Genomic DNA, 122275 nt, shown 5'->3' with positions numbered 1-122275 from the left:
TCCTTAGTAATGGATTATATACCTCAGGTTCTTCGTTGATGTATGGGCTTTTGTTTTTAACATTTTGCATCTTAGTTTTTAAAGTTTTAAAACTTACCTAATTCCAAAAATCTCCAGGTTCCAATACAAATTCAGTTTAACTGTTGTTTTTAGAGTGTTTCAACATTCGACTGGAATGATCTGTGTTTCCAAGACTAAAGAGCCTCTAGACAGAAATGTATACATAAAGAGGTAACACATGTTGTATCATTTTAATAGTTGTAAGTGTAGATGCCATAAAGAATTTATAAGAGTACCTGTTTAACAGCTCCACAAGGTATACTACTGTAACAGTACCCCTTAGAGTAGAATGAAATTTTAAAAGACAGTCATCCATTGAATTTAAATGGTCAATCTCCCTATCCCTTAATCTTTTTAATTATGAACATATATATGTGTACACACACAGACATAGGGCAGAAAAAATTATATATTATGAAATTGTAACTTGTACACAGCTTGGTTTCTTAAAAATTTCTTAACTTTAACAGAGTAGTACTCACACTACCCTGCTTTTCTGAGTCTTCTGTACTTCTTCCCTCTCATTTCTGTGTATTTTTAAACTGTTTCATTGACAACAACTTTCTTTTTCTTTTTTTGTTAACATTATGAGTACTATCCCCACAATTATCTCCCCACCAAAAAAAAGTCTTTCCATATAAAAATAAATATAGTCAAACAAATTAAATTTACACATTGATCACATCTGAGAATGTAAGTCTGGTTCTGTACCTATGGTCCATTACCTCTCTCCCAAGAAGTAGGAATTAAGCTTTATCAACAGTCTTCTGGAGTCATAATAGATCATTACATTAATGGTCAGAGTCCTTAAATCTTTTACAGTTGTTGTGTTTTACAAAATAGTCATTCTAGAAATTGTTCTCTTGCTTCTATTCACTTTATCATGTTTCAGTTCATACAAGTCTTCCCAGGTTTCTCTGAAATCATCTCTTTCATAATTTAAGGTTCAATAATCTGTTCATAAATCATAATTTGTGTGGTTATTCCACACATGATGGGAACCCACTCTGTAGTTCTTTACCACTATGAAAGGGCTGCACTGCTGGTGACCTACTAGGACTCATTTGCCTACATGCAGCTCCTTTGACTTCTTTGAACTATGAACCATGTACAGGTGGTATCCATGAATCCAAAAGTATGCATAGTTTAGTGAATTTGGGGAAATAGTTATAAATTACTTCTCAGAATGGTTAAACCAATACATACCACTACCCATACAGTACTAGTGTTCCTGCCCTCCCAGAGCTCTCCAACCAGTGTTATTTTCTATTTCATTAATCTTTGCAAACTGATATGTATAAGGTAGAAACTCAGGGTTATTTTAATTTTCATTTCTCTTATTACTAATGATTTGGAGCATTTTTCTTGTGGTGGTTGATAGCTTGCCACTAATGGTTGTTGACAGCTTCTTTTGAGACCTTGCCTGTTCCTTTGACTGTTTATCAATTAAAGGAATGGCTCTTGTCCTTATGTATTTGTGTGTGTGCTTCTCCCTTAATGGATATCCAACAATTTAGCTGCAGTGTCATTCTAGAACCTCCCTCAAGACCTGTGACCTTCTCACCCTGGAATATCCATCTATCACTTCAGCCTTCTCATCTTAGAGCATCCATCTGCCCTGCCTTCTCTTTTGGTGAATTCCTCCAGGAGCCTCCATTTTGAGGAGCAGCTTAGGCTGGCCAACCTTTATTTGCTTCCCCACTGTGCTTCTGACATGCTGAACTTCAGTGTGGGTACTTGCTTCTCCCAGCTCTACCCTATGCCTTCTACCTCCTCCTTGCTCTTGAGCTCCCTTTTATATGTTGTCTTCTCCCCACCTCTGTTGGAATGTATCTCCAGTGCTTAGAAATGCTGCAATTCCCTTAGAGAAACTTGCTACAATAGGTTTTCTTAGTTAATTAGTTCCCTTCTGATTCTAACTGTATTGCTTTAATTTGTGGAAAAAATTTACAGTTTATGTAACCAAAATTATCCATGTTTATCTCCTGTGCTCCTCTTTATCCTTAGTTTAGTGAAGAATTCCTTTCCTATCCATAGTTGTGAAATACATCCCTTTCCCTTCACCTAATCTGTGATAAGACCTTTTATATCTAGGTTATATATCCATTTAGTACATGGCATGAAATGTTGACCCAAACCTCATTTCTGCTAGACTGTTTCCCAGTTTTCCCAACAGCTTTTTGTTGAATAGTGAACTCTTATCCTACTGGTGTCCTTGTTTTTATTGCACTATGTTCAGTTGTTTCTCTATGTTATTTGCCTAATCTGTTCCACTGATCAACCTTCCTACTGTTTTTAACCAAGCCAAATAGTTTTGTAATGATTACTACTTTATGACCTAGATTGAGAACTGATGCTACTAAGCTCCCTTTTGTCCAGCTTTTTTTTCCCCTACTCAAAATTCTTTTTGTTCTTCAGAAGAATTTGTGTTTTGTCATTGTATTTATATAATTTCTCTGTGTCTTGTAAGTGCAGACCCAGATATTTATACATTCTATAGTTATTTTGAATGAGACTTTTCATACAGAGTTTGGATGGTAGTATATAGAAAGTTTGATTGGTGTAGGCTTGTTTTAATTAGTAATTTTTCAGTTTAGATTCTCCAAACCATCATCCTATTACCTGCAAAAAAGCAAAGATTGTGTTTGTTCTTTGGTAATGTGAATAAGCAAATAAGAAATCGAGGGAATAACCCCAATTTCCTTTTCTTCTCTTATTGCTATAGCTAGCATTTCAAAATGTTTTGTCTTTCTAAGACAATTTCTCTTGAGACTTAATCATCCTACTTTAATTTACCACACCTCTCCCTTTTGCCTCCAGCCCCTGCCCTGGAAACTACAATCAGATGAACACTACCCCTGCTTCACTTGACTGCCCCTTTATTCTTCTTGTCTGTCTCTCCCTCTTCCCTCTTCCCTGCCCCCACACTCACCCATTTTGTCTTTCCTCTTTAAAATGTAACTTCTTTTGAGAGTAGAGATTGTGTCTCTTTTGTGTTTTCATCCCCAACACTTAGCATAGTGCCTTGCCCATGGTGCTTATTAAATGCATTTTCCATTCATTTTAGTTTGTTTTTCATTGTAGTACTTCAACATATTCATTTTATTTCAGTTTAAAAGGATTGCTTGGGTGTGATGCTGAAATCATGTTTGGAGGTATCAAGTCTTCCCGGTATACCCCCGCCCTGCCCCCCCCCCACAATGGAGACTTTCCCCCAGTTTTATAATGGCAGCCAGTGGCAGTCTGATTGGATTTACAGAAATTTACTTTGAAAATGAAATACCACCAGGAGCATATTTTTGACGGTGAATTCTACCAACTACCATTCTACTAATGTAAAAGTTTTTAATCTTTTTTCTATCACCAGAAATTGAATTTCCTGGAATAGAGTGGTGAATTTTATCTACTTAGAACTCTCCTAAATAATTGAACTGTTGTAGTTTGGTCACCACCTCTGCAGGTTACTTGAGATCTTCATCACATCAGAATTGTAGAGCTTAGAACGGCTCTTGGACACCTTTCATTGTACAGATGTGTAAGCTGAAGTCTAGAAAAGTGGTGATTTATTTCAGGGTCAAATAGTACCATTCAATTCAAGAGCCATTTATTAGGTATGAGAGGAAGACACAGTATTTGTATAACCATATTCCCTCCCCACGTGCATTTAGTCTAATGGGGATAGGTTACGTTACAAAGCCAAATGCTGTGTGTAAAGTCCCTCCATGAACCCGTATCTTTTATTCCAATAAGCAGTCTTGCAGGTTTATACTTTTAGTTAGTCCGGCTCTTAGCACAGCAGTTGGTACATAGTAGTGCTTATTTTTAATTCCTTTTTAATCTACTCTGCAGCAAAACACCCATTTTTCAGACTCTCATGCCCATTTCTAAAGACAGTAATGACTGTTATGGAACTGTACACACTCTGATTTGGCTGAGAATCTGGGCATTTTCCTCCTGTTCCCACCACCCTTGCCCTCCAAATACCACCTTTATGTTCTCTTTTCCCAAACATATGCTACTTGGGGCTCAGAACTGTGTTATTCAGATATGCCACATTGAAAGATGTTTCACCATTGTCACCAAAATATTGGAATAACTGTGAATAAGGCGTGACCTATTCAGACCTGTCATGCACACAATTTCATGGGCTCATTGCTCTGGTCAGGGATACTCAACTCATAGTAGTGCTTAGTAAATGTTTACTAACTAACTTTAGTTAGTTGCAAAGGCCCTTGGACTCCAGATAGTATAGTTTTATCCGTGTAAAATCCGTTACTGCTGTTTGAAGAACACTTCAAAAAGCTTATCTTTATATAAAAAGATAACACAGCCAAAAGACTGTGATTATACCCACTGCTTCCATCTCCATATTTTTGTTAACTCCCCTGTAATGCAGCTTTCTCCTCTCTCCCTCTATTAGGTCCTTGGTGACCTTATTACTAATTCAGGGTTTTTTGCCCCTGCCTTCTTGAGTACATCCAGCTTCTTGACTAAACTCAACATGCCTAGGCTTCCATGAAACCACTTTTCCTCTTTGTCTTATCTCCTTGACCACTTCTGTCTCCTTTTGTTGGTTCTTCTTTATCTCTAAACTGACACTGCAAAACTGTGGGTATCCTTAGGTGTTCAGTGTGCGTTGTCCACTCTTGTTAATGTTTTCTTATTAAAGGAGCTCATTCTTTCTAGTAGCTTTAATTATTGCCTCCACGAGAGCAACTTTCAAATCTGTCTTTCTCATCCCACCCTTTCACCCAAGCCTCAGTCTCATATTGCCAATTGCCAGCAAATACTGGACTTTTCCAAACTCAGACTTACAAAAAACTAAAATCATAGCCTCCACTCTTCACCCACCCAACTTTGAAAGCTAAGATTTATTTTTTTTTGTCTTATCCTTTACATTCATCAGTCCTGTTCTTTCAGTTCCTTTTACCACATCCTAGTCCAGGCCTTGAGTTTAGTACTAGGTTGAGTTTACTACAAAAACCTCCATGAAGGCTTCTTTGTTCCATTTTGGCCCTGTCTCCAGTTCCTGAAGCATATAAACTGCCTTCATTTTGTCACCCTACTCAAATTTCTAATTGCTCCCTATTTACTACTTAATCAAACTCCTTCACCGGATTTTCAAAGGGCCAAACCCTTCCCGCCCCCCAACCAATTTCATTTCCCACATATTTGTAATTTAATTTATACCATCTGCGCTACCAAAAACTAGCCTGTGCCTTTGCTCTTAAAGGGAAAAAAAAAAGCATTGATGCTTTTTGCTTTTATAGCACTCAGAGCCTTTCTTTCACCTTTCTTCTGCAACCTGATCCTGCAGTTAACCCTGTTTTTTTCTGTCTCCTCATCTGGATAACAATATGATAGAGAGGAGAGTATAGCCTCAAGCGGACACTGTCCCAGAATTCAGCCGTTAGTGACGTCTTTTGAACTTGGATTTATGGGGTTGGTAATTTCTAGGAGAAAAGAGCCAAAGTAAGTTGGGCAACCTCATGTTTAAGTGCTGGCTCTGCTGCTCCTTCATTGGCTCAATTATAGTCTTAGCTATGGACAGTGGGAACTGGGATTTAAGGCCTCTCTTCCACCTCACCTCCCAGCCAGGAACAGATGGAACATGCTAGTGACACTCTAGAGCAAGAGTTATTTTTTTAAAAATACTCTGAAAGCTATATTTCAGCATAATTTTAATGATCATCAAAATTATTTGGTATTGATTTAAGAAAATAGGTCAATTAAATTATTATTGTAGCACAGTTTTCAAAAGACCTGCCAACTGTAGCAATGACTCAACTGTTTGACAAAAACTACTGGGAAAATTGGAAAAGTGTGGCTGAAATTGGGTTTAGTTCAACATCTCACAACATATCAGTATAGGTTCCAGAAGGATGTATGATCTAGATATAAAAGGTTACATCATAGACAAAGGATCAAGGAATAAAGTACGTATCATAACTGTGATTAGGCAAAGAGTTTATGATGACAGAAGGGATAGATGAGATTACAGGCGATAACATGGACAATTTTGCTTACGTAAAATTGAAAGTTATTGTGCAAACAAAATTAATACAGCTAAAATTTGAACGGAAAGTTAACTGGGAAAAAATAGTTTTCTCTGTAAAGGTCTGATATTCAGCATATAAAAGGCTAAGCCTAATTTATGAAAACAAAAGAGCTAGTCCCCAAATGAAAAATGATCAAAGCATCAATATTTAAAAATGCTACAAACTACTAACAAAAAATGTAAGTCAAAACAACTGAGATTCTACCTCATACCTATCTGGATGACAAAAAACAATTGTTGAAGTGACTGAGAAAACAAGCATGTTTGGTAGAGATATATTAGTTATATTGGGAAAGCAATTTGGAACTCAAATCACCAAATTGTGCATACCTTTTGACCAAACAGTACCTATAACCACAAGGAATCAAAAAAAGAAAAAGATAAATAGATATATTAATAGCAGTTTTTTATATAATAGCAAAGAACTGTAAGCTAAGGTATTACTTTGGAAAATCAGTTAGGGATTATATGAATATAATGGAATACTATTGTAATGTAAGAAGTTACAAAAGGGACACTTTCAGAGAAATGTGAAAGTCTTATAAGTGAATTGGCAACTAAGTCATCGCATTATTCAGTTATTAAGTCTTTTAGAGTTATCTTTACAATGTTATTGTAAATTGTTTTCTTTGCCCTGTTCACTTCATTCAGCATAGTTTATAACAAATCTTCCCAGATTTCTCTGAAACTAAATTTCTTAGAAGACAATAGTATTCCATCACATTCATATGACATAGTTTGTTAAGCAGAGCAGAGAGAAACTAGAACAGTTTATATCAGGAACATTGTAAAGATGACCTTGAAAGACTTAAGAATTCTGATCAATGCAGTGACCAACCATGATTCTAGAGAGGAAATATGCTAATTATCTCCTGACAGAGAGATTATAGACTCAAGGTACAGAATTAGGCTTGTATTTTTTTTTAACATGGCCACAGTGGGAATGTGGTTTGCTTGACTGTGCATATTGTAAGGGTTTTGTTCTTTTTCTTTTTCTCAATAAAGAGGATAGGGATAGGAGACTTACTTTCCCCTTCCTTCCCCCATAAGAAGAGAATAGAAACCCATAAGGAATAATGGAGAAGTAGAACAGCTTTGAAATTGGATGTTGGAATTTATTATATTCTTAAAAAGAAAACAAGTTGTTCATAGTGGACATTCAATTTCATGTACAATTGTCTCCTTTTGTACGATGTATGTGGAAATGCTCATTTTGGGGGCGTTTAAGTTCAGAATTTTTTAAAAAATTAAAAATATTGGTATGACCTGATACAGAGTGAAGTGTGCAGAGCCCAGAGAAGAATTTATACAACATTGTAAAGAAAAACAACTTTGAAAGACCTAAGAACTCTCATCAATGCAATTGACCAACCATGATTCCAGAGGACCAGTGATGAAACTCGTTGCCCACCTCCTGACAGAGGTCAACTTAAGGTGCAGAATGAGACATATTTTCAGGCATGGCCAATGTGGAGATTTGTTTGCTTATTTAATACAAGGATTTTATTTATTTTATATATATATAAAGGTGGTAGTGCGGAGCCTGAGGGAATGGGAAAGATATGGAAATGCATCTCTTATTTGGTATTGGTTAAGTTGAAAATTATTTTAAAAAAAAGAAAGAAAAGAACCAAATGGAATGTTGGAAAGGTAGTTTGGACTGCCAGTTTTGGAACATGTTTTTGTCTTTCATTGCATCCCCAGCACTTATTACAGAGCCTAGCAAATAGTAAGCATTTAATGCTTGTTGACTGTTTTAGTGACAGTTTTGGAGTGGCAGCTGTACCTTTTTCTGTAAGGATGCTTCTCCGTTTGGTGTCAGAGACTATTTTTATCTTTGGTCCATGAGGATCTATGAAGTAAACTATGGAAAAGGTAAAAAGGTGAGGAAGAACATTTTTCTTGTCAGAACTGTTTTAGCTTATTTTGTAAAGAAATATAAAGAGAATCTTGAGTGCATTCTGGAGAAACTTGTCTGTCATCACTGAAGAGAGAGGAAAGCTAAAGGATTACCACAACTATCTTCTTGAGATATCACATGTAACTCGAGGAGAAATAGGAGGATTATTGAGAGACTAATTAGTCTGGGTGAACTGCATGGTGTGTCCAGAAGTGAAGACATCTACTATTATATTCAAGTTTTGAGGTAACAGTGACTTTGATTTTCTCATATTTTATATAAATGTATGTGTATAATACCCCTTATCAACTCTCCAAAAACAGCATTCCTCTCATTCCAGAGGATGGATGCTACCTTGGCTTCTCTTAGTAACCCTGTAAGTGGCTATTCCCACCACAGCTCGTGAACCACCATTAGTCTGCTTCCTGTTAACAGTTAGCCAGTAGACTTAGCTTTTAGCAAAAGCATTTACTAAGATGATAGATTAATAGTTGGTACAAAATATTGATCCCCAAAGCCTGTGGCATACTGTTCCAGATACAGACAGTGTCCTTGGAAAGAGTGGTTTCCAACTTGAGTCAAAGCAAGGAACATACGTAGAATACATACACACCAGCTCCTGATTCCAGAAGTCCTTTTCTGCATCCATAACTATCACTATTCTCTGGTATATGGGTCATATTCCTTGAAACTACCCTTCTCTCAAGCGACTTTCCTTTCATATCCATGTTTGTCTTTAGCCCCAGGCAGTTTACATTGTCTTCTGTTGGTTAGTTAGCTCCAGTTACTTATCTGATGGGGAGTTGCTGGGGGGGGTGGAGGAAGAAGTGGGGAAAAAAGATCCTTTTCTCTCCATCCCCTCTACCAGCATCCTTTTTCCTCCCTCTTTTGACATTCCCTCTTTGGGTTCTTAGTCTCCCTTCTCCTCTAGCTCCACCTCATAACCGCCAAACTATTAAACTTCCTCTAGGTATTTAAAGCCCCCCAAAGACTGGTTAGCTATTTTGGTTAACCGGTCACTCTGTGCTTTTCCAGGCCCAGTCAAATAGGTTCATGCCTCCTTACGGATTCACAGGGTGTAGATTCATCTGTGTGACTGCATTGTATGGAGTTGCAGAAAAATTCCTTAACACCCATTTTATATTTTGTGATTATAAGAACTTCTGTGGTTATATTAATTGAAATGGGAAATGCAGCTACCTCTTACATATGTGTTACTTTTAATATTGATTTCATTACACTTTCAGTAACTTTAATAGTGATTCAATTATAGGAGATGAAGGGATTTAACATATAGATCAATATCACTACTATGTTTGGTACATAGTAGTTACTCAATACTTGGTTGATGTTAGGAAAGGAGGTTTCTCTAGTATTTCATAAATAATACTTATTGAAATGAGGTGGAAGTTTGAGCCAGCTTATTAATGATAAAGGTGGAAATTTTATCAATAAAAATAAACAATACTTCTGGGTTACTTGAGTCATGGATCAGAAAAAATATGGAAATGAGTCAAGTGGTAGACTGAAGGATGACCTACAAGTAAAACTGGTAATCCGTGTAATTTTGTTTCACATGGGGAGGTTGTCCTTCTAACATTGATAGATAGCTCTGCGCACACATAGACAAGGCACTAGACTCAGTAGGGAGATAAGCTTTTGAGGCAAAAATAAGCTGGAACTTAGAAAAGAGGATCTCTCTTACCTGTGAAGTTCTCAATCATTAGAAAGAGTAACATCTAAGATCTATGCCACGTAAGGTTGATCTGGTTTTTCTCTAAAAGGCAGAAAAATTGTCCCTGAGACTTTATTGGTCCAGAGGATAGCCTTTGTCATGAATTCTTGGTCACCTAAGGCACAAAAAGGCCATCCCCCAAAGAGTTGGTGCCTCTTAAGACTTGATGGCTCTCCCATTGCCAAACAAACCAACACCCTTCTGACCAGAGGCATTTCTGTGTGGAAGGGGAGCTGTGTCTATCTGAACCAGTGCTGTATCTTTACTGAGTATCATTTCTAAGCAATGTTAAATAAACTATGCTTTTTAAAAAGTGTTGAATGGTCTACAAGTGTCTCATTTCATTCTATTTCTAAGCCTAAACCATGGAACCAACCTGAGGCAGGTCTGGCTGAGACAAAACCTTATAAAGTGACATTATTTGACAGTATTTGCAACACTATATCCTAAATCTACTGCCTTTCTGCTGAGGAGGAAGTGTGAGCAAAAGATTGAACAGATAGAAACTCAAGTGAGCAGCCATAAGAGACAAAGAAGGTATGAGCTATGTTCTAATATAGGAAGGTAGTGTTTCCCCTCCGAACCCTTTTATACATTCATAGAAGCAGTCTAATTAGAGAACTTGGGAGTTGTACTGTTTTGATGAGCTTAGAAGAAGAATGGAAGGTAGGGGGCCAGGGGGGATACAAGGGAAGGAGGAAAGAAGAGGGAAGATGGGAAAAATAAGTTTACATAACTGGGATGCATAAAAAGTACCCTACAGATCAGGAGGCAGGAATGGGAGGATCAGGTGATATTTGAACTCTTCACTCTAATCTGAACTGGTTAAGAGAGGGAAAAAATCATGATTGGATGTGGAAATACATTCAGCTCACCAGGGAAAAACAGTAGCGGGGCACATAAGAGAGTAGATTGAAGGAGGGATTTTGTTATTTTTCAGTCATGTCCAACTCTTCATGATGCCACTTGGGGTTTTCTTGCTAAAGATACTGGAGTAGTTTGTCATTTCTTTCTCCAGCCTATTTTGCATATGAGGAAGCTAAGGCAAAGTTATTTGCCCAAAGTCACACAGCTAGTAAGTGTCTGAGGCTGGATTTGAATTCAGGTCTTCTGACTCCAGGCCCGGTACTCTATCCATCTAGCAGCCCTAAAGTAGAGATTAGTCCTAAGCAAAACAATTTCTTGAGTAAGGAAGGTATACTTAGAAGAGTTTATTTTTTAAAATAAAGAAAAGAAAGGATAAGAATCTTTGAGTGCAGGATTAGGGAACAAAAAGGAGGAGAAAAAACGGATTGCACCAAACTGAGTACTGGTGCTGAGCACATTTCTGTCCCCTTTATATATAGAGAGAACAAGAAACAAATAGAATAAGAAGTACAAGAGGACAGAAAGAAACAATAATGATTGTGAATATCAATGGGATGAACTCACCCACAAAATAAAAGAATATCAGAATGTATTTGAAAGTAGAATTGAACAATATGTTGCTTACAAGAAACACACTTGAAACATAAAGAGGCTTACAGAGTTAAAATAAGTGGCTTCAGCAAAATCTGTTGTGTTTCAGCTGAATTAAAAAAGGCAGGGGAAGCAATTACGATTCCAGACAAGTAACAGCAAAACTTGACCTAATTACAAGACATAAACAGGGAAATGACATTTGCTGAAAAGTTCCATAGACTGAATTAATTTCAGTACTAAACATATGCACATGTGGCATAATGTCTAAATATTTAAAGGAAAAGTAAAACTATAATGTTGAGAGATCTCAATTACCCTCTTTCAAACCTAGATAAATCTGCCCCCCCCCAAAAAAAACCGATAAGGAACTGAATAAAATTTTAGACAAGTACAATTTGATGAACCTCTGGAGATCATGGAAGAGAAGGAAGGAAATAAGTACCTATTATTTGCTAGGTACTGTGCCTCACAACCATCCTGGGAGATAAGCTCCATTATTATTTCCATTTTGCTGGTGAGGAAACTAATGGAAATTAAGTGACTTGCCTGGGGTCACACAGCTAGCAAGTGTCTAAGATCAGGCTTGAACTGAGGCCTTGACTACGCTCTGCATTCTATACACTGTGTCACCTAATGGCCTAATAGAAATAGGATAGAAGAGATTATATTTTTCAGCTGTCAATGATACCTTTTGAAAAACTGACCGTGTATTACAGCATAAAAACTTTATTTTTATCCTGGGAGAGAGCCCCTCAGAATTCTATCATCAGCAGTAACAAAGGGAGTCTAATTGGACAGAGAGCCTGAGAACAACTCTCTTATATTTTGATGATCTTAAAAAAAGCCTGGGAAGGCTGGGGAAGAGGAATACACTGGAAGAGAGGGAAATGGGGAGAAAGAAAATTATCTCCTAGATGGGGTCTACAAATAGAGAGAAGTGGGCCATACGAGCCTTATTCTCATCTGAACTGGTTAAATGAGGGAAGAATTCATATACACACATGCAGTTGTGGTACAGAAATACATCTTGCCCAACAGGGAAAGAAGGGGGTAGAGTTAAGGGAAGGGGGGAAGGACAGATTAGGGGAGGGGTTAGTCAGAAGCAAAATAAACTCTTAGTGGATGAAGAGCCAAAAGAAGGAAAAGTATAACAGAATTGGATGGAGGGAAATACATAATTACTGGTCATAACTGTGAATGTGAATGGAATGAACTCATAAAACAGGAGGGCATATCAAAATGGATTAGAAACCAGAATCCAACAATATATTGTTTACAAGACACAAATTTAAAACAGAAAGATACACACAGAATTAGGGCCTGGATCAGAATATATCATGCTTCATAAGAAGTTTAAAAAAAAAAAAAGCAGGGGTGACATGATTTCAGACAAAACAAAAACAGACCTAATTAAAAGAAGGAAAGAGGGAGACTTTTACCAGAGGTACCATAGATAGTGAATATCAATACTGAACACACATGCCCCAAAATAGTTGGGGGACTTAAATTTACCCCTCTCAGACCTAGATAAATTTAACCATGAAGTAAACAAGGGAGAAGTTGAGATGAATAGAATTTTAGAAAAACTCTATATGATAGCTCTTTAGAGAATATTAAATAGGAATAGAAAGGTTCATACCTATTTCTCAGCTATATGTGGCACCCTTACAAAAGCTGACCATGTGTTAAGGCATAAAATCTCACATATAGAAAAGCAGAAATATTAAAGGCATTGTTTTCTGACCACCATTCAACAAAAATTGTATTTAGTAAAGGGCCTTTGAAGCATAGATGAAAGAAATCAGAGCTATCAATAGCCATATTTTTTTAAATGCTCTGATAATTGGAAAAAAAAGATTAAAAAAACTCTGAGGTACCATCTCAACCCATCATATTGGCTAAGATGACAAAAAAAATGCAGAACAGAATGTGGGAAAATAGCTACATTAATGCACTTGGGGGCAGGTAAGTGGCTCAGTGGATAGAGTGGTGGGACTGAAGTCAGGAAGACTTGTCTTCCTGAGTTCAAATCTAGCCTCACACAAAACTGAAACTACTGAACAGTGCACTCTTGGTGGAGATGTGAACTAGTCTGACCGTTCTGGAGAACAATTTGGAATTATGACCCAAAGGCTATTAAACTGCATACCCTAGCAATATCAGTACTAGGGTTTTACCCCAAAGAGATCCAAGAAACAGGAAAAGGGTCCATATGTACAAAAATATTTATATTCATTTTGTGATGGCAAAGAATTAGAAACTGAGGAAATGTTTATCATTTGGGGAATAGCTGAACAAGTTACATGAATGTCATGGAATGCCATTGTTCTATGAGAAATGATGAAGAGAATGGTTTCAGAAATAAATTGGGAAGACTTGTATGAATTGAAGCAAAGTGAAGTGAGCAGAACCAGAACAATTTACTATATACAGAAACAGCAAGATTGTAAAGATGGTCAACTTTGAAAGACTTAGTAACTATGATCAACACAATGACCAGCCATGGTTCCAAAGGATTCATACTGAAACATGCTATCCATTTCCAGAAAGAACTGATGGACTCAGAATGCAGATTCAAGCATGTTTTCTTCTATTTTTTTTCTTTTTCTTGTATTTTTTTAAACATGGCTAATGCAGAAATGTGTTTCTTATTTCTATCCATACTTGTACCATGTTTTATTTTTCTTGCCTTCTCAATGAATGAAAGAGGAATTTGAAACTGAAAATAAAATATTTGAAAATTTAAAAAATATATGAAATGGATGTGTATTTACAAAAATATAAATAAGATGAATGAAAATGTACAAAAACATCAAATGCCCAAACAATGAAAAATAGAGAACTTAAATTACCTAGTTTCAGCAAAAGAAATTGAACAGGCTGTAAGTGAACTTCCAAAGGAAAAAAGACTCTAATACTAGATGGATTTACAAGTAAATTTTATCAGACATTTAAAGACAAACTAACCCCCATATTAAATGGTCTCATAAATAGAAAAAGAAATTCTAACAAATTCTTTGTATGATATAAAAATCATGATATCTAAACTAAGGGGAAGTCACAATAAAGAAAGAAAACTATAGACTAATATCCCTAAAGTATATTGATAGAAAAAATACATATATCAGCAAGAATACTATAGCAGTATGTCACAGTTTGGATTCATACCAGGAATGCAGGATTTGGTCAATATTAGGAGAACTATAAGCAAAACTTAACAATTTTGAATTGAACAGATAGCAAAATCGAACAATAAAACCATATAACAATAGATACAGAAAAAGCTTTTGACAAAATACAACACCTACTTGTTAAAAAGAAATACTGGAAAGCATAAATCTTCAGTATAAGTAGTACCTTTCCAAAACCAGCATTATCTGTAATGGGGATAAACCAGAAGCCTTTCCAATAAAATGAAGAAAAAGAAAGGATATCAGTTATCACCACTACTGTTCAACATAATGATAGACATGATTGCCATTGCAACAAGACAAGAAAAAGTAGTTGCAGTGAATAGGAATAGGCAGAGAGGAGACAAACACCACTTTTTGCAGGTGTTTACTTGGAAAATCAACTAAAAAAACCCCAAACAAATGGTAACAACTTCAGTAAAGTGGCAAGATATAAAATAAACTCCCATAAACCATCAGCATTTGTGTATATTGCCAACCAAATTCAGCAGAGAGAAATTCCATGTAATATAACTACAGAAAGTATAAAATATTTGGGAGTCTCCTTGCCAAGAGAAACACAGAAATTGTATGAGCACAACTACTGCTCATATATAGCAGTATATATGCTACACAATAGCTTTTACACAGACAGATCTTAATGTAATTCATGTACTGACTTTCCTGTTCTGCACTGCCTGATGGCCAAATATGTTACATTTCACCCTGCCCCTAACAATGGTTTTCTCCTGATTGTAGGGGTAGGTCCCCTGTGCCTTAGTTCCATTTAACCACTAACAGATTAGCTTTTATGAAGGGATATTTACTTAAAAGTCGTAATAACAAATATACAAACATACTCCACAACATGTGGTAGGCATTATTCCCTTCCTCCTTTCCGAATACGAATTCAGCCTCTGGGAAGGGAAAGGAGATTAGATTCATAGTTTAGTTCAGTTCCTATGTAACTGAAAGTTCAGTTCCTATATAACCAATTCCAAGTCTAAAACTCCCTTTTGTCTTGAGTTGTAGGCTCCCTGGCTTCTCAGGGCTTCCCCTCCTGGTAGTTTAATTACAACATCCTGCCTGGAATGCTAACTTCAAGGTCACCATGGCTCACACTCCAGATGTGACGGGGGATTATTGTCTGTACCTCAGACTAAGAAGGACAAAACAAATGGAACAGAAAGAAAAGCACTACCAAGAGGTGTTTATGATGAAGGAGAAGTGGGAGAAAGTTATTTCCCTTTACTGGTTCAATTCATAGCACCTACAATGTGGTTGAACTATATGTGACCTTCACCCTCTGGAGGCAGTGGGAGAGGGAGCAGAGCAGGAAAGAGAACTAGACTGTTCCAGGTGGCAGTTTTAAAGAGGCAGGCTGTTCTGGCTACAGAGCCAGTCAAAGGAGGCTACTCCCACTCCGGTGGTAGAAGAACATAGAAAAGTTGGCTCCGTGTTAAACAATCTGGGTGTGTTTCATGTCCCCATTACATAAATAATTATAGAAATATTAATTGTTCATTGGTAGTTCAAGCCAACATAATAAAAATGCCAATGCTACCTAAATTAATTTACTAATTTAGTGCCATACCAATCAAATGACCAAAGGATAACTTTATATAGAGTTAGAAAAAATAATAATTCTTCTGGAGGAATAAAAGATTAGTAATGTCAAAGGTATGAATTTTAAAAATAGAAGGAAGGGGGTCCAGAAATACTAGCTCTCAAACTATACTAATCATCAAAACAGAAATTAAACTTTTTAAGAAATAGATTGATCAGTAGAACAGATTTGGTCCATAATATACAAAAGCAAATGACCACAGTAGCCTACTTTTTGAAAAATCCAAATATCTGGAGCAAGAACTTATTATTCAACAAAAATAGATGAGAAAACTTTGAAGCAGTCTGGCAGAAACTAGGTATAAACTAAAATTTCACACTATATACCAATATAAGGTCCAAAGGGATAAATGACTTAGAAATAAAGGATGAAATCATGAATTTATTAGAGGAGCAAAGCAGAAATTATCTATCATATGTGTGGCTAGAGGAACAATTCACGACCAAAGTGGTGGAGCCAAGATAGGAAGCAGTGTAGTGAGCTCAACTCTACAGACTTCTCTAAACAGACCTATAAAGGCACCAGACTGAATCCTAATGGCAGAATCCAGACAAAGTCACAGTGAGTCATTTTTCCAGCTTAGCTCAGGATAAGGATACAAGGAGAACTGCAGACAGAGGGGATGGATCAAGGCAGGAACATGCCACTTGCCTAGTACTCTAGGACCCAGAGGCATCATGCACCAGGGGATAGAGGGAGGCCATACACCAGGGCAAGAGGAAATACCACACCCATACCAGAGCACTGCAACTGGGACAGGTGCCAACTGAGCTTTGTAGCTCATTACCTAGTTCCAAGTTATAGATCAGGATAGACTGAGAAGAGGATTTCTGAAGGGCAGTGGCATTCTGGGGGAGTGGCATTACCAGTTAGGGAGGCGCTAGACTGTTTATAGAGAAAGAAAGTTCAGAAGCCGACAGCAGCAAGAACTATATGGCTCAGGTTCCAGGCCCAAAGCAGATCCTCCCTTAAACATCCCCTGCAGAGGAATAATCAAGGTAGAAATCCTAGACCAAAGGGGGGCCTACAATTCTGCCACTCAGTACGAAGAGATCTTTCCAGCTGACTGATAGAGGCAGAGTCCAGTAGCAGTCTATTTTTACACAGACCCAAACCCAGGCCAGGAATTTGCAGAGCTTAGACCAAGGGGGCAGCATTCAGAATTGACACCGGATCAGATCAGTTGGGGAGCACTGAGAGCTCACAGGTCCACATCCTGTCCCTGAGATCCTAGAATAATACAACATCCAATACTCCAAGAAAGTAGCAACAGGATCAGCTGAGATCTTCCCTTCAGAGGTATATCAGAAGACAAGCATAACACCAAGTCTGAAAACAGGAAGTAGGCTAGAAGAATGTGCAAACAAACAAAAAAAACCAACCACACTATAATGAACTATTATTGTGGTAGGGAAGCTCAGGATACAAAAACAGAAGAAGGGAATGACTGAAACATTTACAAGCAAAGCCTCAGAGAAGAACACAGTTTGGGCACAAACTCAACTAGAATTCATGAAAGAGATGAAGCAAGATACACAAAAGAGTAAAAATGTTTTTATGTATGAAATGAGGGCACAAGCTAAAAATTGGATAAGAAGTGAGAGCTATGGAAGAAAGAATTAGAAGGGGGATTAACAGCTTAAAACATGACATATAAAACTTTGCCCAAGCAAAAAACTTCCTGAAAATTAGAATAGCCCAAATCGAAACCAATGACTCCATGAGACAACAATGAATATTAAAATCAAAAGACTGAAAAGAAAGAAGAAAATATAAGGTATCTCATAGCAAAAGCAATTGACCTGAAAACAGATTGAGAAGAGAAAAATTAAGAATCAGACAATGAATGGCAGGATCTAAAAAAGAGCCTAGACATCATATTTCAAGAAATCTTAAAAGAAAACTGCTAAGATCTCTTAGATCCAGAAGGCAAAGTGGAAATAGGAGAAATCCACTCCTGAAAGAAATCCCCAAATGAAAATTCCTAGGAACATCATATCTAAAATCTATAGCTCCTAGGTCAAAGAAAAAATACTGCAAGCAACCAGAGAGAAAGAATTCAAGTACCAAGGAGCCATAGTTAGAATTATACATAATTTAGCAGCTACCATGATAAAGGAGGTAGCTGAGAACTTGAAATATGATATCTCAGAAGATAAAGGATATAGACTCTCAGTTAAAAGTAACTTGACCAACAAAACTGAGTGTAATTTTATATGAGGGGGAGGGGGGATGAATCTTTAATGAAATAGAGTACTTACAAGCATTCCTGATCAAAAGACTAGAGCTAAACAGGAATGATTACCTGGAATGTGAAGAGACTTGAGGCAGGGAGACCAACCAGAAGGGCTATTGCTGTAGTCCTGGTCTGAGGTTATGAGGACCTGTACCAGGGTGATAGACATTTAAGATGTTAATAGGCAGTTAGAGATCTGAGACTACAGGTCAGTAGAGCAGTTAGGACTAGATAAATCTGAGAAGCATCTACTTAGAGATGATAATTGAATCCATAAGAGGTGATGAGATTGTGGAGTGAAAAAGTATATAGGGAAAAGAAAAGAGGTCCCAGAATAGAACTTTGGAGGACATCTGCTGTTAACAATAGTGATCTGAATAAAGACCCTGGAAAATAGGTGGAGAAAGAGCAATCAGACAGGTAGGAGGAGAACCAGGAGAGAGCAGTGTCAAAAACCTAAAGGAAAAAAGAATACAAGGAGAGGAGGGAAATCTATACTGTCAAAGACTGAAGAGAGGTCAAGAAGAATGAGGATTGAGAAAAGCTCATTAAATTTGATGATTGAGACATCATTGGTAACTTTGGACAGAGCAATTTCAGTTGAATGATGAGGTCAGAAGCCAGAATAAAGACAGTTAGAAGAGCGTGAGAAAAGGAAGTGGAGGCCCTGATGGAAGACATCTATCTCAAGGAGTTTAGCCAGGAAAGGGAGGAGAGATACAGGATGATAGCTAGCAGGGATGATCTTTCATGTGAAGATGGTAGACATGGGTGTGCTTTTAGGCATTAAGGAAGCAGCCAGTAGATAGGTAGAGACTGCAGATAAGAGATAGAATGGGGTTAATAGAGAGGGAAAATCTATGGGAGAAGATAATATAGAATGGTCTCACTTGTGTGTGTAGAGGAGATTTGCCTTTTCATGTGATAAGTGAAGGAGGAGGTGGCTGGAGAGGAGTGAGTGATGTGAATTGAGGAAGAAAGAAGAGAGAGTACTCGGTCGATGGCCTCAATTTTGTCAATGAAATATTAAACAAGGTTCTCAGCTGAGAGGGTGAGAGGAGAGGGAGTCATGGGAGATTTAAGAAGGGATGAAAGGGTTTGGAAAAGCTGCTGTGATGAGTGGGATTAGTGAATTTGTTGTTGTTCAGTCATTTCAGATTCTTGGTGACCTCATTTTGAGGTTTTCTTGGGAGAGATACTGGAGTGGTTTGTCATTTCCCTTTCCAGATAAGGAACCTAGGCAAACTGGGTTAAGTGACTTGCCCAGGGTCACACAGCTAGTGTCCAAAGCCAGATTAGAAGTCAGGAAGGTGAGTCTTCCTGATTCTAAACCCAGCATTTGATCCAAGGCACCACATCCCTGCCCTAGTGAATTGAATAGGGAGGTATAAAAGGATTATGGTGCTACAGCGAAGGCCCAGTTGAGATTAAGTTAAGTAAATTTGTAGTGGACCCTGTTAGCATAGTTTTGTGATTTTCCCTATCTCCATTTAACATCATATGAGAAGGAGTGAAGGCAGTGGATGATGGTAGTAATCTAAGGTTGGGGTATGCAGCGCACACTCAATTGTTGTTGTGTTTGACCGTTGTTCTGGAAGAGGACCATGACATCAGGGAAATGATTCGAGTGAGGAGGGCTGTGCAAGGTTGCCGGCCTCACTTGCTCCTCCAGAGCCATCTGGGTTCACCAGGACAACTGGAGATGGCCCAGGGTACATTAGGAGACCCTGGCCCTTTCAGGTTAAGGTCTTTTCAGGTGAATAGGTCTCTTTAAGTAGTTAATCAAGGGATGGTCCCTTTAATCAAAACTCAAAAAAAAAAAATCAAACTGGGAGGGAAAGACCCTCAGGGTTGCAGCCTAAGAGAAATAGTTACTGTTTAATATTTACATTCACTGTGTGCTAGGAGGGCAGGGACCTATTGTCCAGAGTGAGTTGGGTTTAAGGCTTGGTTTTTGAGAAAGAAATCTAGCCAGTAAACCCAAAGTTAAGGAGGCAGCCTTCCGCCATCGAAATGAACCTTCCTTTGGGCAGAGCGCAGAGAGAAGAGGGGAGGGGAGGGGAGGCTACTCACAGGTTGATTCAACCTGTGACTCAAAGTCAACTGCAAGTCATATATATCATCGTTTCCCGGATGTCATGGTCCTCTTCGAAAATGAAGGGCATGATCACTAATCAGATAAGGGGACAGGGGACTAAAGAGAAGAGGATACTGTAGGGTTCAGTTGGTTCGCAGAAGATGTCAAGACGGGGAAGGGAGTAGAGTGTAGCCAGTACAGGAGTGATAACCTGGTAAAGAAATGCAGGATGGAAGACTTAAAGTGTATGAAAGAATAGGGGTAGATCTTGTAAGGCAGAGGGAAAGATGAAATAATGAAAGATTACGATCAGACAAAGTAATTTTAGAGTTCACACACATGGAAGTGGGACACTTGTTGATACGATCAAGGCTGTGACGACCTCCTGGTGTGGCTGAGGTAGAGTGGAGGACGAGGTGGTGGAAAATGAAAAGTTTGATCCTTAGGGGAATATCAGTCTGTATGTAAGGTCCCCTCCTAAGAGGGCAGACATTGAGGAGCAGAAAAGGAGTTGAAGAGAAAATGAGAATTTCCTAGGGGCCAGTAGAGAACAGATATGAGAAGGTCAACTGGATGCTAAATATAAATTGAATGAACCTCTAAGAAGGAGAGGTGACTGAGTAAAGGTAGTAGAAGGAGGAGTCTAGAAATGGCGATGAGGAGGAATATTTTCATTCTTTCCCTCACTATCAGTGAGGCTGAAAATGCAGCGCTGGAAGGGTGGCCGGGAATTGCCAAAGTATCTGGAGGGAGTCCATCCTCAGTGAGCAAAAGACTGAAGGAGTAAGAAAGGAAACAATTTAAGATGAAAGCGACTTTGTTACTATCAATAAAGCATTTCAATTAGAATTGAGGTCTAGAAATGGGGTCAAATTCTGGCCGATCTTGTTCCCCTTTTCATTTTCGTTGTATACCACAAGACCGCTAAAGGAGGATTGTAAATAATACTTTACTCCGCAGGTCTCCTATTAAAACCCAGGATTTTAAACAGCTGGCTTTAAGGAGGCCTAGCCACTTTAGGACAGTAGAGGGACCTCGCGTTTTCAGTGCAAACTAAAAGGTCACATGGGGGGGTGTTTCCGGGTGATCTGAGAAGATGTGAAAGTGTTTCCGGAAGGTTGGGAGAGACTTCCAAGCGAGTTGGAACTCGGAGAGCGTTGGGTTGCCTCCGTAGTCAGATAGTCTGGTGGTTAAAATCGGGAAGAGTTGAATTTTGGCAGAGAGGCGGAGACTCAGAGTAGGCGGCTCCGTGTTGGTGCTGCGTGTCAAGCCGCGGCTGCAGCTTCAGCGACAGCAGCAGCAGCAGCAGCGGCACTTTCTTGCAGCAACCCAGCACCAGGCGCCGCTGTGCAGGTGCTGCTCCGGGATGCGCCGGGCTGGCTCGCTTTGCAGAGCGCGCGCCCCGCGCTCCGCCCTGTGCTCCGACTCCCCGGAGAATAGCGCCCGGAGAGGTTAATGTGCTTTTGTGATGCTGCCTCGGGGGCGGGAGAGGCTCTGTCCTTCCTTGTTCTATCCACCTGCTCGATGAAAACGCTTTGATCCGAAATGACAGGTGAGAAGCAGGAATGGAGCGGGGTGCTAGAGCAGATGGGCGGGGAAGGGAAGGGAGGGGAGCGCTGGGGAGAGTCAGTGGGAGTCAGTCATCTGTCAATGCTAGCGCTCGCACGACGTGTCAGGTGCAGTGTGAGGCTTAGGGATACAAGTACAAAGACTGAAACGCCCTCGTGCTCTAAGGGGGAGAAACAAGCACATATAAATATACATTGTATCGTAACATATCAATATTATCTTAACGCCCTCGTGCTCTAAGGGAGCTTGTATTCTGAGGGGGAGAAACAAGCACATATAAATATACATTGTATCGTAACATATCAATATTATCTTAGCATGTTATTTTTATGCTTATATAATTTAATCAACAAGCATTTAGGTGCCTATTGTGCGCTCCTATGCGGATCAGCTAATGATAGCCGATAATAGCTTACCTTTATGTATGTGCCAGACACTGTGCTAAATTCTTTACAATTGTTATCTTCTATACATATGTGTATGTATAATTTGGTGTGCCACTTGCTACATAAATACAAATAATTGCTATATAAATACAAATTGGTATTTATATTTGTGCCGTGTTTTATATGTATACACATATAACACGGAACAAATGTAAGTTCCAACATAGGTATTTTGAGAGGGAAGGTACCAGCAGCTGAAGGGGGAATCAGGAGGGGCTTCATGCAGAGTATGCAGAACTTGTTGCTTGAGCTGAAAAAGAGAGGGATTCTATGAGGAGGAAATAAGGAAGAAGTGCATCCCAGACTTGGAGGATGGCCAGTGCAAAGAAGATGGAAAGTTGTGTGAGGAACAGAGGGAATCGATCAATAAACATTAAGCACCTACTGTTTGCCAGGCACCAAGCGCCGGGCACTGTGCTAAGAGACCGGCGGGTTGGCTGTTTTGCAGAGTGTGGGAGGGAGAGAGTAAATAGTTGGTGCCCCTGGAAATATAGGTTAGAGCACAGCTCCTACTAAATGGCTTAGTGTTAGATTTGCTTAGGTGCCTTTCCACCTAGATTATTAGTCAGAGACTTTATTTTTAAATGGGATTTAGTGATCTTAATCTCTTCGGGAAGCTGGTGAACCTTCCTCCTCTATATGTGGTTTCCTCTAATCAGTATATGAACTCCTTGTGGCCAGGGACTGGCTTTTCTATTTGTATCCCCTGCATTTGGCAAGCAGTAAGAGCTTAATAAATACTTTTTAATTCATTCATTTCATCCTATTAACAAGTCACCCTCCTATAGTTTACACCCAGAGTATGCCAGAATATTTAAAATAAGGCTATAATATGGTGAGCACAATAAGATTCAGTTTTTTTTAAAGTTTTGATGCTTTTTATTTTAATTAATTTTATTTAATAATTTTATCTTGCCCTTTCACCATGAGCCTTCCCTTGTAGCAAAGGAAAAAACCCAAAACAACAGCAACAGCTAAGCAAACCAAAATACATATCCACGTGGTCAGGTAATGGAGTGAGCATTTCACACCCAGAACCTCCACCTTCCTAAACAAGAGGATATATTTCTAAGTTTCTTATCAGTTTGTTATGTAAACAATAATATCTTAACATACTGTTTTTAATGCTTATGTAATTCAGTCAACAGGCATTTATTAAGGGCCTATCATCTACCCCTAAGCTAACCAGCTAATAAATAGCTCATAATAACAGCTAACACTTACGTATGTGCCAGGCTAAGTTCTTTATAATTATCTCATTTGATCCTCACATCAACCCTGTGAGGTAAGCGCTATTATTATCTCCATTTTACAGATGGGAAAAGTGAGGCAAAGAGATGTGAAGTGACTTGCTCAGGGTCACACAGCTAGTAAATGTCTGAGGCTGGATTTGAACTGAGGTCTTCCTGACTCAGGGCCTGGTTCTCTGCCCATTGAACCACCTAGAAGACAAAAAATAAAACATTACCTGTCAACAAGAAGCTTTCATTTTTGGAGATGGAGACAACTCATCCAGTGATTACCACATGTGTTTTTTGAGTTCGTAACAATACTACATTTCTCCCATACTTCTCCTTCTACCCCCAAATTAGATGGCTTGCTCTTAAGCTTTAGTGTAAATTATCATTTACTGTTTTTTTTCTAAATGCTTGCCCTTTGCATCATGAATGAATAATAAATGTGCATGAATCATTAGGTTTTTTTTTCTACCCTCCAGTTCTACAGACCATGGTCCTTAATCTAAAAACTTATCTTTCAGGCTCAGTAACTCCAAGGGTTCTCCCAGCCTTTTTCTCTTCTCAGTATCTCTTTCGTCAGAACTCTGTTTGCAGGTTGAAGCATATTTTTTTTTTACCTCTTTATCTTTCTTGCTTTTTTGGCTAGTGTCAAAATGATTTTTCTTTTGGCATGGCTTCATATGTATAATGCCAGAGAGCATTTTTATAGTTTATATAAACTATATGTATATATAGTTTATATAGTTTATAGTTTGCTACCTCTCAAACGCTGGGCTATATCAGTGAGATAAAGGTTTGGTGACCTCAGCCACAAATAACCAGCCCCCCCCAGGTGTTTGTGTTTTTTTCTTCCAAGTCTCATGGGACACTACTTTCCACTAAGTATCGAGAAAGTCTAGTGCTCTTTTCTCCCTTAGCTCAAGGAAGCTGTATTTGAATTTCATGAGTCGTTTAGATTTTTTTAAAAAACCTGCTTAGAGGATATGGTTCGCTGCCTTATTCCTTCACTATCAATAGTGTGTCTTTTGGCTTCAAGGCCTTGGAGAAATCCCAAGGGTCTTGTTGATTCTTCTGACAACATTAATCGTTTATCTGCTGTATTTAAAGTACTGGTAAGATCCCATCTGAAAGAGGGCACTGTTTCTACAAAGAAGAACCCACAATTATAAAGTGAAACTGAATCTACCTGGGGAAGAAGAATTTAAAACCTTCCTGGCACAGGCTCCTGGAATGGCATGTGCTAGATATCAGAAGACAGCCACAAAGAGACTCTTTGGAGATGCTCGTGAGTACGGCATTACACGAATACAGCATTGTGTAGGATGTGTACCTTGAAGACTTTCTTGTGGCCTTTCTGTTTTTTGTGGAGTGTTACCTTGAGGAGACTGAGTGTGTCTTTTGGGATGTGCAACAAGGTTATGTTATCCACTTAAGAAGAGGATAAAAAAAACTAACAACAAACTCAAACTATGTGAAGAGATTGTAGAGAATCCAACAGAAGGAGTTGAGAAGGTGACTAACTGTGGAGGGATTAAGCCATGGGAGACATGCCTTTTTTTTTTAAACAAGTTTAAAACATTTAGTTAAAATACAGTTTGTAAAATGCTTAATCTGCCGACCTGGGGACTTGTGAAGAAGGGTGGGAGTTCAGGGAGCTATCTGGCTAGTCCAGCAAGGCACAACTGCAAGACATATGGCATCTTTCCCTCCCTCCCCTACTCTTCTTCCTTGAACACACTCAAGGGGACCTTGACTCACCCCAGGGGAAACATAACTAGAAACAAGGTTCCAAGAGATCTCTCAAGCCTCTGGGCCAAGGATGGCCAGTGCGACCCCACCTATCTAGTCTCAACAGGAAGGCTTTGCCATAGAAGGGTGGACTGGGCTTAGGGGATGTTGCATCCTACCTGATTGACTGGGCTGAGAGGGGCCGGTTGTCTTCTCCTGCATCCCTAGCTCCTTTGGTTAGCTTGGCTGATGTGGGAAAAGTGGTTCATTGGAAGCTGTTAAGTGGGGAAGTTAGCTGGAGGAGAGGATGTTACCAGGTAGCTAAAAGGACAGCAGCCTTAGGCTACTGCCCTCAACCCCCATCCCAGATTTCCTAGGCCAAAGTCCACAGCTCACTTTAAAAATTAAGGGAAAAAAAAAAACAGAACGAAACTGAACCAAAGGAAATACACTTAGGAAAGGTGTGGATGACCACAGAAAATGAAGCTAGATAGTACAGTGGCTGGAGTGCCGGTCCTGGAGTCAGGAAGATTCATTTTCCTGAGGTCGAATCTGGCCTCAGACACTTACGAGCTGTGTGACCCTGGGCAAGTCACTTAACCTTGTCTGCCTCAGTTCCTCATCTGTAAAAATGAGCTGAAGAAGGAAATGACAAACCACTCCATCTGTGCCAAGAAAACCCCAAATGAGGTCATGAAGAATTGGACTGAAAAACAACTTAATAACGACAAAAACATGCTCATGGGATCAATGGTACCTTTTTTGATCCACTGTTAATTTAAAATTTTTTATTTTATTTTTTCAATTAGCAAGCATTTTTTCTTCTCCCTAACATTCCCCTAATTTAAAAGAAAAGAAAAAGAAAACCTTCATAACAAATATACATAGGTAAGTAAAACAAATTCCCACATTATCGGTGACAAAGATATATGCCTCATTCTCTATCTTGAATATTTTATCTCTGTGTCAGGAAGTGGTTAGCAAGCTTCATCAGTGGTCCCCTGGAATCATGGTCAGTCATTTCATCAGAATTCTTAAGTTTTTAAAAAGTATTTATAACACTGCTTTTGTTGTATACACTAAATTATACACCAAATTATTTACAACATTGTTTTTGTGGTATACATTTTTCTTCTGTTTCTGTTCACTTCGCTCTGCATCAGTTCATACAGGTCTTCCCAAGTTTCTCTGAACCCATCCCTTTCCCTACTTCTTCTAATGTAACAGTAATCCATTATCTTCATATATTACAATATTACACTTTGTTTAGACATTCACTATTGATGGGTTCCCCTCTTGGTTTATAGCTCTTTGCTCTATGCAAGAGTTACTATAAATATTTTCTATATATGAGTTCTTTTCTTCTTTCTTTGGTCTTTTTAAGGGGCATAGATCTAGTGACAGTATCACTGTTGAATGACTTTTGGGGCACAGTTCCAAATGATATGCTAATATTTTGGAAACTCAAGCTGGATGAAAATATAAAAAAGTCATGATAGTTTACCAGAGTCAATAAAATCTATCAAGTGTCCAAAGAGAGTCTTCAAGGAAAACATGCTCACTTGGGACAGCAAACACAGGCCCTATATGAAAGGGTAGTGACCCAGTAGGCCACACCCCCCCTTATCCAAATCTGCTTGAAATAGGAGAATGGGGATTTCAGAACACAAGGGACTTATCTTTGGGATTCCTCCCTAGGAGCAAACATCCGCCATAGATGTGGGATAGACTTAGACAAATGAGCAAAGTACCCAAATTCAGAAACCTGTTCTTGACTCAGTAGAGATTACAGCTGCTTGCAAGGTAGTATGAAACTAAAGTAGGAACTGATTTGTTTAAGCAAAATTTATCAATTAAAAAAAGAAACCCAAGGATAAAGAACCTGGGTACTCTTCTTAGGATGTGAAAGATCACTTTAGTTCTCTCAAACCAAACTAATGAACCTATGCTAGGGCCACCAGGCCTTTAGGAGTAAATGGCATTGGTCAAGGTTCTAAAACCAGAGGTAGTCACCTTCTGAGTCCTACTTGTGAAAGATGTGAACTCCAATCCTAGAGGATTAAAACTGCATGGTAAGTAGATTAAAGCTACATAGTAAGAGTTTGGGGATGTGTGGATATCCTTGCAACTCAAGCAAAAGGGCCCTATGCTAAAGGTTTTTTGTTACTCTGTATCAGCTAAATACCAGTTACTGTAATGGGCATTTCCACATACAAAGAAGAGAAAAAAGGGGCATTGCATTTGAAACTGATTTTCTCCTCCCAAGAGCCTGTATCAGTAAGGCAAGAATCATTATAACAATGGTGACCATGAATATGCCTGTATAGTTTAGAATCAGCAAGTATAAGAGACTGTCTGTATAGGAGGCAGAAGAAGTAAAACATCTATTCAGATACCAGAGGATCAAATCCCAAAACCAATAACCCCAGTTCAACATAGCAGTAATTGTATTCCAAAACCACCTCAATGTAACAGCAAGGAGATTAAAACACAGTATCACAGCAAAAAGCCAAGTCATCCTGTAACCTTCCATTATGCTAGGGCCCTCCCATAAACACTCACGAATCCTGTCTACTTGCCTGTTTCCTCTCTTCCTGCAGTTCTGAAAGCCCTTGCAGTTCTTTCTCTGTCTCTCTGTCGTCGTCTTCTCCTTGCAGCACTCTCCACTCTCCAGTCTGAGCTTAATGGCTACCCACAGGGTGTATATACCATGTTTAGGCCTGGGGCTTGGCATCTAGTAGCAAAAGGGTGTGGGCCTGCCTACAAGCAAGCCTCTCCTGATCAAGCTTCCCATAACTAGCTCCACCTGAGGCCTCTTGAATGGGCAGGGAAGATCTTTGATCACATTAGCACCACAGAGCCTGCCTCTTTTTTTAATCATGTAGTAAATCCTCATAGTTTCAAAGCTGTCCTGTTTGTGTTCCTTTGGAACTTCCCTCTGTGCTGTTCTATGAGTTTTTAAAAACATTCTCCGTAATTCACTGACACTGGCCTCCTTGCTATTCCTCACTGAAGATCCTCCATCTCCTGACTCAGGGCATCATCACTAGCTGTCTCCCATGCCTAGAATCCTCTCTCTCTTCCTCTCAGTCTCATGACTTCCCTGTAAGTCTCAGCTAAAGTTCCACCTTCTGCAAGGAGCCTTCATCAGTCCTTCTGTGATTATCTCCAATTTATCCTGTATATATCCTATTTGAGCCTTATTGTGTATCTGTGTTGTCTTTCCCATTAGACTGTGAGTTACTTGAGAACAGGGACTGGTACTTTTCTTGGGGGGGGGGGTTGCCTTCTTTTGTTTCCCCAGTGCTTGGCATAGTGCCTGGCACATTTTGGTACTAATAAATGAGGAAAGAGTATAAGCTATTTGCCAGGAACTGTGCTAAGTGCTTTTTACATAAATCTTTTCCCGTTGTTTTTTAATCTCTTTAGAGTATATACTTGGTAATATTATCACTGGGAGATTTTGGAAGCTTTACCAGATCAGTGATACATGGTGGTTAGAATGACCCTTGCGTGTAACCAGGCTCATTTACACCCTGGGGAGGCCTTTCCCACTCTGCTGAGGTTATTCGTTGGCAGAAGAAAGCATAGATTCCCCTGAGGACAATGACAGGGAACAAGTTAAGCATGTGTTGAAATGATTACTTTTGGATGGAATGTGCTAAGAAAAATTGCATGTTGGGACCAAGGGTGTGTACAGATCATGTATGAATGAATGCATTCACTCTGTTTCCATACTGTTTATGGCTGATTTGACTGTGCCGCAGCTACCTTGCTTGTAATAACTTTGTATTTATTAATTCTGTTCATAGTTATATGCATACTTGTGCCCTCCATGGACTCTAAGCTCCTTTCCAGTAGGGATTGTTTCATTTCTTATCTTTATATTCTAAAGCCTGGCACGTTGTAGCTGCTTCCTGAATGTTTCTTGATTGATTTAATATCATGGAACAGAATATTTTGCCTAGGAGGAGAAACATAACCCTGAACAGGGTGTTAACCCACTTCCACAAATATTTGTTAAGTAGATGGCCTGTATAGGGCATTGCATAAGGTGCTGGGGATACAAAGGTAATTGTTTACATTTCTAGAGGATAAAAGGATCATTTTATGGTCGAGTTTCTTGAGTCAAGCTGCTCTTGGCAAAGATACTGGAGTGGTTTGCCATTTCCTTCTGCAGCTCATTTTACAGATGAGGAAACTGAGGCAGACAAGGTTAAGTGACTTGCCCAGGGTCACACAGCTCGTAAGTGTCTGAGGCCAGATTCGACCTCAGGAAAATGAATCTTCCTGACTCCAGGCCCAGAGCTCTATCCAGTTGTACCACCTAGCTGCCCCTCAAAAAGGATCATAGAATCCTTGATTTAGAGCTGGGAAGAGATCTTGGAGGCCCTTGAGACCAACTTCATTTTGCAGATGAGGAAAGTGAGTCATAGAGTCCAGCTACCAATCTACTATAGTTACGTTGTCTTAGATTTAGAGCTGAAGGGCACCTGAGGAGGCCGGTCGTGCTGCTGCATTTTAGAGACAAGGAGACCGAGGGCCATAGACTCACAAAGAATTGAGCCCAGGTCCTCTGTCCCCAGGTCTGTCAATCTTTCTCCATTGACTATATTGTTATAAGGTTCACAGATTTCTCTCCTTGTAATAACCCTGTAAGAGAGTGCAAGTATCATGTTCTCCTTTTATAGGTGAGAAAATTGAAGCTCCAACATTTGCCCTCCATAACCCAGCTAAGTAATAATATTGCTGCAGATGTCTTTTGATTCCGAGTTCATTGTTCTTTCTGCGATACTAACTGTCTCTCAGAATTAAACCTGCCATTTTAGCCTTTAAGGGGCTTAACATCTACTATGAATATACATTCCTAGGAGTGTGCTTAGGATATGGCTTCATCTGCCACAGTGGGTACAGGCACGCAGAGCTCAAGTTCTCAGAGGTAATCTCAGGTAACTGATATACACCGAGTACCTGTGGTGAACAGGAGGGGTGGCTAGGTGTGCAGGGGACTGGAGTCAGGAAGACTTATCTTTCCTGAGTTCAACTGTGACCTCAGACACTTCCCAGCTGTGTGACCCTGGGCAAGTCACTTAACCGTGTTTGCCTCAATTCCCTCATCTGTCAATGAGTTGGAGAAGGAAACGCCAAATCACTCCAGTATCTTTGCCAAGTGTGGATTCATGAAGAACACCAGGGCTGTAAAACGACTGGTGGACAAGGCCCTTCCCCCCTCCCACTGAACAAATGCTAATTAAGTGGACATTCCCTTATTTGTAGCAGAACAGAAAAAGAGTGTTGTAAATTATGCAGACATGACAATGATAGTAAGAATGGTAGCATTTATGTAGTGCTGTAAGGTTTGCAGAGGTCTGTGCAAATATTATCTCACAGAGCCCTGGGAAGTAAGGTGCTGTTCTTGTGCCCGTTTTACACATGAGGAAACTGAGACAGAGATTAAGTGACTTGTAAAGCTCTTAGCACAATGCCTGGTACGGAGGAAACACTATACAAATGTTTACTATTATTGTGGTTGTTACCACTACCCTTACTACTACCACTACTACTACTATCACCACCACCACCATTACTACTACCACTACCGCTATCAGTACTACCATTACCACCACCACCACCACCAGCACCACCAGCACCACCAGCACCACCAGCACCACCAGCACCAGCACCACCACCACCACCACTACCACTACTACTACTACCACTACTACTACTACTACTACTACTACTACTACTACTGCTGCTGCTGCTGCTGCTTGCCCAGTCACACAGCTAAAAAGTGCCTGAGGCTACATCAGAATTCAGGTCTTCCTGACTGCAGACCTGGCACTTTATCCACCGTGCCAGCTAGTTGCTTCTGTTATTTATAGCTTGCTTTTCTCTTTAAGTGTGTGATAAATTCAGTCTTTAGCATACTTGTCTGTGCTTTTTTCCATCTTCTTTTCTGTCTTCTCTATATTAAAATAAAAGCCTCAATGATATACTTTTTTCCCTTTTTTCCTTCCCCATCCTTATTCCTTATCCCCTCTTGCCCTCCCACATCTCCCTATTGAAAAAAAGGCCTTTGGGGCAGCTAGGTGGTGCAGTGAGTAGAGCACCGGCCCTGGGGTCAGGAGGACCTGAGTTCAAATGTGGCCTCAGACACTTGACACACTTACTAGCTGTGTGACATTGGGCAAGTCACTTAACCCCAATTGCTCTGCCTTCCCCCCTCAAAAAAAAAAAAGGAAAAAGAAAGAAAAAAAAGACCCTTATAAAAAGCATGTATATTCAAGCAAAACAAATTCCCATGTGAGCTCTGTCCTAAAATGTATGTCTTATTCTGCATCTTGAGCCATCACCTCTTTGTCAAAAAAGAATGCTTCATCATAAACGTTCTGGAGTCGTGAATTGATCCTCGTTCTCAAGATTGCCAAAGTTGTGTTTCTCTATGATGTTGTTATTGTGTAGATTGTATGCTCGGGTCTGCTTATTTCCTCTGCATCAGATCCCAGCATCAGTCTTCCTGTGTTTTTCTGAAACCATCCATTTCATCATTTCTTATGTACTGTCATTTACCATTACCAACAAGTTGTTTAGTCATGATTTCCAGTTCTTTGCTAATACAAGAAGAGCTGCTATAAATAGTTTTATACATATAGGTCCTTTTTCATAGAGTACAAGTGAGAGAACATTGGAAGTAATTTTTTTTTTCTAGCCTCTGAATTGCCGGAGTTTACATCCCTCATGGAAAGGATACCCAGCCCCATTTCAGTGGGGTCAGGAGCTGAAAGAAAAACATGACCAATGTAAGACTTCGATCCCACCTGAGGACAGAGTTAGATTGAGTTACTGATCAGACTCAAGGCAGAAGTGAGAGAGGACAGAGTCTCTCTCTCTCTCTCTCTCTCTCTCTCTCTGTCTCTCTCTCTCTGCCTGTCCCCCAGCATACCCAGGAGCCTTGCAACTACAGTCAGAGGGAAACAGATGTAAGACCCTCCTGTTTAGTCTGGAGACTTCACTGAAACAGGAGATAGAGATGGAAGGAGCAGGAATGGATTCTGGCCGTTATATGAAGCCAGGATGAGATCCACAAATTGGACTATTATCAGCCTCTGACACTGAGAACAACTCTGCCAGTCACAGTCCCAGCCAGCAAGAGGTGGCAATGAGGTGGATTTCCGATCCTAGGAGTAGATGGTAATGCCTGTTGAAGGCTGCTGTGATTCATTCGTACAAAAATGGTGTTTATCAAGAAAAGGCTGGTGGGAGCAGACTATCCATCTGTTCTGGAGAGAAAATTTCCCAGGTGTCTGCCTGGGAGTTTGAGAAAGTAGAAGAGCCCTGTGTTACCTGGACCTTTTATGCGTTGGGCACCTCTGACAAAAGAATGACTGGATCTGATGGTCACAGCAGATGAATAAATTACTTTGAATTCTGAGTGGCTTCCTGCCTCACAGGAGAATTTGAGACCTATTTATTTTTCCTTGCTCTTGGGCAGCTAGGTGGCAGAGGGTTGGACTTGGGCGTCAGGAGGACCTAAGTTAAATCCAGTTTCAGAGGCTCAATATAGTGTGATCCAGACAAATCACTTAAACTCTCTCAGCCTCAGTTTCTTCATCTGCAAAATAGAGATAATAATACCTACCCCACAGGGGTGTGGGGCCAATGAAATAAGTAAGGTGCTTTGCAAACCTTGAAGCGACTCTATAAATGCTAACTCTTATAATTGTTATTTGAATGCAGAACATGCTATGGAAGTTTAAATCCCACAAAGCAGTCTTTTCCATCTGTACTCTCACAATAGGGAAACAATACAAAATTGACCACACCACTTTTGGCTTGTTTTTGTCTTCTAGGGAAGCATGGAAGATAACTACATGGAAAAGAAACTTCAGGGGAGCAAAAAAAGTCCTTCCCAAAGAGAAATCCCCATCCCACCAGCTGCGCTGCTGCTGCTCGTCATGGTCCTTATGAACATCCTTCTCTATCTCTACCTGGACCATGTTTTCGTTTCTCCTCCGCCCTCTGGCGTGGAGTCCCGTCAGTGCCCCTATGGTACCTTCCGTATGGGACAGATGAAAAATTGTACCCCTTGGCTGTCGTGTGAATCCCTGAGAACAGGAGTCAGGAAGCTGAAACGTGTTGGGGAAGGAGCTGTGAAAAGGGTGAGTTCCATTCTCAGGATGGGACTGTTATTTTTTAAATTGAACGTGAGCTCCTTGAGGGCAGGGAACTGTTTGATTTTTTTTTTGCCTGTGCATCCCCAGCACCCCCACAACTGGGGTGTGCCACACAGTAGGTGTTACTAGACATTTATTGAATGAATTGCTCCCCAAGGGAATGGTTAGCCTAGCTTTGCCAGTGAACTGGGAATTGGGGGCAAACCCAGAAAAAGGAACTTTGGTGGAGGGTTCCTTTGACAACAAAGAGAACGTCAATTAGTAGCAGCTGGGATCTAACAAAAAGCAGGCAGAGGCAGTTCTCAAGCTGCCTCTTTGGTACCTAGAAGAGTCTTCCTTGGCATGGCAGTACACCATTGGCACCTGCCCTGGCTATCCCAATTAGTGGATATTTTAATGAGGAGGTAGGCCAAGAGTTCTGAGCTCCTCCCCATCTTTGGGAGGGGGGAAGGCAGTGAGCTGGCCCTCAGATGTGGCCTATCATTCCCCTCTCTGACTCCTAAGGATGGTGTTGCTTATAGTCTTAACCAGAAAAACATAAGCCATCTCATTAAGATTTTCAGTGGCACGTTCTCCCCTTTGCATAGAGGTAACCCTTTGTATGGGTTACCCCAAACTTTAATGAAGGGAGCAAGGTCGTTGCTTAGTCGTTTTTCAATCATGTCCAACTCATTTGGGTTTTTCTTGGCAGAGATACTGGAATAGTTTGCCATTTCCTTCTCCAGCTCATTTTACAGGTGAGGAAATTGAGGCATGCAGGGTTAAGTGACTTGCCCAGGGTGACACAACTAGTAAGTGTCTGAGACCACATTTGAACTCAGGAAGATGAGTCTTCCTGATACTCAATCCACTTAGCCACCAGGATTCATACTCCCTGGGGGAGGTTCTAACTCAAACTGAGTCATGTTTATAAATTAAACAAAAGCCAGGGTCTCATTTGGGTGGAGCCCAGCCCAAAAGTTAAGGAGCAGGTCCCTTGGGGGGGGAAGGAGTGATCACTTTACTGGGTCAAGCCCTTCAGAGACTAACTGGCCTTTTTAGGAGTCAAGTCTTGGCAAAAATAGGAGAACAAAGGATGGATCACAAATTAATAATTGGTTATTAATACAATAGTATAATATTAATTTCCCTCAAAATGATGACCCTTGCCCAGAGTTTGTCTCTAGAGAGATATGGGGCTCAAAGTATCAAAGCCAAACTTCCTCCAAAGCTCTACCTGAGGGATGCAGGTGTTAAAACTGGTTGTTGAACTTGAATCAGGAAAATCAGATGAGATGAATAATGACAGATTAAGATGCACTAGATTTTCCAGGGACTAGGGTTAAGAATCTTGTAGTGAGGCAAGCTTACCATTTTTCCATTACTTTTTTCTTCATTTTTTTTCTTTTTTTAAGATGGGTGTGTTGGCACACACCTGTAATCCCTGCTTCTGGGGAGACTGAGGCCAGTGGGTTTGGTAGATCTGGAGAGTTCTGATCTTCAGTGACCAAGCCACTCTGGTACTCATGTTAAGTCTGGTACTGATTTGATGAGCCCCTGGGCAGGGGGTGGAGGGGTGGCTACCAGGATGCCTAAGGGGGAACTGCAGTCACAGGGGAGACCTAGGCTTGAAATGTTCAGTTGTGTCTGACTCTTCATGACCGCATTTGGGGTTTTCTTGGTAAGGAAACTAGAGTGGCTTGCCATTTCCTTCTTTAGCTCATTTTACAGATAAGAAACAGGGGTAAGCAACTTGCCCAGGGTCATACAGCTAGTATGTGTCTGAATTCGGATTTGAACTCAGATCCTCCTGACTCCAGGCCCAGCACTCACTCTATCCACTTTGCCACTTCATTGCCCCAGGCTTGAAATAGAATAGGTTAAATCCCTCATGCCAGTCAGTGAGTTTGGGTCTGGGGGCACCTACTGTGCTTCCAGCCTACACGAAATAGGGAGCCTGAATCTCAAAAAGAAATGTTTTTAATAAAAATTTAATTTTTTGATATCTTGTACTTTCATAGACACCAGCAAATGGTAGCATTTCCATGTTCTGTTTACATTTAAAGAAAAAACCCTCAAATATTTTATGATAAAATAAGTTAAAAATTTTAATTGGATTCATTTTAATTTAACCAACATTTTAAACGTGCCTGCTGTATGCAACATATGTCATTAGGAGCAGTGAATTCCATGACAAAAAAAGATCCCTTGCCCTCAAGGAGCTCACACTCTTCAGTGGGGAAATTCGGCTTGTAAATGGAGAAGTAAACACAAAACAATTAAGCACCAACAACTAGAGGAAAGGAGAACAGCATCAGGGAGAAAGGGAGAAAAAGAGAACATGAAAGAGGAAAGAAAGAAAGTGTAGAAGGTGAGAACTCTCTCCAGGACTGCCTCGGATTTTCCTGGAACAGGTTGCCTGTTTCTTTTCTAGGATGTCACGCTTGCCTGGACCCAGCCCCCCAGAGAAAGAAGCACCTGCACCGATACTTGTGCAGGTGTGCCCAGGTGTCCACAGGTGTGTGCACTGAGAAGGGATGGCCCTAGGAAAGTCAAAAGAATGCCTTAGGGGTCTTCTTAGCTCTAGGATTTTATGTGAATTTTTAGGGAGATCTGCCAATCTACAACCATTTTTTTTTCCAGGCTGGGTTTTAAAATTTTTGTTGAAGGTAACATACAGGTTTTTAAAACAAGTACATCATTTGCAGTTTTATGATAGTTGTTTACAAAGCCAGTCAGTAAGCATTTATTAAACACCTGCTATGTGTCCAGCACTATACTATGCATTGGGGATGCAAAGAAAGGCAAAAACAGAGTCCCTGCTCCTTGAGAAGCTCACATACTCGAAGGCTTATTTTTGTTAATGGTGACTAAGTTTAGAATAAAAACAGTGACAAGACCAAAAATAACCAAGGAAGAGATCCTTTCTTTGCCTTTTTGCTTAGAGCTCTGGTAGCATGAGAGTGCCAGAAAAAAAAGATCTTTTATTTAAAGACAACACCACCCCTCCTACTACTACCACTACTGGCAGCTACTACTAGCAATAATAATAACAATAATAAATTGTATTAATATAGCTCCATGATTTCCAAAACGCTTTTCCTCTTAAGTCCCTTAAGAGTTAGAGCCCCAGGGCTGGAATCGGGAAGACCTGAGTTCAAATCCAGCCTCAGACACAGACTTAGCTGTGTGACCTTGGACAAGTCACTTAACCTCATGGGTTAAGTAAGGATGATAATAGTGACTACCTCCTAGGGTTCTTGTGAGGATCAAGTGAGATGATGATTGTAAAACTCTTAGTACAGTGATGGGCACATAGTAAGTGCTACATAAATGTCAGTTATCATTATATTAACAGAGGTAACTCTACCCCCCGGTTGTCGTAAGGATCAAATGAGATGACGATTGTGAAGCGCTCAGTACCTGGCACGTGGTAAATGTATATACGTGCTATTATTTGTTGTAATCCTCTTTGTAGAGATGAGCACATAGGCCCAGAGAAGGTCATCAGTTTGCCCAGGGTCACACAGCTTGAGAATATCGGAGCTGGGACTTGCTCCCAGCTGGTGTCAGCGATACTTTGGAGGGTAAGGGCATATGTGGCCTTGGTTGGGTTCTGCTCAGTGCCTGCTGCTGCCCCTTTAGCAAGGGCAGGGGTGGGGGGTGGGAATAAAACCATGAACTTAAAAAAGAAAATCTGCTTAATAACTTTCTAGAGCATATTAAGTGCCTAGGAGGCTTTTTTGACTTTGGGGTTCTTTCCCAAGGAAACAGAAGATGGGGAAGTAGTCTTTAGACAAAAGAAAAACTAAATTATACTTCCAATTAAAAGTTCCTAAAATGATTTAAAAAGTTAAATGGGTTTTTTCTAAAGGTTCTTTCTCCTCAAATCCTCATTTAAGCAGAGTTCCAGAGCTACCAAATTCAATGGAGGTAGTGCCTTACAGCTGTGGGTGTTTTTTCAAAGCCTCACAAAGATCTGATCTTGTATAGCTCATACACCTAACGACCCGCTCTTTGTGGTAGATATGCCCCTATATCTGTGCTTAAAGGCCTACATTGTGGCACTGAAAGTCAGTATGAGGGCTCCAGCATGGCGTACCTGAGAACCACAGCCTTCTGTGCCACACTTAGAAATTTACGAATGGTGTTTCTGCATGCCGCTGCCTGCTCCATACCCAGCAAGCGTGTTTCTCTGTTCATTAACATAGACAAAATGTTCATCTTTTGCGTGGTTTCAGGTCTTTCTTTCTGAATGGAAGGAACAGAAAGTTGCTCTTTCCCAGCTCACCAGTCCAGAGATGAAAGACGATTTCCTTCATGGTGTGAAGATGCTGAAATCCTTGCAGAGCGAACATGTTGTCACGCTGATTGGCTATTGTGAAGATGATGGCACTCTTCTTACTGAGTATCATCCCTTGGGGACTTTGAAGACCCTGGAAGAAACATTAAACCTTCCTAAATATCAAAGCCTGAACACCTGGCATCACAGATTGAAACTGGCAATTAACTATGTAAATATCATTAACTATTTACACACCAGTCCCCTGGGTACGTTGGTCATGTGTGACTCGAATGACTTAGACAAAATGCTTTCTCAGTACTTGTTGACGAGCAGTTTTAATATTGTGGCGAATGACCTCGATGCCTTGCCTGTTGTCAACAAGAATAACGGGACCCTGATCAAGTGTGGCCACCGGGAACTTGTGGGGGAATTTGTAGCCCCTGAGCAACTGTGGCCTTATGGAGAGGAAACACCGTTTGAAGATGAACGCATGCCGCCGTACGATGAGAAGACAGACATCTGGAAGATACCCGATGTCTCCAGTTTTCTTCTGGGGCACGTGGAAGGGAGTGATGTTGTCAGGTTCCATTTGTTTGAGATCCACCAGGCATGTAAGAAGAAGAATCCAGAGGAAAGGCCTTCAGCCCAGGTGGTCCTAGACACTTACCGAAAGGTTCTAAATTCTCTTAGAGACACAGTCATGCCTGGGGTAAGAGAAATGTTGTGAAAACGAGCCTAATCAGTGAGAGGTGGGCCCTGGTGATCTAATGGAAAAATACAAGCTGCTTTTCTTAGCTGACATTTTTTGTCTTTGTTGTGGTTTTCTTAGGCAGCATTCAGGTGATTGCTTTCAGTCATCTCCTTGTAACCATTGAGCTGATAAATAGTAAAATCTGGGGGGAGACACATACATAGAAGACATGGAAAGGACACTGCATTTAGAGTCAGTGCCTCTGGTTTCCTGGGTTCAAGTTCTGGTTCTACCACTTAGCAGATTTGTGATATTAGTCAGGTAAGTCATGTTACCTCTTCTGGACCTCAGATTCCTTATCTGTAAAATGAAGGGGTTGGGCAAGGTGACCTCTGTAAGGTCTGTTTCCTGTTTTAAATCTGTTGTCTTTGGATCCTATTTTAAATCTAGCTTCCAATGCCTTTTTCAAATAACCTTCATAGGGGAAGAACAAGGGACTTATGCCATACCTAAGAGGTAGACCCCTGAAGGAAAGAAAACAGAGCAGCAAAGAGTCTTAGATAACCTGGTCTTGACTATAATTGAATTTATAAAAATCATACTAACTTAATCACAACTTAACATTGTTATGTGGAGGTCACTCTGGGTTCTTAAAATTGAGGCCACCAAGTAGCATGTTCTGATTGGTCCTACAAAGCCAGAAGGGCCTCAAGGGTGGATGTAGGAATGGACTCTATGTGTTTGTACACTTAAAAGATAAACTGTTCATTCCCATCATAGAATGTTGGTAGTTAGGTAATGATTTGGGGAGGAAGAAGGAAGGGCTGGGAGGAGGGGCAATGGTAATTCACGAATGGATTAGGAGATAAAATGGCCTTCTCTCCCCCCTGACCCCCTTCCTTTTCCTTCTGTCAGAAAAAAGGAGGCAAAAATTTCGATGAATCACACAGTCTTTATACCATCTATTAATGTTTAAGTTATTCATTGGTATTTCCAATGTATAATTGAAAAAGAAGGTGGTTTAGAGCAAGAAGCAACTGATGGTGGACAGACAGTTCATGTGCTCCATTAGTCTTCTTGGGATGTTAAGTGAATAAGATGAAGGCCCCCAGCATATCCTGTGTACCCTAATTCCCTATGGAGACTTTATGGGCAGACACAGACAAGAGCCATACAAGATGGCCATCCACGGATGGATTGAGATCTGCATTGCTGGAGGGAGTATTCACATTGGAGTTTTGGAGTACTTTATGTGATATTAGTCCAAAGACCTAACTGACACACTGCCACAGGAATGGAACCAAAGCCATTTCGATATTCTCACTCTTAAGCGAAACCAGTTGTAGAGAAGTAGCAGTTTTCACCCTAAGGCTCACGATCATAGGACGGTTGTTCATGGGACATTTGGGCACCTGTCCTTGCATTGTCCCCCAAAGACTACAGATGAACAGATCACTCCTGAGGTGATTTCCACTCAAGCGTCAGCACCCATTGCATAGGAGGAAGGAGTTGTAGAAGTGTAAGAACTGTTTATGTTGAAGAGGGTTGGTTTTTTATTCCCTAGATCAGAGGTTCCCAAACCTATTTGGCTTACCACCCTTTAAAAATAAATTACTCAGCAACCCCCTGGAAATCTACTTTCTTTAACCCTAAATTTAATGGCTTTTGAAATTTGCATCATTTCAAAAAATAAATTTTTTTTTCAAAAAATGACATCTTAAATTTAATAATTTATTGTAAATTTGTGGTTTTTTCCTGCATTGAAATTTTGATGACACAATATTGCATCATGTAACTTTAGAGTCTCATATTGTAAACAAGTCATTACATGCATGTATGCATGCTGAACCTCCTGACAATGCGCAACATGCTCATCTGCCAACACTTGCTTATTAAGACTGTCAGCAGACTTGACTACTGACTGGTTATAACTTGCATTTTGTATGTTTGTTTGGAAAATAATGTTGACCACTACAATTTTAACTCTGTTACACAACAGATGAAATGTGTACAAATGACTTTTCAAAATTTTCTTCTCTTCTTTCCTTATGCTTCCACTGCCCCCTTATTTTTATTCCATGCCCCCGAATTGCACCTGGGGTTACTACCACCCCTCTGGATTGTTCCAGCGCCCCCCAGGGGGCAGTATCGCCCACTTTGGGAACCTATCATGAAAAGAACATTTCCCTCCAATATTTTCCTTTTAATGGCAATAAAGTTGGAGTCACCAGAGCATGTTCACCCGTCACTTGGGCTGATTTAATCAAGTCACATATAGCTCTTGTGCTCTCTCCCTCTCTCTATATATGATATGTACATATATGTTACAATTTTTATATATTTGTTAAGAGGGCTATCATAATATCTTCTTTCTTGGTCAGTGAAATAGAACTGTTACCAAAAGCTGATAAGTTTTTCAAAGTAAAAGGGAATGGAAATATTTTAACCCTAAATCCTGGAGAGCTCAATGGTGCTGCTGCCCTGCTCCCCCCCCCACCCCCCGCCCCATGCTTCTAAAACCACTGCTCTTAGAGCTGGGTTCTGAATTGTCCCAAATGACCTGCTATGACTAGTCACCAAGAATGACAAGTCAATTACTGTCTTATTTACCAGAAGAAATGGAGTGGTCCATTAGACTTGACTAAATAAAATCTTTAAAGGATCATTTTCCATGGGTCCATCCTCTCTCTTTCATTGGATGGGATAGTTATTCTCATTCCTATTAATGATTATTAATCAAGGAGTTTAAGCTGCTTTCCCAAGTTGGAGATCTGCAGAGTTAGAGATGCATCGATACAGGCTTTGTTCTCCTGCACCAAGTCTGAAATTAATACCAAGCAAAGGGGTTTCAGGTCCAGGAGAGTAGGTTCTGTCTGTTACTTCATCTGTAAAATGAGGGTGTTAGACTCCATGACCTTTACATTTCCTTCTAGCTCCAAATCTATGATCCTTTGACATTCACCTAAGATGATACTACCTCCTGACTCTCACCAATGGCAAGTGCCCAAATCCTGTGCAACGGATTGACTGGGCCACAGTAGATATGAGGACGTGCCTGCCAAAAGTACATAGGTGTACATTTTATATGTTAAAAGACATCACCACCAGTCACTGTATCCATTCCACTTAGTTCTAGATGGAATCGCCCTCAGGTATCTCAATTTGATTTTACCAATGGTATGTAATTTAATGTATTCAATGTTGTAATTTTTCCCTGGTCATTTCTGTCACTATAAAGGCAGTGCTTTCTGTTCTTAACATTCAGACTTTTCTACTCAAGTAAAATTGTCAAGCTTCACACTTGTGAGTTTTAAAATATTACAAATAAAGGAGAGACTTTTCCCCCTTCTCACTGTTTCCTTCTCTCAAGACCTTTGTGAATCCAGGTGCAAACTTTTCTTTCAGGCTGTCTGCCAAGGCCACAGGCCAGGAAATCCAGGTGAATTGTTACAGTCTTTTGAGCTGGTTTGAAATGGTTTTTTCAAAGAAAATGTTACCAACTCAGTCACATGAGAAAGTTCATGTTTTGCTCAAGGCACAGAAGTAGAAATTCATGGCTTCCTAGTATGCAGTCTTCTGTCATACATAAATGTGATCTTAAGAAGAGGAAGAGGATGTCTCAGTATTAAAGCTCTGTCAGGAAATTGGAATCCTTCCTCTTTCATTGTTGCTTTTTTAATATAAATGTGTGCACTCCAGGACTTTGGTGCCTGTAGGTCAGAGGTTGTGGAGAATGGAGAAGCCATATATACAGTATGATAGGGAGTATGTGGGCCTGTCTTCACATCCCAACCTGACTTCTTATTCCCAGCGTGACGGTAGGCAAATTACTTAAACTACTTATCTTGTAACTGCCAGCTCTTCACCTGATCTGGGCCTCATTTCCTCACCTGTAAAATGAGAGTTGGACCAGATGTTCTTGAAGGTCCTTCCCAGTGCTAAGTTTATGTCTATGTCTATGGTCTGCGGCTTTAAGTGACTTCAGATAGCCGGGTAACCGATGGTCTTCAGAAAGACACTGAAAGTCAATGTGTTTTACCACTCTACAGGACCAGAGGATTCAGAACTGGAAAGAACCTTAGAGATCATTTGAATGATGAGCAAACCGATTCCAGGGAGACTTGCCCTAGCGTACACAGGTAACAGTAATGATGACAATGATGGTGGTAATAATTAGCTAATTAGCTGACATTTATGTAGGCTTTAAGGTTTGCAAAGCTGTGTCTGTCTTATCTCATTTGATCCCATAATATCCCTATGAGATAGGTGCTATTAATCTTCATTTCCTAGATGAAGAAATAGAGGCCCGGAGAGGTTGAGTTACTTACCAGGCATTACAAAGCTGGGACATGTTTGACCTGTCTTCCTGACACCACGCCTAATGCTCTGTCTATTGTCATGCAAAGCTGAGATTTTACATTCAGTTACTGTATTGCTAAATCCAATGTTTTTCTAGTCTACACTGAATTTTTTTTCTTTTGAGGCAATTGATGTTAAGTGATTTGCCCAGGGTCACATGGCTAGTAAGTATCAGATTTGAAGAGAACAGATTTGAACTCAGGTCCCCTTGACTCCAGACTCCGCATTCTATCCACTGCACTGCCTAGCTGCCCCTACACTGAATTCTTAACAATGTTCAGAGTGAATGGGGGAATAAGTATGTTTAAAAACACTTGCATGTTAAAAACCTTAACTTAGAACTGAGAGAAATAATTTGGGGAGATTCAAAGCTCTCCCCTTCTTCCAAAGTCCTGATTTTAAAAGTTCAGTCTCTTGAAGGACATTGCTGATAATGAGATTGGACTAATTTTCTCGTTCACTACCTCACCCTGGTGGAAGCTATAGTGTTCTGCTCAGGCTTGGTTGGGGTATACATTCTTTGAAGAGATAGTCCAAAGCTGTGGGTAATCTGGCATTGAGATAGTTTCTCTGTCCAAGGGTGACTTGACATCACTCTCAGCCCTTCATTTTAATAGAGTTCACCTCCTATTGTGTTATCTAATCAGAGTTGACTGCCACCCCTCAGGAACACCTGTTCTTCAAAGGGTATATAAACTGTGAGCCCATCAGCCATGATTGTCTTTGGTTTAAGAAGGCCGGCCAAGTGACCATCCTTTTATTAATAATGTGCTGGCCTTATTAATAAAATTATTAAATTACCCAGAAACTATGTCTTTCAAACCTTTTTAATCACCACAGAACATAAGAATAAACTTCAAGATGTTAATAAGGCATGTCAAAAAGGTTCTTCTTCTTAAGTCTGTAGAACCATATTTTCTCTTTTACTTCATAAGAATACAACACTTCACTTCCACCAAGAAGCAAGATGCTATCTGCTCAGTTTTGAAAAGATTTCTGTATCATGATCAAGAAATACTTTGGCAGCTGAGGGTATCAAGGTAGATCTTTACTCTATAAACACTTAATTATGATCAGCCTCATCAGAAGATGTCTGTTGCAAGGCCCAGGTGGCAGCAGAATAAGTCACGGCATTGGAAACTAAAAAGTACTTAAAAAAATGAACCAAAATCAGCAAGTCATCTTGTTTTAAATCTAAGAATTGTGCCTAAAACACCTGATGTTAACCTTGAATCCAGCAACTAACACAAGTTAGGTCAGGGCTAGTGATGGGCAGCTAGGTGGTGTAGGGCAGGCCTGGAGTCAGGAAGACATGAGTTCAAATCTAGCCTCAAACACTAGCTGTGGGACCCTGGGCAAGTCACTTTACTCTGCCTCAGTTTCCATCTGTAAAGTGAGCTGGAGAAGGAAGTGGCAAACCACTAAAGTAACCTTGCCAAGAAAACCTCAGTGTCACCAAGAGTCAGACAGGAACAATAATAGAGACTTTTTCCCGGTATTAGAAGGGGTCTGCATTGTATTCATAAAATTTGGCTTAACTTTGGCGACCTGGTTAAACAAGAATGCTCTTGCCTATTGAGAAACATGTTCACATTGCAGTCATCAATAATATCTTGGTAGGGTGTCCATGAACTAAAGATGATTTTACTTGATTTTCTTTAGTTTTTTGTTTTTTTTTTTCTTTTTGAGGCAAATAGGATTAAAGGACTTACCCAGGGTCACACAGCTAGTAAGTGTCTGAGGCTGGATTTGAATTCAAGTCCTCCTGACTTCAGACCTTGTGCTCTATCCATTGCACCACCTAGCTACCCCTTCACTTGATTTTAAATAACTAAAATACACTCTTTAGCAGGGCCAGAATAGAAAAGTTGTGGGATGACCCAATTTAACAACCATTGAGTAAGCAACACCTTCACATGTGCAAGGCACCATGTTGGATGCCATGGATGCAAAAGGCTAAAATTAAACAGCCCTGATCTCAAAGAGCTTATACTCTGTTGGGAAATAAAATATGTACATGGACAAATACATAATAATTTGAGGAGGAAGATAGCACTGTTCCCCTCAGGATAGGGAAAACTGATGGTCAAGGTGATAGAAGTAGAAAAAGGGGCTGTATGATATAACCATTTATCAGGGAAGCAATATGGTACCTGAATATTATAGTAAAGTATAATATTAGTTCTTCTATTTCATACTTTGACACTTGGAGTGATTTGTGCTTTTCTCAGTCTGGTCATTGATCCACCAATATATCTTGTAACCTTTCCTTGCCTTTGTTTCAAGGGAAAATGGAAGTAAATTTCACCTTAGTGATAAGGTTTAATTAATCTGATGATTAAGCCTCTAATCTTAGCAGAATTGGCCCTTAAGTAATAGATGGACATGCATAGTCTTCCATCAGGCTCTAAAGTCTTTGCAATTTGGCAGAACCAAACAGAGCTTGTGCTCTGCCAGCATGATCTTCAAGAACATAGGGTTGTTGGGGCGGCTAGGTGGTGCAGTGAGTAGAGCACAAGCCCTGGAGTAAGGAGGACCTGAGTTCAAATGTGACCTCAGACACGTGACACACAACACAGACACACTTACTAGCTGTGTGACCTTGGACAAGTCATTTAACCCCAATTGCCTTGCCTTCCACCTTCCAAAAAAAAAAAAAAAAAGAACACAGGGCTGTCTCCACACCTCAGTTGATGACTTTGAGTGAAGGATTTTTCAACACTTTCAAAATTTTCATTATTTTCCATCAGTAAAGGAGATGATGACTTGTGAGTCCCTAAGAATGATTTTAAACTAGGGGAAATTTCCTATTTCCACTCCAGGTTCTATAATGTTTTTGGTAGGCAAATAGTAGAAACAGATTTCAATTCCTTAGGAGTCTACATGTTAATTTAAACTCAAGGAAATTATCTATATAAAGGAAACTTACCTGCATAGTGCTTATTTACAAAGTATTTTGCAACCATGATGTCCTTTGAACCTCAACAATACTGTGGGGGAGGGCACTATAACCAGTATCTTCATTTCTGCAGATGAGCAAACAATTTCTTTTTTTTTTCCTTTTTTTTTTTTTTGCAGGGGGAAAGGCAGGGCAATTGGGGTTAAGTGACTTGCCCAAGGTCACACAGCTAGTAAATGTGTCAAGTGTCCGAGGCCAGGGGCAGTGCTCTACTCACTGTGCCACCTGGCTGCCCCTGAGCAAACAATTTCTAAGAAATTAGGTGTTATGTCCGACCTAGGTCACCAGTTAGGTATAGGACCTCCCTTACAACCAAACAGTGAAGTGGGCTATTATTAACCTCATTTCAAGATGAGGAAACTGAGTCTGAGAAATATTGAAAAGTAATTTTCTTAGGGCTATAGTTAAGTGTCAGAATAGGAATTTGAATTTAGGTCTCTTGATTTTAGGTTGATCTCTCTGTACTAGAGCATGTAGCCTCCAGTAGGAATAGGCCAGTTCAAAAAATTGCTTCCTAGTTAAGGTTTTGCATTTGTATCACATGTATTTGCCATTTTTTTTGCTACCCAGAATGTGATATTTTAGCTTTTTTTTTCCTTCAGGGAAAGAACATTTGTCATCTCTTGTCATTCTGTTGGCCAGACAATACTAATTTTTTTCTCATCCTCCTCAGTGCCACAGTCTATATGGTCATGTATAGTTCATTACCAAGAACAAGAGTGCATCCTAGTTAGAAAAATAACTCAGTACTCATTTTTAAAATTTATTTTTTCTTTTCCTCCACTTTATTCAAATTTATTTTATTTTCAGTTCTGAATTCCTTCCTGCCCGTTTCCCCCTTGCTACCCCCTTGTGAAGACAAGAAAAACAAAACCCACTACAAATATGCATAGTCATACAAAACAAATTCCCACCTTAGCCAAGTCCAAAAAAAAGAAAGGAAGGAAGGAAGAAAGAAAAAAGAAAGGAAGGAAGGAAGGAAGAAAAAGAAGGAAGGGAAAGAAAAAAGGAAAGAAAGGAAGGAAGGAAAAAGAAAGGAAGGAAGAGAATAAAAGAAAGAAGAAAATATGCTTCAATTTGTACTGAGTCCATCAGCTCTCCATCTGGAGGTAAATAGCATGTTTCATCACGTAGCTCAGGAGTCATAGACATTTGGTGGGAGAACAAAGAGAGAAGAAATATCAGGTGTTTACAGAACATGTTGTTTGTGACCGAAGACTCCTCTGCCTGTCTCACTGAATCATATTCACTCATGTGACTTTGTGCATCACAGCCTAGAATGAATCACTAAATGTCAGAACTGGAAGGAAACTCAGAGATCATCTGGTCCCACCCTCTCAATTGAAAGTACTCTCTCTCAATCTCAGATTTTCCTAGAGCTCTTTGTTTGGATTTTCACTTATTCCTGTCATACTCAACCTTACATCCTACTTGTTTTTTTTGGAGGGGGGGAGGCAAGGCAATTGGGGTTAAGTGACTAGCCCAAGATCACGTAGCTAGTAAGTGTGTCAAGTGTCTGAGGTTGGATTTGAACTCAGGTCCTCTTGACTCCAGGGCCAGTGCTCTGCCTACTGCACCACTTAGCTGCCCCCCATCCTGCTTGTTTACAGGCTGTCTCACCAGTGTAAGTTAGCCATCCTATGGATTTTCCAGGAATTCTAGTCATTAGAAGATTCCACTACCCTGAATGATATTACCAAGTTGATGGGTTTTTTTTTCTTTTTTGTCCCCCAACCCCCACCCTGCCCTGCTTTTGACATTAGATTAGGTTTATTAAATGACAACGAGGATATTTACCATCAGAAGAAAAATGTATAACATTAAGCAATTGATATTTTCCTATAAAGTAAATCAAATGTTATTAGATGAATAATTTTTTAAATGAAATTTTTTGGGTAACATATTAAGTTTCAAACTGTCTCCCTCCCTCTCCAGCCCACACTAGAGATGGTCACCATTTCACACACACACACACACACACACACACACACACACCCCCATAAACATTCATATATACACACATATACATATTACATATGTACACATGCGCATATGTATTTATATATATTTATATGTGTGTGCATATATAGAAACCATACTACTCATATGTGTATTTATCAGTTCTTTCTCTGGAGGTGTATAGCATTTTCCTTCACAGGTCCTTTCTGGTTGATTTGAATATTTATAATACCCAGAATAGCTTAGTTATTCACAGATGTTCTTTGAACAATATTGCTGTTCCTGTATCCAATGTTCTCTTGCTTCTGCCCATTTCACTCTTCATTAGTTCATGTGAGTCTTTCCAAGTTTTTCTAAAATCAACTGCTCATCATGTCTTACAGCACAGTAATATTCCATCAGATGGATAATTTTCAAAGCAAAAAACATGTATTAAGGGCCTACTGTTTGCAGAGCATTACCCTTGGTACTAGGCATTGAGGGAGAAGCAAAATTTAGAAAAGACACAGTCACTGCTTTTGTGGTATTTACATATAATTGGAAGAACTAAAATTTAAAGAAATCCTGCCAGAATCTTTTTGGGTCACAGGCCATTGATAATTGGAACCCAAATCCATTATCAGATCATAATTTTTAGAACTATGGGAGTCTTTAGAGGTGTTCATAGTTGAATTCCCTTTTATAGAGGAATAAAGCTGAGGCCATGTGCGGTTAAGTGACTAGACCAAAGAAGCATCCAGGAGGCTCAGTGAGTAGTGCTGGGCCAAGAGTGACTTGATTTAAAATCCAGCCTCAGACAATTACTAGCTGTGTGACCATGGGCAAGTCACTTAACCTTGGCTTGCCTTCATCCGTTGGAGAAGGAAATGGCAAACTACTCCAGTATCCTTGCCAAAAAAACCCCATGCACAGTAACTGGTGAGCTGTGGTCCATGGATTCATGAAGAGTCAAACAAAACTGGACAAAACTAGCCAAGGTCACACAACCAGTGAAGAGAAGCATTGGGGTTCTGATGCCAGGTCCAGCACCCTACCCACTGCATCACCTAGCTGCTAAGACAGCTCTTAAGTAGAGACAGGATTCAAACTCAGGTCTTCTAGACTCAGGCATTCTATCCATTGTGTCATCTAGCTGCTACAGATATGTGTTGAACTAGATGGCTCAGAAATCCCTTCCAACTTTGAGATTTCAAGATTGTATAATTGGATATAGGGGTAGGGGTGGTGAGGTAAACTTTAAGGATGACTCCATACTGGGAGGATGGTGTGCCATGAACAGAAATGGAGAAGTTAATAGGAGACACAGGTTTAGATGGAAAGATGATGAGTTAAATTTTGGACATGTTGAATTGGAAGTATTGGCAGAATACCCGTGTAGCGATGTATAACAGGCAACTGAGGCTGAAGACTGAAATTCAGAGGAGGGACATGGGCTATAGTTATATATTTGGAGGTCATCCATTTAGTGGTGATAATTGAATTCAAGGGAGAAAGTGAAATCATCACGGTTTAATTGAACATACATTGAGAGATAGCTGCACTAAAAAGCAGTAATCATCCAAAAGATTTGGTATTGGTTAAAAAGGAGAGATACTGATCACTACAATAGATTAGTTCAACAACATACAGAAACACATGAACCTAATAGCCTAGTGTTCAATAAATCTAAAGACCTAAGCTACTGGGGTAAAGATCTACTATTTGACAAAAACTGGAAAGCAGTATGGCAGAAGTTAGCTGTAGACCAAAATCTCACACACAATATACCAAGATAAGCTTCAAATGAATACATGATTAGATATAAAAGGTCACAACATAAACAGATTAGAGGAGCCAGGAAAAAATTACCTTGTGGATAGGGGAAGAGTTCTTCCTAGGGAAGAGCTCATGACCAAACAAGGGATAGAAAGGATCACAGAAGACAAAATAGAAAATTTTCTATTAGATAAAACCGAAAAGTTTTTCATAATTGAAATCAGTGTCACTAAAATTAGAAGGGAAACAGATAACTGGGGAAAATCTTTACAGAAAGTTTCTCTAATAAAGATTTCATTTCAAGATAGACAAGGAACTGATTCAAATTTATAGGAATACAAATCATTCCCCACCTAATAGGGTCAAATGATATGAACAGGAAGTTTTCAAAGACAGAAAACCAAGCTATCAGCAGTCACATGAAAAATGCTCCAAATCACTAATAATTATAGAAATACAAATTAGGGCAGTTCTGAAGATTTACCCATTAGATCGGCAAAGGTGTTAAAAAAGGAAAATGGCAAATGTCGGAAAGAGCTGCAGGAAAACATTAATGTACTATTGATAGAGCTGTGAATTTGGGTCTGGATATTCTGAAAAGCAATTTGAAACCATTCCCTAAGAGTCACTAAATTGTACATACCCTTTGACCCATCAATGCTACTATTAGGTCAATATCCCAAAGAAATCAAATTAAAAGGAAAAAAGATTTACATATATAAAAATATTCATACCAGTTTTCTTTGTGATGGAAACTAAGGGGGTGCCTATCAATTGAGGAATGACTGAACAAATTATACTATATAAACGTACTAAAATGCTGCTGTGGTATAAGAAATAATGAAAGGGGCAAATTTCTGAGACACTGTATGAAATGAAGACTGATGCAGCCTGAGGGGAGCAGAACCAGGGGAACAATTTACACAATAACAGAAACATTCAATTACATGTAAATACACTTTCTAACATTCATTTAAAAAATTTTTTTGAGTTCCATATTTTCTCCCTATCCCTAAACAGGTAAGAATTTTAGATAGGTTATATATGTGCTGTCATGTTGTGAAAAAAGACTCAGATCAAAAGAGAAAAACATGAAAAAGATAAGAAAGTGAAAATAGTTTGCTTTGATCTGCATTCAGAGTCCATCAGTTCTTTCTGTGGATGTGGATATTATCTTCCATCATGACTCCTTTGAAATTGTCTTGGATCACTGTATTGCTCAGAAGAGCTAAGTTAGTCATAGTTAATCATCGCACGATGTTGCTGTTACTGTGTATAAGGTTCTCTGGGCTTAGTAACAGCAACATTATAAAGAAGAACGACTTTAAAGACATCAGAATCCAATCAGTGCAACGACCACAGTTCCAGAGGTGCATGCTAGCCACCTCTGATGCACTCAAGATGCAGAATGAAATATACATTTTTTCATGGAGCCAACATGGGAATATGCTTTGTTTGACTATACATATTTATTACAAGAGTGATCCCCCCCCCAATGTGGTGGATGGGTGGGAAGGAGAGAAAACAAATGTTTGTTAATTGAAAAAAATTTTACAGTTAATGTTGTTTTTAATATAGAGTTGGATGGGATCTTAGAGGTCCAATCTCTTTATTTTGCAGGTGAGGAAACTGAGTCCCCCCAAAGTAAAATAAATAGTTTTCTTCAAAGCTCAATTTAGACATCATCTTTTTTCCTGTTTGTTAATTTTTATTTTTAGTTTAGAACACCTAGTTCCACAAGTTTTGAGTTCCAAATTTTCTCTCTCTCCCTTTCCTCCCACCTCCCCTGTGAAGATGGCATATAATCCAATATAGGTTCTACATATACCTTTGCATTAAATTTATTTACATAATAGTCAAGTTGTAAAGAAGAATTATAACCAATGGAACGAATCATGAGAAAGAAGAAACAAAACCAAAAAAGAAGGGGAAAAAAAAAGGAAAGCAAATAGTTTGCCTCAATCTGCATTCAGACTCCATAATTCTTTCTCTGGATGTGCATAGCTTTTTCCACCATGAGTCTTTTGGAGCTGTCTTTGAACCTTGCATTGATGAGAAGAGCCAAGTCTATCAAAGTTAATTCTTACAGATACCGTGTGTTTGTAATTGTGTATAATGTTCTCCTGGTTCTGCTCCCCTCACTCAGCATCAGTTCATATACGTCTTTCCAGGTTATTATGAAGTCTGTCTGCTCCTCATTTCTTATACCACAATAGTATTCCATCGCATTCATATACCACAGTTTGTTTAGCCATTCCCCAATTGATGAGCATCCCCTTGATTTCCAATTCTTTGCCACCACAAAAAGAGCTGCTACAAATATTTTTGTACATAGTAGTCCATTTCTTATTTGTGTGATCTCTTTGGGATACAGCCCTAGAAGTGGTATTGCTGGGTCAAAGTGCGTGCACATTTTTATAGCCCTTTGGACATAGATAGTTCCAAATTGCTCTCCAGAAGGCCTGGATCAGTTCACAGCTCCACCAACAATGTAACAGTGTTCCAATTTTCCCACATCCTCTCCAGCATTTATCATTTTCCTGTTTTGTCATTTTAGCCAATCTGACAGGAGAGATGTGGTACCTAAGAGTTGTTTTGATTTGCATTTCTCTAATCAATAGTAATTTAGAGCATTTTTTTCATATGACTATAGATATCTTTAATTTCTTCCTCTGAAAACTGCCTGTTCATCCTTTGACCATTTCTCAACTGGGGAATGACTTGTATTCCTTAGACATCACCTTTTAAACAAGGACTTTCCTGATTCTCACCCTCTTTCCTTCACCTCCTGTGTCTTCCCCCAACAATTACTTTGTGTTTATATAATGTGTATATGTATACAGGCATGTGTGAATGTGTATACACATCTGCCATCTTCTAGTAGAATATAAGCACCTTGAGGACAGGGGCTTTTCCCTTTTGATTCCCAGCATCTGGAAAAGTACGTAGCACATAGCAGGTGCTTAATCATTCTTGTTGATTGATTGATTCTCCAAGGTATTGGAGATATTAAGCGGTCTTAAGTGCCAGAGCCAGGATTTGAACCCAGCCTGTCTCAATTCCAATGCAGTATTCTTTCTGCTTTACAGCCTTCCATTTCCCCACTCCCTCCCTACCTTTTCATCGGTTATCTCTTCTGCCCTGCATGCTGTCCGTCCTGGCTTCTCCCTAGACTCTGTTCATTCCATCTACTTCAAGAGGCCTTCTCTGTCCCCACTCCCACCCCTCCCCACTGCCAGCACCTTCCCTAGGAGAAGTCGAGTATTATCTCCTTTGTCTGGAATTCTCTCCCAGCTTCCCAGGAGTCTTTCCCAAGTTCTTGTTTTCAATCAGCTCTTATCACTGTCTTCCTAATTCTCCCTTCTGGGTAAGGTTTTCACATTCCTTTTCCAGACAAGAAGAACCATTCACTCTCATTCGTCGGTCATCAGGGCAGCCTCACCGGCTTAGGGACTACCTGAACCAGAGACCCCTTTTGTCTCCTGAGTTTCTTCCCCAGGGGCCTGCTCTCCTCATTGGAGGCTGTTTCACCTGGCCTGCTGTTTCAGTCAGGTCCCATCCATGCTTCATTTCATTCTCTACTCTCTGGCCATCTTCTCAGCAACCTCAATTTCCACCCTAGGGATTCAATGATTGTCTCTAAGCTGATGATTCCCAAATCTTTTTTATCTAGCCCTAACCTCTCTCATGACTTCCAGCCTTCCATCTCCAGCTGTATGTTAGATGTCTCACACTGGATGTCCTGTGGACACCTTGACTCAACGTGTCCAAAACTGAATTCATTAGCTTTTCTCCCTAGCCCTCCCCTTTTCCTTAACATCCGTATTCTTATGCAGGTTACCACCTAGTCTCACAACCTGCGTGTCATCGTCCACTTCTCTTTCTCACCCCACATATCCAGGCAGTTGCCAAATCCTGTAGATTGTATCTTTGCAACATCTCTGTTTACTTTCCCTTCTCTCCTCTGACGTTGCCACCACCTTGGTGCAGGCCCTCATCAACTCACTCCTGGCCTATTGCCACAACATGTTGGTTGCTCTTCTCATCTCAATTCTCTCCACACTCCAGTCCATCTTCTACTAAGGTGTCAAAGTGATCTTCCTAACTCCAAAGTCCAACCACACAGCCCCCTGCCTCCCATTCAGTAAACTCCAGGGGCTCCCAATCACTTCCACAGACCAAAAAAAAAATCAAACCCCAAAATAATAAAGCAAAGGTAGCAAATGGCAGTTTTCTCAGATGTTTAATTCCAAGTCTTTGTGACAGTATTGCCCCAAGTGATTAATAATTAGCAAATGAACCAACGCGTGAATGAAGAAGCATTTATAAACAAAAGTAATGCAGGCAAGATTAGGAGGGAAGCAGGAAACTGCTCAATCTACATTCATACACCCTCAGTTCTTTTTTGGGGGTAGATAACATTTTTCATCTTAAGTCCTTTGGAATTGTCTCGGATCATTGTATTGCTGAGAATAGCTAAGTCATTTACATTTGATCACCATACAATATTGCCGCTACTGTGTACAAAGTTCTCCTGGTTCTGCTTATTTCACTTTACATGAATTCATGTAAGTCTTTGCAGGTTTTTCTGAAAGCATCCTGTTCATTACTTCTTATAGCACAATATTATTCCATCACATTCATATACCACAACTTGTTCAGTCATTCTCCAGTTGATGGACATCTCAATTTCCAATTGTCTGCCACCACAAAAAGAGCTGCTATAAGAATTTTTATACTTCTAGGTCCTTTTCCTTTTTGTTTTTTATCTCTTTGGGATACAGACCTAGCAGTGGTATTGCTGGGTCAAAGGGTATGCAGTTTTATAGCCCTTTGGGCGTAATTCCAAATTGCTCTCTAGAATGGATGGATCAGTTTACAGCTCTTCCAGCGTTTGTCATTTTCCTTTTCTGTCATATGAGTCAATCTGATAGTTGTGAGATGGTGCCTCAGAGTTGTTTGAATTTTAATTTCTCTAATCACTAGCGATTTAGAGCACTTAAAAATATAACTGTAGCTTTGCTTTCTTCTGAAAACTGCCTGTTCATATCCTTTGATCATTTATTGAATGGGGAATGATTCATATTCTTATAAACTTGGCTCAGCTCTCTATATATTTGAGAAATGAGGCCTTTGTCAGAGAAACTTGCTGTAAAATTTTGTTCCCAGTTTCCTGCTTTCCTCCTAATCTTGCCTGCATTACTTTTGTTCATAAATGCTTCTTCATTCACTCGTTGGTTCATTTGCTAATTATTAATCACTTGGGGGAATACTGTCACAAAGACTTGGAATTAAACATCTGAGAAAACTGCCACTTGCTACCTGTGTGACCATGGGCAACTGGCTTCTTTTCCCCAAGTCCCCATTTCCTTTTCTCTAACACTGCAGTGAAGGGACTACATAAGCCCTATGAACCTTTGTGCCTCTAATGTTATGTTATTTGAGTGAGGGGCTACCCTGAATCCTGGGAAAATGGTGGAGAAAGGAAAAATGGTAGAGAAAGGAGTGTGTGTGTGTGTGTGTGTGTGTGTGTGTGTGTGAAGAGGGCACCTGGGGAAGAGAGTTCAGAGACATACGTACATACACAGCATGTGACACATTAGCTGTGTCACCATGGACGTCACTTCAGCTCCCATAAGAGCTTTCCTTTCTTCACCTCTAAATGGGGCTAAAAATACTGTCCCCTAATACTTCCTTGTATGGTCATTATGAGGAAAGTGCTTCGCAAATCTGGAAGTACCATATAAATGTATTATTATTAATATAAATGTGAAGTCCTACGCTTGCATTCCAAAAATAAGCTTTGCAGAATGGCTGGGCATGGTTCCTATGGAAACAAGGTCTGGGTGTTTTAGTGGACTGCATACGCAACATGAAGGAACAATGTGTCATGGCTGCTCCCAAAGCTAAAGATGTCTCAGCCTTGATGGATAATGCAGAAGTGTATTATCAGAATCCTTGTGGATAGGATGAAGACTCCCTAAGGGAAAGGAGGGTGGGGATAAGCGTTTATATAGCTCCCACGAGAATGTGCTAAATGCTTTTTACAAATATCTCTTTGTAATACATTGTTTTAATTTTTAAGCTAGTATTTCATTTAGGATTTTTGCATCCATATTCATTAATGAAATTGGTCTATAATTTTCTTTCTCTGTTTTTACTCTTCCTGGTTTAGGTATCAGTATCATATTTGTTTCATAAAAGGAGTTTGGTAGGATCCCCTCTTTGCCTATTATTTAAAATAATTTATTTAATATTGGAATTTGTTGATCTTTAAATGTTTGATAGAATTAACTTGTAAATCCCTCTGGTCCTGAGGCTTTTTTCTTAGGGAGATGGCCTGTTCAATTTCTTTTTCTAAAATAGGTCTATTTAGATATTGTTTCTTCTTCTGCTAATCTAGGCAATTTATATTTTTGTAAATATTCCTCCATTTTACTTAAATTGTTAAATTTATTGGCATATAATTAGGGAAAGTAACTCCTTGTAACAGCTTTAACCTTCACTGGTGGTATATTCACCCCTTTCTTTTTTAATACTAGTGATCTAGTTTTCTCTCTTTTTAAAAAAAATCAAATTAACCAAAAATTTTATCTATTTTATTGTTTTTTTTTTCATAAAACTGACTCCTAGTTTTGTTTATTAATCCAATGGTTTTTTTACACTCAATTCTATGAATCTCACCTTTAATTTTTATGATTTCCAAATTAGTATTTAATAGGAGATTTTTAGTTTGTTCTTTTTCTAGTTTTTAAAATTGCACACCCAATTCACTGGTCTGCTCTTTCTCTATTTTATTGATGTAAGCATTTAAAGATATAAATTTTCCTCTGATCACGGCTGTTACTGTATCTCATAGGTTTTGATATGTCTCATTATTGTCATTCTCTTCAATGAGATTATGTGCTTTGTTCTTTAACCCACTCATGCTTTAAGATTATGTTGTTTAATCTCCAATTAATTTGTAACTTATGTTTCCATGGTCTCTAACTAAATTTTTATTGCATTGTGATCTGAAAAGGATACTTTTAACATTTCTGCTTTTCTCCTTTTAAATAATTTTTATGTCCTAACATATGGTCAGTCTTTGTAAATGTACCATAAACTGCTGAGAAAAAGGTGTATTCCTTTTTATCTCTATTCAGTTTTCTCCAGATATCTATCATATCTAGCTTATCTAAAATTCTAGGGGCAGCTAGGTGGCACAGTGAGTAGATCACCGGCCCTGGAGTAAGGAGGACCTGAGTTCAAATCCAGCCTCAGACACTTGACACACTTACTAGCTGTGTGACCTTGGGCAAGTCACTTAACCCCAATTGCCCTGCTTTCCCCCCTCCAAAAAACAAACAAGCAAAAAAAAAACAAAATAAAAAAATAAAAATAAAATTCTATTCACTTCCTTGACTTCTTATTTACTTATTATTTTTGGTGAGATTGATATAGTTCTGAGAGGGGAAGTCCCCTCTATTATTAAAGTCCTCTACTATTACAGTGCTACTATCTATTTCTACTTGTAATTCATTTTTCTTTTAAAAATTTAGATGGTATAGTATTTGATGCATTTAGATTTAGTATTGATAATATTTTATTGTCTGTGGTACCTTTTATCAAAATGTAGTTACTCTGTTTATCTCTTTTAATTAAGTCTATTTTAGTTTTAACTATGAAATCATGATTGCTACCCCTGCTTGCTTTTGCTTTTTTTTTTTTTGCAACAGCTGAAACATAATAAATTCTACTTCAGCCATTTATTTTAACTGAGTGTATCTATTTTTAAATGTTTCCTGTAAACCACATATTGTCAGATTCTGATTTTTAATCCATTCTACTATTTAATCCATTCTGTTTTATGGGTGAGTTCATCCCATTCACATTCAAAGTTATAATTACTCTTTGTGAATGTTCCTCCATCTTATTTTTACTCAGTATTGTCCTTCTCAGCTTCTCTTCTTACCCAATCCCAGTTACTTTATCTGTCCCCCTTACCCACCTATTCCTTATTCTACCCACCCCTCTAAGAGTCCCTCCCTTATCTTCTTCTCACCCCTCCTAAATCTTAATCTACACAGCCTTCTAAAAGTCCCTCCCCCACAGTGTCCCCCTGGCCCCTCACCTCTCTACCACTCCAGAAGACTTCTACACTCCTCCAGATGGACCTATTGTTTCCTCATCAATCCATATCCCATAAGAGTAAGGTTCCAACATTACCAGCCCTCCATCCCAACCTGCTTCCTCTGTATCTTCCTTTCATGCCCCATATTTATAGGCTTTCTGGAGAAGATAGGATTTTAGCTGTGGCTTAAAGGAAGCCGGGAAAGCTAGTAGGTAGAGACGAGGAGGGAGTGTTCCAGACATGAGGGACAGCCAGAGAAAATGCCCAGAACTGATAGAGTATCTTGTTCTTGGAAGAACCAGGAGGCCAATGTTAGTGGATTGCAGAGGGTATGTCAGCTGTAAGTAGGAGGGGACTAGATTATGAAGGGCTTTGAATACCAAACAGAGCACTTTGTGTTTATTCCTGGAGGTGACAAGTAGCCATTGGAGTTTATTGAGTGATGGTGGTGGTAGGCTGTAACATGATCAGACCTGAGCTTAGTGGCTGAATGTAGAATGTATTGGAATGGGGAAAGACTTGAGGTAGGCAGACCCACCAATAGGTTTTTGCAATAGTCCAGGTAGGATGTGATGAGGGCCTGCACCAGAGTGGGGGCAGCATCAGAAAAGGGAGAGATATTGAGATATTAGAGAGATAGTGCAAAGATGAAATTGACTCATCTTGGTACCAGATTAGATATGGGGAGAAATAGTGAGGAGACCAGGATGATTTCTAGGTTGGGAGCCTGAGGGACTGGGAGGCTGGTGTTACCCTCAACAGTAATAAGGAAGGTAGGAGGGGTGAAAGATAATGAGTTCCATTTTGGACATATTGTGTTCAAGATGTCTATTGAATATAACACCTTGAGGTGTCTGAGAGGCAGTTGGAGGTGTGATATTGGAGGTCAGCAGAGTTTGGGGCAGGATCGCTAGATTTGATAATCATCAGCATAGGGATGTTAAATCCATAGGAATATGATGAGATCACCAAGTATAGTATAGAGAAAAGAAGAGGACTCAGGACAGAATCCTGAGAGACACCTGCCATTAGAGAGAATCCAGCACAGGAGACAGGGATGGTCTGATAGGGGGGAGGAGAACCAGAAGAGAGTGGTGTCCCAAAAACTTAGAGAAAAGAGAGTGTCAGGGAGGAGAGAGAGATAAACAGTGTCCAAGGCTTGCAGAGAGGTGGAGGAGAATGTGGACAGAGAAAAGGTCATTACATTTGGCAACTAAAAGATCACTGATCACAACTGAAAAGTTTTCTTTCTTCCTCAAAATTTCTCAGAACAATGTCTCACAACTTCTATTTTTCTAAATGCATACAACTGTTTTTTTTTCTACCAACAACCTCCACTCCTACCTCCCAGAAAGAAAGCTACTTGAGGACTGGACCATGCGGTTGTTGTGTCCCTAGCATCTCACATTTAGAAATATAATAGCTTACATTTCTATATTTGTTTAAGCTTCACAAGGTGCCTTAACATATTTTATATTCCATTAGATTTTGAGCTCCTTGAGGGCAGGGACTGTCTTTTGCCTTTTTGTATCTCCAGCATTTAGTATAGTGCCTGACATATAGTAGGTGCTTAATAAATACTTATTGATTGACACTGAATTCAAATATGGCCTCAGATTTTTTTTTTAACCTATCTAATCCTGGGTGAGTCACAACCTTTGCTGCTTGCCTAATTTTCATCTGCAAAATGAGACTAGGGTTGTAATGAGGATACATGAGGTAATATTTATAAAATGTCAGGATCCAAGACCACCTCTCTCTTTGTTTTTCAGAGCTAAGGCCCAGCAAGGAAACTGTGCTTGACATAACAACAATCCTTTGTGTGTGGGATGAACTTTGCTGCACCTAAATCCCAGAACCATGGTCCCTGAGCTCCGGCAAGCACCAAGAGGCCCAGACGTGAAGCCCCACTCTGAATGGACTTTCTGTCACTAGACAACCTTGCCTCACTGTTGCTACACTACACTGGCTGATTCTTTATCTAGCCACAAATGTATAAATCAAGGTTTAGCCCCAATGCCTGGAGTCTCCTACTAAAGGAGGCTCCGACACATGTCTAATTTCTCTGCCCTGATGGAATAAAGAAAGCTTTTTGCTTTTAACCTGTGTGAGCTCTTTGGTGTTTTTGGACTTAACAGTGGTTGCAAAACCTCCCCTTACTCTTTGTTCATTGGTGAGCGGAGTTGATAAAAGCCTTATGTGCATTTCAGTTATGAGCACCGACTGTCAGACCATCTCTGGGGCGTTGTGTTCAAGTCTGGGAATCACACTTTTCAGGAAGGACAAGATGAAGGGACTGGACACCATCTGAGATCTACCCAAGGACCTGAAGATCCTTGGCCTGGAGAAGAGGAGGCCTGGGGAGGACATGACAGCCTCTGCCTCTGCCCGGACCTGAGGGCCAAACGTGGGGCAACGAGTGGAAGTTCTAGGAGAGGAAGATTGTGGCTCTTCCCAAGGAAGAACAGCGAAGTAGGGAAAGTGGGGGGTGCCCCCTCATCGGAGGCTGTCAAGTGACTGCTAGATGGCTGTGCCCTGTGCTGGAAGGGGAGGCCTGGCCCAGGTACAGGCTGGACAGGACCTCCTCTGCTCCGAGACCCTGTGGTTCTAAATGGCGCTGTCTCCTGATGCCTTTTCTATGGGCAGAGACACTGCAGTTTGCCATTTCCTCCTCCGGCTCATTTTACTGATGAAGAACTGAGGCAAACAGGGCTGAGTGTCTCGCCCAGGGTCGCAGCTAGTGAGGGTCTGGGGCCGAATTTGAACTTAGGAAAGTGAGTCTTCCTGACTCCACTGCACCATTTCCACCTCCATCATCTCTCTCTTTCTCTGTCTCTCTCCACACACACACACACACACACACACTCACACTCACACTCACACTCCACTACAAGCACATTAGACCGTAAGCCCCCCCGCAGGCAGGGGCCCCCCGCCCCCCCCCAGGCCCCCCCTCGCGTTCCCCTGCAGCGCCCCCTGCGGCTGCCCGGCCGCCTCGCTCGCTGGCCCTTGGGGGCTGGGAGGCCGCCCGGCCCCTTCCCTCCCTCCCTCGCTCCGCCCCCGCCCTCCCGCTCCCCAGCGGCCCGTGACTCATGGCGGAGGCGGCTCCGACGACAGCAGCCCAGCGCAGGGAGGCGGGGGAGGAGACGACGGCGGCGGCTGGGTCGGGGGGAGACGAGCGGGGCGGGCTCCGCGGCAGAGGCGGCGGCGGCTGCAGAGGCGAGCGGACGTGCGCCGAGCGGGCTCCGCGAGCACGAGCCGAGGCCAGAGCCGGAGCCGGACCCAGGGCAGGCGGCAGGGCGGCGGCGGCGGCGAGTCGGGAGTCCCGGGCAGCGGCAGCGGCAGCGGACGACAACATGGGCGGTGGGCCGTGGGGCGCGCGCAGGGCGCTGGCGGCCGCGCTCCTGGTCGCCTCGGTGCTGAGCGCGGCGCTGCTGGCCCGCGGGGAGCTCCCGGGCCCCGACACGCAGGAGCGGGAGCGGCAGCAGCAGCTGCAGGAGCAGCAGCCCCAGGGTGAGTGACCTCCCGGCCGGCGCGGCCCGGCGTGCGTGTGCGCATCCGCGGTCCGGAGACTGCACGGGCGCTCGAGCCCGGAGCCCACGGCCACGCACGACATGGCCACGGCTCCCGGGCAGCACACTGCTCCGCAGCCTCAGCCGGACACACGCGTGTGCACACAGCTCACGCGCAGCATTCACGCACATGCTCCATGGCTCCCAGACAATACACTCACCCGCAGCCCCTTGCCAGACACATGCATGTGCATACACAGCTCACACGCAGTACACTCACACAACATTCACGCACGACATGCCCACGGCTCTCGGACAGCACACTCACCTGTAGCCCCGTGCCAGACACATGCGTGTGTGTGCACACAGCTCACACGCAGTACACGCACACTACATACCCCACGGGTCCCATACAATACACTCATCTTCAGCCCCATGCCAGACACATGCGTGCGCATACACAGCTCACACGCAGTACACGCACAACATACCCCACGGCTCCCAGACAGCTCATTCATCTTCAGCCCCACTCCAGACATATGCGTGTGCACACACAGCTCACACGCAATATTCACGCACAACATACCCCATGTCTCCTAGGCAGCACAATCTGCAGTCCCACGCCAGATACATGCATGTGCGTACACAGCTCACACACAGCATTCACGCGGAAAACATACCCAGCGCCCCCCTCCACACATACTCAACACACACATCTTCAGTCATACGACTGCATGAATCCCTGACACGCAGAATGCACAGCTCACGCACGTCACACACCGTGCCCCCTAACAACACACATGCCCACCGCGTAGACATCTGCAGTCATGCGCCAGAACGCACCGATCACACATGACATTCAATGACGCACAGCAGAGAGACACCTTTTTAAAAAATTCATTTTTAAATTTTGAGTTCCGAATTGTCTGCGTCCCTCCAGCCCCTCCCCCACCCCTTGAGAAGGCAAGCAGTATGATGCCCGTTATCCGTGCAAAGTCCTACAGAATGCTCCCTTATTAGCCACAGCATACATACAGACAGACAGAGAGACATACACCTGAAATCGCACGCCATCCACGAGCATGTGCGCACAGCATTCAGACACAGCAGACACGCACCGCCTCCCCCCCAGACGCATCTGCAGTCATACACTGGCTGCCTGCGCACCTTCGTGGACATACACCCTACACAGAACGTTCAGACACACGGACAACACGCATGCACACGCGCGCATTCCGTCCTTTCTTCCTTCCCTCTCTCCCTCTTCCCCCCTCTCCCTCCTTTCTCTTGTTCTTCCATGGGTGTTTCTCCCCCTTTCCTGGCTTTCTTCTTCCCCAGGCTGGACTTCCTGACTCCCTCCGCATCCCCAGTTCTCTTAAGGCGTTTGGATTTTGCTCTTTGTTCTCAACCGCATCCCACCCCACCCTACTCTTGTTCTCAGTTATCCCCCCTTTTAAGCCTTGGTGAAAAATCAGGTACTGAATTTCCCCCTTTCCCTGGAGAAAAAAGCATCAGCACGTTTGAAATCTCGTTAGATGATAGAATGTCACCCCTCCCCCAAAAAGCAAAGAACAAAACCCCCCACAAACCCCACCTACAAACAAAAAAATCTTCTATACTAGATTGAAGAAAAAGAATAAAAAACAAATCCCTGCTTTTCTCTCTCTCTCCTTCCCATGTTGGCTGTATGCTTGTCTTTATATGCTTTGTGGATGTAAAAAAAGGAGTGCAATTTACCAGGTAAGAATACCAGTAAGGTGTTGTAGATTCTCTCTCCATCACTCTCCCCCTCCACCCCCTCCTCTTCAGGATTGTTTATTATTGTATAATTGATAATAATACCAGCCAACATTTGTATTGCCTCTATTAGGTCTTTTGATTGACAAATTAAAATTTTGTATGTAAAATAGGTGCGATTTATCCATAGAGACTGAAAAAGGATAAGTGCTTGGCTCATAACCTTGTATCTTAAGAGGCAGAATTGGAACTATCCAGGTGTTATACCTAATTGCCTTAATTTTGGGAGGAATTAGAAGGGAACATTACGTCCTCCTCCAGGCATCCTGTCTGCCCCCATGAGAAATCAATTGTTCCTCGTCCACCTTGTACATCCGCCCACCATCAGGATGGAGTGATGGTGACGCAGTAGAAAGGAGCTGGGAGATGAGAAGCTTTTAAGAGTCAGATACCCCAGAGCTGACAAAAGCAGCAGGATTTCTGGGTGTTGCAAATTGTGCTGTGACGACGATCGTATAGATTCTTGGAAGAAGAATTTGGGGACACTCCAGATGCTTCTTGAATCCTGTATTGTAGAAGAGATGAAGTTAAATGGGTGAATGGGGGGAGGGGAGATTACCAACATCCTGGGCTTCTGGTACCCAGTAAGAGTTCCATCATCATCATCATCGTCATATACATATATCGTGGTCACCACTTCACACTTAAAATTTACAATTAGTAATCTTACAATTAGCATCTCATTAGATCCTCACAACAACCCTGGCAAGTAATTGCAGTTATTATCCACATTTTACAGTTGAGGAAACTGAGGCAAACAGGTTAAGTGACTTGCCCAGATCACACAGCTAATAATAATAGCCAACATACAGTGCCTGGTGCTGTGCCAAAGCACTATACAATTACTATCTCATTTGGTCCTCACAGCAACCCTGGGATGTGGGTTCTATTATTATCGTCATCACCCCCATTTTACAGATGGGGAAACTGAGACAAACAGTGGTTAAGGGCTTTACTTAGGCTCACGCAGTAAGAATCTGGGGCTGGATTTCAATTCAGGTCTTCCTGATTCCAGGCTCAGTTCTCTATCCCCTGTACTGCCTCCAGGGCTTTGGTTTTACCCAGTATGATGGGGAATAGGAATCTCAATGGTACATAAAGACAGCCTCTGGGTGAAGAAACTCCTTCCACCGAGGCAGGTTGGCACCCTCTTTTCAACTTAATTAATACTGTTAATTAAATTAATAAATAATACAATAAATAAAAATAATAGTAAGAACAGGGAGCATTTAAGTGACTCGCTGAGGTTCACACAGCCAACATATGTGAGAGATGGAATTTAAACCCAGCTTGTCCACACTGCCTTTCATTATTATGAAGAGTCGCTAAGTACCGTGAGGGGTGACTCTGCAGTCTATGTGGTATTCATTCAATCCCAGAATTCCATATGAATGCTCCTTGACAATACTGAATGGTGGTGGAGAGCCACCTAAGTCCTTCTTGTCTTGAAATGTAAGACAACAAAAGTCACCTTTCTCCCCTCCTGAGCCATAGCCACCCCAGAGTATATAGTTCCCTACCCCTGGGACATTCATTAAAACTTGTCAAAAACTCTGCCAATAATAGCTCCTTTTTTTTGCATAAACTTTAAAAATGCTTTTGTTAAATATTTCCCAATTACATTAAAATTTTTTTTAACATTCATTTTAAAAAAATTTTGAGTCTCAAATTTTTTCCCTCTGACCCCTCCCCCCTCCCCTTGAGAAGGCAAGCTGTATGACTTCTTATGTATATGAAGTCATTTGGCACAAACTTTTACCATTTTCTCCAAAGTGCTTGCACATGGTTTTAATTCGTTGCTTAGAAGACCCATCCAGTTAGTCAGACAACATTTGGATCTTTGATGTCCTAACCCAATGAATTAGCAATTATTTATTAAGTACTCACTAGATTCTGAGTACTGTGCTAAGCCCTGGAGAATGAGGAAGATAAAACATAGATAAATAGTTCCATACTAGAGAGGGTAACCCTAACCCTAACCCTGACCCTTACCTTTAAGTGACTTGCTCTTGATGGGCAAGAGGTTTGCAATCCACATCTTTCTGTTTTGCTAGGCATGCTTCTGTCTGCTAAACCGTGCTACCTCTTATCTTGTACAAAATAGGTGCTTAATAATTGTTTGTTGAATTGATTTGAATTGCATGAATGAATTGTGAGGCCCAGAGGGATCACTTGGTATCAGTAGTTCCATCGGGGCTCACTTATGGTCTTCCAGTGTAATTCGTCAATTCTGGATTCTGGCAAAGACTGTTCAAGACCGCTATTTTTATTTCTTTATTACCTTTATTTGTCATCATTTTATAATTTTATTTGAATGGGGGAAGTCATTGGCACTAGGCAGGGAAAAAGGATATACTGTTAAGATCTTTACCTGCCCACCCCTCAGTGCAGGCACTGATGAATGGGGAAGTAACCCACTGGTTAGGTGGGGCCTGGATAAGACACAATTTATGTAATTGAGAGTATATTGTATGCTCCTGTTGTGAATAGAATCGAATCGACCTACAGGCAGGAATGGATGAATGAATCAGTGCGTGAAAATCATTCAGTAAGAGCTCATAATGTGTTATCTTTTTTTTTAATATTTTTTTTGAGGGGAGAAAGCAGGACAGTTGGGGTTAAGTGACTTGCCCAAGGTCACACAGCTAGTAAGTGTGTCAAGTGTCTGAGGCCAGATTTGAACTCAGGTCCTCCTGACTCCAGGGCCAGTGCTCTACTCACTGTGCCACCTAGCTACCCCAATTTAATAAGTATCAAAAACAGGATTTGAACCCAGGTCTCCTGACTCAAAGGGCTCTCCTTTATGCCCTGCTGCCTTTCTATCGCTATTGGTCCACTTAAACACTAGTCATCATATTATTTGACTTTTTTTTAATAATCCTCGCTGTGTCTCTATAACAGGGGAAAACAAAACCTAACCCAAGTAAATTTATACCAAGAGAAAATACTTGAGGCATGGCAGAATCTTAGGATTGTGAGAAGGTGAGGAAAGCCTTGGTAATTCATAGAATCATCAGAATCATCATTAGCTCAGATTTTGCTTAGCTCTGCTCTAGAATGTGCTAAACCCTTGTCTTTAACTGAGGACTTAGCTTTCAGCAAAGCAAGTATGAATGGAGAGCTAAACTGTTTCCCAGAGCGTATTATTAAATGGCTAGATTTGAACATTTTTGGAAAGGAAATGGGTGATCACCAAGAGCCAACATGGCTTCATCAAGACCAAGACATATTAGACTAAACTCATTTCCTTTAGTGATGGAGTAACTAGGAGATTGGCCTAACCGGATTTCAGCAGAGCACTTAACAGAATTCTCCTGTGCTATCCTCGTGGGTGAGATAAAGAAATGTAAACCAAATGATACTGAGAGCATTTAGAATTGGTTAAATGACTAGACCTACAGAGTAGTTATTAATGGATTGACTATGCCAGGTTGTGGGAAGGCCTCTAGTGGAGTGCCCAAAGATCTGTCTTTGGCTCCTACTTCCCATTTTTATCAGTGACCTGGATGAAGGCATAGAAGGCATCCTTACCAGATTTGCAGATGACACAGAGCTGAGAGAATGTCTAATGTACTGGATCACAGAGTCAAGACCCAAAAAGATTTTCATGGGTTTGAATGATAGGCTGAATCTAATAAGATAATATTTAACAGAGGAAAAGATAAAAGATAAAGATTTAGCTTTGGGTTCCAAAAAATCAAAGTAGCAAATATAAGACAGTGGAGTTTGTGGCCAGATGGCAGTTTGTATGAAAATGTAAAAGGACATTAACAGACTGGAAATTTAGTCTAAGTAGCTGGCCATGGTAGCCATAAAGCTAATGATGGTCTTAAGCTGCATTAAGAGGTACCTACATGGCCTCCAGAATGAGGAAGGTGGTTCTCCCGTTATCCTATGCCCTGGGCAGACCACAAAAAGAGTATTATGTTCAGTTCTGGTCATCAAAGTTTTTCCTTTTCAAAAAGAATATTTGACATTTTCTGAATATGTTCCTTCCTGTGCTGGATGTCCCATTTCAAGAAGGATATTTACAAGCCAGACAGAGCCTAGAGGTGGTTCACCAGAGTTTGTGGAGATTAGAGGCTTCTCTGATAGGAAGGGTAACAGAAGGAATTAGAGATTTGACCTTGAAGAAGAAAAGACTCAGGGGGGACCTGACAGTTAGGTTTGTGTGTTTGAACAGGTGTCATGGGAAAGAGAACCTCACAGGGCAAGATTGGGAGCAGTGAATTAGTGGAAGTCACGTAACAGATTTAGAATCAGTTTGAGGAAAGACTTCCTAACATTCAGAATTATGGAAAAGTAAAGTTGGCTGCCTTCAAAGGGAGCTGGTTACTCATCACTGGAGGTCCTCAGGCAGAAGCTGGATAACCTCTTGTCAGGGATGGCACAGTGAAGGGGATTCTTGAAAGTCTCAGAACCCAACCTCATTGTCCAGTCTTGGGGGCCTTCGGCCTTATTCTTTCTGTGGCCTGTAAACTGGTCAAAAGATGATTGATGGTAATTTTGAAGTTAGTTAGTGCCCCTCATTTGTTTATTTGTGATGTTTATAGGAGATTCTCAGGTATCTGAATGCTTTAATGAGCATCAGAGGAAGAAGTCACACCCTGCTGTTACAGCCTCCCTAGTGACACACTCTCATATGTGTTTTAGCCTTGCAAATGATAAAAGCCTTTAGGACCTAAAAGGGGGTTGCCCATTAATGGGGAAGCATTCTCAGTAGCTCCGTACACACTCACACACACACACATACACACCGCATTATTTTAGAGGAAATTCTCTCATTATCCCTACCATTAGTCAGACCCTGCTTGGGGCATCCTCTCCCCCTGCTCTGTAACTGATACAGCTAGGTGGCAAAGTGGATAGAGTGCTGGACCTGGATTCAGGAAGACCTGAGATAAAATCCTACCTTAGATACTTACTGCCTGTGTGACCTTGGGCAAATCATTTAACCTCTTCCTCAGTTCTCATCTGTAAAATGGCTATAAATAATAGCTCCTACTTCCCAGGATGGTGGTTGTGAGGATAAGATTGGTAAAGCAGTTTGCAAAAGTCAATTAAATGGTAGCTGTTACTATTCACTGAAGGAGAATTTGAAGAAGATTTCCACAGAAGTACCACAGAAAGGAAGACAGAAATGAGGTTGGTGACTAAAGGTGAAAAGAATTGATTCTGTTGGAGAAAAATGTAGCCAGCAGCCATCTGTGCTCAGTCTTAAGCTACAGAATCTGGGATTTAGGAGAGATACAAAGAAGCATTTCCTGATGGCAGTTTTTAATAGCTGAAGGAGTCCTTGGAGTCTTCTCTTGAAGATTTTTACTCTCAAAACTGTGATTGAATAGATTTTTATTTCTCATGGATAGATTTGGTATTTTTTGTGTCCTGGAAGCAATATGTTTAACATATATTTAAAAAAATAATATTTTATTATTTTCCCCCAATTACATATAAGAACAATTTTGACATTTGTTTTTTAAAATTTTGAGTTCCAAATTCTCTCCCTCCTTCCCTCCCCCTTCCCCTCCCTGAGAGGGTAAGCAGTTTGATACAGGGTACATGTATGCAATCATGTAAAACATTATTTACATGATACTCAAAACATCTTTGTTAATGAAATAGATGTAAGATGGGACTTGGTCATGTCTTGAAACAAGTGCTGGACTTGGGGGCAAAGGAGCTGGGTTTGAGTCCCCTATTTTTCACTTTCTTAGCTATGTGAATTTTAACAAATTCCTTTAACTTTTCGTTGCCTCTGTTCCCCTTTCTGACTCTTTTCCTCATAGGGCTGTTGTAAGAAATAAGTATAATAATGTCTTGCTATAAAGAGCTACAAAATATAAGCTCTTATTATTACCCCTCTTCTGAAATTATTGATTTAAATGTTGGATGAGCCACTTTCTTTGGACTCATTAGCTCTACTGTACTTGGCCTTTATGCTGAGTTTACCAAAAGAAAGTTGTTTGCATACAGAGCAGGCCCCTACCTAGAGAAACTGGGGTTTGAATCTTCACTCTGCTGTGGACTACAAGTATGTGACTCCAGTAAGTCACTTCTTTGAACCTCTGTTTCTCCCTATGGAAAATGAGAGGGATTGTTTGCTGATAGCAGCAGTAAGTCACTGGCATATGAAGGCAGGGTAGGGAATCTCTCCCTCTAGAACTCGAGTCTTGGCTTTGTACTTGCCCCTTTCCAATTGCCCTGCGAAGAGGGTGTTAGACCTGGAGTCAGGTAGACGTGTGGTCAAATTCTACCCTTAGATACTAGCTGTGTGACTCTAGGCGAGTCACTTGACAGCTCTCAGCCTCCATCTTCTCATCTGTAAAATGGGAATGATACTGGCACCTGCCTCCCATGGTTTTTTGGTGAGATTCAAATGAGACCATATGTAAACACGACATTATTCCCAGATTTATTCCAGTGGGGCAGATAGACACTGGAAATTCAGAACTCCGCACCAGCTCCATAGATCTCTGCATACAATAGGAGGTAAATGCTGACTGACTAGCTGTTTGTGGAGGCATCCGTAACCATGAGGGCTTTACGTTTTGGTGAAGTGTGTCTTTGTGAGCATGAAATGCTCCTCTGATCCATGTGATTTAGAGCTGTCCTAGCCCAAGGGAAACCCTTTCTTGCCTGCACTCTCATTTGTGTTCAGTTTAGCCTCTTCGGACGCCCATACCACCCAGCTCCAGGTCTTTATCTTCCTTTCCCTTCCTGATCTCATCCGTTCCCATGTATCGTTTGTCCCTTCTCTACAGGTGATCTCAAATCTCTCTCTCTCTCTCTCCTATAAGAGTCCTGTATTGTAAACTAATTGTTATGCATCTTCATCTTAATGTTCCATTGGAAACTCAAATGCATCATCATCTTCCCCTCCAAATTGCTGTTCCTCCTCTAACTGTCGGCGGCCGGACGGGTGTGCCCCACAATAGCACCCCGTTCTCCCCGACTACCGCCTCACACTCACCCTGCCCACGGGTCTTTGGACGTCTCCGGCTCCTCCCGGGGGACGCGAGAGGAGAATCACCAGGCAGCTACCGGAATGCGACAAGCAGTTTTATTGCAATGGCGTACCAGAAATCTTACACAAAATCCCACTGACCCTCTCTGGGGTGCTCCTTATATTGGGAGTTTCGGGTTAGCTCCTCCCCAGTTCCTCCCCGAAGGTGGAGCCCTTCCAGTTGGAGCCGCCCCGGTACTGACGTAACAGAAGCCACACAGGCACTGCTGCGTCAGCAGGTCCAGACTCCCTGGCGTCTCACTACCCTTTCAGGAGGCCCAGGTCCAGAGCGCCCCTAACAACTCCCCCTTTTTGTTTAATGACATCGGCTTTTACAGCTTCTAAGGAGCGGTGCAAAACCCCAATCATACAGGAAATCAAGCAGGGCAGGAACAGACAGATAAGAAAGGCTAGTATGAGAACAAGTCCTCCAATGGAGGCCCATTGGAGCAACTGGTGGACACTGAGAGTGTCCCACCAGGCCTTAGCGTTGGTATAGTTCTCTTCCCAGTCGCCATTGAATTGTATAGTGGCATTCTGTATGGCCACAATGACCTCATCTAGCATATGCAGTTCAGTTGTGAAATTAGTGGCAGTGTTATAAGAAGTGTCTCTAATTGTGCATACTGGGAGGCATTGTAGGGAATAGGGGTTACACAGAGATTCGGGGTAATGGCCCAGTGCGTAGGATTCACTGCCAGGGGTGGCAAGATGGCAGGAGCAGATGTGGATGGGGTCGCCAACTGGATCATGGCAAGCAGGCAGCTAAGGGCATTGTTCAAGGCAGCCCTCCTTCTCTGGACGGTCCTGTTTTTCCGCCGTGGCCTCCGTTCCCTGGGGCGTCGACGGGGGCGCAACCTCACAGACCCGGCGGATGGGCACCCAGATTTGTTCTCCTGTGGCATCTGTGGAGACACAAAGATACCCTCTCCCTCCAATTACGACCCTCCCCAGCCCGTGCCACACCCCTTTCTCATCTTTCCACCAGACTGGGCTGCCTTGAAGGCATGCAGTTGGCGGCGGTGTCTCCTTTTGGCCCGGCTCCTGTCTTTCACACTGGCCTCCAGCATAATATTTTAGCGCAGGCGTGAGGCCATCATCACGAAATCGTAAAAAATAAAAAATTGGCAGTAATAAAAAATGGGCAGTAAAGGTAGCTGTAGCGAGCTGCGCATGGGTCAGCCTACCCACCACTCCCCCTTTTTGTTTTATGAGAATAGGACTCACATATATAAGGGATTTAATTAAACATCTTTCATCCTCTACGTTAAACTTATCCCAGTGTAAAAGCCAAATATTAGAATCCTTTCCATCTATTGTACATTCAGTTCCTCAGCAAGTCAAGTGCATTGTTTAGGACCTACATAACTCAAACAAGTTCTTTCTCTGGGCTGATGACCTTGCCCGTGCAGAGAGTGCAGAGAGTTTCCAAGGGCCTTGGCAATGTTACAAAATAAGGAGAAGCAACATGGTCTCTAGGAAGGGGTTACACAGAGAACTCTGTGTGCTATCTGTTGCTGTTCCCCTGAGCAAACTTATTCAAGGTCGAGTCTTACCAAAAATTATGCAAAGGAGTGCACAAAACTTTCCTTCATAAAAAATCTCTCTTTCTCAGACAGCTTATAATTCATCCTGATATTATTAATTTCCACCTTCTCCACATAATTAAAAAAAAGGAAAACTAAACTCACCATAGTAAATACTATCTCTAAGCAACAACATCAATAGCTTAATTAATGATCTCACAAATTTCCCAAATGATAGCAAAACAATTAAAGACAAAATTTGGTAATTTAAGATTTCTCAAATTACAATTCGGAACCGAATAACAGTTAGATTATAAAAGAAATTGCGTTTCTAACAACACAGATGATATAGCTGAAAAATTTGAGACGTATAACAAAATATCAAAAAAAACCATAATTATCATCCATTAAAACTTGAAAACCAAGACCAATTAATTTCCATTTTGGTGGCTTCACCGCAGTCAGATATGACCCCAAATTGCTTAAGACAGAGAATCATTCATCTCATTACCAAAACTTCACATTGAAGAAAATCCACATAAAATTAATATAAAGCAATTATTTTTAACTTAAAACAGTTTACATTTAAATAGCATGTATCTTATTACAATTATGCGATCTTTGTAACATCCCTGGGAATGGATTCCACCACCATTCCCTTATTGAACAGCAAACTACAGTAAATAGAATTTTCTTGGGGCTATATAGTTAATAAATTTCTCAATTATTCGAATATGAATTTCTAAGTTCCCTTCACATTTTTCTTGGGAAAGTTTTACAAATAGTTTGCAATCACGTATTATAATTAGATCGGTTTAAAATGTACTGGGCCAGTATTCTAACTACTTCTTTTGCCCTAAGAAATTTGAAACATTGCTAAGAAGGTATAGTCGGTTTCCCTTCCAGGCAGAGGGGGTTGATAATTAATTGAACAGCAATCATAACAACTCATAATAAGCAACATCTTTACCCTAATCAATATTCGTATAAAATTTAATGGAACCCACCCACAAATCTAGGTCAAAAGGTGGGTGACACAATTTCTTTTATCTCTTCAGAACTTAATTGGTTTTTAACACTAAAACAGTAATCCCAAATAACCTAGTTAACAATCTTACAAGTTTCCTAAGTGCTGGCAGAAGTGTTTTAGCTGTGATCTTAACAAGGTAGGGTTAGCAAGGCTGAGAAAGTAACTTAACCAGTTTTACACAATTGTTTTCATTTTGTAGTTTCACCAAAATTCAAATTAAAGATCACTTTGTCTAATCTCATATCTAGTCACTTAAATTTTACAACGTAGGAGAATTTTACTACAATTCAGAAGTACAATAGAAAAATTTCAGATGACATTAACTGCATTCCCAAATCATTACATACATTAGGCTTACCAAGCATAGAGGCTTTTCTTCTCCTCATAGTTGCAGAGCCTGGCTGTGGACTGAAAGGGGGGAAGGTGCTGGGAAGCTGCAGAGTCCAGCACCTGAATTAAAGGTCTAAGGAATTATTGAGGGGTCCCTGAGAGATCTTTACCTTCTTATAGGGGTTGTATTTTAATTTCTACAGTTTCTATGTATTATGATTTAATTTATTTGAGGACTTTTAGGGGAAAGGCACATCAGAATAAAAGGGCCTAAATAAGAAAAAGCAGCTTGTACACAGGGCAATTATTTTGAAAAGAAGCCAACTCTCTATTGTATATTTACGAATCACTTTAAACTTTCCAAGTAGCAAACGTAGGAAAATCACAGCGAGCTAGAAATGTTTTCACCCGGGCGGACTGGGTTATATCTATGGAGATAATTCCTATCCGAAGAAGTATTTTTGTTTCTCAGGACTACAGTAACAGTCAGTAACAGTCCTTTGGGTACACTATGTTCAGATTGGCTTTCACGTTTGGCTTTCATTTCTCTGTTTTGGAAGCTTTAAACCACTTGTTTCAAATTCAAACAGGAATGAGGGTCACTAAATTGCACATAAGGATCTCTGTAGTTGTAGATTGAAAAGTACTTATCAACTCTATAGATTTAATACCGTTATGTCATTAAATATTTTCCAACTTTTTTATCTATACTAGTCTCATGGTGATTCTCATTCACCACACAGGAATTAAAACATCTTTGTATATACTTCTGACATAGAGCTGGAATTCTTAGCCCCCCAAGGAGTCTACGGATTGGAGGGGGATACAGAATATCTTTTGTCTTATAAACTGATTTTTCTTTACAACAGAATCTGCTAAATCAAGATCTTAATGGTTCTAATTTTCTCAAGTAAATTTTACTTCTGTGTTCACTCCTTAAAAACTTTTTTGGAAGTGAGAGCTTTGAATTTGCCAGTCTAAGGTGAGTGGGACTCTGGAAAAGATCCAGTGGTACCATGTCCCTTTCTCCTCATACTGGGAGACTCAGAGTGTCTCTTCCTTATGCATTTTCCAAATTTGCCTTAGTGCCAAATGGTATGAGAAATTCTGACTTTATCTTAAGCATCAAATCAGGAGTAACACATTTCTTTAAATTTCAGGGAAAAGGTCCCCGCCTCCTCTCTTATCTCTCCTCACATCCCAAATTGGCCAGATTTGGGATGAAGAGAGAAAGAAAGAGCATTATTTTCAACAACTATAAACCGTTAAACAAGAAGACATTTTCCTCTCTCCTGCTCTCCCCCCCTGCCCTCCCGCTCCTCTGAAGAGACTGGAGTCAGGGAGGGAGAGAAAGAGACAGTGGACATTACAGGGTGTCAGGTTACACACACACAGAAACACAGATACAGCACACAGACACAGAGACAAAAAACACAGAGAGGATTTTTGAATCCTATGCACAAATTGCTTGGCCCTCTGATGTAACGGAGGCCAGGTGCCATGCTTTATTGGGGTTGTGGAGACCCTGCGTTTAAGATGATCAGAGGCAGATCGCTGGCTGGTCTCTTAAAGAGACAGCTTTCTCTTACTAACTTCTTCAGAAAGTGAGGAGTTGGGGAAGGGGCCAAAGAAGACTTCATTCTTTCCTTCGGACCATATGCTAAGTTGCCTTTTTCTGGTATCTTGTCCTTGGAGTCTACCAAGTGTGCAAATTCCTCCTCTTGCTCTGTTCCGGTAGCCACATCTGTAATTCGGGGAGTGATTGTACACCCCTGATCTTGGCCATCTTGTATATGATTCTTATGAATGTGGCCTGATCCGTGGCTTAAGTTTCTCAGTTTCCATTTCTCTTTCTTTATACTTTTGTGTCACATTCATTGGCTTTGTGTTCAGCATCTCAATCTCTAAGTTCTGCAACTGTTGGTTTAGTAGCTTATTATCTGAACCAACCTTCTCAAGTTCTTTCTGTAATGTCTGATTCCTCAAAGTTAACTCAGTGATCTTCTTTCCAAATTCACCTGACTTTTGTTCAAATTTGTCTTTAAGTTGTTCATGTTCTTCTGGCCTAACATGTTGAGAAAGCTTAGCTTCATAGTTCTCAAGTTCTCTCTTTAACTGCCTAAGTTCAGCCTGTGATTTTTCATATTCCCTTTCCATCTCTACGAACTTTTTTGCTTTCTCATTCACTTCATTTGATAGTAAGCTCTTCATGTTTTCAAATTTTTCCGTAGGGATGGAGAGGGCCAACTTTGTTGCTAACTCCTTTAATTGGCCTTCCATCTCCAAGGCTTTTCTTCCTCTCTTCTCTCGCTCTATTTCAGACATGCTAAATTCTTTCTGTAGTCGCTTATTTTCTTCTCCTAGTCTCCCTTTATCCCTTTTAAATTCCTCTACTAACTTTTCATTTCTTTTGATTTGGTTCTTTAGCCTTCCTGCTTCAGCAGAAGCTCCCTCATATTTTGCTTTCATTTCTTTCAATTGCTCCCTTAGTTCTTCTGTTAATCTGTTATTTCCTGAAGCTGCTTCATTCGTCAAGTGCTCCTTTAGAGCAAGAAAATGAGTCTGCATTTGCTTTATTTTACCTTCTGAATCATACATTCTCTTTTGCACATCTTTTAAAGCATCCTCCAACTGCTTTATCTGGTCATCAGAATCCTCCTTGACTCTTTCACATTCTAATGCCAAAGCTTTGCATACTGCCACCTTATGGGCCAGTTCATTTTGGAGCTTAATCTTATCTTGCTTAACTGAATCACAAAAGGCTCTCAAGGCATCTAACTCTTTCTTTAAAATCTCATTTTCAGAAATGGCAGTTTGACTGGGTAAGGATAGTTCCAATGGTCTTAGCATGGAACGACAGTTTTTGGCTACATGCCCTAACTTGCCACATGAGAAGCATTTAATGCCGTTAAATGGCGCACGGCAAGCGTTCTTCATATGCCCCTCTTTCCCACAGTTGAAGCAAGTAAGCCTCCTTCCATTCCCACCCCACTGTGCCATCAACTGAGTTTGTTTTTCCAGGCATGAAGCCATCATGGTCATAGGGTCTCGGTGTGGCAAATCCATCATTTTTTCAATAATTTGATCAAGGGAGGGATTATGTGGCAGCGATGCAAGCGCTGCACGATATTGCGGTAACAGCCCTCCCTTCACCAACTGCACTATCAGAGGTGGTGCTGCGCCCGTCTTGCCAAAGGTGGCATGGACTACTGTTTTCACCCTGCTAATAAAGTCCAGAGGTGATTCATGATTCCTCTGCTTGAGGGAAGTTAAGGAGACCTTGCTCCCAGGAGTGCCTAATTTTTGGAGGGCCTTAATGTGGCAGGTATTCACTGCCCTCCTCACCAGGTCGTCATAATTTAACTGGTGTTGTAAAGACACATAAGGTCCTTGTCCCAAAATCATGTCTAAGGCATCCTGCTCGTCTGCAATATTATGCTCTGTAATAAACTTCTGCGCTTCCCTACGGACGTAAGCCTTGAAGGCTACTGCCGTGGCGGGCTCAAAAATCGCCTCTGCAACTTCCTGAAAATCGAATGGGGTCCAGGGGAGCGTAAGGCAGGATGATTCTAAAGCCTTTTGTACATAGGCTGAGCCTGGGCCATATTTCTGGACTGCCTCCTTCAAATCTTTAATAAACTTAAAGGGAACAGGTCGGTGATATCTGTCCTCGTCTATATCGCCTGGATTTTCTATCAGCACCGGTAGTGCCAGCGGGGAGTCCCACTCTGCCCAATCTACATCCTCCCCGTCCTTCACAGCCTGGCGTAGGCTGAAGGACAGCAGGCTCTGTGGGGGCCGGGCTGCAGCTGCACCCTTTGTACTGAACGAAAAGCCTTTCCGCGGCCCCAGTGTCATCTCTGCCAGCAGGGCAGTGGCCCCTTCCTCCTTCTCCCTGAACTCATGAGTTCCCTCCCACTTATGCCAGCCTGTCTGTTCCTCTTTTCCCTCTTTGAAGAGGTGCCGAGGCGGTAAAGAAGCACCTCCTTTGCCTAGGGAGTTCTGCTCTTCCTTCCTTTTGGGGGCTGCTAACAACCCCTCCCTCGGAGGGGGGCATGGGAAGTCCTCTTTGCCTTGCTGTAAAGCCTCCCAAGGGTAGATGGATTTTGGCTCGGGAGTTTTCTCTTCCTCATCGTCATCATCCGAGCCTGCCAGGGATGCCCCTACTTGGGCCCCCCTTTCGTCCCGTATAGGGGGTGGCTGGGGTGATAGGGCAGCCCCAATCGCCGAGTAAATCGCAAAATCCTTGGGGTCTAAGAATGTGGGGTCTGTTTTATGGTAAGAGGCCATTTGCTGGCCCACCAAACCCCATCTCTGCAGATCTACCCCCGTGTGTTCTAACCACGGGCTAACTACCCAAACTTTCTCCACCCACTCTCTACATGCTCTTATATGAATTCTAACGCCTTGCTCCTTACAGACCTTGTAGATCTGGCAGGCGAGTATGCCTTTGTCCTCCGGCTCAACACGGGCTTTACAGACCTTCGGTCCCATCCCAAGGGCTCAACCTGTCTCCTTGGGTTCTGCCTGGTCTTCCGCTCCCCTTATCTATTGGGAGCAGGAGCGGCCTCACTGGTCAAGCCCCACGTTGGGCGCCAGCTGTCGGCGGCCGGACGGGTGTGCCCCACAATAGCACCCCGTTCTCCCCGACTACCGCCTCACACTCACCCTGCCCACGGGTCTTTGGACGTCTCCGGCTCCTCCCGGGGGACGCGAGAGGAGAATCACCAGGCAGCTACCGGAATGCGACAAGCAGTTTTATTGCAATGGCGTACCAGAAATCTTACACAAAATCCCACTGACCCTCTCTGGGGTGCTCCTTATATTGGGAGTTTCGGGTTAGCTCCTCCCCAGTTCCTCCCCGAAGGTGGAGCCCTTCCAGTTGGAGCCGCCCCGGTACTGACGTAACAGAAGCCACACAGGCACTGCTGCGTCAGCAGGTCCAGACTCCCTGGCGTCTCACTACCCTTTCAGGAGGCCCAGGTCCAGAGCGCCCCTAACATCTAACCTTTACAATTTCTGTTGAAGATGGCTACATCCTCCCAGTCACACAGGTTCACAACCTCAGTCACCCTTGATTCTCCCTTCTCCCTTACTCATATTTAATCAGTTGCTAAATCTCATCAATCTACATCCTTGACATCTCTCACATTCACCTCCTTCTCTCCAAGCCTGACCGTAGTCCGAGCCTGTGTCACCTCTTGCCTGGACTATTAACTTCCAGTTAATTTCTCAGAGCAGTCCCTCACCCTCTCCAACCTAACCTCCATCTATCTGTCAAAATAATCTTCATAAGGCATAGGTCTTACCATGTCAGTCTCCTACTCACAGATCTTTAGTGGATCCCTATTGCTTTTAGTATTTAAAACAAACAAACAATAAAACTCATCTGCCTGTCATTTAAGGCTCATTACTGTGATGGGTGAAGGATGTAATAACTGAAGAAGCAAAGGTTTGATCTTCCATATCAATTTATCAAGCACTGCATGCCAATTGCCTAACAAATTGGAGCAGACCTCTTCACCTTAGGCCTGGACCCTTAATATAGAGGGAGATAGATTAATTAAAAATGATTAATCAAATAAGGCCAATTAATGAAAAGGAAACAGTACATTAGGTAATCGGATTTCTAATTGGAGAAAAGGTTAGAGACTTTCCAAGTTGGGAGGGGAAGAGTAAACAGGTGTAACTTCTGTGAATTCAGTAAAGGAGGTGTCCCACTCCCCCCAAGTGTCTGTGAACAATCAAAGGAACATGGAAGCAATACCTGATTGATCAGTGTGGGACCAGTTTTCAGAGAAGACATTTGGATTGCTTAAGATGTGCAATTGTGAGAAAATGCCTTGCATCAATCTTTGGATCTGATTTGGTTTCTGGTCAGCATAACCTAGGGTCCTTAGTTAAGGGTCTATATAACCTGTAGAGGTGGTCCGGCTTCCCAGCCACACAGGGATAGGTTCAAACAATGTAATAAGGTTTTCTCCCAATTCCTATAATTGAATAAACTTTTCTCACAAGACAGAATTTGGACTAGACCAGGGGTAGGGTACCTGCAACCTTGAGGCCACATCTGGATCCTTGAGTGTGGCCTTTTGACTGAGTCCAAGTTTTACAGAACAAATCCTTTTATTAAGGGGATTTGTTCTGTGAAGTTTGGATTCAATCAAAGTGCCGCACTTGAGGACCTAGAGGGCCACATGTGGCCTTGCGGCTGAAGGTTCCCTACCCCTGCACTAGACCCATAATTGAATAGAGAGGGAACTGAGCTAGCTCCAGAATTGAGTCACAAGATGGAGCCAGTGTGGTTCACTCAATTCCCACAATGAACCACTTGCTGTCCTAATGCCCTCAACTCCCTCATTATGAATCTGATCTCAACCTTCCTTTCCAGGATTATGTTATATATTACTCAACTTCATTCCAGCCATATTGCACTACAATCTGTCAGTGGCCCTCGACATACCATCTTCCACCTGCCTATTTTCACACACATCTTCTTCCATGCCCTCATCTCAGCCTCTCAGAATACCCTGTCTTTCTTCATGGCGCAGCTTGGGTTCTACCTCCTTCATGAAACCTTCCTTGATACTCCTCTCCATCTCCCCCATTAATTTACACTCTTTCTCTTTCTCTCTGTACATTATGCTTAATTATATATGTATATTGTACCCTGCCACTAGAATATAAGCTCCTTGAAAGCAGGAACGATTTCTTTTTTTTTTATTCATGGTACATAGGTCCATTAGGACAGTGCTTAATTTATAGTGGGGACCTAATAAAAGTTAAAGTGAAGTAGAAATGTGACAGGAGATCCAAAAGCCTGTGGTGAGGGAGGAAGAGTCTCAGAATGAATTTTGAAACCACTAGTTTGGAGCCTACATTCTAATTTGTGTACCTTTTATGAAAGAATAGCTCTAATTTGCACCATTTTCTTTCCTTTTCCATCTTAATTTCTATCAGATACCAACAAAAGAAAGCTCCCTGAGTTGAAGATGGACCAGGCATTATTAATTATCCACAATGAATTTCTCCATGGAGATTTGAATGTCTACTGGCTTTCCGACCATTGTTATGAAGTAAGCATGTTCTTAATTTATATTTTATTTTAGGCCAATGCATTCTAATTCCTAATACCTCTTATGCTCATATAACTGTTTTTCTAATTTTTCAAAAAGAAAGGCACCAGGGTACAGTAGAAAGATTTTGAGGTCAGGAAGGCTTGCGTTCAATGTTGCCTTGTAGTTAGAAGGGAGGGTGCCTAGCTGTATCACATTGCAAACTATACTACAAAGTTGTAATTAGCAAAACAGTTTGGGAATGGTTTAGAAAAAGTCGATCAGTGGAACAGATTAAGTACACAATATATAGGAACAAAGGAGCACAGGAGTCTTGTTTTCGATAAACCCGAAGAACCTAACTATTGGGGAAAAACTTACTATTTGGAAAACTGGAAAGGTGTCTGGTGGAAACTAGGTATAGACCAACGTCTTATACTCTATACTAAGATAAGCTCCAAATGGGTACATGATTTAGACATAAAGGGTAATGTTATAAGGAAATTAGAGGGACTTGGGAATTACCTGTCAGATTTATGGCTCATGGAAGAAATTTATGACCAACCAAGAGATAGTGAGGTTCACAGGAGGTAAAACAGTTTTGATTATATAAAATTTAAAAGGTTTTTGAATAAATAAAACTTATGCAGCTAAAAATTAGAAGAGAAGCAGGAAATTGGGAAAAAATCTTTGTAGCAAGTTTCTGTGATAAGGTCTCATTTCTAAGGTATAGCGTGAACTGACTTATTTATAAGAATAAGAGCTATTCCCTGATTGATAAATTGTCAAAGGATATGAATAGATACATTTTCAGAGGAAGAAATCTAAGCCATCAATAGCCATATGAAAAAATGCTCTGAATCACAAATAATCAGAGAAATGCAAATTAAAATAATTCTGAGGTTCTATCTCATACTCATCAGATTGCAAAATTGACAAAATGGAAGAATGACAAATGCTCAAGGGGCTCTGAGAAAATAAGGTATATTAATGCACTGTAGGTGGAGCCATTAACTGGTCCAGGCAGCTTTTTGGAAAATAATTTGGAACCGTGGCTAAAAAGTTATTAGTGTATACCCTCTGATCCAGCAATACCACTACTAAGTCTATACCCCTAAAGAGATCAAAGTAAGATTAAAGGGACACATATGTACAAAAATATTTATGGCGGGCCTTTTTGTGTCAAAGAATTAGAAATGGAGGAGGTGCCCATAAATTGGGAATAGTCGAACAAGTTATGGTATATGAATGTGATGGAATGCTATTGTTTTATAAAAAATGTTGAAGAGGAAGATTACAGAAAAGCCTGGGAAGACTTGTGCGAACTGATGCAAAGTGAAGTGAACAGAAACAAGACAACAGTTTATACAGTAGCAACAGTTTTGTAAAGACAATTTTGAAAGACAGCAGCTTTTTTTCAAGTTTTATTTTATTTTTAGTTCCAAATTCCCTCCCTTCCTCCCCTGCCCCTTTAGAAGGCAAAAAATACAATACCCATCTTACATATGGTCATACAAAACATTTCCACATCAGCCATGTTCTGAAACAGACAAACAGAAAAAGCAAGAAAAATAAAGGAAAAAAAATTATTTTTCACTCTGAGACCATCAGCTCTTTATCTAGAGGTGGATAGTATTTTACATTATGAATCCTTTGGAATTGTGGTCATTGTGTTAATCAGAGTAACTAAGCAAAAGACTGATTAACACAATAACCCACCATAATTCTGAAGGACTCATGATGAGATATGCTACTTACCTCTGATAGCTGACTGGCCCCTTCTCTGTTCCTCACACACAACACTCCATCCTTAAACTCCATGCCTTTGCATGGGGAACCGAGTGTCCTCCATGTATGGGAATGAACTCCCTCCTTATACAGCTTCAGGAAGCCTTTTCTTATCTCCTCAAATGCTAGTGCCCTTTCTCCCAAACTACCTTGTATTTAACTAATTTGTATCTATTTATATGTGCAACATAGATTTTTCCATGTACTAATTTCTCTCTTCATTAGAATGTAAGTTCCCTGTGAATAGGGATTGTTTAATTCCTTGTACTTGTATCCTTAAGGCGTAGCTTGGTACCTGGCACATAGCAGATTCTTAATAAATATTCAGTTATTAGTTAATAAGTACGTCTTTACGTGTGTACATGTGTATTTTGTAAATATTTTGTATATACTTATATGTTTAAGCTGCATATAAACTTGAGAACAGGAATCATTCCATTTTTGTTTTTTGTATCCTCAGCTCCTGGCACTTAATAAATGCTTGTTGGTTGATTGATAGATTGCTATATACAAGTCAGTGATTATAATATTTAACAACACAAGGCCAAACATAGCTCTCTAGGAGACCTCCTTCCAAGTTGACATTGAAACCTTAATTAATGACCATTCTTTGCCTATGGCCATTCAGTCACTTCTAAATCTTCCTAATTAGATTGTTCTGTAGTCCATATCTATCTTTTCCACAAGAATTTTATGAGATACTTTATCAAATGTTTTGGTAGATTGTAGATAAATTAGCATTCCTCTTCATTATCAGTCTAGAGACCTTGTCAGGAAAGGAAAAAAGGTTAATCTGGCACGACTGGACCTGCTCTTGTAAAGTGATGCTGGCTTTCTTAATGATTGATTACTGCTTCCTTTTCTAGTGTGCTGTAGAAGTGTTTGGGGAATCAGAAGTCAAGCTCACTGGCCTACAGTTTAGACTCCATCCTTTTAATCTTTGTCACATTTGCCCTTCTCCAGTCTTGCAATACTTCTCAAGTTCTTCCCAGAATTTCATAGATCACTGATGATGGCTCAGCAGTCACATCTACCAGCTCTTTCCATTTCCAGGAATTAGTTTCTCTAGGCCAGTTATTTGACCTGAACTTTTTTCAAGGGCAGAAAGATTCTTTTTTACTGCTTCCTTACTAATCTCAGGCATTACTTCCCTACTAATCTTTTTTTTTTTGTACAGTTCTTTCTAGTCCAAAGGTCATTCTCTGTGTCAAAAGAAGGAAAGTAGGAATGGAGCAGTTCTGTGTTTTCTCTGTCATAAGTTATTAGTGTCCATCCCCAAGTAGTGATCTTGCCCCTTTTGACTCTTCTCTTTTCCCCAGCACAGCTAAAATAACAACAAAAACACTCCCCCTCCCACAACCCTATTGTTATTCTATTGTCCTGACCTTTCTTCAACATCCTTAGCTCATTCTCATTTTTAGTATTTTTGACACTTCTTTTGGACCATCCCACATGGAATTCCCTCTCTGTTACTGACCTTTGCTTCTAGTCTTCTGTGCATGTCTTTTTTTCTTTTGGGGGTCTGGGTGAGAGGTAGAGCAGTGGGAGGATATTTGGACCTGTGATTTCATAGGTGTAAGGAATGCCAGTAAGGCAACGCCCTCTACCATTGTAGATGGGCAACTGTCTGCAATTTACAATCCTAGAGAATTCCTTGGGGGTGCTGAGAGGTGGCAACTTGTCCAGGGTCACACAGTCATTAGGGTGAGTGGCAGAACTTAAACCCAGGTCTTTCTGACTCCTAGGTCAGCTAGCTTGCTATTTGGACTCTGCTACTCTGCTTCTTGCCATAGATTGGTTCGGGAATTGCTTTGTGTAACCCATCGGTCTCTTCAGAAAACCCCCATATTTTCATTTGAATTGTTTTTCTTTTGTGTCTTCAGAATTTCATTTTTGAGAACTTTGCCTCTCCTGGGCTTACTTCTTCCCCTGTAAAGTTTTAGACTATGGGATCCCTCCTGTTCTTTTTTCCTACACCCTATGAAATCTACCACCCCAAGATCTAGGGTCTTCTGACTTTCTCTTCCTTCTCTGTCACAGAATTTAAGCTAAAATGGGACTTCCTCCCAAGCTTCTCATCACCCAGCAACCAGTTCTTGTTGACAAGAATCAGATCCGGAAAAGAATTTCCCCCTTTTCTTTTTTGTTCCTATTCCTTTTGAAAGATAACATTATCCCTAAGGCAAGTAAAGAAATTAACTACTTTGAAGTCTGCCATCACCGTTCTATCGTGTGTCTTGTGAGTTTCATGCCACAGTAACAACAGTGACACTGCCATGGTCAGCGTGCTAAATTCTAGCTAGAGCTGAGGTTTTAATTAGGAGGAATAGCTTCTGTTCTCCAACAGCGTCACCTGTCTTACATTTCCTCATTATGTCTAGGTGGGTGATAATCCTGTTTCTTAGTCATGTCTGACTCTTCGTGACCCCGTTTGGGGTTTTCTTGGCAAAGATACTGCAGTGGTTTGCCATTTCCGATTTTGCCATTTTGCAGATGAGGAAACTGAGGCAAACAGGGTTAAGCAACTTGCCCAGAGTCACATAGCTACTAAGTATCTGAGGCTGGATTTGAACCTAGGTCTTCCTGTCTCCAGCCTGCTGCTCTATCTACTGCACCACCTACTTGCTCTGGCAATAATACATTTAGGCTATAAATATGGTATCTGTTTAACCTAGTGATGAACTTTGCCCCAGTTCTCCCTCCCCTGCTTCTTGAAGGTTTCTGGATTTCCTCTCAAGACTCTGATCTTCCTAATATACTGTGTTGCACCACTCCCCTGTCCTCCCTGACTTTTTTTGTTGTTTATTTTGAATAAGGTACACTTTCCTACAGCCATATTTTAGTCATGAATTTAATTCCACCAAGTCTCAGTGTTACTCATTAAGTTAAATTTTCTTCTTTGCATTAGAATCATTGGTTTATCTTGTTTATTACCTGTACTGTGTACATTAAAAAAAAGATATGAGGCTGTGGGCTTTATTACTGTTCTTTTTTCCCCTCGATTCTGCCCTCAGTGAATTTCTGAGTTTATCTCTTGGTATATTTTTTTCCTATAGTTTGTCTAATCTCTGTCAGTGAATAGGCAGTATTCTCCTTATCTCTCTCTTCCTTTTAATTTTCAAGCCCTTTTCATTAAATTTGCAAAACATCAGGCAAATAGATTATTACTAGCACATGTTAGGTATACTCCATCTATGGCCCGGAGACTGTCATTCTTATATTTTAAGCCATGATCAAGAAATTCAAATCCCATTCTTAAATCCCATCTTCTTAACCAACTGTATGTTCACTTCCCAGTTCTACCTTCTGCTTCTGAAGCCCTTGCCTTTGGGAGTAGGAATGATGAAAACAACACCTAAGGACTTCAGTTTTCCACTCTGAATTTTATAATCTGTAGTAATGTGTCCAGATTCCTCTTGGCAGTATCATTTTTGCCCAAGTTAATCACCAGAAGTAAGTAGCACTTATCACCTTTGATGAGTGATCCTTTATTATGTCTTGGATGTGTGACCTGGGGAGACACAAAAGCAGATTTCTACTATGGTTATCAGGTCAACCAATAGTTGCCTTAACACCTCTCAGCAATAAGTCACTGTCTCTTCCTCCCCCTCTTCCTGTGATCCTTACTGGCTGATCTTTGATTTCACAACCTTTATGTATCCTCAGGGAACAGGCTTCCTCTTCAGAATGCCCATCCTACTCTTCTTTGGGAAGACTTTCATCCAAATTCCTAATCATATAATTTGCTTCTGGTAACTTTATAGTAAGGTCTTATTTCTGTATTTCTATTCTCAACTGCCTTTTTAAAGTAAAAAAATGTGTGTATGAAAAATGAAATACTACTATATTTCAAAATGTGTAAGTAACTGTGTATGGCTGGGGGTAGTTTAAGAGAATTCAACAGTTACTACTCTCTTCATTGAAAACACTTAAGTGAAAACAAGATATTGGGAATGAAATTCAAGTCAGGATCTTTTTTAGTTTGATTTTAAAAGTCCTTTGAGAGAGGGGTGGGGAGAGACAGAGAGAGAGAGAGTGTGAGAGAGTGTGTGTGTGTGTGTGTGTGAGTGAGAGTGTGTGTGTGTGAGAGAGAGAGAGACTAACAGTCTCATAGATGTATAATATATATCTACACACACATATATGTAATCAAAAGGTATAAAGAAACATTTCTCAGAAGAAAAATTGCAAAGTATTCAAAACCACATGAATTAGTACTCCAAATAAGTAATAGTAAGGGAAATACAAATCAAAACAACCCCGAGGCTTCACTGTATACCCTGTAAATTGGCAAAAATTGGGAATAGTCAACGTTGGAGAGATTGTGATAGACCACTAATACATTGTTGGTGGATCTGTGAAATAATACAATCATTTTGAAAAGCAATTTGGAATTATGCGAATAAAGTGAATAAAATGTCCATATCGTTTGACTTAGAGACTCCATTATTGGGCTTATACCCAAGGAAGCCATCAATAAGAAGAAAATTTCTATACATTCCAAAATATTTATAGTAGCACCTTTTGTGATAGTTAAGAATTGAAAGCAAAGTAGATGCCCATCAATTGGGGAATGACTAAACAAATTGTGGTACATAAATGTAACGGAGTAGTCCTGTGCTAAGAAATGGTATGTGGCATGAATACAGAGAAGCACAGAAAGGTCTTTATGAACTGATGCAGAGTAAACAGGACCAAGAAAACAACATGCACGTTCATTACAACAATGTAATTGAAAGAATGACATGCCGAAATTTAAAAGTGAATGCAGCAAAATTTTAAAGATGTCCCCAACCCCTTTGTGGAGGTGGGATCCCTGCAGGTGTTATACACATTTCACATTGTCAGACTTTTTCAGTGTATTGATCAGTTGAGCTGGATTTTTTTCCTCTCTAAAAAAATACTTTTTTTTTTTCCACATGGGGTGACTACTCTGGGTGGGGGAGAAGGAGGGATACAGAAGACATCAATAAAAACTTATTTTTAAAAAGCCAGCAGACTTTAAAAATCCCCAATTCCCTTCCTTCTTGTGCTTCTATTTTTATAGTGCTTGTATCAGTTTCTGGTGTCCGTTCCAGTGAGTCCAAAACCTGGACACCCTAGCATTGCAGCTGTTGCAGTGAGCTCTCAGCACCCTGTCACCCTGCTTCTAAATGATACCTTGGAAAAGAAAGAGATTTGCCGGTCTGTACCTCCTTTGATGTTGACCTATCTAAAAAAAAAAATCTACATTTTCTCTTCACTCTCCTCATACCTTTTTCCTTCCCTTTCAAACGCATCTCCATATTGTTCTTGGTCTCCAGCAGTCATACTCTCTGCAGTGAACATATTTGTCAAATTCCAACTCAGCTTCTAACCTTTCTTTCTTTTTTTTAATTGTTGTTATTTTCCCCAATTCTTTGCAGGATACATTATGTTTTTGGAGAATTTGGAAACTATTCTCTCTGGGTAAAACCTCACTATGGTGGTATCAACCAGATGTCCTGCGATATGGTCGTCAATGAAAATCCAGTCAACAGCAACCTTCGTATGTACCTATTTGTTGATTATTTAACTTAGCCTGAAAATCTTCTCCATTTTGGGGTGCTGCTTGGGAAGAGTAGTAATATACAATACTTTTTGGGTAATTTAAAACCCAAACTGCAGAGCTCATCTCAGAGCATTAGAGACAACATAACATGGTGGGTAATGTATCGAACTTGGAGCAAGTAAAGCCTGGGATTGACTCTTCCTTCAAATATTTATTAGTTCTGTTACCCTGGGCGGATGACTTAATACCTCTGAGCTTCAGTTCCCTCATTCGCAAACTAGCACTTATGCCAGCGTTGTGATCATCAAAGGAGATGATGCAGGTAAAGTGCTTGGAAAATCTTAAAGCACTCCGTGAATGTCAGCTATTGTTGTTACTAAGGTTTTTTGGTTATATCAGATTTTTAGTGAAAAATGAGTGGAATAGCATTAATTACTATTCCTAGACACGAATAGACCAAAAAGTCAAGGATAGAAATTTAGAAGTAGGAGCATTGGACCAAAGATAAACTTTACCTTGCTTTAGGATTAGGTTAAAGAGACCTCCCAGGATCTTTCATTCTCTGACAATTCTGGAGGTAGAATTTGTCATTCAAACATATTTCTTAGTTTAGCTGCATTTTCAAGTGAGTAAACTTTGGAGCTATGTGGCATTAATAAGTAGATTTCACCCTGTTATTGCCCTTTGTTTTTCTCTATTCCTTGTAGGAAATTTAGCAAAGAAATGTGGGATTCTTCCCTCAGTAATATTTTATATAGCAGTTTTTCCAGCAGTGCTTTATGCGTCTTGTAAATTAATTTTGTGGGTTACAATGATGTCACTCTTCATAATCTTGACATTATTTGTGATGGTATTCTTCTTTTTCTTCATACAGCTATCTACATTGCATTCCTTATTTATATAGCAATCCTCATTTCCTCGTCCGTAGGAAATTTCTTTGTGAAGTAAGTAGAAATTGTTGGGTGTGGGACAAAGCAGAGAATTGGAGAAAGTGGGTCATGGGATATTTTGTATATTTATAAAGTCTTATTTTCACTCCTTTATAACCCTTCTGTTCTACCATATGATACCTTCCCCTCAAAGTATTCCCCACCCCCCTCCAAAAAAGCCCTAACCCTCCAACCACAAAAACCTGGATACCCCAAACTCAACCCATTATTTCCTAACAGAAGGCATTATAATTTGTACAGAGCTATAGTGATCTCTGGGAATTTTAGGAGGTGGCTCCCAGGCTTGAAAAAAACAAAAAAAAACCTAAACACTTCGTCTTTCTTCTCTGGTGCTAAGCTTCCCCACCCACATCTTCCTTGCTGCCACCATTCCACAGCTGGATAGGATGGCAAAAGAGACCGGACCTTCCATATCTCAGTACGTGATTCTTGGCTCTTTCCTAGTTAGTGTTAGGATAGGAAGTCTGCTGTCTAGTGCTTTGTGGGGAGTGATTTTGACTTTGTGTTAAGATGGGTTGGGCTTCTGGGAGGGATCGACAAGCTCTTGAGAAGGGGTGAGAATAAAGGGAATGGTCTGAAGAAACAATGAGAAAGGAAGAAGAGGGAAAGAGAAAGACGGCTATTTCAAAACTTGAGACATTTTGCTTAGAATTTTAATAAGTACTGTTTCTCCCAAGTTGAAAAGAAGCTTATTTTGCCTAAATCCCAAATAGAATTTTTGTCTCACAAGGTTAGTACTGACCTTCTCTTGTCAGAACAGGAGACGAGATTTGGTGTAACAGAAATCTAGTGACTCTCAGGTGCGCTGAAGCCTTTAAATCCATTGGAATGTCAAATAGTCTAGGAATGTCCTAAAGAAGAACACATGATAATTCCTGTTCTACATAATGTAGAAGGAGAACACTCTTTAAATAATTTCATACAGGAACAGGAGAAAATGGGAAAAGCTGAAGAGGAAGTAACCAAAAAAAGAATATGGGTGTACCTCCGCTCTACACAATAGATAGAGCTTCTGGAAACTTTTTGGCAAATTACATTCTTACATATCAAGCACGCTTGAGATTGGTTATTTTAAAAAGTTGTAGGTGTTTTTGTAATGCAAAAATCGTATCCTAATATGTATGTATTATTTCAATATATGTAAATTGCTTTGTGATCATAAGATCACATATAATAAGATGCAATATTATTATTACTAAGTTCATATTTTTTGGATTGCATTTGGTACATACGCAATTAAGTATGACCCAAGAGAGTGCGTAAAAGAGTCAAAGGAGAAATCCAGAAAAAAAATTATAATAAAAATCCTAGCATTATAGTCTTCCCTTCAAGATAAAATTTGTTTTTTCAATCTGTCTTTAGATGGATATACATCAGGGAAGGTTAGCTCTCTTACCATTATAACCTTTAGTGTGAATGATGCTTTTTGAAGTGACAGCTGACCAAGAGAGAGTTCACTGCAATTATAAGGCAATGTTGTATGATAGGGAGAGTACTGGAGTTGGAGTCTGAGGGCCTAATAGCCGCATGACTTTTGGCAAATCACTTAGATCCCTAGATTTTGTTTTCTTCATGTGAGAATGTGAGGCTTGGACTAGATGGCCTTGAAGGTCCCTACCATTCTGAGTCCTTGACCCTATGATCTTACCTCTTGTGGGAATGATCTTCTCTTTGAACAATAATTTGGCTTTGTGAGTAGGTAATAGTATAAACACTCCCTCTTCCATCATTTCTTAGTGGAAATGATGGCCTTTTAATTATACAGTTCTCTAATGATTTGACTCAAACAGAATCACGGAAGGGACATGAGGTAAATCAACAGAAGTAGGTAGTAGTTTTGACGTCAGTTTTGACAAGTCTTGGGAGATTCTCTGTTGGGCCTTAGATGTATGGCTTGGGATGACATCAGATCTCTCTACTGTTGTTATCTGTTAATGTTGATTCCCCTCAGCAAGGAATCACCAATTCCTCTTTCTCTCTTCTTCCTCTGACCATTTACTTTTGGGGAATGGGTGTTTCCCTATGTGTAAGGCAGAATCAGACAAATTGTTTTAACATCCTAACTTCCCCTTTTTTAAATTAAAATTTTTATTTTTTATTATGAGCTTGAAAAATTTTGACAGACATGAATGTTTTAATATTCAAAGAGAAAAAGATTGTATTTGAGACTGAACTTCAATTACCGTTTTTAAGTGTGTATTAAATTTGATGAGAGTAACAAAGCTGCCCTGCTTTTCTTTGTACCTTTCTGAACTCCATTCTGCTCCCTTTTGTTGTTTTTGAATGTTTCATTGACTTTTATTTCTGTTCCCTTTTTCATATTACTGTCACAAACCACCAATATTCCCTCCTCCCACCTTCCAGGTCCTCGATCCCCAAATAAAAGCCTTCCTTTGTAATTAATGTGGTCAAGCAAAACAAAGTGACACATTGGCCGTGTCTCATTCTGTACCTTTAGTCCATCTCATTATAGAAATCTCGGGTTTCTCTAAATCTATCATTTTCATTTATTTCTTACAGTATAAATATTCCATTACACTCATCTACTATAATTTTCTCATCCATTCCTCAAGTGTTGAGAATCCACTTAGTTTCCAGTTCTTTGTGGCTACTATTAATATTGTATATGTGAGTCATTTCTTTCTGTCTTTGACCTCTCAGGTCATATGTGCATAAAAGGGCATGCATATTTTACTAATGGGGAAGGGGGGGAGAATAGTTCCAAATTTTTTTCCAGAGTGGTTGAACCAATTCATAGTTCCACCAGCAGTGCAGTATTGTGCCTTTCTTCCAATAGCACCTCCAGTATTTACCATTTTCATTTTTTGTCATATTTGTCCATCTGATGGTTGTAAGATGGAACCTCAGAGTCATTTTACGAACTTCTTTTAATTATTCATTAAGATCTGTTTAACTCTTTTTCATAAGATGATGAGTTAAGTAGAAGTGGGGAGATGAGCTGTGAAAGAAAATGTGTTTGAAAATTTTATGTTGACTAAACAACAAAGATGTCAACAAAATTTGTATAAAACATGAATGCTTATGGGAAGCATCAATTTCAATTTTTTTAATGAGGTAGTCATGTACTTTTGTGAAAGATTTCTTTTCACCTCATTTTTAAAGCAGAATTATCAACAATTTCAAACTCTGCCTTGTTATATCTTAATATGAATTAATTTAACAAGGGGGTATCATTTTAAGGAAAATGGAGTATGCTAACAGGGAGTGTTCATTTATTTACAGACTTGATCCTGTTCGGAATTGGCTGTACAAAAAAATGAATCCCAGAGAAACTGATCGTCTCATTAATTCTGTGAGTAACTGGAGTGCACCAACTGAGAGTCTTTGCTGTCTTCCTTAAGATTTAGAATTTTCCCCCTCAAATGTAATAATTATTACTTTGACTTTAGTAAGTCTTATCCATATTTGTGGTGTGGTTGTCTAATCTCCACCAAAGTCCCACTCTCGTTTCTCATCATTGAGTAGAAGTGAGCCTGTGTTCTCAAAGTCCATTTCATCAGAGCCGACCAAATGGGGACAGTTTTAAGTCCAGGACCTGTGACAGACAATGCATTTGTCAGCTGAGAACCAGACTTAATACACTCAGGAACTTTTTTTGGCTGTAGCAGCTTGAAGATGATTAGAGGTTGTGGAGGGGACATTCATATTAATCAGATAACAGGCCATTGAAGTGTGCTCTAAATATGTCTGCCTACACCTCTTGAAAAGACGTGGTGTCTTCTCAGCTCTCTTAGCAATGTGTTGGCTGGCATTGGATGACAATGTGTTGACTGGCATTGGATGAAATGAGTATATTTCCGATCAGTTCTACGTGGCCATGTCTTTAATATGGCCCATGGACAAGTTTACGAAAAACACCAAAAAATGAAGTCAAGTTAGAAACCGAGCCCAGAGATCAAGCAACAAACAAATGTTCTATTTTCTTTTCTTTCTGAAGGAGCTGGGATCTCCGACCAGAGCAGAGTCCTATAGTAGTGATCTGCAGGTTGAGGCATGGAGGCTGACCCCTCCAGTGCATCGCCTTCGCTCTCTGGACACGTTCAGAGGGTAAGTGGACATTCCCTTAGAACCTTGTTCCTCATTAGCCTCATAAACAGAATCTTGCAACCTTAGGAACTCTTGGGTGTGATGGAAGGTATTTAGGTCTGATGTGATCAGTTGCCTTAACTTGGGGTTTTGCTTCAGCTGTCACCTTGTAAGTTACATGCTTCCCAAATTTAGCTCTTTCTTCCTGTCTTCCTGCCCTCTTCTCCTCCTCACCCCACCCTCCCAGTTTTATGTCCCTACCAAATTTAATAAGCCGCCTCTTATACTTTTTATTCAAGTCATAGACCAAAATATTAAAAGCACAGATCCCGGGGGCATTCCACTGGAGACTTCCTTCCAAACTGACATCTAGCTATTAGTGACTCCTAAATCTCCCTAGCCGTACTGATATCTAGCCCATGTTCCTTAATCTTTTCCAGGAGAATAGTATGAGAGACTTGATCTTCATGTCTCATACCTGACATTCTTTGTCATTTTAGCCTATTAAGTCTTATCCATCCTTGAGACCCAGCTTAGACACCACCTCCTCTGCAGCGTGTTTCTGGATCCCCCTCATCTAGATGTGACCTCTCCTTCCTTAGACATTTTATAATATTTGATCTCTTTCTTTTATATTTGCCACAATCCAATGAATATTGCAGTTGTTTGTGTCCTTGTGCTATCCATGCTTCCACCAAGATTCTAGTTAGGGCATCTAGGAGCTGCAGTGAATAGAGCAGCTGGGCCTGGAGTCAGCTGGAAGACTCATCTTCCTGAGTTTGAATTTGGCCTCAGACACTTAATAACTGTGTGACTCTGGGAAAGATCCTGTTTACCTCAGTTCCCTCATCTATAAAATAAGATGGAGAAGGACGTGGCAAACTGCTTCAGTATCTGCCAAGAAAACCCCAAAGGCGGTCATGAAGAGTTGGACACGAATGAAACAACTGAATAACAACAACAGAATTCTGTGTCCCTAGTGCCTGGTCCAGTGCTTTGCACAGTATAGGTACTTAATACAATGTTGTTGTTGTTTTTAAATTAAAATTCAGCATCTTTCAAGACAACTCAGATGCTTCATTCATTGTCTTTTGTTATATCCATCTCCTTTTCCCCTTCTGCTTCATCATCTTTCAATCCATAGTCTGTTTGGGGAAGGAAAGACACTTGCCACAGAGGGGTACATATAACTTTATAGTAAAAGTGAATTATATGCTAAGAGTTCTTAAGAATGTCTCTCCAGAACACACCAAAGTCTGATTAACAAGCTCTTATCCTTAGAGGTACCATTCCCTTTTCGCAATGATATAGATTAACATCACTCTAGGTTCCCCCAATGCATTACAGGTCTTAGGCAATGTGGATAAAAGAAGACTTTAAAATGGCTCATTCTAATTGTTAGAAATTGTCAGGCACTATAACTTCTTACCCATGAAACTCATCTTGTATTAAATCAGTTAGTCGGCCAACAAGGGCCTACTCTATGCCAAGCATCACGATGCTGGGGTACTGGGGACTTGTTAATATAAGACTTCTCTTTGCAGGTACATAACGCTTACGTGTTGTTAACTCTGCCACACTATCTTGATATAGGGACTCTGCATTCTTTGTGTTTTCTTGATTCTTTTAGGATCGCTCTCATCATCATGGTTTTCGTTAATTATGGAGGCGGAAAGTACTGGTTCTTCAAACATGAGAGCTGGAATGGTAAAGTACTTGCTAAAGTTGGTTGGGCCTATTTCAGTCGGCTTTTGAAAAATATAAAGAATGAAGTCTTCTGTCCCCCCAGAAGGCCGTGGAAGCAAATTTCATGGCCTTCCTCCTCCATATTGTTTATCCTATAGATGGTTGGTCCATTGAAGTCAGTTACTTCATGAGACTTTATGCCTCCTCTAGCAGACCATGGGCCCATAAACAAGGTCCAGCAATAACAGCTAATAGCTTTTAGAGGTGTTTCTTTGTAAAATACCTCCTGAGGCTCTGCAGTAAAATGACAAGAATTTGGCCTTCTGTTGTCTTTGTCATATTCTATGCCTGCCTTTGTCACAAGCCTTTTGCTCTTGAGTATTGTGTCTTACCAACACCTTAACTTCCAAGTTGCTGCCTTTATTGGGGGTGCTGGGAACTTTTTATGTGACCCTGAATAATTCTTGTGAAACCTGGCTTAGGAGTTCTTTGGAAAATGGATTAGGACTAGCCTCGGGACACTGCTTTAAAATGATGTTCTTCCATTCAGTGCTCTAATTCCTTGTTTCTGGATCAATGCTTTTTCACAGTAGATGCTCACAATAAATGCTTTTGACTCATTGACTTCATAGAGCATAAAGAGAACAAATGATATTTTTTTCAGTGGAATTTTCTTCAAAAAATGTCAAATGAAGCTTCCACATTTCTCTTATCTGTGGAGGGTTTGTTTATTTGCACAGTACCATGTGGGTCAAATGGTCGTAGATCCAGAGTGGGAAGGGACTAGTTGGTCATCTGATCTGACACCTTTCCTTTACTGATGAGTAAACTGAGGCCCAGGTAGTAAGAAGACTACGCCCATCTTCAGAATTAGACCGGATGCTCATTCCAGAGCCCCTTTTCCTTACTGTTGTTGTGTTGTTCTCCAGGTTTGACGGTGGCAGACCTTGTGTTTCCATGGTAAGTTGGCAGTGATTTTTCTCCCCTCATGTACTCTGTCTTAATCAACAGTCCCAAGAACATTTCCATCCAGGTTATATCACAACTTTGTTCTAAGGCCATCCTTGAGGTTTGTGGCAAAGGGTTTTTGCTTCTAGAACTTGTGTGGTATCAAATTCTATGTTAGAGGAGACTATGTTAATTATTGCAAAACTCAAGGGTATATTTATTAAGTTTTTTATGTGTAATTCTCTATGAGGGGCTACACAAAGAAATGAATGGTCCCAGTATTTAGAGATCATCTTCCCATTTATTGCTCAGGACGCTGTTGATCTCAGGAGGGAAGCCAAGGGAGGCCAAGGAAAGTAGTGCCTTAGTCAAGAATCTCTAGTAAGCTCAGTTAAGCTTTCTGGGTTTTGTTCGCTTGGAGTATCAAGGAAGTTTAGTTAGAGAACAAGAAGATCCGTGGTTCAGATATCTTTTTTTAAATTTCATTTAAAAAAATTAACAATCATTTATTTTCTTCCCCTTCCACCTCCCCTTCCCTTTGGAAAAAGACAAAAGAAAAACCAAACCCTTGTAACAAATATTCATAGCAAAACGAATCTCCTCATTAGCTGTGTCCGAGAATATAGGTCTGATTCTGCCTCTTGAGTCCATAACCTCTCTGTTAAGAAGCAGGTAGTTGTTTCCTTGCTAGTCCTCTGGAGTCATGATTGGTCGTTGCATTGATCCGAGTTTCAGATATCTGCTTTGCCTTGTAGTTATAGAGAAACAATTATCTCCTCTTTTTCCTGGTTGAGGAGCCAAGGGTGGATTTGCCAAAGGGAGAAGACAAAAACTTCTAGTTTTCTGTTTCTCTTTCAGAGAGTTTTAAGGGCAAATTGATTGGATTCCAACAACTTGATTTTCTGTTTCCAAACTGCTCAGACAGTCAGTCTTTGGGGATTTCTGGCAGTCCTCACAAATGTGCTTTTATAGCAGAACTTGAAGGCAACCTCTCCAGAAAGAAAAAAAGGCCCAACAGTGGCCCCTCTCTGCACTTCTTGTTAACCAATTCTCTTTTTATTTTTAAGGTTCGTGTTTATTATGGGCTCTTCCATTGCCCTCTCCCTGAGCTCCATGCTGCGGCGAGGATGTTCCAGATGGAAGCTGCTGGGGAAAATTCTGTGGAGGAGTCTTCTGCTCTGTGTGATGGGAATCCTGATTGTGAATCCTAATTACTGCCTTGGACCCTGTGAGTAATTGTTTCATTTCTCTTTAAAAACCGAATGTAAGTTGGAAGATGGAAATCAGATAGTATCATGTAACGAGAAGATATTAAATCAATTTCAAATATGTATCAACATAATGAGGAGTGAATTAATAGGAATGCATTTACCTCCCAGTATACTTTTTATTTTGGGAAAAGGTGCTATTCTGGATAGTCACAGAAAATCAGAGAGACGGAAATGAAGTTAGGGGGCTTTGAGTTAAAACTGAGATGCAGAGAGATTAGGAGACTATGTGGGGTCACACATCTAGATAGTGGAAGTATCAGCATTTCTACATACATAAGTATAGACACACATATATGTATATATGCATATTTACACATATGTATATACGTGTGTATGTGTATACACACGCACACACACACACACAAATAAAATTCAGAGAGAAAGAAAAAGCTAATTGCTAAGTGTGGAGACACAGAGAAAACAATGAAACAGTCCCTGCCCTCAAGGGGCTTACCTTCTAACGGAAGAGAGCACATGTGCATCAGTGGGTACATGCCGGGTACTGTACATAAGAGTAGGTGGCGGGAAGCCTTCTAAGGGAAGGCACTAGAACCCAAGCCTTGCCGCTCTTGGCTGTTCTTTCTGTTATACCCCATAGAGACCTTTGTTTCAGTAGTTTTCATAATGAGGGTTTTTTGTAGCTGGCCCATGAATTCAGCTCGGTGGCACAGCGGATAGAACGCTGGGCCTGCAGTCAGCAAGATCTGAACTCAAATTGAGCTTCAGACACTAGCTGCGTGACCCTGGGAAAGTCATTTTACCCTGTTTGCCCCAGTAAAATGAGCTGGAGAATGGTGGTACATGAGCAGAAACTGGAAAGTCAGGAGGAGAAGCTAGCTATTGGGGGTTTTCGTTTTTGTTTTTTTGTGGTGTGCCTCTTAGGCATTGGATTTTTAATTCATTTCTATACATTTTAAATTTCATTCGGTGGAGACAGCATGATGCATTGAAAAGAGTGTGCATTTGGAGTCGGAGGACCTAGGTTCAAATCCAAACTTTGCTCCTTTCTGGAGAGTCATTTTAATTCTTTGGGCCTCGGTCTTCTTGTGTTTAAAATGAGGGGCTTGGGTGCAGTGACCGGGAAGCTTCCCTCTAGCTCTGAACCTATGAGCCTGATTGATCAAGTGTGTATCGAGCATTGGTTTAATGTACAAGATAATACTGCTGAGGGTTGTAGGAGATAAGTGTAGTGTGCCGTCTTCTGGTGTTTAAAATCGAGTTGGGGAAATGTGACCCTCACATGAGTCACAACACGTGACTGGGACAATCACATGCTGCAGGGGTTGGGTGTTTCAGAGAAGGGGTGATCATTTCTACGTAGCTGGTTAAGACTTTACAGAGACGGTGGGATTTGAACAGAATGAATAACAGAAAAAATACTAAGCTCATACTTTGTGCCAGACAGTGTGCTAAGCCCTGGGGCGGTCCAAGTGCAGTAACTCCTGTTATTGTACAGAAACTCCTGTCCTCGGGGAGCTTCCATTCTGATAGGAAGGGATAACACATTTCGGGGAGTATTTTGGTTTCGAGAGTTACAGGGGTGGTGACTGGAGCTAAAAGAGAGTAAGCTGACTCATCCTTTTTAGCAGCAGTGGCAGTGTTGACATGATTATGGTTCCACAACTCTCTGTGCCTAGGAGTGGAGAGTGTGCCAGGGAGAGAGGATAGGGTGTCTAAGGGAAAGCAGATGAACTTACTTGTAGCAGTGGCTTCATTTAAGGAGATGATAGGCGGAAGAAAGGGCTGGGACAGTTGAAGTAGATTATGAAGGGCCTCACATACCAATTTAGATTGGATCTCTTAAGTGATGAGGAATCATTCAAAGCTGGATTTGAGGTAACGATGGGACATCCCAATGGAAATAGTTGGTAGTCAAATATTTGGAATAAGAGTTAATGGGAATGGAACTGACAGAAGAGGTCAGGACTGGAGAGAAAGGCTTGGAGCTTCAATCCAATAGAGGTGGTGATAATTGAATCAAATTAAATCAAAAGATCCATGATTCCATCAGCATCAGTGCCCTTCACTTGGGCTGGAGGGCAGAGAAACTTTAAAGTAGATGGCCACATCTTTAGTCGCATCAGAGACACAGTGGTTAGATCCCCAGAGTCAGGAGGACCTGAGTTCAAATGTGACCTCAGATCTTTATTAGCTGTGAGACCTTGGGTAAGTCCCTTAACCCTGTTTGCCTCAGTTTCCTCATCTGTAAAGTGAGCTGGAGAAAGAAATGGCAAACTACTCCAGTATCTTTGCCAAGAAAACCCCAAATGGGGTCACCGAGATTCAGATACTACTGAGATGACTCAACAACAACAACAGCAGAGACACTTAAGATCCGGGTCTCCTGATTCAGATACGCTCTGGTCTGACCTCAGATTCCTTAGTGATCAGAGTCCAGAAGACGCAGGCACGAGCTATGCGTCCACCTCCACATGCTTCTAAAGATCTATTCAGACATAGCCTCTGTAGGCTTTCTTTTGCAGAATAAAATTATGGTCCTTTTGTGAAATGAGATACATTGACTAACCCTCTAATTTGCATTTCCTCCAGTGTCCTGGGATAAGCTGCGCATCCCTGGGGTGCTCCAGCGACTGGGATTGACCTACCTTGTGGTTGCAGTTTTAGAGCTTCTCTTTGCCAGAGCTGTGCCTGAAAATAGTACTATGGTGAGACCCTCTACTTTGAAAACAGAATACTCTGGGATTCCGTTATGTCTGGTTTTTTTTTTTAATTTTCTAAATTCTGAACTTAACTACCATCAGATAAAATGATCATGTCCAGATGCAAAGTAGAATAGAAGAAAAAGGACTGAACATGAAAATGCAAATCTTCAAAAGTACATTTTGCTTTTTCTTTTACGTAAATATTAAATTCAATTAATTTACATAAATATTAAATTCAGTTCTCCCAAATCCCCTCTGCACAAATTGAAAGAAAACGAAGACTCCTTCCCCACCTTTAAAAAAAATTAAATCAAATATGAATAGTCAAGCAGAACAAACCCTATATTGGCCATGTCCAAAAATTATTGTGTACTGTATTTCATGTTGGGTCCTCTGGATTCATGGTTCATCATTTCGTTGATCAAAATTCCACCGAGTGGTGAGAAAGAACTACATAGTTTTTCAGGTAAACACTAATTTAACTGTTGGTCCTATACATGGGATATCCCTCTCCAAGTGACCAACAGGGTGACATACTTCTAGAGTGTTTGGACCATATCAGCCAGCCGGGTGGTGTAATGGACTAGCTATGTGACTGTGGGCAAATCACTTCACCTTTCTCCAGCCTCAGTTTCCTCATTTGTACAGTGGAGACAATGTTGGCACCTACCTCACAGGGTTGTTTTTGGGATCAAATAAGATAATAATTGTAAAGTGTTTTCTAAATTTTAAAAAGCTATGTACGTGTTGCTATATCAGTCACCCTCATTGTTACAAGCATAATGATAATTATTATAATTGTCATATTTTTGCTGTAAGTGAAACCAGAAGACGCAAGGAAGTAGCTGCTCAACGGAAAGATGACTCACGAGTCTTCTTCAGAGAGGCCCAGAAATAAAAGAACAGAGATGCTTTCATCACGCGCCCTGAGGCAGCAGGAAGCAGTATTTCATAAGATGCTTGGTTATCTTCCCTTGCAGTGCTCACGATGAGTGTAAGGAAAAAAAGGCCACCCTAAGGATAAGTGCAGCTCCTGTAACAATAGCCACTAGAGAGGATGAAAAGGTGGAGAAGTTCTGTGAGCAGCTTGTCACACACACACTCCTCCTAACCCAGTCAGCCTTTCTGCTTTTGCTCAGTGACTTCAGCCCAGAGATGAGCAAAGACAGGGGAAAGGAGTGGAGGAGCATCCCGCATCTCCACGTTCCATTCCTGTATAGTTGGAATAGTTTAAATTGCATTTAGCTACTTGGACAGACCGTCTCCCTCCAGAAAACCATTGCAGTCTCATTTCTGGTGGAAATATTTATTTATTCTTTTTTGAGCGCTCTGATCATTAAGTCAATCAGTCACCAGGCATTTATAAAGAGCTTACCATGTGGCGAGCATTTGAAGATTCTTTCTTTAATTTTTCCTGCCCCTCCTTCAGTGTAGGTCGATTCTCATTAGCAGAGTTGACAGTGCATCCCAGATTTTCTCGGTTCTTCCCATGGTGATCTTTTAACATTTACAGTAATACATAGTTAGCATTTATAGAGCACTTAAAGGTTTGCAAAGTGCTTTAGGAAAATTATTTGATCTTTGCTACAATCTTGTAAGATAGTTTCTGTTATTATCCCCATTTTATGGAAGAGGAAACTAAGGCTTAGAAGGTAAGTGACTTGTCTAAGGCCGCGCAGCCGGTATAGTTGTAGGCAGGCACCAAGTCCAGGGCTCTCTCCGCTATGCCCCAATTTATGCTTTCAGACTGTTTTTTAATGATTACCGCTCCTCCTCTTCTGCCTGCTTTGGGACAGCTGCATGGAGCACTGGACTTGGGGTCAGGAAGCCCCGAATTCAAAACCAGCTTCAGACACTTCCTAGCTCTGTGAGCCTGGGCACAGGGTAGTGAGGATAATATTAGTACTTCCTTCCTAGGGTCGTTGTGAGGACAGGATGAGATAATATTTGTAAAGGGCTTTTGTGAACTACATAACTGCTAGTTGCTGTTATAATCTTGTCAGCTGCTTAGCCATTGTGCCTTGCAGTAAAGCCGAAAGTATCTCAGTTTACCCTGAAATAAACCGTGTTACTCTGGTACAGCTCAAGTGAGAGGCAGTGCATAGGGGTCAGTCTAGAGTCCAGGCCTTGGCTTCAGGACTTAGACACAAGTCATTCAACCCTCTCGGTGCCCCAGACTCTGTACATTTTTGACGACTGCGATCTGCTTTAGTGGAGGGAGTATCTGCACTGAGCATTCCCTTCACTGATGAAACCATAGGTCCGAAGCCCAGCCTTTGAGAGCCATCACTCAGCTTTTCCATAGGAAATGGATCTAACCCAGCACTGGTTTGTTAGTTGTCGCAGTAGCAGTCACGGTGGTGTTTATTCTGGATCGACCGGCCCCCTCCCACCCTCTCCCTGCCCATCTCCTCTCACCAGGGATATTTTGTAGGAATTTAATCATAGTGTTTTAATTGTCCAACTTATTGCTGTGGCTAAATATTCTGCAACTTATAGTATAGCTTAAATGCACTATTGTGTAATTTCATTTAAGAAATTTTAAACTCTGTGTGTGCCAGAAGCTAGAAGAAACAACACTGAGGGCTAGTAAATAAAGCCCGCCTCAGGGTTCTTGGAAATTATTGATTTTTCTTAATTAACATTTTCATTGTGTTTCTTCATAGGAGAACAAACAACTTAGAACCCACAGGAATTCATCTCTGGTTTTTCCTTCAACACCCCAAAATAGGGTCCGTGATTTGTAGGGCGTTTGCCTAGAATATTACACAAAGCTCATTTTTCCAGTCGTTCTATTTCCTTTTCTGGCATTCACAATAGGAGAGGCCCTGTTCTTCTTTCCAGGATATCATCTCGTACTGGCCACAGTGGATTTTCATTCTGATGCTGGAAGCTGTTTGGGTGTGTGTGACTTTCTTGTTACCGGTTCCTGGCTGCCCAACGTGAGTAACTACTCACCTTACCTTTTGGAGATGTTAAAAAAAGGAGAAGCAGCGCTGCATAGTGGGTAAAGTCCTGGACTTGGGCTTGGGGGGAAGACTTGAGTTTTTATGCTGCCTCTGATACTGGTGACACCAGGCAAATCACTTACCTCTCTGAGTCCTGGTTTTCTTATCTGCAAGATGATGGAATAACAGTGACAATGATAATGATCTTACTACTACTAGTAGTAATGGGTGGTGGTGGTGGTGGTGGTGGCAGCAGCAGTAGTAGTATTGGGGGTGGGGGTGGCAGTAGTAGTAGTATTGGGGGTGGTGGTGGCAGTAGTAGTCGATTAATAGTACTAGCAGTGATGAAGCTCGGGATTGTTAGCTCAAATGAGAAAGGATCCAGGAAAGTACTTCACATCCTTTAAAGTGCAATTTATATAAATACCAGTTATTGTCATTTCTGCCGTGTTAGCAGTTTTTCCCCGTATCTTATGACTTTCACTCTGTCACAGCTATTTTTGGTAAGTGAATCTTTCTTCCTCCAACTCTCTACCATGTAAAAAGCCTAAAGGGAGGAATCTGCACTGTGTCCTGCGAAATGTTACAGGGCGATTTCCCAACTGCTCTTTGGAATGGGGGAGTCAGCTTTAATAACAGTGTATAAATAATAGCAAAAGTCTCCTTCACGAGGTCTTTCTTGATGCTTACAGTTGTTGACACTCACCTTCTCTTCCCTCTTTAAATCACTTTGATTTACTGATCTTTGGACATGTTGTACTTTCTGGGCAGATTCTCTTTCTGTTTTTATCTTTGGACCTACAGCACCTGGTAGCCAGTAAGTGCTTAATAAATGCTCCTGAAATTGTTGAATCGAATATAAACCTGATTCCTAAACTCCTATGTTGGGAAAAAATTCAATCAGTCAATTAGCAAGCATTCATTAAGCACTTACTAGGTGTTTACCAGGCATTCAGCAAGGTGTTAGGGATACAAAAAAATGAAGCAATGCCTGCCCTCAAGGAGATTACGTTCTGTTAGAGGAGATTTTGTGTGTGTGTGTGTGTGTGTGTGTGCATACGCATACATACATGTGTGTATGGACATATAAATATACATAGATAATATGTATATGCACTTATCTGTATGCACATGTAGGTGTATATATGTATATAAAACACATACTTATATACACAGATGTGTATGCATATGTGTGTGTATATATACATACATCTGTTCTAATAGAATATAAGCTCCTTGAGGACAGGCACTGCTCCATTTTTGTCTTTGCTTCACTGTATTTATAGATATATGTGTATGTATACAAATATATATATGTTATACACATATATATGTATATTCAAGAGAAATACAAGATAATTTGATATGAAGGGATCAGAAAAGTCTTGACATAAAAAGTCATGCTTAAGTTGTCCTTGGAAGGAAATCAGAGGTAAGGAGGGGTGCATGTCACACATGAAGATGGAAGAAAGAGTATGGAACAGCAAGAAGGCCAGACAAGACGTCGAAATTTCACGCTCATAGGAAATCAGAGATTTAGATGTGGAAGTGACCTTAGAAATCAGCTAGTCTGACCCATTCATTTTACAAACGGGGAAGCTGAAGCTAAGGCAGTTGAACTGCCCTGCTGTAGACGAGCCAGTCTGCGAGGTTTGTATTCGTACATAACTCATCTCATTATGTGGTTTCATTGTTGTTTATTATGAATTTATTCTGTAGTTTCATAAATTCACATAATACTCATTATTTCTTTCATAAGTTTGTTATTTGTTATTCTTTATGAATTTTCGTAAACTAAGAATTTGCTTTTCCCATCTCTAGCGGTTATCTTGGCCCTGGTGGCATCGGAGACTTTGGAAAATACCCGAATTGTACCGGAGGAGCTGCCGGCTACATCGATCGTTTGCTTCTGGGAGAAGACCACATCTACCAGCATCCGTCTCCTAACGTGAGTAAAATTAACCCGTCCTTGAAGAAGGGAAGGTGAAAGGGTGGTTCATTGAAAACAGCCTGCAGCCAGTGCACGGCGGCTGAACTCCTTTTACTCGTGGGCTACTTTCTGCTGTTTGTTGTTTCTGTTATGTGAATTGTTAAAAACCTTTGGGTTATAAAGTGAGGCAGCAGTGGATCAGATATGGAGCATGGTAGGTCGTGTTGCTGGTAAGCATTCTCTGATTGTTTCATCCTGATGTTAAAAATTAAACCGGCTTTAGTAAGTCAGAGTGAGTATAGTATCATGAAGATTGTATATAAGCTTATAAAGCCCTAGGAGCTTATTAGGTAGAGTAGCCATGGCACCATCATGTGTAGTGCAGTGTTTTCTTAGGCCTGTGTGTTAAAATAAAGTAGGTTAACCCTTAGATCTGCTTTGTATACTCTCTGCTATCTTGGGTCCACAGGAAGTTTCATCGCCGGATCTTTGGGGGTCCTTGCTGAAACATTTTTATTGACACTTTGTTTAGGAGCTCTGTGTCTGGGTTAAAGCACATCACCGGGGGAAAGGCACTTTTAAAAAAAATCTTATTTTTGTTGACATCTTTTTTTTTTTTAATATCACCTCAGTTTCCATATATATCACTGCCTCTGCCTCTACCAGAAGAGCCATCCCTTATAACAAAAATTAAGGAAAAAAAAAAGAAAAGAAATAGGAGAAAAAAAGCAGGCCAATAAAACCAATAAACCATCAGCCATGTCTGACAGTATGGAGTGTTTGACACCTGTAAAAGCTCACCTTTGCAGAGAGGGAAGGGAGATGCATTTTCTCATCTATATATACTATAGACACGTTTTCGGTCTGTGTTTAAAGTTTTTTTTTCATTCTTTGCATTTATGTTTTAGGCCTGGCTTACTCATTTTACATCAATTTTTGTCTTTCTCTGCTTTTCTAGATTTTTCCAAGGATCATTTCTTGTAGCACCATAGCATTCCTTAAATTCATGTACTACTCTCTGTTTAGCCTTTCCTCAATTGATAGGGCAGCTAGGTGGCGCAGTAGATAATGTCCCAGCCTGGAATCAGAAAGACCTGAGTTCAAACCCAGCCTCAGACACTTACTAGCTGTGTGACCCTGGACAAGTCACTTAACCCTGTCTGCCTCAGTTTCCTCATCTGTAAAATGAGCCAGAGAAGGAAATGGCAAATCACTCCAGTGTGTTTGCCCAAAGAACCCCAGAAGGGGTCATGGAGAGTTGGACACAAGTGAACAACAATTGATTTGTGTCCAAGTCTCTGCCACTACACAGAATGCTTCTGTAAATATTATGATGTACGCGAATGGGGGCTTTCTTTATGTTATTGACTTCCTTGGGGTATGTGCCTAGTGGTGGGATCTCTGAGCAGGGATGCTTTAGTTGGGTTTTAAGTATAATCTCAAATTGCCTTCCAGAGTGGTCGGACTAATGCACAGCTTCGCCAGGGGTATATTAGCGTATGTGGCTTTTTTTCCCCTCCAGCATTGATTTTTTTCCATCTTCTGTCATCTTTGCCAATTTGCTATTTATGAGGTGAATTCTCATAATTTTTCAGATTTACATTTCTCTTAGTAGTGATTTAGAGTAATATTTCATATGGTTATTAGCAGTTTGCATTTCTTCTTTGGAGAACAGTTTATCTGTTGGATATTGATAGTAATCTCTGTCCATCAGGGTTGTGACTCTGGGGCTTATATGTTAATTTCCTACATACAGTGTGTTGGGAAAGACACTTCTGACAGCATCATTCACCTTCTTCCTGTCTTTCTTGTCCAGGTGATCTACCACACCAAAGTGGCCTATGATCCAGAAGGGCTCTTGGGAACCATCAACTCCATTGTGATGGCATTTTTAGGAGTGCAGGTAGTGTTTTTGTTTAGAATGTTATTTTCTTCCAAAATAATACACTCTTAAGTGAACTACAACAACAAAACAAACTGCCAGGGAGCTCCCCGCAAAAGATGCTTTGCTTATGTATTTTGAAAAGCCTGTGTAATATTTATTCTATTAATTGAAATGACATTCCATTTTAGTGCTTCCTTTTTCAGGGCAGGGGGTTGGGGTAGAGCGTGGGCTTCTGAGCTCATCAGTATAAGAAATACCTGGGATGGTGTAACGACGATGCTGCTTGCAGCTACTGTGGGTGTGTGAGGCCAATAGGAGAGATGCTAGCACAGGTTCTTTGATCTGCTTTTCTAAGGAAAGGAAATTTAAGTGGTTTATAATATCACTTTAATTAAACATACATATATCATTCACTTAGTTCAGGGGAAAAAGTCAGCACCCTGAACTTCAGGGAAAACACAAACAGAAATTACAAGTGGAAATTATATAAACAGAGCAAAATAACACAAATCAGTAGAAAGGCTTCTAGCTGTCTGTCCAAGACATTACATACAGAGGCCTCACATAGTTAACAGAGAGAGAGAAGCACCAACATCTGGGTTTTTCAAAGCTGGGGTGGGGCGGGGGTGGTGCACTCCTTAGTGGCTACCCAGAGTCTCATCCGGTCAAGTCACACAACACTTCAGTGAGTGAGCCTCGTAGCAAAATGCTAACTTCAGAGTATATGTACACTTCTTCAGGGTCAGAGGGCTTCACACCTCTCGTGACCCCATCATAGTTTCAATATATTACAAGTTGGCATGAGAAATTAAATGGGAATTTTGGGGGAGTTTTGTGGAAGCTGCGGATGATATGCGAAGGCCAGCAGATGACACAGAAAAGTTTAGAAGCTCAGAAATGCCTAAAGTATAGTGTACAATACCAGCACCCCATAAAAGAAAAAGAAAAAATTCAGACTTCTTCTCTGGGACAAAGGGAGGGCCAAAAATTTTATGCGGATTTTCCAGCTCACAGGGGCACTGTGCCCCGCGATGGGGAAAAGATAACTGTATGTCAGTGCTGTCTTGATCAGTGTGATGCAGTCAAAAAGAGACCCAGCTTGAGAATCAGAAGGCTTGGGTTCTTGTCATTCTAGGGCTGAGAATGATAATGTCGACCCCTTTCTGCCTCTCAGGGCTGTTCTGAGGCTCACAGGAGATTATGTATGTGAGGGGATTCTGTTAAGTCCTATACAGATGAGCGGCGTCATTAGTGATGGTTTCTTTTCTAGGCTGGAAAAATCCTCTTGTTTTACAAAGATCAGCACAAGCAGATCCTGCTTCGGTTCCTTCTGTGGAGTGCCATGTTGGTAAGTGATTGATTCATTACTATCCCTTGTTTTCATCAATGCTTAAAAGGACCACTATTTAAGAATACCTTGAAGGACCAAGCTGTGTCTGTGAACTGATACTGTGTCCTTTTTTTAATCCGTGAGACAGAAAATAGAGATGGGAAGAAAGTTTTTACTTCCAGTAAAATTAAAAATAAAATTTTATATCAATGCACCTGGTCTTTGAGAAATTAATAGAAATGTGAAAATAATTAGGAATGCCACTTTTTAGAGGGTAGGGAAGGTCTGACTTTTGATTTCATTAATACAGGCGACTCTGCATCCGGAATCTCCCTCCATTAATGTAGATTGGCAACTCCTTTGTAATGTATAATCTTGGGGAGTTGTGAAGTCCCCTGGAGGTTAAATGACTTACTTATTTTACCACAGCCGGTATGTGTCTGGGGCAGGACTGGAACCAGTTTTCTAACTTCAATGCCAGTTCACTAGTTACTAGACTGCCTCTCATTAACGAAATACATGTTAAAATGTGTGTACAGTACTTAGAAATCCTTATGAGATTTCTCATAGTAACTGTCTGCTACATATCCAGTGCCCACCAGGTACCCTGTTTTATTTGCATTGTAGCGATAAGCAGTCTTTGCTGAATTATGTGCCCTGACTCAGATTCAGAGAAAAACACTTTATTTTTAATGAAAGGAGAGGTTTTTTGCTTCTTCACATTAGATAGTCACATAAATAAGAAAGGTAAGCTGCTGTGTTAAGATCAGGGGCTGTTTTCCAAAGCTGTGTTATAGAATTGCACGTGAAAAGTTCCATCATCATCCTGTCTTCATCTTGGTCACTGATTCACTGTGGGTGTATGGACGTGGGAGGCAATTCACGCTTCCTGTCCTCTCCGTTTCTCTCACATAAATGTTGCTTGCAGTGATGAATCAGATATTGTCATCAGAATGACTTTAATTTTTAAATTAAATTTTATTTTATTTTCAAAGAAAGATCCACTTTCTCTTTCCCTCACCTCTCCTCTCTGCACATTGAGAAATCAAGAAAAACAAAACTGTTACAAACATGAAGAGTGAAGAAAAACAAATTCTTGCATTGGCCACATCCCCCCAGAAATGTCTCTATCTGTACTCTGAATCACCTCTGTCAGGGGGTGGGCAGGGATTTTTTATCGTGAGTCCTCTGGAATTGTGTTTGGTTATCATGTTGGTTAGTTTCCAAGTCTTTCTCCCCCTAATTCATTATTTATTTATTTTTAAACCTTTTTTATTTTTATTTTTAAATTTTGAGTTCCAAATTCTCTCCCTCCGGACCCTTCCCCCAACCACTGTAAAGGCAAACAGTGTAATAGCTTCCGGGTCTTTCAAAGTTGTTTGTTCTAACAATGTTGCTATTGTGTGAATTGTTCTCCTGGTTCTGCTCGCTTCAGTCTACATCAGTTCATACAAGTCTTCCCAGGTTTCTCTGAAGCCATCCCCATCAGCATTTCTTATATGTTCCATCATATTCATATACTGTAACTTGTTTAGAACGACTTTAAAGTATTATTTTGTTTTAAGAGTTCAGTAATTCCAGTGAGCATCTTAAAAGTTATTTTTTTCCTGTTAAAAACATATTGGACATTTCCACAGTCTCTCTTTGTTTTGTAGTATGAATTTTATTTTCTCACACCAGATGTAAACCTTTGTCCTTTTTTCCTCCCTTTTCTTACAGGGTGTTATTTCAGGTGTCTTGACCAAATTTTCTCAAAATGAAGGCTTCATTCCAGTAAATAAAAATCTCTGGTAAGTGGAAAGCAAAATGTTGTTTTAATTCTTTTAATGGATTATACTTCAATGTGCTTTAGTCTGTGGATGGCTAAATATCATTCTCTTTTCTCCCTCCAACTGCGCAGGTCCATCTCCTATGTGACAACCCTGAGCTTCTTTGCTTTCCTTCTGCTCCTGTTTTTGTATTTCTTGGTGGATGTGGCAAGACTGTGGTCTGGAGCGCCCTTCTTTTACCCAGGTCAGTCGATTCATCCCAGACCAAAGGTTCTCTGTGATGGTAGCTGGACAGCTTGAGGCCTATGGGGCAATAACCACTTTGGGCATATTTCCATGAAGGGGATAGGGAGGGGTCAACAGCAAAAACAGCCTGCCTAGAGGTGAGTCTGCTCTGTAAGCTTAACATTTCTGTGTATGTATGGAAGGGTAACAAGGGTGTCTTTGGGGGAACAGAGACTAGAGAAGGGGTGTCTGTGGCAGATGGCATATACTTGTAATTAATGAACCTAGCGTCAGAATAGCTCTAATGTCTTGTCCTTCCTGGAAGACATCAGCCTTTTGATAATATGCTTAGTTTGATTTCCAAGGTTTTGTGCAGCAATAATACTTTTCCCAAAATGAAAAAGATCAGAGAACAAGGTAGTCTCAGGAGAGACAGTGTAGTGTAATGGAGAGAGAGCCAGCATTGGAATTAGACCCAGGTTCTAATCCTGTCTCTAACACAAGCTACCTGGGTAATCACAAGCAACTCACCTGATATCTCTGTGTTCTGGTTGTTCCTCTGAGTCTCTAAGATTTTAAATTACAAATGAGTTGTTGATCTGCCCAGGACTTTTCAATACTGAGCGCTCCCACTCATTAATGAAACCATGAGTCCCAACCAAAACAAAAATAGGTCCATGATTTGGCTTAAGTGTAGAGAGGGATGAATGAGATAGTTTCAGGTGACCCTTCCAGCTCTATCAGTTTTTGGTTAAACAGCAGTATAATTCTGTATGCCCTAGGCTTGGCACATGTTGGTTATGTGGCCCTGGGCAAGTCACTTTAGTTCCCCAAACACTCTCTAGGAATAAAAGTTGGCAGAGCAGGTGTGAGGCTGCACTGGTAAAGGTGACTCATCCTCCATCAGTGAAATCATAGGTCTAGGTTCTCCCCCTCAATTACATTGTCAAGATCTCTGTTTTATCTCTCTATAAAACACGGCATTCTAGTTTCTCTTTGAGGCTTCCTGTGGGGGAAAGCATGTCTGCCAAATAATGCATAGTACCATCCATTTGAGGCATCCTGTATTATGTGTTTCAGATAAGCAAGATACTGTCCCCAGCTCATGATTCTGGAACAATGCATTCGAGCTAACAACATCTTTTTAAAATTTCTTTTTCAGGAATGAACTCCATCCTGGTATACGTTGGGCATGAGGTCTTTGAGAACTACTTCCCTTTCCAGTGGAAGATGGAGGACTACCAGTCTCACAAGGAACACTTGACCCAGAACCTGGTTGCCACTTCCCTCTGGGTCGTCATTGCTTATGTGCTTTACCGAAAGAGGATTTTCTGGAAAATCTGATGGTCTTGCAGACACATTTCACCGGACTGATTGTAGAGGGGCCCAGGGAGGTCAGTGAAGCAAATAGACTGCCATCTGTATTAGTGAGAAAAGTGGATGGGCTTTGGAATGTCTGGGTTATGGAACATGGAATCCTCTTTTACTGTGCATAAATTAGATGCTGTAGTCTTGTAAACTGGTTTAATCCCATACGTAACTCATCAGAAACCTTGTCTTCTCTATATTTGTAAATCATGTGTTTGTAGTGTAACTGCCCCCCCACCCCCCACCTTATTCTGTGTAAATAGATGTGTTTAGGGGCAGCTAGGTGGCACAGCAGATCGAGCACTGGCCCTGGAGTCAGAAGGACTTGAGTTCAAATCTGGGCTCACATGATTACTAGCTGTGTGACCCTGGGCAAGTCACTTAACCCCGATTGCCTCCAAAAAAAAAATAGATGTGTTTGACAGTTTTAGTTCCATTCTGATGAGGTCTTATTGAAAAGGGAATTACTGCAGGCCTTTTGCTTTCCAGTTTGATAAAAAAAACAATCGAAGACCTGATTCTTCTTACTTATCTCATTTTCCTATAAAATTGACGTTTTAGAGCTTATATACCCCGCTTATGAAGAGCTGCCTTATTTCTCTTGTGAACTATAAAGGTTATTGAATGTGTTTATGTGCTGATATGCTCTGCTTTATTTAATAATCCCAGCTTTTCTGCTAAGTGTGATTCCTGCTAAGTGAGTTCCAAGAAAACCTACCTTTCTAAGTGCCCTTTTCAGATCTGCCAGGCGCTTGCTGTGTGACACATTTCTGTTCTCTGATGCTTCTTAAAAAAAAAAAAAACAAACGCCTCCTTCTGTCAGAAGACTTTTTCTTTCATTCCTACTTTTTTTTTTTAAGATAACATGTATTGAACTTCTTTTCTTGCCAGTATTCTGTAGCTATCTAGAGTTTATCTATGGTTTTCTGAAATTGTCAGTAAAGGTGTATTTTATTATGGAAAAATTCCAATTAAAATGTTTGAGCATCATTTGTCAGACCATTTATTGTATAAACCCCCTCCCATTATTACACCTGAATTCACAATGGAGATCTGTTCCTGCGCACTGTTACGAAGCTGACACTGGAGTGTCCATGATGGAACTGGGAAAACCTAAAATAAGAATTAGTAGCTTTCATATGCTTCATTAGCACATATGGGTGGGGAATTTTAGAGTTTGGTACTTGGTGGACCTGTGAGTTCATCGGTGTGTGTTCCATCCACTGATATACACTACAACCCCACTCACACCTCTTCCCGAGTCTTATCCCCAGTTTTTTTTTTCATTTGAAAACGTTTTATTGGTGCCTTCTTTTTTATATCTCTGTTATTTCTGAATGACTCCCTCCTGCCCCCGCCCCCACCCCAGTATACCTTCCCTTTAATAAGCATAGTCAAGCAAAACAAATACAACACATTGGCCATATCTGCAGATGTTTGCTTTACACCCTCTCTCCTGAGAGGGATCCTTCACTATCAGTCTTCAGAAACCAAAATTTATCCAAGTATTTCATAAGTCTTTCAAAGGAGCAGAAGGGCTTCCTCCTTTGAGTATCTTGGAGATACTTCTATGCCCTACTCAAGCTGTCCATCTGTTATTTCTCATTCCTACTCCTTGACGGGAATCATCTCCCTTTTCAGGGATACATCTTCACCACTCCTTGCACTCGATGCCCCTGGAAGCTTGCCACAGCCTGTTTGTGCCTACCATTCTGCTTCCCACTGTCCTTTGGTTTGTCATTTTAATTCTCCTGAGACCTTGATGTGACCTAAGTCATTTGACATCACTGGGAGATGAATGGTGTTGAAGAAATTCCAGGCAAATAAAAATATATTGGCGCACCACCTGGTGATCACGACACAAACGCTGCCTCATACAATCTTAAGAATCAGCTCGTGTGTCACCTTCCATGTTAAGCCATTTCCAGTCCCCGCTAGGGAAAGAAGGGGAAATGGGGGAGGAAATAAGCATTTATGTACTGGTGATGTAGGTGCCAGTATTCTCATTTTACAGCTGGGGAAACTGAGGCAAAGAGCTGAAGTGACTTGCCCTGGATCCAACCACTAGTAAGTGTGTGAGGCTATATTTGAACTTCCTGATTCTGGACCCAGTGGTCTGTGCACTATGGCACCACCTAGCTCCCACCTAGTTAGTTGTCAGTGCTCTTTCCTGCATAAAGCAGTCATATAGAAGGAGTCAAGATAGCGGACCCTCGAGAAGCTGGGCAGCCAGGCTCCAATCCACAAAACTTCACCAGGCCTAGAAAATGCACCAGAATGAATCTTGATGGTGAAATCCAGAAAAAGTCACAGTGACTCTTTTGTTCAGCCCAGGTCGGCATGGGGAGACAGAGAGATCTGCTGATACCGGGGACTAGGTCTGGGCAAGAGTATGTCATGGGTGTGTATTCCAGCTCCCAGGGAGAGGCTGTGCACAAGGGCAAGAGGAGGTCCCAGACTCATATTAGGATACCCCTAGACCAATACATGGACACAGAAACAGGGACACATGCCAACTAGCAGCTTTGTTGCCCACTCCCCAGCCTTAGGTCACAGATCCACAACAGACCAAGAATGGAACTTGCACATGGGGGTGGCATTCCTAGAGAGTGCCCCAAGAAGGAAGTCCAGAAGCCAGAAGCAGTGCTATGGCTCACACACACCCCAAGAGCAGAAATGGATTTCAGTTCCAACCTCTAGCCCAGTCTGCCTGCAGAAAAATAAAGGCAGGAATCTCAGACCAAAGGGGAGCCTGCAGTCGTCAGTCTGGAACAGAAATTCCTAGCTGGCTGATGGGGGATGTGTCTAGCTGCATTCTCTTGTCTCTCTGACTGAAACCCTGATCAAGAACCTGCAGAATTGGGAGGAGGGGAGTGCAGCAGTCGGACTTTGCCCTGGATCAGACCACTATGGAAGCGCCAAAACTAGTAGGTCCTCAGCCTGTACCTGGGATTGTGGAATAACACAACATACCCCAAGAAAGTAGCAACAGGACCAGCCAATGAATGATTATGAGACAATGAGAAATATTAAACTCAAAAGGCTAAAATAAAATTAAGAAAATATAAAGTATCTCGTAGCAAAAACAACTGACCTGGAAAACAATGAGAAAAAAAAATTGAGGCTCATTAGACTATCTGAATGCCATGACCAAAAAAACAAACAAACAAAAAACCAAACAAAACCTAAATACCATATTTCAAGAAATCTTAAAATTACCTGGGTCTCTTAGAATCAGAGGGCAAAGTGGAAATAGAATCTGCTGGTCACCTCCAGCAGAAACCCCAAAATGAAAACTCCCAGGAACATCATAGCCAAAAAGAAAATTACCCCGAACAGCCAGAAAGTGAATTCAAGAACTGAGGAGCCACAGTCAGGATCACACACAATTTACCAGTCACTACTATAAAGGACAGGAGAACTTTGAATATATTCCCAAAGGCAAAGGATATAGGCTTAGAGCCAAGAATAATTTATCTAGCAAAACTGAGTATAATCCTGCCTTAATGAAATAGAGGACTTCCAAGCATTCCTGATGAAAAGACCCAGAGCGATTTCATTAAGGTAGTTCAAACACAGGAAGCATCAAAAGGTAAACCTGAGTGAATGATCATGAACTAAAGGATAAACTACTTACATTCTAATGTGGGGAAATGATACACGTGTCCCCTCTGATCTGTATCATCATCAGGGTTCAAAAAAGGGAGTGCAATTAGATGAAGCCAAGGGGTGGTTCTTTTAAGGTTTTGATGATCTTAAGAAAAGGAATGGAAAGAAGGGAGGAAAAGGAATACATCGGAGGTGGGAGTGGGGAAGGGAAAAGAAGGAAGGTTAGGAAAATTATTTCATATGATTAGGATGCATAAGTATATATATATATGTATATATATAACATATAACATATATATGTACATATACATATGTGTGTGTATGTGTGTGTATATATATATACATATATATATGTATATTTTCAACCTTATTTGCATTTGGACTGGTAAAGGAAGAACACACACATTTTGATACAGAAATACATTTCATTCAATAGGGAAATGGGGGTGGGGGAGAGGAGGTAGAATTAGAGGAAGGGCAGAAAATATTTAAAGTTCTTTTGAGGTGGCGAAGAATGGGAATCTGAGAGAACACCTACAAATTAGGGGATGAGTGAACAAGTTATTGTAAATAAATGTAACAGAATGCTATTGTGTTGTAAGGAATGAAGGGGATGATTTCGGAGAAACAATGGGAAAACTTGTATGATCTGATGCTGAGAGAAATGAACAGAACCAGTACAATTTACATATGACAGCAATATGGTTTTAAAGGCAAACAACTTTGAAAGAATTAGGAACTCTGCTCAGTGTAATGACCAGTCATGATTCCAGAGGATCAGTGATGTTACTCACATCCTGATAGGTAAAGGACAGAGTTCAGAATGAGACAAATACTATTTTTTTGAATATGGCCAATGTAGAAATTTGTTTAGATTGACTACTTTTTTTAATGGTTTGTTTTTCTTTGGTTCTTGGGGTAGAGGAATGAGGAGTGGGGGGGTGGTGACGGTGAGAAGGAAGATCTTTGTTGATAGAAAAAAAAATTGTGTGTAGACTCGTTCACATGTTATGTGATGTGGGTAGAACGTAAGCTTCCTGAGGACTATCTTTCAGATTATTTTTTGAATTCTTGGCAACTAGCTTAGGAGGCCCCCAAGTGCTTGTTGGATTGAGAATCTCCAACTAGAGAAAGTACAAGTAAGGTTAATAACAAGTAACTTCTCTGATCAGTTATCCCCAGGTTAGTTTCTTCCACAGAATTTGTGTCCACTCTCTTGTGAGTTCACCGGCCATGCTGATCGCAGCATCTAGACAGATCTATTCAGAAGTTTATACCATCCTTGCGGCCCCTTCATCTTGTTCAATGACCTTGATGAGTCTATACTGTGATCTTTCACATTTTGTCTGGTTCAACAGTAGATCCATTTTTTAAAAATTAAATTTTATTTTTAACTTACAAGCATTTATCTTCTCCTTCTACTCCCAACTTAAAAAGAAAAACAGAACCTTATAACAGCATATTCATTGTAGATAGCTGAAATGCCAACAAAATAATCTTTGGTGCTTGAAAATACGACCACAAAGTGGACATTTTTTCAGTCGACAGTAGTTTCATTGTTTACATTTATCATTCAAATTAAGCCATATTTTATGAACGAAGCAATGCAAACACCTTTCTGACAGTGACAAAAGATCACTAATCCCATTCTAAACTGTTATACTTGCTGGATCCATTTCTACTGTCGTATATTTAGGTAAAATAGGTTTGGGACAGGTATATAACTAATTTGTATTTTTTTTTCAAAGGAGTCAATAGCTGCTGGGTGCTTCACTTTTTCAGCTGCTGCCTGTATCTGGTAACATTTTTTAATATAGTCAATCATAACTGCGTATAAGCCTTTAGGGGGAATAAAGCTATACGTAGATAAGCTCAGCAGTTACGGTCTTTCTTGATCATTATCTAGGAATTTCAAAATTGAGTATGTAGCATTTTGTTTTAGTAGTGGATTTTTTTGCAGTAAAGCAGAAAATATTATGCTGTGAATTTAGAAAAAGCCTTTTGACAATCTATTTAATGCTTTTATTTTTATCCTTATGTTCAAAACTGTATTTTCAGTATGTTTAAGCATGGTTCTAAAACGTACTCACCTATTCCTATTCACTCGGCTAGTTTTAAAAACATCACTGTGGGGTGAAACAAAGGATGACGGACTTAAGATGATTGCTGAATATTGGCTCTGCTACTTATTACTTGTGTGATGATGGGAGGATTCTTTAACATCCCTGGGCCCTTAGCTTCCTTATTTGAGGCTGCTAGGTGGGGAGAGACTACTAGTGTCAGGAGGACATAAATTCAAATCCTGCCCTAGACACTTAACTAGGTATTTGACCCTGGGAAGGTGACTTAACCTGATTCAGTTTCATGATCTTTGAAATGAGACTAAAGCTGCCCCTATTTCTCCCATGTCTGTTGCGAGGATTACATGAAATCTTTCTAAAGCACTTTGCAAATCTTAAAGCACCCTATAAAAACGCTGGCTATTATCTGTTATCTAGATGAGGTGACATAAGATTTTTCCCTTTAGGTGGTAAATCCTATAAGTCGAAGCAAAGGCATTCCAGAGATATGCAGGGGGTCCACATGTAAACTTTATGTCCAAAGAATATTGAGTGGTGATTTTTCTTACGTGCCCACTTTTTATACTTACCTGTGCTGTTGCTTCCTGAACCGCTATAAAAATGAGCTGGAACCATTAATAATCCACCCCTCAGGGTGAAGGGAAGACAAATGAACTTTTGTAAAACGCTTCCTTAAGAGAATTTCCCAATGTGACTGAGACTATAACTATGAACTTAGTTATTACCACTTGACAGAGGTAGAGGTCACTCTAAAACCTGAAAAGATTAGGAGTAGATTTGGAACTAAGAGTAAAATTAACACTAACACTCTTTCTCACACCAGAACTAGGGGTAGAATGTCAAGTGCAGCAAAGTTCTTAACTCTCCCCAAACATGTAAAATGCTAACATTAACTAATGTGCAAATGTGATCCTATCAAATAAACTCATTTCAATAGTAAAGCAGGTTCAGGTACAAATTCTCTAATATCTCAAACATAGGTTCTTGTAAATTTTAAAATTAGGTAGAAAAGAATGGTTTGCTCAGTTGTAGATTCATGGAGTCTTTTCAACTCTTTTCATTAGTTCATCATAAGCTAACATTCTTTTAGTAATCAATTTCTGCTGGCATTAGTTCCAGTAATTTCAAACTTTATTGCCATTCTCCCTTCCAAATTGTATGAATTCTTAATTCAAGATGTTTGCATCGTGTCACTAAATGCTAGACTTTTAAAAAATTCCTTGAAAGGTGGACAGTGCCAAGACATTAAAAAAAAAAAAACGAAGTCACCATTAGCGCTGGCTTCCTAGCTGAGCATTCCATATCAAGTCCCATCAAGCCCTTTCCAGGACAGCTTGCCGACGTCCCGTGCAGATGGTTTCCCACAACAGCACTATATTTTATTGAGCTCTGGCCAAAATAGGTTCTGTACGAGGTGCTGCTACTTTCTGTGAGAAACCATTGCTTTTCTGGTTTCCTTTGTCTTCAGCTAACTGACCTTATGTTTCCATCTTGCCATTTCTTTGAGCCCTTGGATTATTTCTCATCCTCTGCTGGTACTAGGTGACCATCTCCTTGTCATCTGAGCAAACTGTCCAATGGACAGTTATAAAATCTTTATGCAACTTGACTAACTGTAGAAGTACACAAAATGAAAGCATACTGTAAATGGAACATCAAAAGTGGATTCCTAAAGTTTATGTATGAGCATTGTTAATTCTGGGTTAATTGTGTTTGCACAAATTCAATGCATGAAATTACAGAACAGCAACTGAAAATTGGTGTGTCACCAATGATGGTGGTTATGTTGAAGGTTAAAATTTTTTTTTATTTATTGCTTCAAATTTTTACTATTTCAGCATTTCTGTGCAATTTAGATGTACTTTGACTCCAGGGGGCAGAGCCAAGATGGCGGCTAGAAAGCAGGGACTTGCCTAAAGCTCTCCCCCAGGACCCTCCAAACACCTATAAAAACTGGCTCTGAACAAATTCTGGAACTGCAGAACCCATGAAATAGCAGAGGGAAGCAGGGCTCCAGCCTAGGACAGCCTGGATGGTCGCTAGGTAAGGTCTATTGCACGGAACTGGGAGTGGAGCCAAGTAGAGCCCAGCGTGGGCTGCGCCCAGACCAACCAGACCAGGAGGTGGGCGGAACAGGCCCTAGCGCCCTGAATGAGTGAGCTGTGGCACTTACCAGACTTCTAAACCCACAAACACCAAAGACAACAGAGAAGGTTAGCAGGAAAAGCTTCTGGGACACAGTGAAAGGAGTTTGCGGTTTGGCCAGCACCCCCGGGAGCAGCAGAGGTGATGCGGCTCTGAGACTGCTTACAGAGCTACAGTTGCAGTTGCTTCTGGCCCCAGGCCCACCTGGTGGGAGGAATTAAGTGGCAAATCTGAGTGGAAGTGCAGTGTGCTTAGATCTGAGTCCAGTCTGGGTTGGCGATTCTTGGGGGAGGAGGGGCGCTGGGGTGGCAGAGCTTGCTGCATAGAAATAGCTCTGAAAACAACAGCGCAGCCCCTCAAGCTTGGGACAAAGTACTCTCTACTCTACAAGCAGTCATACCCTGATGAAAAACTCAAGGGTCAGGTAAGTTGGCTGGGAACATGACTAGGCAGCAAAAACAGACTCAGACTTTGAAATCTTTCTTTGGTGACAAAGAAGACCAAAACATACAGCCAGAAGAAGTCAACAAAGTCAAAGAGCCTACATCAAAAGCCTCCAACAAAAACATGAACTGGTCTCAGGCCATGGAAGAACTCAAAAAGGATTTGGAAAAGCAAGTTAGAGAAGTAGAGGAAAAATTGGGAAGACAAATGAGAGTGATGCAAGAAAACCATGAAAAACAAGTCAATGACTGGCTAAAGGAGACCCAAAAATACTGAAGAAAATAACACCTTAAAAAACAGACTAACTCAAATGGCAAAAGAGTTCCAAAAAGCCAATGAGGAGAAAAATGCCTTGAAAGGCAGAATTAGCCAAATGGAAAAGGAGTTCCAAAAGACCACTGAAGAAAATACCACCTCAAAAATTAGATTGGAGCAACTGGAAGCTAGTGACTTTATGAGAAATCAAGATATTATAAAACAGAACCAAAGGAATGAAAAAGTGGAAGACAATGTGAAATATCTCATTGGCAAAACCACTGACCTGGAAAATAGATCCAGGAGAGATAATTTAAAAATTAGTGGACTACCTGAAAGCCACGATCAAAAGAAGAGCCTAGATATCATCTTTCAAGAAATTCTCAATAACTGCCCTGATATTCTAGAGCCAGAGGGTAAAATAGAAATTGAAAGAATCCACTAATCACCTGCTGAAATAGATCCCCAAAAGAAAACTCCTAGGAATATTGTTGCCAAATTCCAGAGCTCCCAGATCAAGGAGAAAATAATGCAAGCAGCCAGAAAGAAACAATTTGAATATTATTGAAACACAATCAGAATAATACAAGACCTAGCAGCTTCTACATTAAGGGATCAAAGGGCTTGGAATATGATATTCCACAGGTGAAAGGAGCTAGGATTAAAACCAAGAATCACCTACCCAGCAAAACTGAGTATCATGCTCCAAGGCAAAATATGGACTTTCAATAAAATAGAGGACTTTCAAGCTTTCTCCGTGAAAAGACCAGAGCTGAATAGAAAATTTGACTTTCAAACATAAGAATCAAGAGAAGCATGAAAAGGTAAACAAGAAAGAGAAATCATAAGGGACTTACTGAAGTTGAACTGTTTTGTTTACATTCCTACATGGAAAGATGATGTGTATAATTCATGAGACCTCAGTATCAGGGTAGCTGAAGGGAATATATACATATATATATATATATATATATATATATATGTATATGGGGGGGGAGAGAGAGAGAGAGAGAGGGTACAGGGTGAGTTGAATATGAAGGGATGATATCTAAAAAAACAATCAAATTAAGGGGTGAGAGGAATATATTGAGAGAGGGAGAAAGGGAGAGATAGAATGGGGTAAATCATCTCGCATAAAAGTAGCAAGAAAAAGCAGTTCTGTAGGAAGGGAAGAGGGGGCAGGGGAGGGGGAATGAGTGAATCTTGCTCTCATTGGATTTGACCTGAGGAGGGAATAACATACACACTCAATTGGGTATCTTACCCCACAGGAAAGAAGGAGGAAGGAGATAAAAAATGGGGGGACAATAGAAGGGAGGGCAGATAGGGGGAGGAGGTAATCAAAAACAAGCACTTTCAAAAACGGACAGGGTCAAGAGAGAAAACTGAATAAAGGGGGATAGGACAGGACGGAGCAAAATATAGTTAGTCTTTCACAACATGAGTATTGTGGAAGGGTTTTACATAATGATACACATGTGGCCTATGTGGAATTGCTTGCCTTCTTAGGGAGGGTGGGTCAGGAGGGAGGAGGGCAGAGAATGTGGAACTCGAAGTTTTAAAAACCAATGTTCAAAAAAATTTTTTTGCGTGCAACTAGGAAATAAGATATACAGTCAATGGGGCACAGAAATTTATTTTGTCCTACAAGAAAGTAAGGGAAAAGGGGATGGGGTGGGAGTGGGGTGACAGAAGGGAGGGTTGATTGGGGAATAAGGCAACCAGAATATATGCCATCTTGGAGTGGAGGGGGAGGGTATAAATGGGGAGAAAATTTGTAATTCAAACTCTTGTGAAAATCAATGCTGAAAACTAAAAATATTAAATAAATTAAATAAATAAAAAAATTTAGATGTACTTCTATTATGTGCACATGCAAAGTTATTAGACCATTCCTCTTCCCTTCTACCCTACCTCCCATTCACTTCAACTTGGTTTTTTGCTTTTAGCCAAAAAAAGAAATCCCATTTTGTTGGCACAGAAATACAATTTTGTCATTGATGTTTAAAACACACACTGTGATGTAGCACTGTGCTTTGCAAACAGTAGGCACTTAATAAACATTTGCTGAATTAGATAGAAAAGACACAGGCATGGTATATTTTCGCAGCTATGGCTGAATGACTGACTTCATCCACGCTACCTGAGCAATGTGACTGGTCTGTAGATAAGCTGACTGTCAAAATATCTTTTCACTTCAGCAAATTCTGAAATGGCTAAACCCTCTGGCCTCTGATGGAAATAGTCACTGAAGATGAATGGATTTGTTTTTCTGCTGCCTAACAAGTTTAGAGTCAAAGCACAGGGCTCTGATGTGTGTTGCCCAAGTTATCTAGGGAAGGTGTTATGGGTGGGGGGACAGGGGGAAAAAGAATAAGCTTTTATACAGGCACCTACTCTATGCCAGGCACTGTACTAAGCACTTTACGTTATCTCACTTGATGCTCCTTTCACAGATGAGGAAACTGAGGCAAACAGAGGTTAAGTAATTTGCCCAGGTCCCCAGCTAGTATAAGAGACTTGATTTGAACTCAGATCTTCCTGACTCCAGATCCAGCGTTCTACCCCATTGTGCCACAGGAGAGTATTTAACCAGAAAAAAGTGATAGGATGAAACATGCCATGATTAAAAAAAAATTATCTCTTATATTTGTAATGCATTAATATAAGGCGGAGTTTTAGAAACTAACACTAAAAGCCATCTTTCAATCATTCCAGGCTTTTCCACTGATTATAGCAAGTATCTGTGTGATTGCCGCCTTTGTTCTAGTCAGATGACTGTACAGACTATACGAAGTGTTTGCCAAGTGTTTCAAACCTCTATTCTGGATCACTGAAATCCTGATTGCTTTTTTTTTGTTATCCTTGTCACCTAAAACACAAGTATTTTGGATTAATGTTTAGGCCCCTCTGATAATATGCTTACTTTAAGGAGAGTAACTTGCATTCTCATCAGAAATTTCTCCAGAATATATATACTAGTCGGCAAATTCTTCCTTCATCTCACCTAAACTCTCGCTCAGCCGGGCAGGTGCTACAAAGCATAGCTTCTGGGGAATCCTTTTACTCCTCCAAGCCTGTTTGATAGAAGAACAAAGAGAACTACTCTGTTCCATCTCAGGTGATCCTACCACTGCTTGCTCTGCCCTCCCTCGTACTTATTTCAACTGGGGGAATAAGGGTCCTGGGAGTGGAGCCTACTGTACTGTGGGTGATGACATTTTACATCTAAAGCCCCTCAAAAGGCAAAGCGAATTTCTTACATTCAATATTCTGAGAAATGTAGAGAAGTACTCTCATGCTGACAGTGAGAGCTTTGGCTTGTGGAATGCACTGTTTTCCTTGGCATGATGACTCAATATCATCTGTAGCATGAAAATTCACTACCAAAGCCAGTCATGCATCAGACAGTGATTGCAGTGTTTGTGGAATCAGAAAGTGGCTGCTTTTAACAGGGATAACTGTAAAAGTCAACAAGTTTTGAATGTGTATCACCTTTGGAATGCTCACCTGAGGACCCAACTCAGTTGACAGGCAAATGTATCTCCTGGCTAGGCCTAGATACCAG

At 40.6% G+C, this 122275-nt stretch overlaps 2 protein-coding genes across 6 annotated transcripts; both read left to right on the top strand.

Moving 5' to 3' along the window:
* Nucleotides 1-21414: 21414 nt before the first annotated feature.
* Nucleotides 21415-59672, top strand: POMK (protein O-mannose kinase). 4 transcript variants are annotated; one of them, XM_036752782.1, is made up of 5 exons: nucleotides 21501-21876; nucleotides 33159-33467; nucleotides 37703-38455; nucleotides 42487-42576; nucleotides 59355-59672. In XM_036752782.1, exons 2-4 carry the CDS (start codon nucleotides 33165-33167, stop codon nucleotides 42517-42519), a joined length of 1089 nt encoding a protein of 362 aa, XP_036608677.1. In that variant the 5' UTR covers nucleotides 21501-21876; nucleotides 33159-33164; the 3' UTR covers nucleotides 42520-42576; nucleotides 59355-59672. The 4 variants fall into 4 exon arrangements, with proteins under 4 accessions (XP_036608680.1, XP_036608677.1, XP_036608676.1 ...); XM_036752781.1 differs by lacking the exon at nucleotides 21501-21876 and adding an exon at nucleotides 32472-32499; XM_036752785.1 differs by lacking the exons at nucleotides 42487-42576; nucleotides 59355-59672 and having other exon boundaries at nucleotides 21415-21876; nucleotides 37703-41786.
* A 1002-nt stretch (nucleotides 59673-60674) lies between these two features.
* HGSNAT (heparan-alpha-glucosaminide N-acetyltransferase) lies at nucleotides 60675-111028 on the top strand. 2 transcript variants are annotated; one of them, XM_036749293.1, is made up of 20 exons: nucleotides 60854-61095; nucleotides 79741-79856; nucleotides 86671-86807; nucleotides 87029-87150; nucleotides 88028-88097; nucleotides 88441-88521; nucleotides 91347-91416; nucleotides 92062-92171; nucleotides 93781-93857; nucleotides 94766-94796; nucleotides 95852-96012; nucleotides 98606-98721; nucleotides 101385-101450; nucleotides 101563-101660; nucleotides 103488-103614; nucleotides 105413-105499; nucleotides 106752-106829; nucleotides 108531-108601; nucleotides 108712-108824; nucleotides 109968-111028. In XM_036749293.1, exons 1-20 carry the CDS (start codon nucleotides 60939-60941, stop codon nucleotides 110147-110149), a joined length of 2070 nt encoding a protein of 689 aa, XP_036605188.1. In that variant the 5' UTR covers nucleotides 60854-60938; the 3' UTR covers nucleotides 110150-111028. The 2 variants fall into 2 exon arrangements, with proteins under 2 accessions (XP_036605187.1, XP_036605188.1); XM_036749292.1 differs by lacking the exons at nucleotides 88441-88521; nucleotides 101385-101450 and having other exon boundaries at nucleotides 60675-61095.
* The last annotated feature ends 11247 nt before the right edge of the window (nucleotides 111029-122275 follow it).

The sequence above is a fragment of the Trichosurus vulpecula genome, chromosome 3, assembly GCF_011100635.1.
Source record: "Trichosurus vulpecula isolate mTriVul1 chromosome 3, mTriVul1.pri, whole genome shotgun sequence".
In the NCBI taxonomy this organism is placed as follows: domain Eukaryota; kingdom Metazoa; phylum Chordata; class Mammalia; order Diprotodontia; family Phalangeridae; genus Trichosurus; species Trichosurus vulpecula.
The sequence above is the reverse complement of the archived record's forward strand: the minus strand, read 5'-3'. Positions and strand labels throughout refer to the sequence as shown.

What these genes read in the sequence shown, in the direction of transcription:
- POMK (XM_036752781.1), top strand. An exon ending in GGGAAGGAGCTGTGAAAAGG is followed by an intron (nt 33,468 to 37,702) that starts GTGAGTTCCATT and finishes GCGTGGTTTCAG; the next exon opens with GTCTTTCTTTCTGAATGGAA. An exon ending in GAGACACAGTCATGCCTGGG is followed by an intron (nt 38,456 to 42,486) that starts GTAAGAGAAATG and finishes ACCACTCTACAG; the next exon opens with GACCAGAGGATTCAGAACTG.
- HGSNAT (XM_036749292.1), top strand. Translation starts at nt 60,675, where the DNA reads ATGGCGGAGGCGGCTCCGACGACAGCAGCCCAGCGCAGGGAGGCGGGG. An exon ending in GTAGGAAATTTCTTTGTGAA is followed by an intron (nt 88,098 to 91,346) that starts GTAAGTAGAAAT and finishes ATTTATTTACAG; the next exon opens with ACTTGATCCTGTTCGGAATT. An exon ending in CAAACATGAGAGCTGGAATG is followed by an intron (nt 93,858 to 94,765) that starts GTAAAGTACTTG and finishes GTTGTTCTCCAG; the next exon opens with GTTTGACGGTGGCAGACCTT.